This window comes from Euprymna scolopes, chromosome 35 (assembly GCF_053919585.1).
Source record: "Euprymna scolopes isolate OS-2025 chromosome 35, ASM5391958v1, whole genome shotgun sequence".
Lineage (NCBI taxonomy): Eukaryota > Metazoa > Mollusca > Cephalopoda > Sepiida > Sepiolidae > Euprymna > Euprymna scolopes.
The window spans coordinates 43471824-43614323 of NC_136516.1; the positions used below are offsets into that span (position 1 = coordinate 43471824).

Sequence of the window (142500 nt, forward strand, 5' to 3'; positions counted from 1 at the left end):
TGCATTGTGCCTCGACCCCCCCCCCCCCGCCCCCCACGAGATGTCGCTGTCTGAAGAAGAAGAAGAAGAAGAAGAAGAAGAAGAAGAAGAAGAAGAAGAAGAAGAAGAAGAAGAAGGGGAGTCTTAATTAACGATGACATTCGAGTAGTCAGGTGTTCCTTTAATCGCCTTTGTTTGCTTTTCGTCAAAGATGTCATCTCGGATCAATAAAAGTTGAATCGAGTACGCCAAAAAAAGTATCAACAATCAAACCAAAAGGAGAATAAGCGAAAAGAATAAACGGTACTTGCACAGTTTAGTCAAGACATTTAAAAAAAATGAAAATATCGAAAAAAAAAAAAAAAAAAGGTTATAGTGCACGTATCCGTTATGGAACGAAGTTCTCCGAAAAAAAAAAATCACTTAATTTCATCAAGTAGTTTGTTATTTTTTCAGCGAAAAAAACAAAAAACAAAAAAAACAATTTGTCATGATACCGAGCAGAAGGTTCGATTTTTAGGAAGAAAAGCTAGAATTAAAGATGGGATGGGAGTATCGGCGCTTTACATGGAGTTATCTCCCCGTGGCGTGTTCAGCAAATTTCATAATGGCTGACTTCAACGCGCTCTCATAAGAACGTGTTTTTCCACCGTAAAAAAAAAAAAAAATAAATAAATAAATAAAATAAAAATACTCGATCAAATTAAATGAAATTTTTTTTCGGAGATCTTCAGTCCAAAACAGATATGTACAATATAATCCTTTTTCGACATTTTCATTTTTGAATGTCTTGATTAAACTGTACAAGTGCCGAATGAACTTACTGAATTTTTCTGATGAACTTATGAATGTTGGTATTATTTAGATTAATCGGGCAATTGCTCTTATCTTCAGTGTTATCTACACTAATTTTCGGTCGATGTAACCTCCGACCTTACTCAGGTGTAAAAGACGCCATGTTTTGGCATGAAAACAAGGGGGGAGTAGCTCTCTGCACTCTAAAGTTTCGAACTTTTGGATCTAGTTGGAAGTAAATTCACACGAATTATATATATATATATATATATATATATATATATATATATATATATATTAATACAATAGAGTGTGTGTTATTTTGTGTGTCACGCTTACATCTTTTTTCTTTCGAGTGACCGTCGTTTAATTGTTATAACCTTCCACTACCTCTAACAAATAAGTTTATCAAAAATTGCTCATAAGTTTTGGTTTCAGTTTCGATTATAACTCCGATTCAAGCTGATGCGCCCAATTCATATGGATATATTTTTTTATTTTTGAAATCACAACTTTATAATATATAAGAATCGATAGAAAATTGACTCTATAATAATATATCCGAAATCTGCGTAAATAAAAATATCGTATTTAAGCGTATTTAAAGACCGGGCTATGCTGAGCATCACTGTTGGCTTAGATAAATACTTTTGCAGTTTTAACAAAAGAGCTACAATAATATCAGAGCTTCCCCATTTACGCTAAACATCCACAGAAATCTGCAAAGATCAAAATATCATATTTAAGCGTACTTTACAACTGGGCTTTGCCGAGCGTTCGAGATAACTTAGATAAATATTTTTGCAGTTTTATCTAAAAAGCTACAATAATATCAGAACATCTCCATTGACACTGAACATCTACAAAATGCCAACATCAATGTATTATATATGAAAGAGTCCCCTGTGGAATTTCCACAGATCCTGCTAGTCCATATATCAATAGGATAGCGTGTGTGTTATTCATTTATTTTGTGTGTCACGCTGACATCCGAGTGACTGTCGTTTAATTGTTATGGACTTCCATTTCTTGTAATAAATAATTTAATCAAGAATTCTTCATAAGTTTTGGTTTCGGTTGCGATTATAGCTGATGGCACTTAAGTCATCTATTTTTTTTTTTAGAAATAATTTTATCAAGAATTTTTCATAAGTTTTGGTTTCGATTTCGATTCAAGCTGATAAACCCAAGTTACATGGATATATATATATATATATATATATATATATATATATATATATATATATAGTTATATGTATATATATATATATATAGTTATATGTATATATATATATATATATATATATATATAGTTATATGTATATATATATATAAATATATATATATATATATATATATATATATATATATTGAAATCGCAACTTCATAATATATAAAAATCGATAGAATATTAACTCTATAATAACATAACATATACGAAATCTGCAAGAATTAAAATATTATATTTAAGCGTACTTTACGCCCAGGCTACGCTAGGCGTCCCTAATAGCTTAGATAAATACTTTTGCAGTTTTACCAAAAGAGCTACAATAATATCAGAGGGTCTCCATTTACGCTGAACAGCTACAGAATGCCAACATCAATATATTAGGTATGAATGAGTCTCCTATGGAATTTCCACATGTCCCGCTAGTAAAGATAATCTAATTACCAGGGAACCCTAGGTGTATCATTTTGGACTTATAAGGATTAAATGTTGTATTAAATCCATCAATCAATCGTAATTGGTTGATGGATTTAAACATCTATCCTATCAGTCAAAATGATAACATATAAAAGTTTTGTTTTAAAAAACCAAAAAACAAAACTACATCTAGTTAAAAAAAAAAATTATTATGTTAAGAATAAGTATATTTGAAAACACTTTTTATAGATAGTACCGAGCTGACCTATGCTAGGCTATTGTACTTGATTCACTGACTTTTTGATCTCAGCTCGAGTATTTTTTTCAGTTCGAGTATTTTTTTTTTTTATTTTACTTACAAGAAGTGAACTGTTTAGAAAAAAAAAACATAATACTCGCATGCACATGTCTCAGTTTCTGTATGAATTAAAATATAGTGTTATGTGTATTTTACGGCTGGACAGCGCCGGGCAACCTGCTAGTATTTGTACAAGCATAAACACGCACTTGTGGGAGGTGGGAGTGATCTTTAAATTTTCGTTTCACTGGTAGTTTTAAATCAGTTAATATTCATCATTTTTTCACACACATTGTATACCTCATATCATGTACTACCAGCAATGAAAAATTATGTCTTAAAAAAATGAAATAAAAAAAACAAAAACAAACAAACAAATAAACAAACTAACAAACAAACAAAACAATTAAAAGAATCGTTTTTAGCATCGGAAAATAGGCACAGATTTTTCCGATTCTGATTCTAATACCACAAAATGTTTCAATTTTTCTGTTTCCTGATTCCAATTAATCATTCCAACACTAACATTTTTTTGAAAAAGACAATCATTAGGTGCCTGTTTGATGTATTGATGATGCCCCTACAAAAAAAAAAAAAAAAAAAGAGAGAAAAGAAAAATTATATAAATATATTAGCTCTCACGTCTGGCGTTGACCGGTAGTATTTAAATTTAAAAAATTTGTATTTTTTGCTTGTTTAAACTATGCCATTTTTTTAAAAAAATTTTAAAGATTCAGACATGGACACAAAATATTTATTCTTCCCATATCAATATTTAATCTCCCCTGATATGTTGATATTGAGCCAAAATAACATATTTGATGAAAATCAAAACAATATATCAAAATGATTTAATACATAAAGTAAAGTCAGTCGGTTTCTCGATTTTTGTCTCTTTCTACAAAATAACTGTATTCATTAATACAGAACTGCAAGGACCTAATGTTCTTATATCTTTATTCATAATATTCGTCTCTGTATTATTCATATTTAATCTTTCTCTAAGGTCATCAGATCTAAGCCTGTCTTAAGATGCACATTACACCGTCACTGCATTATTCTTATATTATGTCTCTACATGCAACGCATGTCCTCAACCCCCACTAACCAGGTTTCACTTCCATAAATCATCGCACTGAACACACAGACCTGATAAACTCTTTTCTTGGTCGACAGTGGTAATACTCTGATGGTTAATGATACCAGAACCTATATTGTTTCAGATAAATTAGCTTTGTTGTCTTCTTTGTGAATAAACCGAAATAGCAACGCAAGTCGATGTTTGATTCTACCTAGCCAGTGAAATAGTAAACTGTCCAAAAAGAAAGTATTCAGATAACAGTATTCTTTTCTTGTAAAGTGTTAAGTAGTAGGTCGAACACAAAAAAGTATTTGTAAGTTATTTATCTGTCTATCGATCTATCTATTTATCTATGTGTATTATCGATATATCTATCGATCTAGTTATCTATCTATTTCTGTATCTATGCATCTCTATCTATCTATCTATCTATCTATCTATCTATCTATCTATCTATCTATCTATCTATCTAACTGGAGAGATAAACAAGAGATGAATATGAAGAATGTTGATAAAAGCTGTCATAATATAAAACCATATCATAGACAAGTGTCACCGGAAGTACGTGTGGGTCACATGGTTCTAGTTAGCTGAGAAAAATAATTGGAGTTGGAATTTGGACGTTGAGCAGGGCGGACCGTTTAACAAGTCGTACCCCCTTCACCAGGGAGGAAGCTGACGTGTCTCAGAATGGAGACTAGAATTAATCAGGCAAACAAAGAGCTTCACTTTCCATTCTTCTGCGATCGACACCTGAAAAGTGAATAAAAACTATATAAAACCAACGATTCGTTCAAACAGGTTCCAGCCTCCTCTCGAAGAACAAGATGAATTCCAGATGGACTAAGATCAACGACATATGAAAATAAGGTATGTCGAAAATACATGTATGACACACACACACACACGCACACGCACACGCACACACACACACGCACACGCACACACGATCATAGAATTGAAACATAAGTAGACAGCAACAACATAACATAGGGTTCAGATAGTGAAGAACCACCACAGACATTTCGTGACACGTACACACATTCAGATGAACCCTTTGTCACAAGTATCTATCACTGTATGCCATGTTAGTACACCATTACACGACAAAAGTAGATCAACATCAACACCTCTCTCCACTCAGAAAATAATTCACAAACGAAATCCATTCCTTACACAATAAAAAACAGACAAATTGCAAAATCATCATTTATTCGTATTTATTCAAATAAAAAAAAAGACAAAAACGTATGTATTATTTGGATTACTGTTCTCATCTTGAGTGTCATTTTCACAACGTTTTGGTTGATGTAACCTCCGACCTTCTTCAGATGTATCTTGTCAAACTCAGGAATCTGCACAGAATTTCAAACATAACCTTCTATTTTTTTTTATTCAAGTTGTTACAGCTGATACCACATGATTCGCACTAAAGTCAAGCATCGAATTCGAATGAAGACAATAAGTGGAGGATTCCGGTCTGAGCAGTGAATACACACAGAATCAAGTTCACGGAAAGACTAAACGTGGCAATCAAAAAGATCATAAATCTCCCGCATGTGCGATTAAGGTCACTTCTTACAGAGACTAAAGAAACAAAGCAGCTCAACACCATTTCTAAAAGCGATCTTAGCTAGAATGACACGATTGAAATTTGATGCCAGTTACATACATGTTTCTAAATTTTTAGATGAGGATGTTATTTATATTATTTAGATTCATCGGACTACTGTTCTCATCTTGAGTGTGATTTTCACAACGTTTCGGTCAATGTAACCTCCGACCTTCTTCAGATGTATCTGGAATGTTTTTGTCAAACTCAGGAATCTGCACAGAATTTTTATTTATTTTTATTTTATTTAAGAACGCATGCCAAGTGGATAAAGTAGTTGGTAAAACTGTTCTAGGAATTGATGGTTCAATCCTCAGTAGGGTGAGCACACTTAAAATACAATTGTGAATTACTTAGAGCTTCTATCTACCTTCTATGCTACTTGAATGGATTAAATAAAGAGTACCGTTTGAAATTCTGTGGAGATTTCCAAGTTCAACAGAAAGGTCCCCGAGTTCGGCAGGAAGATTTCCAAGATCAACCGAAAGATTCCTGAGTTCAACAAGATGCACCTGCAACAAGGTTGGAGTTTACATCGGCCAAAACGTTGTGAGAATAACACTCAAGATGAGGATAGTAGTTTGAATAAACAAAACAATATGAATTAGGAATCCTCATCTCCAAAATTCAGAAACATAATCTTCAATTAGATAAGTTCTTGTGAAAGCACGTATTTACAACCTTTGCATTCTGATTATTTAACATTCCCTGTTGTATGTCAGTGAATCAGTTGGAAGATGTGACACTAGGTCGGAAAGTGGAATTTGAAACCTGTGCCTTAGGGGATGAGCACTCTGACTGAATAAAAATTGCCTGGGCAGCCCCATCAGGATTCTCAGGTGGAGATTCCTCAAGTAATTAGCAATAAACTATAGTGGGGCAGATTGCTGGAACAATCTTTCACTTGGGGATACAAGCACCCAAATGAAGTTTGTCAGGTTTGCTTCTGCAGTCATTTTGAAAACTGGCAGCCATCTTGAATTTTCTGATGGCTAATGTTCTTTTCTTAAAATGTACTTTGTGCCATTATTATTTTTCTTAAAATGTCATTTGTGCCAATTTTGGTGCTTGTATCACTAAGTGAAAGATCCTTATGGAATATTGAGATAACCTGCCCCACTAAACCCCTTCTAAAAAGTGAGAAGGTACAGCCTGGTAAGGTGGACTTCCTAAAAGAGCAGCATATCATATCTCAATACGACAGAGAGCTAGCCACCCTAAAAAAAAAATGTTAGCGACTCTACCGATCTGATTTTGATATGAATCTTATTATTTGCTTTGAAAAGCGGACAACGTCTTTATGGTTCTTCATTTTTGAGATGAGGATTGATAATTCATATTATTTGAATTATTCTGACTACTGTTCTAATTTTGAGTGTTATTTTCACAACGTTTCAGTTGATATAACCTCCGACCTTCTGCAAAGACCCATGGGGTAGGGAGTAAATTACTTGGTAAAATTCAGTTGTAAAATATGCTCTTCTAGAGGTTGAAGGTTCAATCCTAAATGCAGGCGACACTCAAAATACAATTGCAAATTACTTAGGACTTCTATCCAATTATGGCTGATGGAACAAGAGTATGCTACCGCCATAGATTAAATTAAGGGTTCTGTTCGAACTTCTGTGCAGATTCCTGACTTCGACAGAAAGATTCACGAGTACTATCGAAAAACTGCTGAGTTTGGCAAAATATACCTGAAGAAGGTCGTTGTTGTGAAAATAACACTCAAGATGAAAACAGAGCACGCTATGCCCGTGGATTAAATAAAGGCTTCCGTTCGAAATTCCGTGCAGATTCCCGAGTTCAACAGAACTTGGGGTCTTCAATTTAATAGGTCCAACTTTGTCAACTAAGCTCCAACCCCTGTCCCATCGCTGCAATATTGCACCCCTGTGCTTGTTTTACAAGTATTTTAATGGAATGTGCTCTGATGAACTCATTGCACTTGTGACCCCTCGACGAACATATCCCCGACAAACCAGCTTAGCAACAAAATCACACCCCTTCACTGTTGAGGTTCCTAAATGCCAGAAAGTTTTCTACGTTTATTCCTTAGAACTGCTAGACTTTGGCATTCTCTTCCTGCTACCTGCTTCCCAAACTGTACTGATATGCAGAAGTTCAATTGCAACATAAACCAACATCTTAATCTTTCTTAGGCATGGTCCCAATTAGTTGCCCCTTACGTGCAAGTGGAATATGCCTTGTTTGGAGTGAAGGTTAGTTAAAAAAAAAAAAAAAAGAAAGATTCCTGAGTTCAACAATATACACCTGAAGAAAGTCAGAGGTTACATCGACTTACACAAGATGAGAGTAGTAGACAGAATAATCCAAACAATCTAAATCCACACCACTCCCCAGCATTAATGGTGGCTATATAACATAATGAATGGACGCATACAATTTCAATGGTGTGTTGCTCTCGTAGATAGCTTTCTCAAGATCCAGCTACGCCCAATTCATAACAAGCTTGAATTAAATATAAAAACAGCCTTCGTCAACATTCTTAATGAGTTTCAGCTACAACAGCTTCAACGACTGACCCCCCACCCCACCGGACCACTTCATCAAATCACTATACAACAAAACAAACACCTAAGCTAAATATTACATTTGTTGTCTTTTCAGGCTAAAAATATCCTTACATGATTAGCAGGCTGGAAGAGAATCTGGTTTCATTTGAACTTGTTGTATCTGTTAAAATATGTTCAGGCCAGACTCTATCTCTCTCTCTCTCTCTCTCTCTCTCTCTCTATATATATATATATATATATATATATATATATATATATATATATATATCGTTCTTTCTTTCTCTCTCTCTTTCTTTCTTGCTCTTCCTCTCATTTCTGGACTCCTCTCTCTCTCTCTCTCTCTCTCTTTCTCTCTCTTTTTCTCTCCATCTTTTGATTTCGCCTTGTCTTATCTGATGTGTGTTCAGATCAGACGGCCTTATATAGATGTTCTCTTTCGACATCTTGAATATACTTTTGTTTTCTTTTTGAAAAGGGGAGGTATTTTCTCCCGAAATTAATCAAAGTTCCATAGCACCAACAGACTTTATATACACCGGACATACCAACAACCTGGTTACAAATTAATTATGTAACGAGGTGAGGAATGATAGATGAATAAACAGTTAGACATTTCTCTACTTGAACATACCCGTCTATTTGTTTGTTTTTCTTTTCTTTACTCTCATGATTCTGGTCCTTTCCGCATTGCTTTTGACTTTTAAAACTTCCATATATTCTTTTACCAGCAATGCTTCAAGCAAACTACCATGTACTTATATATACTCCTTTGTCGGATAATAAAAATTTTGTAAACCTTCCTCACAGGTTTATAATGTTTTTTGAAAATTTCAATAAATTTTTCATAGCAAGACTTTATATATATATATATATATATATATATATATATATATATATATATATATATATATATATATATAAACAAATGACAAGAGTCATTATTCAAAATTTTATGATGTTGACCATCTTACAATTTATTCCTTGAATTAAGTCGGCATTTACAATTCTTGAATGTGACTGTTTCATAGCGCAAAATAATCCATTTAATTATTATATCAATCAATGAATCTATTTTGCCCTTTATTCATCAGAAGAAACCAAAAGAAAATAAAATGAATTCGGGCATGATTACAAAATCCGAAAATTCGAAAGATAAGTTGCAATTACCTTTTATTCTATCTTTTATTACGCCATTTTTAATTTTCAAGTAAACGTCACTAACATTTAAATATTTGTATTAATAAAAAATATTCTATTTAGTATTTCATTATTTATAATTAATATCTCTCACTCACTCTCTCTCTCTCTCTCTCCCTTTCTCTCTCTCTCTCTCTCTCTCTCTCTATATATATATATATATATATATATATATATATATATATATATATATACCCGTTCACACACACTTTTTCATGAAAAAGCTAGAACCCAGAATTAGATGAAATTAAGCAATTGCATCAACAACGGACAACGCCAGACCCAGAGTGGGTTTCGATGTACTGCATCTATCAGTGTCTGTCTGTGTGTATACATTTCCCTATGCAATAACTCGGTCAATTCAAAGTCTACAGACTGATATACAGGGTATTGAGATTTGGGAAAATCTATGTGAGCGATTTTCGGCCAGACATTTGGCTGTTAAGGGGTCAAAGTTCAACGATTTGACCTTTGAGAACTCTACCTAACTACTCCGACAATTTTCGGTCTAAACACTTGAAATTTTAGATATAGGTTTCTTGGACATAGATCTAACTTAATAACTTGATTTGAGCCCAAAACAATAAATGTTAAGGGGTCAAAGTTAAAAAAATTGACCGCTTTTTTTTTTTTTTTTTTGCTCAGCATACACCTCCAAACACTCAGAAATGCTAGTATATATATATATATATATATATATATATATATATATATATATATATATATATATATATATATAAGTGAAAGTGTCTGTCTGTCTGTGTATCTGTGTATCTGTGTGTGTACATTTCCCTACGCAATAACTCTATCAATTTTAAGTCTACAGACTCAAAATTTGATATACAGGGTACTGAGATTTGGGAAAATCGATGTAATCGGTTTTCGTCCAGAAATTAGGCGATTAAGAGGTCAAAGTTTAACGATTTAGCCTTTGAGAACTCTACCAAACTCCTCCGACAATTTTGGGTCTAAACACTTGAAATTTTAGATATAGGTGCCATGGACATGGATCTAACTTAATAACTTAATTTGAGCCCAAAACAATAAATGTTAAGGGGTCATAATAGGGGTCAAAGTTAAAAAATTGACCACTTTTTTTTTCTGCTCAACATACATCTCCAAATACCCAGGCAACGCCGGGCAACCATGCTAGTATATATATAAGAACATTATGAACTTTAGAATATAGACTTTTGTCATTTGTTTGTTATATGCTCTGTAATTACATTGAGCTTACATGGGTAAGATTCAAAAACTGTTTCTCTTTTTCGTATGATCTATGACTTTTTCTTTTCTTGCATTTTTACTTCAATATCCTGAAGATGCCCTCTGAAATAAGGACGAAACGTTGATTATTTTAATAATTTCATTCGGTTTTTCTATTTTTCTCAAAACATAACGTAAACCTCCGCGGGTATTTTTATATATATATATATATATATATATATATATATATTCGTTCGGCTGATTACAATTTATGACTATAATAAATTGCGGTTTCACATTACTACAAATATAATTTGCTGATTTCTTTCTGTCCTCTGATGAGAAGAATAGCAAGAATAGCATTTTTTTGAAACTCCATGGAATAAGGACTTTGTAAATTGTTTTTTGGAGTATTCAGTTGAACAATAAGTTTGAATTGTAAATTTCAACTTTCAGTTTTAATTTTCTTTCTTTCTCTTATAATAAGCTCTACTCTCTATTGTGTATTGAGCTTTTTTTATTCGGTTGGGATTAAATTCTCTCTCTCTCTCTCTCTCTCTCTCTCTCTCTCTCTCTCTCTCTCTATATATATATATATATATATATATATATATATATATATATATATATAGGTAGTTATATTAGATTGAAGTTTACCATTGCGTCTATCAGGTAAACGCTACATCTTTTTTGATTTCATTATATATATATATATATATATATATATATATATATATATATATATATATATATATATATATATATTTGTATGCATGTATGTATGTATGTATATATATATATATTTGTATGTATGTATGTATGTATGTATGTATATATTTATTAATATAAACAAATTTACATGGTTGTGACACTGGATATGCTAATGTTTCAGACAAATTGTTGGTTAAAACTAGAAGTTCTTGTCCAGCAACTTAATAAATAGTTGCTTTCCACCCATTATTTATTAAGCTGTCTGACGAGAACTTCTGCTTTTAACCGACAATTTGTTCAAAACGTTAGCATGTCCGGTGTTGTGACCATTCAAATTTGTTTATATTAATAAATATATCTTGCTCTTCTTTTATTTAGCACTCTTAATAACCTTGTTAAATTCATCAGTTATCACTCTTTAATACCTTTAACCTGATGTATCTCTCTCTCTCTCGCTCTCTCTTTCTCTCTCTCTCTCTCTCTCTCTCTCTCTCTCTCTCTCTCTCTCTCTATATATATATATATATATATATATATATATATATATATATATATATACTAGCAAAAGTACCCGTCGTTGGGTTGGTTCAAAAACGGCCTATAGAAAATGGACTCTGATTTATCAAAGTATGATAGGTTATGAAAAGGAAGGGTTGTAAAGAGATAGCTTCGAATTTGGGGGTATCAAAACCAAAGCAAAATATGATGAAAGTAAAAATAAAATAGATAAACCCCATAATTTATTATACCATACCTGTTCACACTAAAACACTTATCACAATATTCTGTGGATCTATATTAAAAAACCTTGTTAAACTTTGTGACATATTTCCATTCTATGGGGGTTAGGCACAAACGAACACTCCATAATTTTATTATACCATATTTCTTCAAACTGAAACATAATTATCAAAGTATACTTATGCAGATTGATATGAAAAGTCTTTATTAAAGTTTGTGCCTATTTCCATTCTATCGAGTCCAGGCGTGAACGCAGACCCCACAATTTTATTACATCACCCCTATTTAAGTTAAAACATACTTATCAAAGTATTATTATGTATATCTATATCAAAAACACTTGTAAACGTTTTTTTTTTTAATTTTTAAATTTTTTATTTCCATACTCTGTGGACCAGGTGCATACGCAGACCCCACAATTTTAATGAATCATCATTATACCAGATCAAACATACCCATTTTTGTGTCTCGATACATCTTCTATCATTATATGTGATCAGTTTTCTATAATAGTCAACCATATAGGAGCCTATTCGTGACCAGACACACACACGCATACATTCAGCTTTATATTATAGATATACATACACCATATATATATATATATATATATATATATATATATATATATATATATATATATGTGGCTTAGTTCGAATCTCCCAGTCGGTTGTAATCGTAATTCCATGCACTGATGATTTCCGAAAGTATGACACACTAGTGTCTGTTGGTATTGAATTAATTATAGTAATAATTAAATATATATAATTAAATATATATATATATATATATATATATATATATATATATATATATATGTGTGTGTGTGTGTGATGATTGCTGCATCTTCCAGATGATCGCTGTTACATTGAGTTCTCCCAATCTCATCGTCCATGCCATCTCAGATGACTCTGCACTCCCGCCACAGATTTTCACATCTTGAAACAGATGTTACATGCAAATTGAGCAATTTCCACTGAGTTGACTTCATCTGGAGGTTGAAGGGTATTCCTATGAACAATCACATGTTTTCTCAAACCAGCAGTAGACTTGAAAACTTTGCTGCATATTAAACAGATCGTTTGGTTTGGAATAGTAGGTGCAAAGTTGACCTGAACAGGAGTTTTGTGCGACTTAAGGTGGTTGACGTAGCCAGCTTTTGACAAAAGCATTCATTCACAAGTATCACATTTCCAGCTCCGTGTGTTATGGTTAAGACTATTAATTAAACTTTTGCAAAGCTCTCGCTTCAGATTGCTGTAGGCCTGCTTTCTTTTCTCTAGAGCATCACAACTTTCACGTACAAGCTTTCGCCACTTCGGCCTTTGCAGAGTAAGTTCTTCCCATGTGTCGATGTCGATTTATAAAACTTTCAAATTATTCTTTGTAGAGTCCCTGAATCCCTTCCTAGGCTTGTGCTGAGAGTGCCTGCCATTTTCCAGCTCTCTGTAAAAAATTTGTTTCCACAGCCTACAATCTTTCATTCGAACCAGGTGGCCCACTCAATGCATGTGAGGTCTGATTACAAGTGTCTCAACACGAGAGCAACATGCTCTCACAAGGACTTCAGTATCGGGTACTTATGCTTGCCACTTGATGTTTATGATACATCTCAAGCATTTTTGGTGAAATCGTTCAAGCCATTTAATGTGCATTTGATGCAATGTCCATGTCTCCGATGAATACAACAGTGTGGTTAGCACACAGGTCTTGTAAACGCAGATCTTAGTCCTGTCTGTGATGCCACGATCAGACCACACTCTATTCCCCAACCTTCCAAAGGCTACAGATGCCTTCTGAATTCGTCTGCGGATTTCAGTGTCAAGAGAGCCATCCCTCGACAGAGAACTACCAAGGTAGAAAAATGAATCAACTACTCCTAGTCTAGCACCACAGACCATGATGTTCGGCTTCACATATGACTGGCCTGGTGCAGGAGTGAACATCACCTTTGTTTTAGACAAACTGATCCTCAGACCAAAGGTAGTGCAGGAGTCAGCAAAGCTATTCATTATATGCTGCATATCAGTCTCAGTGTGTGACAAAAAAACAGCATCGTCTGCATACAATAACTCCTTGACCAAGACATGATGCAGCTTGGTTCTGGCATTAAATCTCCTAAGATTAAAAATGCGACCTGTGGTTCAAAACTTTGACATGACACCCTTATCGCAATCCCGAAACGCATGAGCAAGTAGAGCAGCAAAATATATAGATAAAAGAGTAGGGGCAGGAATATCAGCTTGTTTGACACCATTGTCAACTGGGATTTCATCAGACAATTTTCTGTTAAACAAGACTCGAGCTTTCATGTCCCTGTGCAGTTCCTTCAATATTCTAACAAAGGTTGGAGGACACCTTACTTTCTCTAAGATCAACCAGAGAGCATCCCTGTTAACATTGTCGAATCCTTTTGTTAGATCCACAAACACTTAATACAGTGGTATCTGTTGTTCAATGCATTTCTCCTGGACTTGCCGGGCTGAAAAAATCATATCCATAGTTCCTCTGCCAGACCTAAAGCCACTTTGTGACTCTGGAATAGCATTAGGACAAACATCCTCCAGTAACCTGTTTAATAGAAGTCGTGCTACAACTTTCCCAACAGCTTCCAAAAGCATAATCCCACGGTAGTGATCACAAACATTCTTCTGTCCCTTTCCTTTAAACAGGATCACCAAGACACCATAAATCCAATTCTTTGGAACAGGAGCGCCTTCCCAGATTTCCTCAACAAAACCAAGGATAGCATTAGCAATATTCACACCTCCAATCTTAAGAAGTTCCACCGGAACACTATCCAAACCAGGTGCCTTGTCACCGCTGACGTATGCAATAGCCAACTGCACCTTAACCAGACTAGGCAAACGATCCAATGTAAATATGATATCACATTGCGGTAGGCTATCAATTGCATCAGCATCCACTGCTGGGGGATTGTGAAACACATCAGTAAAGTGCTCTTGCTATTTTTTCAAGATATTTTCTGGATCCTTAATCACAACAGAACCATATTTCAACATCAGGGGAGATATTGAAGAGGAAGGAGGACTAAATACTTGGCGCAGGAGTTCATAAAATTCCTTTGAATTTTTTGTGTCAAATGCCTTTTAGATCTGCTCCGTTATATTCATCCACCATTGGTTTTTCATTTTTCTTAGCTCACGTTGCAATTTGGCTCTGATCTCTTTGTATTGTCGCAAATTAGTTGTATGATCAGAATGATCTTCACAAAGTAAAGATTCATAAATTGTTTGTTTATTCATCAGCAACTGATTTCAAGATTGTTGTTGTCAAACCAGTCCTTGTTCTTATCCCTCTTGAGCCAAGAACACAGCATCAGCAGAATAAACCTGAATCTTGAAATTCACCAATGTACCATCAAATGCAAGATTATGAAGCTTTTCCGCCATATTCTTTTGAACTTCAGGCAACTTTAACTTGGCGACATCAACACGGCTAGGCACCTTAATGCCACTATGACGAAATTTCTTACATATTCATAGATTAAACTTTCCTCCCACCAACTTGTGATCGGTGTCACATTCAGCACTGCACATGACACCAACAGTATATGCATTTTGAAGGTCGCGTTTTCGAGTTATGATGAAGTCAATTCGGTGACCATGCTTTGAATGTGGAGGTATCCAAATAGCTTTGTGCTTCAGTTCAGAAAGAAAGTGTTACAGATAGCAAGATTAAATTCTGAACACAGCTCTAGTAGCTTAAGGCCATTAGCATTCATGGTATCGATACCATAGTGGCTAAGTGGACTCCAGGTCTCATAGTCTTTCCCAACACAGGCATTGAAATCACCAAGAATAACAAGTTTTTCATTAATTGGTGTAGATGCAACAATGGAGTGCAGAGACTTGTAGACACACAAGATGTCATCTTCATTCGCTTGGAGGGTTGGTGCATAGACCGAAAGAATAGTGACGAATCTGTTATTTGAGAGAGGAACACAAAGTTTCATGATGCGGTCACAGATACTGGGAGGAAATTCCATAGTATCAACCAAGGATGTTTTAATTGCAAAATCGACTCCACCCTTTCTACAGATACCCTCTGGTTTACCAATCCAGAAGAGAGTGTAGCCTGATATATATATATATATATATATATATATATATATATATATATATATATATATATATATGTACATGCTGTAATACATATAGTAATATATAGTAATAATAATCTATACTATTAAATTCTAAATGTTTATTTATTTATTTATTTATGTGTGTGTATATACCAAGAAAACTTTCAAATGGACGCACCGAATTGAAAAAATTCTTTTTTTCTCCTGAAAGGTATGAGTCCCTAGATTGTCCTTATCTATATATGGTTCGTAATGAACAATGTTGAGCCACACAAAAAGCCCGAAATAAGGGTTTTTGGGCTGTTTTGTGCAATTGTCGAAAAAGTTACCTGCTCATGTAAACGGAATTTAGCACTGTCTGTATACAGTCACGGTAACATCTTTCGGCATACAGACAGGACTTTTTATATATGAAACTGATCCTTACTGTAAATTGTGAAATATCTTTTTAACTTTGTTCTTTTTGCCAAAGTTTTCACACGTAATGCCCGTAAAAAAAAAAAAAAAAAAAAAAAAAATGTAGAATCTTATTTTAGGGGTTGCTGATCCAGCAGTGTTATTCTACAAATTTAGAAAAAAAATACAATTTTACATAAGATTATCATAGCAAGTCAATGCCAACGATAGAATCTTTAGATTCATACGATATGATAGTAATTAAAAAAAAAAGAAAAAAAAATTAACATGAGGAGGGGAAACCGGAAGCGAGGTGAAAACTTGAATTGTAAAGATAACTCATCTTTTCTTCGAAACTGAATTATTCCCCCTTCGTAAGACTTCTATTATCTCCCTTGTATAAACCAGCAGTTATCTCCCTTTGCTAGTGGCTCCCTCTACCGAGATAACATAATGGCTGCTCGTTAACAAGTGTATTTGAATGCACCGGATAGCAGCTATAAGATCGCTATTATGGCTACAGCAACAACGCCGAGGGACAAATTTGATGCTGCTGTTAGGGTCATAAGGAGTTTACCTAAAAATGGTAACTGGTCATTTTTTTTTTTTTTTTTTTTTTTAAATCTTTTCTTTTCTAATATTATTTAACGATCAAATAGTATGTTATTTATTTTCTATGAAGACCCTCTTTTCGCCGTACGGTATTTGGTCGACTACTTAAACAAAATATTCTTCTTTTAACATTTTAATCTCTTAAAAAATGTTTCGTTTATTTATGTAACACAAATGTTACAGTTTTCAACACCATTTTAATAATATGTTGCTGGTTTTTAAAATGGTTTTCCTGCTTTAATATGAAAATGAAATCTTGAAAAAAAAAAAAAAGAAAAAAAAAATGCCTGTGTCAACAAACACACCTCTTTTTTATTTACTTTTTAAAAAAAATATTTTGTTTACCTGATATTTTGGACAACATATATTTTGTCAAACGATTTTGAAACTATTGAAGTTTTCAGCTTTAAGATGACTGTCATTAAAACAAAACAACAATTTATAACAATCTGGCTGAATTAATAATTTTATGATCAAACAACAGTAATCATTCGCCGTTGTATTATTACACGGATATAAATTGTTAATTGACCCAAATTGAAATTTAAAAAAAAATGGTGGTTGGTACAAACCCACCCGATAAATGTCACGGTAATATTTATTGGGCCATTTATCTTTTAATCATCATTTTGTTTTAGTTCTTATTTTGAAGTGATTATCGAGTCTTCAAAAACATCGCGGCCATCTTTTCTCGTTCTCCGGCAGCGTTCAACAATACTTGTTTTTACGAACCGAATAAACATTTTACATAAAATAAAAACACTAAAACCTTATCCAGCTAGGTAGAAAAGTAACTTCTGATCAAGATCACAGTGTAGTATCTGTTCTGATGCTACTCTTCACCTTTTCGTTCCTCGGTCAATGGAGAAATCCTTCATGACCGAGACAATTTTAATTTTTGTTCCTATCCAGGGTGCCCTTTTTTTTTGGGGGGGGGGGGAGCTGGATTTTCCCCACATTAAAAACTGACCTTGAACTCTGCCCTCGAGGGGAGGCAAGTAAATAGGAACATTTATTTGTTATGTATTTGTTTTTTGACAATTTTTTCGTACAAACTTGTTTGGTGCGAATGCACTTGCTGATCCGCGCTATTTTATTTAAATCGTATTTCCAAGTTTAATTAAAGTTTTATGATATGTTTTTTTTTTTATTCAATTGTAAGGTTAAAGTACAGAATAGGTACAAAACACCCTCCTCTCCCCATGTTAAGAATGGCTTTTTAAATAATGTTATTATTTCAGCACGGATCAATAAGTGCACTACTAGTGCACTGCAGTCACTGAGTACCACTTGTTTTACGATCATTCCATGACAGCTGTCGACATTTGTGCAGCTTAACATTCTCAGACAAATGTAGAAAGCCATTCTTAACACGAGAAGAGGCATGGGTGACGAAACTCTCTTAAAATAAAAATTTGCTTGGGGATGCTAAACTACACTAGTGGCAGTGCTTCTTCTCGGCCATCTTAAAACCGAAAAGATAAGATTACTTTTTTGGTAAATTTCTAGATTAATACCTTTGTCCCCCCCCCCTCAAAAATGAAAAAGAAACTGAGATCTTACTCTTGTAGACGATTACGATTACATATCACCCCCCCCCCCAAAAAAAAAAAAGAAACTTGACAGAAAGAAGATTAGGGGCAATTTTTTTTCCCATCTTTATAAACCGGTTGAGAAAGAAGTTAGCTAAGGAAGAACGATGACTCAAGACTAATGACTGGCATGACAAACTGATAACGTCACCCAGTATGCACGGACACAAGATAACAAACCAGTAAGCAAGCAAAAATTAGAGTTTGAGTAATCTAGGAGTCTAGTAAGCGACCTGTGAGATAAAATGTGAAGGGTCTCACTGTGCATGGTCATCCTCATCCGTGTTATGACGTTATCTTTTAATGACGTCATTTGTGACGTTATCAATTGTGCACGTAGACAAACAGTTTTAGCATTATACTAGAGTCTCCTGGTATAGACGCTGCACTTATATATAGTAAACAGGAATATTAACCGATTCGGTTTAGAAGTAAGTCAGCAGCAAACGATGTTAGCTTAACCTTCCTCCGTAATATAACTTACAGTAAAAGTTTCATTATCCCAAATGTATTATATAATTAATTTATTTGTTAGCTGAAAGTACAAATAGTTAACAAGGTCACCCTCCCCATGTTATGAATGGCTTTCTAAATAAGGTCGATTTTTTTTTTTTTTAATGTGGAGAAATACATATCCCCAATAAAGTGCAAACATAAACATACATAAAAACATAGCCTTGAGCCTCTGGAGGTGCATAGGCCATCTACAACTTTGTAGATGCTTTTGTAGCGAGGAGTTCTTTTTTGGGGGTGAGGATGCATACTAGCCTTCCCAAATGGTCACCCATCTGGTACTGGCCAGGCTCAACGTTGCTTAACTTCGGTGATCTGGTGAGAACGAGTGTGTCAACATGATTTTACCGTACATTCAATAAAGTGCACTCTAGAATTAATTTAGAACAAAAACAAAAATTGCCTTTGTTTAGAAGGATTTCTACTTCACTGACTGAGGACAGAATAAACTAAGTTTAGCATCGGGACAGATACTACACTCTGTTCCTAGCCAAAAGATTAGCCAGTTAGGACACTTGAAAACCCACCCGATTGAAGACTGGAATAATTGTGTAAAATTACAAAAAGTCTTGAGTATTATTGACTATTATTTTGGTACTTGTGCAGAGATGTTACGGTGCTGAAATAATATTTAGAAACCCATTCTTAACATGGGGAGGGAAGGAGCGTTTGTAACTATTCTGTATTTTCACCTAACATTTGAAACAAAAATTTTAGCAACAATTGAATTTAACTTGTGAAAATATATTAAAAAAAATAGCACAGTACCCTCTTTGCATAAACATTATTATTTTTATTTTATTTATTTATTTATTTTTTTTACACGGTAGTCACCACTTATCAAGGCCCGGAAGCCACTCTGGGATAAGGGTTATTGCGTGTACAGTAATCAATGGGATAGTATCGTAGTAATCGTTAGTATTGGAGATTTGATAACTTAAGGGGGCGGTTCATCAGGAATTTGTTTATGTTGGACTTGAAGACATCCAAGTTGTAGTCAGGTGGGAAACAGGCAAACGGAAGAGAGTTCCACAGGCGTGCACTTCTAAGAAGGAAGCTTTGTTCATGGAATCTACGTTTTGATTTTGGCACAGATAAAGAGTGGGGGAAATTATTTATTTTTTTGCGAATAATTCATGGAGATGGCTTGTTAAATGTGTAAATTGATATTATGTATTGGTTTCTTCCGAAACAAGCAACTAGGAATTAAAGATGTTTTGCTGCCCAATTAAGGATAATTACCCTCCCTACTGAGTGACGATGTGACACAAGGCAGAGCACTCTGGCTTACATAAACTGTTTGAACACCTTGTCAGCATTCTCCAGATTAGCAATAAAGTAATCCCTTCTCAAAGAAAGAAAGCAAAGCTTAGGAAGGTACCTGGACCTCCTAGAACTACATGCAGAACCATACATCAACAACTAGAATGTGACGCTGGCCAAGTGGTTAACAACAATGACTGACGACCTGGGTGTACCAAGTTTGAATTCAGTTCGGTCTACGGAAACATTTTCACTTGGAGATGTTAGCAACCTTTACGTAGTCCCTCCTATAAGTACTTGGGGTCTTTGTAGAAAGAATTCTAATTAGAAAGATATCAAGGGATTGGGAGGAATACCAACAAAAACCATCTGATTTATATGAAATGAACGAATGAATTATGCTCAGCAACCTGTTTTTGAATATACAGGGTGTCCACAAAATCTGACTACATTATGTAGCCAGACTTTGTGGGCACCGTGTAGATTATGTAGTCAGACTTTATGGGCACCCTGTGTGTGTGTGTGTGTGTGTGTGTATATATATATATATATATATATATATATATATATAAATTATTATTATTATAAATTTTTTAATATCTATGAACATTAATGTTTCATCCTTTCAGGAATCTATCAATGCAGGGAGTTATGATTACAGCTGGTTGGGAGATTCGAACCTGGCCACAAAACCATCTGACTTTATTAGCAAGAAACAAGTTTGGCTACATAATCTACACGGTGCCCACAAAGTCTGGCTACATAATGTAGTCAGACTTTGTGGACACCCTGTATATATATATATATATAACTCATTTCTTATCATTGAGCACTTTCAGTTGAAATAAAAAAAAAAAGTCGGTCAATTTAGCTCTTATGCACAAATCATCATATAATGATTAGATCACTCTTACAGACGTTAAAACATTTAAAAAATAAATGTTTAAATTTCAACAGTATTTCTCGCGGTTAACGGTAGCCGAATGGATTAGGTCCTTGCTAATGAAGCCAGAAATGTTGCCAGGTTTGAATCTATTGTCCGTTGTTAATCATGACACCGTGCGCTGATGATTCCTGAAAGGATGAAACACTGGTATCTGTAGGTATGTAATATCATAGTAAATAATTATATATAATTGAAATGAATGGCTCTTGTCTTGGGGAAGCACTATGTCTTGACAAGCTTCTGGGTCTGACCTTCACTCCTGATCTGAAATGGAACACATACATCAAATCTGTTGCCAAGATTGCTGGAAAAATGGTTGGATCATTGCCTCAGTAGATATCTCAATGCTGATGCAATCCTCTATCTGTATAAGAGTCAAGTACGTCCTAAATTGAAGTACTGTTGCCACATTCGGGCAGGAGCTACTTGCTGTGCCCTATCTTGCCTTGACTTGAGTTCCAAGTTCAAACCGGCTTTGAAACCTACGTGATGCCCTATTCTCTTCCCTGCAACCTCTTTCCCACAGAAGAGTCGTTGCAAGCCTCTCTCTGCCCTATCGTCATTTTCATGGCAAGTGCTCATCTCATCTAATCTATGGTCTTGCTGGACTTGCACAAAAAACACTTAACTAGCTACAACTTCTATCAACAATTTCCCTCACTCTGTATCTGTGCATAAATTTAAATGCAAATTCCATGAAAAAATTTTTTATTTCCTAGAACGTGTCCAATTGTGGAACACTGTTCCGCTTGCCAGATACTCGTCCGACTACAATATTGTAACCTTCAAATCTAATGTAAACCAGTTCTTGTTGAACCGTAGCCTTAAATAATCAAATTCTACCCAACTTACACCATTAACAATTATTACATTACTGCCTTACATTCATTAGCCTTTATCCTCGAGTTGCTGCTGAGCCTTGATAAGTGGTGACTCACTTGTAATATATATATATATATATATATATAGTTATAGTATTTTGGAAAAAAGATTCCAACAGTGCTCTATTATAAGAAAAAATTCCAAAAATAAGAGCATACTATTTATATTTTTTATTTACAGAAAGTTTAGATAAGTCATCGGTACCGTCGGTTTCAAACCTGATAATAGGGGATTGTTTTAGATACCCCTATCAAGCTCTCTTTAGCCGATACTCATCTGTTTAATAACCGTAATAGGAATCATATAGAAATATTACACGTTCAAATCTCGTATACCTGAAACAACCTAAAATTCAAAACATACACAGCCCGATGAATCCTCACGAGGATGAAAAAGCAGAAAATTTTGTGTAGCTTAATTGCCATATATATTTTCATGACTTATATAATGTCCATAACATTTATGATGACATAAAGAATCTCTTACTGATGTTTTCATAATCATACATACCTAGAAAATGGAGCTGTTAAGCCCAGGGAGAAAGCAGCAACCTTAGTTGAAGTAAGTGTCCATAATGATGCTGGCCTTAACAGAGCTGAAAGAGAGAAGATAACAATATACCAACGCCTTATGTACGATATGAAAAGAAACTGGAATCTGAGGTAGATCTCTATCATTCGAGTAAAGAGCAAACACACTTCTGAAAAAGAAATTACCTGGCAAGTATATCCGGTGAATCAAGTGCAAGAGCAATACAAACAATTACACTCTAAGAAACCGTTAGAATCTTAAAAAGATCTCTCGGTTAGAGTGACTGAAATAGTGGATGAATGTCTGCCATCCGGTAGAATGCCCCATCCCAGCTAAAACATAATGATTAGAAAGTTAAAACCAAAGAAGTAAAATGTTTTCAACATGTTTCAATGAATGACGTCATCCCTTTCTAATGTTACAAAGGGTTTGCTTTAGAAATTGACTAGCCTGGGTGCCCGGTGTTGCCCGGGTGTTTGGAGGTGTGTGTTGAACAAAAAAAAAGTGGTAGTAGGAGGAAAAGAATGTGAAAAAAAAACATGACGTCTTTGCCGTTGCGTCCATCGCCAAACTGGAAGTGGCGAAGGTTTAAATTAAGGCTAGTCAATCGAAAAGAAGGGAAGACTTTCGAAAATATCGGCAAAAAAAGTGACCCCTCTCCTTGTAGAAAATTGCCCAGTTGAGAGTGAAGGAATTAATGTTTTTAGCCAATTTTTTTATATCTGTTGTCTGTGAAAATCCGTTGCCTGTATCGAAAATTTTAGGTAGACAGACAAACATACATACATACATACAAACATTTAAACAGACAGGTGAGATTTATATTATAGACTAGCCTGGGTACCCGGCGTTGCCCGGGTGTTTGGAGGTGTGTCTTGTGCAAAAAAAGAAAAAGTTGTAGTAGTAGGCAGGCAGGCTCGAACTCGTGACGCGAAAGCAGAAAAGAAAGTGGAGGTGTGTGTAACAGTGTTGGTTGGAAAATTGCGAACGCAAAAAAAAAAAAAAAAATTAGTAGTAAGCAGGCTCGAACCCGTAACGCGCCAGAGGAAAAAGAGGTGAAAAAAAATAAAAACTGTCTTACCGATGTGCCCACTGTGGTTATGATCACGGGCGGTCGAAATAACGCTTTTTAAGCGACGTCATGAACGCGAGGGTTGAATGACATGCAAGAAATGTTGGCAAAAAAATCGACCCTCCCTGTAAAAAGCTGCCGGGTTGAGGGTGAAGGAGTTAATGTTTTTGGCCAATTTTTAATATTTGTTATCCGAAGGGTCGAGCTTCAAAATTATACCGATCTTGTGAAAATCCGTCGTCTCTGTCAAAAGTTTTAGGCACACATACAAACATACATTGAAACAGATTTTTGTCCTTTATATTATAGACTAGCGAGGGTGCCCGGCGTTGCCCAGGTGTTTGGAGGTGTAAAAACAGCAAAAGAAAAAGTTTTGGTAGATAGGTAAGGCTTGAACCCGAAGCCTTGAGGCGAAGGCGAAAAAAAAAAGCCTGACTTCGTACCACAACGCTAAGAAAGCAGAGATATGAATATTGTTGAAATTAAACGATTAAAAAGTTAAGTGAACAAGTTCACACAGGTGCGTAAATTTAATGAGATCAAACATCACGCCATAGGGGAATGAAATCCCGCATTTAACTTTGGCTGTGAGCCAGTTTTTTGGGTTTTGTTTTGTTTCCCCAAGATGTTGGGGGAAAAACCAGCTCCCCATAAAAAAGGGGAGTGTCCAAATGAATAGCAATTATCTGATATGACGGTTTTCACCGCATTGATCAAAGCTGATTGCTTTCTGGACGTCCCCGGCGGGGAAGCCGAGGAATTGCCTTCGCTCCATCAGTTTCACTTTATTTATACTAAAAAGCCAAACAAACACGTGACAGAACGGAATAGCGCAAATTTTATAAAAGTTGATCAAAATAAATCTAGACACAATGTCCCTTCGCAAATAGTAGATATTATGATCTAGGGGGGTATATAAACAGTTCTAAGGCATAGTACCCCCCCCCCCCCCCGGCGAAAAAAGCCTTTGGTGGACATACAAAAATGCGCATGCCACTTTTGCCTTATATATATATTTAGATGATGTCAGTCAGTGTGCACGGTGATAAACAAACCAGATTATCCACGTTTTTGTAATGTACTAAATGATCCATTTGACAAATGGGAGGTTTCATATTATGCCTCCCTTTAAAACTGAAATGTGAGGCATATTTATTAACGTTTGCAAATGAATATTGTTACAATTTCATAGAAATCAGGATCTGAATTTTCATAATGGGCTTCCACCCCTGTTTTACCACCTTTTTGTATAAAACTAAATTGAACTAAATATAACCCACAGTATCCACTGTTACACTTATAAGCAAAACTCATAATGATCAGTTAATTAGTTTAGTAGTGAATACTTGGTTCTTTGTTATTGTAGCAAAATAAAAAAAAAAATTGAAATGTGAGAACAATGGTATCTACTGAATAGTCATGTCGCAGTAATGAATATTAGCAAAAATTGAGTTTTGCAAAAAAAAAAAAAGAAAAAAAAAAAGAGAGTTCTAATTATAATAAAAGGGAGGTAAATATTTTCTGAAAACTGGAAATTTTTGACCAATTTAAAAAAACTTAATTTTTGCTAATTGTCTTTGAAAACCATTTTTCATTAATAATTAATTTTCTACCTAATCGTTTTTTGTAATTTTTGGATATGTTCCTTACTGCGACATGACAATTTAGTAGATACCATTGGTTTCACTTGAAATGAAATTCAGTATTTCAATTTTGGAATTTCGCTACAATAGTGAAAAACGGAATCCTGTAGCTAGAAACATCTGATCATATACGCATCAGTTAACTTGATAAAGATAGAGATAATTAGAATTCATTGTCTCTAACCCCCCCCCCCCGAAAAAGTCTCTTATATCCGGGTTATCTATATATTAATACAATAGCGTGTGTGTTCTTTTGTTCACGCTTTCCGGCAAATTTGATTGGTTGAGATTTTATTCTGGAATAGACATTTAATTTCGGAATACACATTTACGAACGCTCTGGGTTCTATTCGATTAGCTTGTTCTCGCAGATATATTTGTTTTAATTCTATAAAATTTAGGGTTTTATCTCACAAAAGTTATTTATTTATTTATTTTTTTTACATGGAGGTCACCGCTTATCAAGGCCCGAAGGCCACTCAGGGATAAGGGTTATTGCGTGTACAGTAATCAATGAGATAGTATTGTAGTAATCATTAGTATTGGGGGTTTTGATAGAGTGTCTTAAGAGGGCGGTTTGTCAGTAGTTTGTTTATGTTGGACTTGAAGACGTCCAAGTTGTAGTCAGGTGGGAAACAGGTAAGCGGCAGAGAGTTCCACTGGCGTGCAGTTCTAAGAAAGAAGCTTTGCTCATGGAATCTACGTTTGGATTTAGGCACAGTCATTACGTAATAAAATCAATACCAAATCTTTCTGCCGGCGGAGACAAAAAAAAATTGAGCAATTATTATTATTTTTTTTCATTGTTTATTTATTTTTTTTACATTTGTTTATTGAGCGAGAGAGAGAGAGAGGCTGATGTCTTCGTTAATTAAAAATATTATTGCTACTACTACTAATTGCTGTAACATGTAAACAAAGCCTAGATGCATATGTTATGGCAGGTCTGTAGTTTAGGTGGTAAAATAATCTCGAACCCTTTATCACATAAAAGGAACTAATTTCCCTAATCACCGGTACCGTTACCATGGCAATATTATATAAACTTTTCATTTCTCATTTATTTTAAAACGTTTCACGATCTTTTTTTAACGATATCTTTTTTCTCTCACTTTTTACTTATTTATTTTAAACAACATTTTTTAATTTTAAACTATTTAATTTTAAACAGAACATTTCACGATATCTTAAACATTAAGCACCTTTTTTTTTTTTAAATAAATTATTAGATGGAAGCACATAATTGTTACAAAACGCTCTCCTATTCCCATGTTAAGAATGGCATTCAAAATATTTCAGCACGGTAACAAAAATACATAAGTACCGAACGTTTTATAATTTTAAACGATAATTTGATAATGATAATTTTTTTTACTTGGTTTCCACCTGAACATTTTCCTTTGGAATGTCGACTTCTATGAGTTTTTGACTATGCTGAAAACGAATATCGCATCTAAATTTTCTGCAAATACATAGTTTTTCGAATATTAAGCAATATAATTTTTTATGTTAAAAATGGTGGCCATAGTTTTGTGCCAAAAATATGCGTGCACTTAAACGTATAATAAAATGCATTCGAGAATAATATTTATTTTACAATAAAATATTAAAAAGTTCAAAATTATAAAGTTCTATTTACATTGTTTAAAATTAAAAAAGTTTGAACAATATTTCTTTCAAAATTATAAAAAAAATCTATTTCTGTTTAAAATTAAACTGTTCTATTTATATTGTTTATAATATAAAAATTCTGTATATATTGTTTAAAATAAATAATTGTTTATCATTTAAAGAAAATGTTCTATTTAAGTGCACACATATTTTGGGCACAAAACTATATAAATTTTATAGGTTGTGCGCTACCAGCCAAGCTCCAACCTATGTTCCATCGCTGCAACGTTACACTCCTGTGTCTGTTTTATAAGTAACTAGCGGGGGATACCCGGCGTTGTTCGGGTATTTGTAGGCATGTGTATGGGGGGGGGGGGTAATTAATAATCCTGCTTAAATATTATAAAAAAGACGATGTAAAAAAAAACAAAACCAAAACGAAAAAAAAAAATGGCATAAATAAACCTGCGTATGGGGGGGGGGTAAACTAAAGAATAAGCGAAGTAATAAAAAAAAACGTTTGGTCGGGAGGAGGGATTGAACCCGGAAGTGGAAAACAATACCAACTACTTAACGGTCTCGACCACGAGTGCGAGTAATAGATTAGCTTGTTAAGTTAAAGCTTATAAAGCTAAAAGAAGTTTGATTGACAGGAAGACGCTAAATGAGGTTATCGCACGATCGTTATTTTTAGTTTTCACTTCCCCCAGATGACGGTGGGAAGTGGGGGGAAAGCAGCGAAAGCCGAGAACACAATGTTTTTCAATGTATTTATACTAAAATGCATGACAAACAGAGGACAGAGCGAAATAGCACGAATCTCATAAAAGTCTACATAAATAAATCTAGAGACGACCCGCGTTCACAAATCCTAAGTATTATGATATAGGGGGTATACAAACAGTTTTAAGCGATAGTAACGACCCCGGGAGCGTGTGCGAAAGAAGCCTTTGCGAGACATACACGAAATGGTCACACACATTTTGCCTTTTATATATATAGATTTAATGTAATATGCTTTGATGGACTCGTAGCACTTGTGCTCCGTTAATGTACATACAACTAAACCGACAGGCAGTAAAATCACACCCCTTCATTGCTGAGGTCTCTCGATGCCAGAAAGCCTTCTACTTTAATAGTTTCTTCCCTCCAACTGTCAGACTTTATAATTTCCTCCCTGTTTCCCTGATTGCACTGACATGCAGAAGTTTAAATGTAATGTGAACGAAGATCTGACTACTTAACTCCTCACAGTACCCTGTTTGATATGATTCCAAATAGTAAACCATTTATGTCAAATTCTCAATATGCCTTGTTTGGGGGATAAAAAAAAAAAAAAAACTAGAGAGAGGGAAGAGGAGAGGGGAAAGGAGGTAAGAGGAAGTAGGAAGATGTGGGTTTGTAATGAGATCACATTGAAAGAAAGAATGTATTCTGACTTTGTGAAATTCTTTCACTTTAAAATCTTTATAATGTGTGTTCAGAAAAAAAAAGTGATAGTAGGCAGGCAGCCTCGAACCCGTATCGCAAAGAAGGAAAAGAATGTAAAAGAAAAAAAACGTGACGCTTTTGCCATTGCATCCATTGCCAAACAGGAAGTGGCGAAGGTTTAAATTAAGGCTAATCAATCAAAAAGAGGGGATGACTTTCAAAAATATCGGAAAAAAAAAAAGCGACCCCTCCCTGTAGAAAAGTGCCCAGTTGAGGGTGAAGGAATTAATGTTTTTAGCCAATTTTTCGATATTTGTTGTCTGAAAGGTTGAGCTTCAAAACTATACTGATCTCGTGAAAATCCGTTGCCTCTGTCAAAAGTTTTAGGCATACATGATGATTGCAACGTCTTGCCAGACGAGTGCCACTCCCTCGAACACTTAAATTCCATGAGCCCAAATGCCTGAGGGAGTATCTATACAAAGATGTTACAGAGTCTTAGCTTTGTACGACAGCTAACTCTCTCTCTCGGTTCAAAATGTTGAGATCCAGCAACAAGCAAGAGCAAGGTAGCCAGCAACAAATTAAACTGCAGACCAGCTTAATGCGGGTACTGGTCTCCCGCTTTATGGGTTTTTAAATCAGAGATTTGCTTCTAGAAAGGTTGCCTTCACCACGGCTTACGGGAACCCTCTCCACCCCAACACATATATACATACACACAAATATACACGGTGCTAGTTGGCCGTTGACCCCGAAAAAAAGTTCATTCGCCCTTTGAAAGGTCTTGTTTTTAATCCTTCAGGGAGACTAGCCACCCTCCTCACCAAACAAGTCTGGTGGGGGAACCAGTTTAGTCGCCGGTAACCCGACCATGAGGCAGGTAGTACTGGGTTACATGGTACCAGTAGCATATGACATGACCTGACACAAAGCATACATACATACATACATACATACATACATTTAAACAGACAGGTGAGATTTATATTATAGATAATTGCTGAAAATAAAATTGGATAATTCTTTGATTTTTAACATATTGGTTAGATTATAACAAGTAATTGGAAGATTTGATATTCTAAATAAAATTTGGGACTAAGGAGGGATGAACCCTTGCGCCAGCACTGTATGTAAATACATGTTTTGTTTCTGTACTCTTCAAAGAAGGGGCATACCTAGGCCTCACCACCTATCAAGGCCAAGAGGCTACTCGAGGATAAGGACTAAAGAGTGTACAGTAGAAATTGGACAATATAGTAATCGTTAGTAATGGAAATTTGGTAAATTTGTTAACAAGTGGAACGGCTCATCAAGAACTTGTTTACGTTAGCCTTGAAGACAACCATATTGTAGTCAGCTGGAAAGCAGGAAAACGGAAGACAATTCCACAGGCATGCAGTTCTAAGAAAGAAGCTTTGTTCATGGAATCTATGTTTAGGTTTAGGCACAGATAAAGAATGGGGGGAATTATTGATAGTGTTTTCAGCTAGACGAGTGTTTCTTGTGAAAGTTTGGCGAGAGGGGACCATAGACTGAAGCTCAGTCAAACACTTTCCATGAAAATAACGATACATCAGAGACAAACTCGCAACATCTCTTCTGTGAGATAGAGGTTGCAGGGAAGAGAAAAGGACATCTCCTACGAGGCTACGAAGTCTATTTTGAACTCTATCAAGGCAGGACAAGTCCTTTCTATCAGCTCCTGCCCAGATGTGACAACAGTATTCCATCCTTGGATGTACCTGGCTCTTATATAGATACAGAATTGCATCAGCAGTGAGATATCTACTGGATCAATAGGATCCCACCAGTTTTCCAGCAGCCTTGGCAACAGATTTGATGTACAAGTTCCATTTAAAATCAGGAGTAAAGGTCAAGCCCAGAAGCCTGTCAAAACTTGAGGCCTCCTCAAGACGCGAGCCATTCATTTCAATTGATGCCAGATGTGGATCAGAATGTTTATGATGTAAAGAGAGAAGCTTGGTTTTAGATGCATTAAAAGTAACCAGCCACTCCTTTCCCCATTGTACCATGTGCTCAAGATCAGAGGAGATAGAATCAGAGAGAACTTGGTCGTTTACTGTCTTAGATGTGCTACCATAAATGGTAGTGTCATCAGCATAAATGTCTACAAATGATGTAAGGATGTGATTTGAAAGATCATTAATGTAGATCAGGAAAAGAGTTGGGCCCAGGATGGACCCCTGAAGGACTCCAGCATTAATACTGTGAGCTTCTTATTTTTGCCCATCAACTACTACTCTTATGAACCTATCAGAAAGAAATGATTTAATAATTGAGAAGACATTTCCAGCTATACCATAGCTAGAGATCTTGTGAAGTAAACGTTTATGCCATACCCTATCAAAGGCTTTAGATATGTCAAGAGCAATTGCCCTAGAAAGGAAGCCTTTGTCGAGAGATTCGCTAATCCTATGAGATATAATTGTAAGCATATCTGCTGTAGATCTAGCAGAACGCAAACCATATTGTGTGTCACTAAGAAGGTTGATTACTTCTGTATTTAGATCGTTGATTACTTCTGTATTTAACACAGATTCCAGCAACTTACTCATGACGCACAGGAGACTTATTGGCCTGTACTGAGAGGGGGATGAGCGATAACCTGAATTCTTAAATACAGGGCATACTGATGAGATTTTCCATGGTGATGAGAAACAATTCTCCTTAAGACAACGTTTAAACAGTTTTGTAAGTATGGGCGCTAGTTCTGGTTGAAGTTTTTTGAGTACTATAATTGGAATACCGTCAGGGCCAGTTGCTTTACTGGAATAAAGGTTTTTGATTAGCTTGGCAACATCACGTACAGATATGTGTATATCACATACCTAATTTGGTTTGTTGTACCGACTGAGATTAGCAGTTGTTCCAAAAAGTATGGATGGTTCTACACAGAATCTTTACCACTATAAAAAAATGATCTGCATGGATTTCAGACAACTTGTTGTTTGAACCTAATGGAAGAATCCAGTTATTCATATTTGCAAACAATTTTTCAACAACTTGTTGTGTGAACCTAATGGAAGAATCCAGTTATTCATATTTGCAAACAAGTTTTCAACAACTTGTTGTATGAACCTAATCGAAGAATCCAGTTATTTATATTTGCAAACAATTTTTCAACAACTTGTTGTGTGAACCTAACGGAAGAATCCATTTATTCATATTTGCAAACAAGTTTTCAACAACTTGTTGTGTGAACCTAACGGAAGAATCCATTTATTCATATTTGCAAACAAGTTTTCAACAACTTGTTGTGTGAACCTAACGGAAGAATCCATTTATTCATATTTGCAAACAAGTTTTCAACAACTTGTTGTGTGAACCTAACGGAAGAATCCATTTATTCATATTTGCAAACAAGTTTTCAACAACTTGTTGTGTGAACCTAACGGAAGAATCCATTTATTCATATTTGCAAACAAGTTTTCAACAACTTGTTGTGTGAACCTAACGGAAGAATCCATTTATTCATATTTGCAAACAAGTTTTCAACAACTTGTTGTGTGAACCTAACGGAAGAATCCATTTATTCATATTTGCAAACAAGTTTTCAACAACTTGTTGTGTGAACCTAACGGAAGAATCCATTTATTCATATTTGCAAACAAGTTTTCAACAACTTGTTGTGTGAACCTAACGGAAGAATCCATTTATTCATATTTGCAAACAAGTTTTCAACAACTTGTTGTGTGAACCTAACGGAAGAATCCATTTATTCATATTTGCAAACAAGTTTTCAACAACTTGTTGTGTGAACCTAACGGAAGAATCCATTTATTCATATTTGCAAACAAGTTTTCAACAACTTGTTGTGTGAACCTAACGGAAGAATCCATTTATTCATATTTGCAAACAAGTTTTCAACAACTTGTTGTGTGAACCTAACGGAAGAATCCATTTATTCATATTTGCAAACAAGTTTTCAACAACTTGTTGTGTGAACCTAACGGAAGAATCCATTTATTCATATTTGCAAACAAGTTTTCAACAACTTGTTGTGTGAACCTAACGGAAGAATCCATTTATTCATATTTGCAAACAAGTTTTCAACAACTTGTTGTGTGAACCTAACGGAAGAATCCATTTATTCATATTTGCAAACAAGTTTTCAACAACTTGTTGTGTGAACCTAACGGAAGAATCCATTTATTCATATTTGCAAACAAGTTTTCAACAACTTGTTGTGTGAACCTAACGGAAGAATCCATTTATTCATATTTGCAAACAAGTTTTCAACAACTTGTTGTGTGAACCTAACGGAAGAATCCATTTATTCATATTTGCAAACAAGTTTTCAACAACTTGTTGTGTGAACCTAACGGAAGAATCCATTTATTCATATTTGCAAACAAGTTTTCAACAACTTGTTGTGTGAACCTAACGGAAGAATCCATTTATTCATATTTGCAAACAAGTTTTCAACAACTTGTTTAAACTAACAAATGATAAAATCTGGATAGGTGCAATTTAATGGTGAAAACTTATAGGATCCATGGTTTTGAAAGCTGGCTTATAATTTTTCTTATAAATTTCCGATTACTTTTGGATTGTGTTTGAAAGATTAAAGACTAAAGGTAATCTCTAATATAAAAAAAAATATATTTTTACAGGTGAAAAAAGTTATAATGAAAAATGTTTTCATGGCAGCTGTGGAAACACGAAAATTCAGCGTAAATTTTAAAGTTAAATAAATTGTAAAGATAAATATTAGTTTTCTGGAACTATTTCGAACATATTATTTTAATTGGAATTATTGAGATGAGTATTTTTTATTCATTTTATTGCGGACTATTATCCTCATCTTTGTTGTTTCACGTGAACCGTGAAGAAGAGATGTTGCGAGTTTGTCTCTGCTGTATCGTTATTTTCATGGAAAGTGTTTGACTGAGCTTCAGTCTATGGCCCCCTCTCGCCAAACTTTCACAAGAAACACTCGTCTAGCTGAAAATACTATCAATAATTCCCCCCACTCTTTATCTGTGCCTAAACCTAAACATAGATTCCATGAACAAAGCTTCTTTCTTAGAACTGCACGCCTGTGGAATTGTCTTTCGTTTTCCTGCTTTCCAGCTGACTACAATATAGTTGTCTTCAAGCCGAACGTAAACAAGTTCTTGATGAGCCGTTCCACTTGTTAACAAATTTACTGAATTTCCATTACTAACGATTACTATATTGTCCAATTTCTACTATACACTCTTTAGCCTTTATCCTCGAGTAGCCTCTTGGCCTTGATAGGTGGTGAGGCCTATGTAAAAAAAAAAAAAAAAAAAAAAAATGCCAGAACCGATTCCTTAAATTATCTTTTTTTTTATTTGATTTCGGTTTAAGAAACATCTTCCACTGCATGTATTAATAATAAAATAATATTTATTGATTTAAGCTTCCAAGAAGGTTAAAATCTGTAAACTTAAAAACACTTGTGATGAGTTTAATAAAATATAGGCACATTTAAATTGTCTGAAGATAGTGGTTTCAATCCTACCCAAAGCAGGCCAGAGGCTTACTTGGCCAAAAATTGGTGAGACAACAACAACTATGGATGGCAGTAATTGCTGAGAATGCAGTTAGGAGATTCGGAGTCCCAATCCTGTTGAAGTTACCACCTGACGAAGGCCAGAGGAATAGTTGGCCGAAAAACGTCATGGAACAACAAAGAAAGATGAGGATAATAGTCCGCAATAAAATATTTCAAACATAATTAGTAAAGTCTTAAGATACTGAATTAAAAAAACAAAAAAACTCTTGGTTTTTATAAAAAAAATTGCTGAATTATCCCCAAAAAGCGAGTATAGTAAAACAAATGAAAAGACGACAAATAGAATTTTTATGGAAGCTCAAAAAGTCAATTTTATTTAATAGAGAAATTGAAGCATTATTATACTTTAATTTCTGTATTTTTTTGAAGATTATAAAAATATTCATTATTTTAGGTAATTGTATTTTGAAATAAAAATGTTTATTTAAGTATGTGCAAAATAAATGGTCCATCTCCAAAATGCATAAAGAGTTTGATCCCTCCTTTCACTTCAAAAATTCACCTAAATGCAAGAAATCAACCAATTTCAATGAAATTTTCAATATTTATTAACGATCACAAAATATAATGAAGTTAGCATTTTAAAAAATTTGTAGTGAAAATGTATTATTTTGTGTAAACAAAAACACCTTTGCTAAAGTTATAGTTTTAAGTAGTAAAAAAAAGTGCATGCATTTAATTTTTTTTTTATTTTTTTTATTTTTCTAGAATGGAAATAAAGCATTGTAGATGTTAACAATAAAAAAATTGGGAATATTACCAAAAAGGTCTCTAAATTCTGTGTTAATGAAATCAGTATAAATGGATGAAAAATTAATTTCTCGAACTAACAATATTATCATTATTAGATATCTTCACCAAAATAAAATAGCAAAAAAGATTTCATGTCATAGCAATGATAACAATTCTTGCGAATGTAAAATTATATTTTCCTTGTATGCATGAACATGTACACATCAGCATAAGAAATTATTTTTATGATCTTGAAAATAATGAAATTGAAGTCTAGGATTACTACGAAAAAAATGTAAAAAATGGGATTATTACATGCAATTTAAGAACTTATCCAAACACATTAAAATTTCTAACAACCTGTATACTATATACAGGTTAGGAGAAAATTAAATTTTAATGTGTTTGGATAAAGTCATGTTTTAATTTATTATATATATGTGTGTGTGTGTGCCTAGAATTATATAAATACAACTTTGTGTGAGTTCGTTCCCTATAGACTCTGAAATAGCTGAACAGATTTTATTTCAGGTAGTGATCTTAAGTTTTGTCTCGGAATACCTCTGATGATTACTGATAATCAAAACCCTTATTTTAATTTATCTATCATCGGTAAAGCCATTTTACCATGTCATCGCTTAGCATATATAGAACAAGCCGTGAAAATTCTACTGTGGGTAAGTTGATAGCATGTTTGTGTTGTTTTTTTTTTTTTTTTTTATTTTCATGATGTGATCTGTAGGTTCAAACTCCACATGTAAATTTCTTAATATTTATTTAAAAAATTTTTTTTTTTTTTTTCGTTAACTGGAAAAAAGTTTATATAAAATAATTTTATAAAATAAAACAGTAGGTTCTCTTAGAGTGCGTTTGGACTGTTACTGCATGGAAGCATGTGAAGCTTCCGCCTTGGTGGTTCACGGATTTCGATGACAATAAAAATATAGGAGTGTGAAATATTCATTGATGATCATTCAATCCCAGGCAACGTCGGGTCTCCCTGCTAGTATATATATATATATATATATATATATATATATATATCGCATAATCATGTTGACACACCGGTTCTCGTCAGATAACCGAAGTTAAGCAACGTTGAGCATGGTTAGAACTAGATAGGTGACCTTTCATGTAAGGTGTTATTTGTCAAGGCAATCAATGATTGATGTCAAAAGTCCGTAGACTATTCCTGAATTAAAGATTATCATCACAATCCAAATCAGCTGGATCCATGCGTGCTTGCCATGCAGATGTGCACATCTGAATGATACTTTTGAGCAGCAATAAGACAAAGATTGACTTGTCCACCAAGTTTCATAACTGAAACTTTGATAAGTCAGAGTTAAACAAAAACTTTAACCCTAACCATCGCATCTTTTTTTTTTTTTTTTTTTTTTACTCGTGTTCACCCCGAACGATGCATATCACCTAGTGATGGAACGAGTCCAATATTTTTCTCAATTCCAAAACAATTACCAATTTCGTACTAAATTCCCGATTCTGATACAATTACTGATTCTGATTCTTTATAAATCTCTAAATATTTAACTACAAAAGTATTATTTTGTCTTACCGTAAAAACACATCTTAAATGTGCCTATATTTTCTTAAACGTAAAAACACATTTGTGATGAGGTGATCTAGAGATTTTAGCCTTCTTGGAAGTTTAAATCAATAAATATTTACTATTTTAGTATTACTTCAAGCAGTGGAAGATGTTTCTTAAACCAAAATCAAATAAAAAAAGATAATTTAAGGAATCGGTTCTGGCATCGGAAAATAGGTTCAATTATTTCCGATACCCCAAAAAGCTCTGATTTTTCCGATTCCCGATACCCCAAAAAGCTCTGATTTTTCCGATTCCCGATACCCCAAAAAGCTCCGATTTTTCCGATTCCCGATTCTGATTAATCGTCCCAACACTAATATCACCACTTGAACGTAAGGGGCTACTATTTGAGACCATGCCTAGGAAAGATTAACAAGATGTTGGTTTATGTTACATTTAAACTTCTGCATATCGGTACAGTCAAGGAAGCAGGTAGCAGGAAGGGAATTCCAAAGTTTAGCTGTTTGAGGGAAGAAACTATTACAGTAGAAAGCTTTTTGGCATTTAAGGACCTCAACAGTGAAGGGGTAAGATTTTGTTGCGGAATGGGTTTGTCGGGGTTATGTACATTGAGGGGGCACAAGTGCAACAAGTACATCAGAACACATTCCATTAAAATATGTGTAAGACAGGCACAGTGATGCAACATTGAAGCGATGAGACAGGGGTTGGAGCTTAGTTGACAAAGTGGGACCTATTAGATTTGGTGATTGAAATTGTAAAAAAGGATTGTGAATTTTAACGATTCCATTTGTGGCATTATTATATTACAGCATAATCATGTTGACACCCGGTTCTCCTTAGATTACTGCAGTTAAGCAATATTGAACCTGGTCAGTATTGGATGGGTGATCATTTGGGAATACCAAGCGTTCACACCTCCCTGCAAAAACTGCAAACAGGATGTTGCGTCCCATCTTAAGTTTACTGTCTGATGTTCACCTACCTGAGAATACTGACAGGGCTGGCCAGATAATTTTTAATCGGCCAAGGTGCTCCTCCTAGAGGTGTTGAATTAACTGTCCCTCACCTTCTTAACCTTGTGTCACATCTTCTTGCAGTGAGAAGCTAATAAATAATACCTAATGTTGTTACCTCCCCTGACTGGAATATACCTGTGACTAGGGACCGCTTGTGAATTTAATATCCCCTTGATACTTCCTCCTTTGGAGGAAGCTGCTTCAACTTGTTTAAGGTGAATGTTGTTAGCATAATACATTATTATATGAGGGTCACTCTCTATTATATGTTGCTAAACTAAAAGGTCTACTGCTATCAGATCAGGCTGTCTGAAGATATTGGCTTCCTGATCTAAAATGCACCAAACATTGATGTTACTGTTTTTATCTTTTCTCTTTGCAAAATTCAATCGGGTTCTGCGAAGTCAAAAACAAAAATAATAATTTTCCCTTACAAAACAACCAACCAAACTGCATAAATAAATATTTACAAAAAAATTGAAAGCATAAACTTTTTACGAAAATTACTGGATTTTACACTAAATAACCCAAAGAGTTGATATGCTGTAAAACAACCAAACCAAATTCATGAATAAATATTTCAAAATTAAAAAAAAAAAAAAGAACTTGAAGCATAAAAACATTTTCCAAAATTACTATATTCGGCATTAAATAATTTGAATTGATATGCAGTACAATATTAAATAGAGAAGTAGTCAACCACCTCAGCAGAAATAACCCTCTTAGTGACATGCAATATGGTTTCCGTTCTACTAGATCTACAGCAGATGTGTTAATGCTTATATCTCATAGGATTAGTGAATCTCTCGACAAAGGCTTCCTTTCTAGGGCAATTGCTCTTGACATATCAAAGGCCTTCGATCAGGTATGGCATAAGGCCTACTTCACAAGATTTCCAGCTACGGTATAACTGGAAATGTTTTCTCAATTATTAAATTATTTCTCTCTGATAGGCTCATAAGAGTAGTGGTTGATGGGCAGAAATCAGAGGCCCACAGTATTAATGCTGGAGTCCCTCAGGGGTCCATCCTGGGCCCAACTCTTTTCCTGATCTACATCAATGATCTCCCAAAACACATACTTAAATCGTTCATTGACATCTATGCTGATGACACGACCATCTATGGCAACACATCAAAGGCCGTAAATAACAAAGTTCTCTCTGATTCTCTCTCCTCTGATCTTGAGCGCGTGGTACAGTGGGGAAGAGGTGGCTGGTTACTTCTAATGCATCTAAAACCAAGCTCCTATCTTTACATCATCAACACTCTGATCTCCATCTGGCATCAATTGAAATGAATGGCTCTCGTCTGGGAGAGGCTCCATGTTTTGACAAGCTTCTGGGTTTGACCTTTACACCTGATCTGAAATGGAACACGTACATCAAGTTTGTTGCACAGGTCGCTGGGAAAATGATGGGACCCTTCTACCACTCCAGAAGATCTCACTACTGATGCAATTCCCTATCTGTATAAAAGCCAAGTATGTCCAAAGATGGAGTATTGCTGCTATATCTGGGCAGGAGCTGCTAAAAACAGCCTGTCCTGCCTTCACAGAGTACAAAATAGACTTCATAGCTTAATGCGGAATGCCGTTTTCTCTTTTCTGCAACCTTTCTCGCACAGAAGAGACGTTGTGAGCCTGTCTTTGTTTTATAGTTTTTTTACATGGCGAGTGCTCGTCCGAGCTCCAATCTCTGCCCCCCCCCTTTCGTGAAAAACACCCGTCTGGCTGAAACCACTGTCAGTAATTTTCCCCACTCTTTATCTATGCCTAAATCAAAACCTAGATTCCATGAACAAAGCTTCTTTCTTAGAAGTGAACGCCTGTGGAACTCTCTTCCGTTTGCCTGTTTCCTACCTGACTACAACTTGGATGCCTTCAAGTCGAACATAAACAAATTCCTGATGAATCGTCCCCTTAAGTAATGACACTTTATCAAATCTCCAATACTAACGATTACTACGATATTATCCCATTGATTACTGTGCGCAATAACCCTCATCCCCAAGTGGCTTCCGGGCCTTGATAAGTGGTGACCTCCATGTAAAAAAAAAAACATTAAAAGAAACCAATCAATGAGAAATGTAATCTTGATGATACTGATAGGTTGTAGCGTCTGTTCCAGTTTTTGAATCAACCTGTTCTCATTAACACCTGTTTCTTTTGATAAAATATAAATACAATATGTTATCTTTTTTTTTATTAATTAGGTTGAGATTAGAGAATCACCTTTCGTTTGCCATGTTGACATTGTTTAGTTGTAACAACATTGTTAGATGAGAAAATGTTCAAAGGTTGGAGTTGCCTAATCTATAATATAAAGACCAGTTGTATGTATGTTTGTATATCCGGTTAAAACTAAAAACATACAAAACAAACACCCACAAAGTTGGTATATTCTTGATTGGCATTGCCCCAGATAAATAATATATTAAAGTTAGAAAAAAAAAAATTCTTTCTTTGACTCTAAGCTATCACAAATTTCGTTGTGGAGGGTGGGGGCTATTTTCCAGATAGATAATCTAACTAATTGGAAGTAACTCTGATTTTTTAATCAAGGAGTTATTTCCCTTATGTAGACTCCTTCCTCAAGGAATCTATAAAAGTATGTGTGTATATATCAGTGAAAGGAACGGACTGGGTGGAGATGGAAGAGGAGGAGGGGGGAAATGAAGATTGAGATTAGGGAATTTTAAATGAAAATAGGTTACACTTTTTTCTCTGGCAATGTCGGGAAGTTGTCTGTATATATGTATGCCAAGCTAAGAAAAAAACCCTACAAAACAAAGACCCCCCCAAACTTTTTTTTTTTTTTTTTTTTTTTTTACACTGTGGTCACCACTTATCAAGGCCCGGAAGCCACTCAGGGATAAGGGTTATTGCAAGTATAGTAAGTTAGTGTTGAGATTTGATGAAGTGTTTACTTAAGGGGGTGATTCATTAGGAATTTGTTAACGTTGAACTTAAAGACATCCAAGTTGTAGTCAGGTGGGAAGCAGGCAGACAGAACAGAGTTCCACAGGCGTGCAGTTCTAAGAAAGAAGCTTTGTTCATGGAATCCACGTTTTGATTTAGGCACAGATAAAGTTGCTAGTATATTCTTGATAGTCATTGCCTTGGATGAATAATATTTAAAATTTAGAAAAAAATAAATTTTCTGAGGATCAATTGAGCCGGGTTTCATCAGAGGTGGTGGTTTTTCAGTGTTATGTATTAATTTGGAAAGAAATTGCTCAAGAAATCTATTATATAAAAGCGAGTTGTCTGTGTGTATGGCCAGCTAGTGAAGAATGGGAGGAGGAGGGACTTGAGAAGGGGGGCAAAGAAGATAGATAGAGGGTCAGAATTAAAAAATTGGTGGGGGGGGGTAATCAGATTTTCATTTGTTTGTCAACTGTTTTATGACTGCACATGCACGATTCGCTTACATTATGTTAAGAATAGTTTGAGAACATTTCGTGATGGTTATGTCAAGCTGGCCTAATGGTTATCGTACTTGATTCGCTGTCTATGTTTTGGTTTCGATCTCAGCTCAAGTATTTTTTTTTTTTTTTTACTTACAAGAAGTGAACTGTTTAAAAAAAAAAAACACATACTTGCATGAATATGTCTCGGTTCCTTTTTTTAATTTTTTTTAAGGGATTTAACATTCTGTTTAATACCAAGCAACACCAGGTAAATCTTCTAGTATATTTTAAAATTAATATTGATTCATTCATTAGTTTAGGAGATTATCCTGTACATATCTATATATAAAACTACTGTTTGTGTGGCCTTTGTAGAAAGAAATATTAGAGACTTTAAATGAAATCTTAAAATGTATTTTTATGTAAAATCTATTGGGAAGACAATGGAAGTGGTCACAAATTGCTTTAAAAGTTCAAATATATCCTATTTATATGTATACAATACTCTGTGGAAGACAAGATGTTCTGAATACCTATCTGCCACTACTTCTTTCTGTCTATCTATCTGTCGGTCTGTCTCTAAAAATTAAAACCTACTAGAAGCACAATTTCCATGTGAATGTAATGGAAGTTGTTCTGCGTCTCTAGGTGACCTTTACGGTATAATCACGGTGACACACCTGTTCTCATTAGATTACCGAAGTTAAGCAATATTGAACCTGGTCAGTATCAAATGGGTGACCATTTGGGAATACCAAGCGTTCACACCTCCCTGCAAAAACTGCAAACAAGCTGTTGCCTTCCGTCTTTTGGGTGGAGTAAGTTTACTGTCTGATGTTCACCTACCTGAGAATGCTGACAGGGCTGGCAAGGCAATTTTTTATAGGCCAAAGTGCTCCTCCTAGGAGTGCTGGTTTGACTGTCCCTCACCTTCTTAACCTTGTGTCACATCTTCTTGCAGTGAGAAGCAAATAGATAACGCCTAATGTTATCTCCCCTGACTGGAATATACATGTGACTAAGGACTGCTTGTGAATTTAATATTCCCTTGATACTTCCTCCTTTGGAGGAAGCCGGTTCAACGTTTTTAAACTGAATGTTGTTGGCATAATACATTATTATATGAGAGTCACTCTCTATTATATGTTGCTAAACTAAAAGGTCTGCTGCTATCAGATCAGGCTGTCTAAAGATATTGGCTTCCTGATCTAAAAATGCACCAAACGTTGATGTTACTGTTTTTATCTTTTCCCTTTGCAAAATTCAACCATGTTCTGCCAAGTGAAAAATAAAAATAACAAATTTACTTTACAAAACAACCAAACCAAACTGCATGAATAAATATTTATAAAATTAAGACATACTAGAAGCACAATTTTCATGTGAATATAATGGAAGTAGTTTTGCGTCTCAAGGTGACCTTTAAAGGAACTAATGCTAGAAAAATTGGACAGTTTGGAAGTGAGAGCAAACGATCTATGAAAGCTTGAGGTGATTCATCACTACTGTTTACGCTGCATTCTTCATGTTCCTTGGCAACATGGCTTAGGACAGTGAAACAATGGCAAGCTGATCTGGAGTCCTTGCCTTTATGCAGTTAACCACTGGAACAGAGATTGGCTAACGCTTGTATCTATTTCTGCAGTGTACAGTGATGCCTGATTTTTTTTTTTTTTTTTTCTTAAACTTTTTCTTCTAGGGGATGGGACATCCAACCAGATGTCTGACATTTACCCCTATTTTAGTGAGTCCAACCAAGAGATCTTTTCAGGATTCTAGCCGTCCCTTTCAGTGCAATCGTTTGTATTTCACTTGCACTTGGTTCACCGGGTATGCTTGCTATGTACTTTTTAAAGTTCTTTTTCATAAGCCCAGTTGCTCCTATGATGACTGGTATAATTGAAACGTCTTTTAATTTCCAATTTCGTTTCATATCATACATAAGTCCTTGATACTTTGTTATCTTTTCCCTTTCAACTCTGTTAAGCCCTGTATCATTGGGTACACTGACCTAGTCAAGCATCTGTTTGTGACACACTAAATTCTCTAGATGGAGCCAGCTGAAACAAGAAAAGACAAAGAAAGGAACTAATGTTTTTCTACCATGTTACACAGTGAATTAGGTTAAGATGCTTCTCACTGCAAGAAGATGTGACACAAGGTTAAGAAAGTGACGGACAGTCAAACCAGCACTCTTAAGAATAAATAAGATATCTAGCTGACAACATTAAGGTTGCTTGTGAAATAAACTTTTATATGATGCTATTCCACACTCTAACTCCAAGCAATGCCATGTAGCCCTGCTTGTTAAATATGACAATCGTTCCAAAAGTAAAGCCTCCTATTTTTTTTTTTATTTAACTTAATTGTTGTTTTAAAAAGGTTGCATGTAAAATAAAATATGCATCAGGTGCGCTTGAAAGCCAAATTACAACGCAATATTACGAAAATAAGCAAATATTTTACTTGTTTGAAATTTAAAATTTAAATATATTTCGGAGTCAAACTTCATCCTCAATATTTTTTTTTTTTTTTCTTCTTCTCTCTTGTCATGTTGTAAAGTTGGAGAAAAAAGGGCCAGTAGTAAAGATCCATGCATCGTTTCTCAGCGGTTGTATTTTGAAATACCAGGAATGAAGTGTTGATTTAATTCGATAAATATATTATAAATTTCAAACAAGTAAAATATTTGTTTATTTTCATAATATTGTGTTGTAATTTGGCTTTCAAGCACACCTGATGCATATTTTATTTTATTAAAATTAAATCAATGCTTCGATAATGGAACTCGCACTCCTGACGTTAATCTCTCATAGCCAATGCACTGTTCCCGGCATTTCAAAATACAACCAAAAACGGTCCTCTTGTGACGACGACCAGTTCTACGCATGCGTCAGATAACGTCATGACCTGATTTACTTTAAATAGTTGAAAAACTGACTACATTTCATGTACGTCATGTTAGCTTAGTTGGTTAGCGCGTTGGTTCGTTATCTAAACGTTTTGGGTTCGAATTGTGGTGTGAGATATCTTCTTTTTTTTTTTTTTTTTTTTTTTTTTTTTTTAAATTTAAATATTAAACCAGTGTTATTTAAGCCATTTTTCACGTAATGTTCATTTTTCTGTTTTTTTTTTTTTTTTTTACTTCGCTTATCCACCCCCGACCACACACCCAAAAACATCCGGGTACCCACCGATTTTTTAAAAATTTTAATATGGAAACAGGCTTATTTAAGCCATTTTTTACGTGTTCGTTTATCTGTTTTTTTTTTTTTTTGTCTTTTCGATTTTTACATTTAACATCGTTTGTTTGCCTTATGTTAGCTTTTTTTTTTCTCGATGTTTTGATTACCCCCCCCCCCCCGCCGCTTAAGTTTTAACGTTTTCTTTTTTTACTTCGCTTATAACAAACAAACCTGGTCATTGACCTCATTTGCTGAATAGCTATTGCTCTACGACTTCCGTGCGCGCACCTGTCAATTTGGTTCTTACTTAAATAAATTCAAACATCTTTCAGTAACTCATTCTGGTTGGCCGATTTTATTTTCAAACTTTGCCTCAGGGCTTCTGGTTCGATCCTACCACACTTGCTAGATTTATGGTGTAATGTCTACAAATTTCCATTAATCGTGTAAAAATTATTCTCTTTATAAAAATAAAACTACCTAATCAATTTATGTGATTTCTGGAATATGATATTTTTGTTTTGTCATGGGTGTGTGCATCATACAGAATTTTTTTTTTTTTTTTTCAAATATTAAAAGAATTCTGGACAAGAACCAGAATCTCATCTAACTGCGACCAGAATTAAAGGAGCCTAAAACAACTACAATCTTGAAATACATCTGATAGGAGCAAGTTATGATAACTGTTAATATATGAGAGCCAGATTAACCATGTCTGACTAACTTGAAAGCTGAGCTAGAAAAGATACTCAGGTTTTGAACTCATGCATGGGTGGAATTTAATATATTTTTGATTTCCAGAAGTATAAGTGTATTCTCTTGTTGGCTACTAATGTTCAAGGGAGATAACTTAAATCATGTCTTAGAGAGATAACTCCTTGATTATTCTAAGCTGACACTCCCAATGTATCAAGCTTGAAGTTTCTGATTGTTCTAGTCTATTGCTACAAGAGCTATAAATACTTGTTTTTTGTCCAGAATTCCATCACATTAAAAACAAAAAAGCAGAAAAATTTGTATATATGATGAAATGAAAATATCATATTCCAGAAATTACCTAAACTGATCAAATAGTTTTATTTTTATAAAAAAAATATTTTTAAATGATTAATGGAAATTCGTAGACATTACAACACAAATCTCCCATGTTTAAATTATTATTGAATTATCTCCCTTGTTTTATGAGATTTTTTTTTTTTTTTTTTCAAAATACCAGGCAAAGCAGTCACTCCTCCAATACTCCTAAAATTTGATTTTCTTATTTAAAAATAAAACTACTTGATCAATTTTGGAATATAATATTTTTGTTTTGTCATGGGTACATACATTATACAGGTTTTCCTTTTTTGTTTTTTTAATATAGGAGGAATTTTGCACAAAAACCAGAGAGAAGACATTTTCTTTATGATATTCAATATTAAATATTTATTTTAAACTACTTTCAGGTTCCTTCCAACCATCGAATGAGATGATGCTGAAATTTTATGCTTTCTACAAGCAAGCCACAGAAGGACAATGTACGGCTCCAAAACCTAATTTCTGGGATGTTGTCAAAAAAGCCAAATGGTTAGCATCACATACACCGCACTTTTTTTTTTTTTTTTTGTTAAAACAAAATATTGTACTTTTTTGATCCCCCGACAAAAGGAGGGTGGACCTGTAAATTCACCTTTGTCTGTTCGTTCGTTCCGTAGTTTTCTCAATAACTACGACTTGGAATTTCTTGAAATTTTGCACAAACATTAAACATGATATGAGTAAAAAAGTAACAGAACGGATTTTCCGGAAAAACTCTAGTTGCCCACCCTAGGGGTGCCTTTCGGGTTAAAATGGCTAAAATTGACACTTTGTGCTTATTAAAAAAAATTGATGTCTTGGATTTTTATAAAACTTTCTGAAAAGTTGTAACTAACTGATTTCTATGTAATATTGTTTGTCTATATTTCGCGATAACTCTTGAGTGTGCCCCAGGGGCGTTTTTAGGGCTATTAAAAACACTCCATTTTTGGGACTATTTTACTATATTTGTCCCAAATTTTGTGTGTATGTCTATTTAGCAGTTTTGCATGGTGCTGAACTCAAATTTAAATATGTTAAGGTCTTGGAGACTTTTGGGGCTAAATGGTGGGGAGTGGCAGGCAAATGATGGACTTGGTCATTTTTCTGCATAATGTAGAACTCAAATTTACATACGTTAAGACCTAAAACTGCACTGTTTGTTCATTTTCACCAAGATTTGATGCCTCTAGGGACTTTTAGGGCTAAATGGTGGTGGGGCAAATGCTGAACTTAGTCATTCACTGTGCTCTCATGGGGGACCATGCCTGCTTCACTTGATTAAATAAAGAGTTCAGTTTGAAATTCTGTGTAAGTTTCTGAGTTTATCATAAGGATTCCCGGTTTTAGAAATTTAACCTTTTTTTTATTTATTTATTTATTTATTTTTTTTTCCCTTGCAAGGAGATCACCATTTATCAAGACTTAGTCATTCGAGGATAAGGGTTAAAGATTGTAAGGTGGTCTGTAGGACAACAGCCTAGCGATCGGTAGTGGTGGAAGTTGGGTGGAATTTTATTTATTGAGACAGCGCAATAGGAACTTATTTATTTTGGATTTGAAGATGACTGTTATAATCAGCTGGAAAGCAGGCCTGGAGTACAGAGTTCCACAAGTGGGCAATTCTAGGAAAGAAGCATTTGCATTTAGATTCAGGCACAGATAGTGGGAGAAATTGTGGACAATGGTTATAGCTAGACGAGTGCTTGTTGCGAAAGTCTTGCATGGGGGGTGGGGGGAGAACATAGATTGGAGAGGGTTGTAGGTTAAATTGTCTGAAACATGAAAATAACAATGAAGATGAGAATAGTAGTCAAGATGTACAATTGATAAAAAAAAAAAAATGAAAAACAATTTTTTTTTTTTTTTTTTTTTTATTTTAGGAAGGTTCGAACATAACATCATCCAAACACTTGAAATGTTATCAACATCTTTGTCGAGTGCGGGAACATATACAGAACTTTAAACCGTTTTAAATTCTGTGTAAGTTTCTAAGATTGCCATAAGGATATCCCAAGTTCGGAAAGATGCATCTGATGAAGGTCAGCAGTTACATTGGTCGAAACATTGTGGAACGAATAAGTCAGATTAAAATAGTATTTTTGTTTATGCATATTTTTTAAAACTTCAGGACTTAAAAAAATTTAGTGCAGTAGAACTGCAAGATACAGCATTAAAAATTTGTAACAAAATACAGTACAGTATGTAATACACATGTATATAATCAAATAACATAAATAATACCGTTAGGCGGGACAAATACTGTAACCAGGGGCCAGAAAAACATTGTATTCCACATTGTAACCTGAAAAATATGTATCCCAGCGCCACCGTATCCCAGGGTTCTTCTGTAGTCTGGAAAATACAAAAATGGGCACTAGGAAATTAAGTGTTGAGGAAAGAGATCTATGGTCAGCCATGTCCCTGTACCTTATATATGTCTATCATTTTTCTAGCTTGAATCTTCAATCACCATAATACTACATTCACTCCAGATTGTCTTAAGATTTCCAAATCGATATTTTTTTTTTTTTTTTTGAATAAATATGAAATCGTTATAAATACAAATTACTAATCCTAATTACAAATTACTAAAAAAGTCTTGAGAAATTATCTTTTTTTTTTTTTTTTTTTTTTTTTTTAAATTAATTTTTAATATTTTATTTTTACAGTTGTGGAAGTTGACATGACCCAAACACTTAGTTTTATGAGAAATTAAAATGTCTATTGTATGGAAACGACAAACAAAAACCTTTTGTTGGCAATGCTTTTTAAATTCAATCGACCGTAATAAGTTATGAGAATTGTATTTCTGTTTTATAGAAGGTTTTACACATATCGTTTCTCTAGCTCAATGACCCACTTTGGTGGCAAATGTCAACGAATGATGCATGATGAGCTGTTATATGAGTTTTAAAGAGTTCCTTTCTAGCTTATAAAATGACTTTAGTTTAGCTTGTTTTGTATTTATCAGCAGGGATTTCCAATTTTTTTTTTTTTTTTTTACATCATCATCATATTGTATGAATCTGGAGATTCAATTGTTGGCATTGGTTTTCCCCGATATTTTTCTAGTCAGAATTATTTCTAGAAAAACATCAGGTACTTACCAAAGGGACCACATAAAGGTTGCCAACATCCTAAGTTATTTTGCTGTTTCTAGATTATTGAAACAAGATTTTGTAGTCGATAAATGGAGTTTTCAAATAAAAAAACAATAGTTTCTACTGATTTTTTTTGTCAATTCTAATAAATTACAATGTTAGTTTCTAAACTATGCAGTTGAAATTACTTGAATATTACTGAATTATTAAACAAAGCAATTTTAATCGTGTTAGCAGGTGAAAAATTGCCGCCATCTTTGTTTAATTCGAATGGAAATTACCTCCTTATTGAACTCTCCTGTGTTTTACGATCGTTTTCATCAAATTCTATTTTTTATTTTCTTTAATAAATAATTTCTACTTTATCAATTTTCGTAATTTTTGAATATAAATCATCTTAAAAATATGAGGAATACGTAGATACCATTGTTTTCATGTGTGAAATTCAGTTTTATGATTTCCAAAAGTTTTGTCCCAATTCTGTAGGAGCGCCGTTATTTTGTGGAATTAACTGGATTCGAGCTTGGGACACTCAGTTGGTCAGTCTGTGTTGTTAACCATTGAATCTACGTCACCTCTTTTTTTATACTACAATTAATATAAAAGCATTTGTCCCTGTGTGAACACCGTTAATCTTATAGTAGCAATGTAACTGAAAAAAAATGAAATATCTCAATGGCATAGAAAGAGCTTGATGATCTAAGCAAGAATCTTTTTAAATTTTTAAAATGTGACTAAAATTAAGAAAGTTATGACTGCTTTTGTGCTTCACACATTTGGGTATTTTTCTCTCATTAAAACCATATGCATTTTGTCACATTTTTTTTTTTTAATACTTTTTCAGGAAAAATGTTATATCTGTTAAAACAAGATTAAGCAATGAAATTTGCTACATGAGTCTATTTTTGTGCAAGGATTTTGAATATGCCACTGAAAATCTCCAAAAATTAATGATTTCCAAGTAATCTGCAGTAAATGCACATATGTTGCAATACCTTAGACATACCATCTATCCATATAAAGTTGGTTGGTTGGTTGTTTTTGTTTTTTGAGGTTATTTAATGCCGAATCCAAAGATTTTGAAAGATTTTTTTAATAGACTATATTTGTTGTTTTCAAGTCGGTTTCTATTTAACTCATAGTTGGGACCCTAATAGGTACTACCACTCCGGGTCAGAGCAGACCTGGGAGTAATCAAAGGGTGGCTCCACACTCCCCAAAGTCCGCAAGCTGGGGCCTCACCGCTGGATATAGTTTAAAGTCATATCCAGGACCAATATAAAGTTGGAGAACTAAAATTAAATTATAATGTATTTTACGTACAAGAAATTGAAATCTAAAACTGGGCCTGTCTTAAAATGAATAGATTGCAAGATTTCTTTGGTGTTATTGTAGGTTTAATTGAAAATATGAGATTCTAACTTTTTTTTTTTTTGCGTTTCATTGATTTGAAGAATATTTAGCTGATCATTTTTAGGGTAAGAAATGAAATTGTTTTAAAAAAAAATATTTGAGCAATACGCATAGAAAAGGAAAATGGCTTAAAATGTTTTAATAACCACAATACAAGAAATAACTTTCTTTTTGTAAAATTTAAAAAATCTGATTAAAATAAGGAAGTTATGACTTTTTGCATTTTTAGATATTTTTTCATATGCGTTTTATCACATTTTTTTTTACACATTTTCTATAAAACATTTAGCAATGAAACTTGCCAGATAAATGGATTTTTGTGCAAATAATCAGAATATATCACTGAAAATATTTGTTCTTGTGCAAGCACTTTTTTATTTTATTTATTTTCATATATATATATATATAAAATAGATGAAAAACAGCTATATTCCAAGATATTATTCATCTTACCATTTATTTCTTTCAACATGTCAAAATGTGCAACTCTTAACGGTATCTATTTTATAGTGCAAGAACAATCACATGATTAAATTAATGTTAATTATGTTTATTTCCAGCACAGGCTCCTTAGAAAAGTAAAAACTTCTTAGCTTTAAAAATAAATGAAAAATTTAAGTAATATTTGCATTAAATCAAACATGGATCTTATATCATATAACACCCAATAACTTAGAGAATCTGAATACAGACTGCTTTGACAACCCATTTCCTGGATTATATAATATGAACTATGGAAGTGCATATTATTTCATATTTTACAGAGGTATTTGTCATTGGATTTGCACTTGTAGTTTTTGTTTTTCGCAGACATTGTTTTCTTTTTTTGATACAAATGAAAATGTTCAAGAAACCTTGTTCTAAAGAAAGATGTTGTCTAAACAAATTTTTCGTTATCTATATAAAAGGCAAAACGGCTGCGTGCGTTTTTGTATGTCCAGCAAAGGCTTTTTTTGATGGAGTTCTCGAGGGGGGGGGGATGGGGCTTACTATGTTTTAGAACTTTTTATATACTCCCTAGATTGTAATATCTACGATTTGCGAAGGGACGTCGTCTCTAGATTTATTTTGATTGACTTTTATAAAATTCATGCTACTCCATCCTCTCGCGTGTTTGTTCGTGTTTTTCGTATAAAAGCGAAACTAATCAAAAGCGAAAGCAGGTTCCCGGCCTTTTGTGCCGGGACGTCCAGAAAGCAATTAGCTTTGATCAATGTGGGGAAAACCCCTCATATCAGACAATTGCTATTCATTTGGACACTCCCTTTTTGTTGGTAGCTGGTTTTCCCCAACATCGTGGGGAAACAAATGAATGGAAAAATGAATGTTGGCTGAAGGCCAATTAAGCTTTCCGCCATTTCATTAGCAAGTCAACTTTTTGATTGACATTGTAGAAATTTGAATGCTTTTCACTTCTTATGGCCTCATAGTGTAGCAGTAAAATCTCAACAATTTCTTTCACTTTTTTTTTACCGCCTCCGGGTTCCTCGTGGGTTCGAGCCTCCCTCCCTAGTAACACTTTTTTTTTTTTTTTTTTACACCTCCAAACACCAGGGCAACACCGGGTACCCCTGCTAGTATTGTATAACTGAAAATAAACATTGTTTGGAAACAGCTGTAAACATCTTGGATATCATTTTGTGTACTCCTTATTTAGAATATGATTTGAAAATATTTAAAATTTTTCAAAATACATAATTGTTGTGGCTTTGTATTATGTTGCTTTTGAAAATATATATATATATTTTTTTCTTTTTTAGGGAAGCCTGGAGCAAACTTGGCAGCATGTCGCGAGAAGAAGCTATGTGTTCTTATGTAGATCAACTAAAAACGGTTAGCTTTTAATTTTTCTTATTCTCACTTGAAACTGCTTGAAGTAGGTATCTCAAATAAAAATAGTAGGTGCAAGTCTAAAGTTCAACCTATTAAAAAAACAAAAATACAGAGTAATCTTTATGGTGTACCTATCACTAAACAAATGTCATATTTTAAAAAATCACGTAAATTGATGTTTATTTTTTTTTACTAAAATCAACGACAACTGCAAACGTTATTGAGGAGTTTTTTTTTTTTTTTTTTTTTTTTTACATGGAATTCACCACTTATCAAGGCCCAATGGCCACTCAGGGATAAGGGTTATTGTGTGTACAGTAATCAAAGGGATAGTGTAGCAATAGTATTGGAGAATTGGTAAGGTGTCATTACTTGGGGGGGCGGTTCATCAGGAATTTGTTTGTGTTGGACTTGAAGACATCCAGGTTGAAGTCGGGAGGAAAACAGGCAAGCAGAACAGAGTTCCACAGGCGTGCAGTTCTTAGAAAGAAGCTTTGTTCATGGTATCTGTTTTGATTTAGGCACAGATAGGGAGTGGGGAAAATTATTGACGGTGGTTTCAGCTAGTCGGGTGTTTTTTGAGAAAGATTGGCGAAGGGGGACCAGAGAATGGAGCTCAGACGAGCACCTGCCATGGAAATAACGATATAACAATGACAGGCTCGCTACGTCTCTTTTGTGAGAAAGAGGTTGCAGGGTAGAGAAAAGGGCATCCCCCACCAAGCCACGGAGTCTATTTTGTACTCTGTCAAGGCAGGATAGGCTGTTTTCTGCAGCCCTCACCCAGATGTGGCAGCAGTACTCCATCTTTGGACGTACTTGGCTCTTATATAGATAGAGAATTGCATCATTAGTGAGATATCTTCTGGAGCGGTAGAAGGATCCCACCATTTTCCCAGCGACCTTGGCCACAGACTTGATGTATGTGTTCCATTTAAGATCAGGTGTAAAGGTCAAACCCAGGAGCTTATCAAATCCTTGGGCCTCCCTTAGTTGCCTTATTTTGTTTAAGATGGAACTAAAATATAGCCTAACTTGAAATAGATTGGAAAAAAACACTGTGCAAGCAGTTCAGCCCAGCTTTGCTCATACCCTATGTACTGTTCATAACTTTATATATATCAAAAGTTTAACTCATGTCCAAGTGACCTATATCTAAAATTTCAATTGTTTAGACCCAAAATTGGTGGAGGAGTTTGGTAGAGTTTTCAAAGGTCAAATTGTTGAACTTTGACCCCTTGACAGCCAAATTTCTGGCCAAATACCGATTAAAAAGATTTTCCCAAATCTCAATACCCCTTATAACAAATCTTGAGTCTGTAGACTGAAAATTGACAGAGTACATTGGTAGGGAAATATATAGACACACACACACACACACAGAAACAATTTCACTTTTATAGATAGAGAGTATTGGGCACAACTGAAAATCACAGTTCCAAATAAATTAACATAAAAACTGTTTTATATACTTGCATACCCATCAAAAATAGGTATTTACAGCAAAAATTAGGAAAAATTATCAAGTGGAATTTTAATAATAAAAAAAAACCCCCAAAAAACCTGTTTTATTATATTTTGCCAATCCACCATTGATAAAAGGGAAAAGCCTGTAAAGCAAGGGGAGATAAGCCGGCCTGTCATTTAACCAAGTAATAATGAATGGCATATCGGCAAACTGATTTTTATGTTTAACTAGCTGGGGTACCCAGCGTTGCCCGGGTGTGTCAAAGTGGTGTAGTAAGGAACCCCGAAAAAAAGTGCTAGTAGCAGGGGAGGGGGACTCAAAACAATAGTAGACAGTTTGAAAGAAAGACGTGTTAAAAAAAAAAAAAGTGGTAGTAGGCAGGCTGGTTCGAACCCATAATGCGAAGGAGTAAAGGAAGATTATAAAAAAAAAAATGTAACGTCTTAGCCAATATCTCCGTGGCAAAACCGGATGTTGCAAACATTGAAGTTAAGGCTAGTCAGTCGAAAGGAGACAATGACTTGCGAAAATAGCGACCCCCCCCCCTTGTAGAAAACTGACGAGTTGAGGGTGAAGGAATGTATTTTTTGGCCAATTTTTCAATATTTGTTGTCTGAAAGATTGAGGTTTCGTCATGTTTCGACGCGTCTGTCACAAGTTTTGCGAGACATACAAACACACACACACATTTTGCCCTTTATATATATGTAGAAGATTAAACTTCTACTGAACTTTTCCTAAGTTTTGGTGGGGTTAATTATTTTTCTTTGATACGTATCATAGTTTTTACTTGGAATGCAATTTTAACTTGTGCCCAATACTATAAAAGCACCAAAAAAAAAACAAACTATTAATGACACCGAATAAAATGTGGCACTTCTGTACTATAGAAACAAAAAAAATATTGAATTTCAAGTGAAACAAATGGTGCTTACGTAACTGTCAGGTCGCAAATAGTAACATATCACAAAATTACCTTGCCCTTTTCATACAAAGGGGGGTTAATTTTTATTTCAACTTTTTTTTTTTCCAAAAAGCTGATTTTTTTCCACTTTCTTTTTAATTTAGATTGTCGAAGCAATGCCGCAGACCCAATTAGTGGCCGAATTTGTGGAAAAACTGGGCAGTTTCTACGAACTGGTTGATGACAAAACCTTCTCAGAAAAATTTTCCTGTCAAAATGGAGACATTCCTAACGGAGATGTATTTGACCATTCCGATAACAGAAAGGGTAAGTAACCAAGGTTAAGAAACCCAAATTTATTCTAAGTATGACTTTAAAAGGCATTTAGTGGTGAGGTTCCATTTGGCAGCTGTGGGGAATGTAAAGTTGTCCTTTAGTCTACTTTGGCCCAGAGTGGTAATACTTGTTAGGGCACCTGGTGTTACCAGATCAGGCTCCCTGGAGATACTGGCATACTTATCAAAAATGCACCAAACATTGATGTTATTGTTTTTTTGTTTTTTTTTTCCATTTGCAAAAAAACTCAATCATATTCTGAAAAGTCAAAAACAAAAACAATTTTCTTTCTATAAAACAATCAAACCAAACATCATGGCTAAATATTTGGAGATGTAAAATGCTTGAAGCATTTTACATCTTCAAATTACTGGAGTTGTCATTAAATCATCCAAAAACTGTTGATATGCCATTACCCCCCCCCCCCCCCAAATTTCCAAACACCAATAGCACTCTTTCCGAGAGCTTAGAAGTTAAACTTTTGTGTGTAACATTCACAGGCAAGATAAATTTTAGTATATGCATAGAAAATACTGCCAAGTCTGCAAAGAAGGTGGGCTCCCTCTATTATGCTAGAAAACTACTCACACCTGACAGTATCCTGTACCTCTACATGGCCACCATTCACTCATGCATGGAGTATTGCCGCCACATCCGAGTTGCTACACTAACCACTAGCATCTCTTTCTTGGACCGAGTACAAAGAAGAGTCTCTAACCTAATAAGTCCAACACTGTCTACCAAGCTCCTGCCCCTGTCCTATCACTGCAGAATTGCTTCCCTGTGCTTATTTTACAAGTGCTTCTACGGAACATGCTCTGATCAACTTACTGTACTTGTATGTGATCAATCCGACTAGCAACAAATTTCCAGGCTTTCATTATAAAGATTTCTGGATGTCGGAAAAATTTCTAATCTAATAACTTCTTTCCTGGGACTGCTTGCCTTTTCCCGACTTTATCGATATGTAGAAATTTAAGTGTAATGTGAACAAATAACTTCACAATTCTTCACCTATAAGTCTGGCCCCAATCACAGTAGCCACTTATGTCTCGTTTGAGGTGAATGAAAAGAGTTTAATATGAAGTATTAAAATCTATATTAAAATATATAAATGTATCTCTATTTATCTCTCTCTCATATATATATATATATATATAGATATATATATATAATGGAAATAGTATTCCTACTAGATATAGAGATAAAAAAGGAACAAACCAAGTAATGTATTCATCAATGTTTTGTTTTTATTAAGAGGTCTTACAATAAAGACGAAACATTGAACACATAACTTGGTTTGCTCCTCTCTCTCTCTCTCTCTCTCTCTCTCTATATATATATATATATATATATATATATATATATATATATATATATATATATATATATGTGTGTGTGTGTTTACATAATTCTTTCAATCCATACACGAAAAAGTTCTTGATAAAAATTGAAGAAATAAAAAAGGTCTGACCAAACGGAAGCTCTCTGTTGTCTTTAATGTTTGTTTAAATATATATATATATATATATATATATATATATATATATATATCCTTTTATAATAAAATGACTAAAGAAATACTCCTCTGGACCAAAGTATCGTAGGTTTTCAACAACAGATGCCACATACAAATCCAATAAATACATCTAGCCTTATATAGCTTTTGCACACCATTATAGACAAATTCATACGTGATAATAAAATGCTAAATTGCATCCGATGAGCAATACCATCACAATCGCAACATCTTTAGAGGAAGAAGTCCCTATTTTTCTCTCTAAATATTTAGTCCTACCATCACTACCAGTTGTCACCGGGACCAATTCTACATATTCCACAGATACTGTGATTACACCTATCGTAACTGGCTCATTGATACGTAGGCATAACATAATCTTTCCAATATCTGATTCATAAATAATAAATTCTCCCTCTCCAAATTCTGCTTAGCTGTGCTCTGATAATTCCTATATTCCAGAAGCTAGTTATTTGCTTTATAAACGAACACTATTCTTTGGACTTTGGAATTCCCTTCCTGCTGTCTGCTTTCCTGGGTGTACTGATATGCAAAAGTTTAAATGTTACATAAATAAATATCTTGTTAATCTTTCCTACACATAGCCCCAAATAGTGGCCCCTTGCATCCAAGTGGCGATATGCTTTGTTATGGGTGAACATGAGTAAAAAAAAAAAAAAAAACCCCAAAAAAAACGGCCTTGCTCACAGCTATGCAAGTATACCAATATCCCATTCAGAGTTTAAATGACACAAAGAGCATTATGTTGTTATTAAAACTCTATGAAAAATAATTGTTAGTCATTACTAGACTGGATAAAGGATCAGAGGTTAGGTACTAAGTCATGATGATTATGTCAAAAAATGTCTGTCATACTGAATGACACGGAGAAATTTGTAAAATTGGGTCTGGTCTCAACTCCTGATTCCACAAGCTCTTAAGAAACCGAATTCTAAAAAAAAATGAGTCAAGTGGATTAAAAGTGGTGTACTTCCTTCTAGCATAGCTAATGAGATTAGACCCTCAGGATCGATCCATCCTAGGTTATATGATTCACACAAAGGTATCCCTTTAAGGCGCATTTTATCTATAGTAGCGTCAACACAGCATAAGGTTGCAAAATGGATCTTAAATATTTTACAACCTGTATTAGAACATTACAGTAAATATTTCCTTTAAGATTCATTTTATCAAATCTGTTGCCAGGGACGCTGGGGAAATGGTGGGATCCTTCTACTGCTCCAGAAGATATCTCACTACTAATGCAATTCTCTATCTGTATAAAAGTCAAGTACGTCCAAGGATGGAGTACTGCTGCCACATCTGGGCAGGAGCTGCTAAAGACAGTCTATCCTGCCTTGACAGAGTACAAAATAGACTTCGTGGTTTAGTGGGGGATGCCCTTTTCTCTTCCCTGCAACCTTTCTCCCACAGAAAAGACGTTGCGAGCCTGTCTTTGTTTTATCGTTATTTCCATGGCAGGTGCTCGTCTGAGTTCCAATCTCTCGTCCCCCCTCGCCAATCTTTCACGAGAAACACCCGTCTGGCTGAAACTACTGTCAATGATTTTCCCCACTCTTTATCTGTGCCTAAATCCAAACGTAGATTCCATGAGCAAAGCTTCTTTCTTAGAACTGCACGCCAGTGGAACTCTCTGCCGCTTGCCTGTTTCCCACCTGACTACAACTTGGATGTCTTCAAGTCCAACATAAACACGCTCCTGACAAACCGCCCCCTTAAGTAAAACACTCTATCAAAACCCCCAATACTAATGATTACTACAATACTATCTCATTGATTACTGTACACGCAATAACCCTTATCCCTGAGTGGCCTTCGGGCCTTGATAAGTGGTGACCTCCATGTAAAAAAAAAAAGGTCTAAAGTTGTTAATAAATTTGTGTTCTTATGGCACTAGCAACCTGTTTACTTGTGTCCAGAGTTAAAAGACTATAGATATCTGTACAGATTTTTTTTTTATATCGGAGCCAGATATTGCCTCCTCCCATTTCTGAAAGTATATTTGTTGAAATGATGAAATTTGCCACTACATCTGTTAAATTCAGTTTCAATGATGTAATGTATTGGCAGATAGAAAGTGTATCCGTGGGCTCAGTCCTGGGATTGATAATGGCAAATATTTTTGTGGGTTTCCATGAATAACCATTACTTTCTGGACCCATGAAACCATTAGTCTATTTTCGATATTTGGACAATACATTTTGTCTCTTCAATAACCAAACAGAGGCAAATAATTTTTTCTCCCTACTCAATAAAATGCATCCCACGTTAAAGTACACTTATGAAGGAGAGTGTAACTCCCCTTTAATATATTGGTAACAAAAACACCATCTAGTTACCTTATACAGTAAATCCACATTTACGGAAGGCTGGGATTCATTTTGCCCCAAAAAATGTAAGATCAATTTAATTTGGACCCTAACACATTGTGCCCTGATGCTTTGTTCAAAATCAAAATTGGATGAGGAATTTAAAATAATTACTGATACCCTATCCAAGAATGGGTACCCTCTTGATATGATTGGGTCAGTTAGGCAAAGAAAAATAACTAAGTTTTTTTAAACTAAAATTCAAACGGTTGCTAAATGTTCAATATATCTTCGTTTACTGTGGTTGGGAACAGTAAATGAGAAATTTGCTAACCAAATCAGCTGAATGGTTAAAAAATGTCATTTTGCTTCAAATGTGCGTGTTGTGTTCTCTACAAAAATCTTAATGCCATCCTCTCGAAAAGATCTTCTACCTTCCACATCATCATGGCCCTGTCAGTGGGGCATTAGAATACGCCGACTGCCTCCCCTGCAGAGGGTAAAAGTCCCTCAATGGGGGTCCTGGATATGACCTTAAACTATATCCAGTGGTGAGGCCCCAGCTTGTGGGCTTTGGGGAGTGTGGAGCCACCCTTTAATTACCATTGCTCCCAGGTCCACTCTGACCCGGAGTGGTAGTACTTGTTAGGGTCCCAACTATGGGTTAAATAGAAACCGACGTGAAAACAACAAATATATTCTATTAAAAAAATTTTTCTTAAATCTTTGGATTCGGCATTAAATAACCCAAAAAAGGTTGATATGCCCTAAAACAAAAACAATCAACCAATCCACATCATCATAATAATGTAATTTAGAATAATAAGTGTAGTTGCGGTGTCAACTATGTGGTTTGAACAACATTAAAATTGGGTGGGAAAGTCCAACAGCACGTACCTAGCAAAATCAAAAATGGAACATACCGAGCAACAAACTTACTTTCCAATACATACGGTTCTTCAATAACTGACCATCTCATTAAAAACCTGTCATATGCAGCGAACTTCAACACAAATTCTTTTTTCAATTCTGAGTCGTGCTCACTCTGTATTCCATCTAAAGATCTTGCAGACTATTCACGTTTGGTTGAGGAGGCCTTCTCTCTGTAAACAGAATGTCTTCGGTTTGAGCAGATTAACATCTACGATCTTCAAAAATATAACGTTGCTTTATTTTAATCACTTCCCTGTTTTTTTTTTTTTTTTTTTTTTTTTTTTTTTTTCACCCATGAATGGAATGCAATGTAACTTTATTTTAATAATGTACATATTTTTGATTTTTTTTTTCCTTTTTAAATCCCTCAATACAGCTTTAAGAAAGCGAAAGCGAAACCGGTCAACTGACCCCCCCCCCCCCCTTATTTTTCTTTTCTCTTCTTCCCCCACTTAAAAAAAGAAAAAAAAAAGAAAAGTTTTTACGTATTTTACTTTTAATTATGAATAATAAATCTTCCCTTCATGATTGCAAGATATATAATTACTTGATTAATTTATATGATGTTTGGAATATGACATCTTTTGTTTCATGCCAAGGATTTTTCTGTATTGTTTTTTAATTAACTGGGATTCTAAGTAAGCACCCAATATTATTGCTAATGAGATATGCGTCTAAAATTGAGAAAATGTCTACATTATATGAATAAGCTGAAGCAAAACATAATGGCCATCGAATTTGACCTGACGTCATGTTGATCTAACAGCACTTATATTTTAACTCAATGTCATTTCTTATTTAATAGTATTCATTATTAAAAATATAAATTAATATTTAACAAAAACACCACCATAAAACTATTAACTCTTCAATGGATTTTTTTTTTTTTTGCATTCTTCCATGGCCGCGATCTTTATAAATTACCCAATGTCATTATTAAAGACGTAAATTTATTAAATTAAAAAAAAAAATTTTGTTTATGGAACTAAACAAATATTAAATTGAATTTTATTTTTTTAATTCTTTCAATGAGGAAACTGTTGGATGGTGGTGAGGGTGGGTGGTTAATTAAATAATCTTAATTAAATAACTTAATTAAATAACTCTGCATGAAATGAAATTCTGCGGATGAATTTTTGACTTACGATAATAATTTTGTTTTCCAGTCAATGGAAACTTAAACCCTTCTGCCCTTGCCCTTCTTCCCTGCTCGGATCCATCGATGGATGTCAATAAAAATTGTGCTAATATTAATATTGATGAAGTAATACCCATCACTAAACCAGGTGAGAGTTATCTCCCTTTTTATACTAAGACAGGTGAGTAGTCTCCCTTTTATCTTATACCTGCAGAGCAAGTGGGTAATAAACTTTTTATTAGATTTCTGTGTGAACGCTATAAATATATATATCTATAAAAGTGAAAATGTCTGTGTGTCTGTGTACATTTCCCTACCAAATAAGTCTGTCAATTTTCGGTCTAGAGACTCGAGATTTGACATAAGGAGTATTGAGATTTGGCGAAATTTTTTTCATTGATTTTCGGACAGAAATTTGGCTGTCAAGAGGTCAAAGTTCAACGATTTGACCTTTGATAACTCTACCAAACTCCTCCACCAATTTTGGGTTGAAGCACTTGAAATTTTAAATGTAGGTTACTTGGACATGGATCAAACTTTTTAATTTGATTTGAGTCCCAAAAATAAATGTTAAGGGGTCAAAACTTGGGTCAAAGTTTAAAAAAATTTGACCTCTGTGGTCTCTACCAAATTACTCAGGCAATTTCTGGTCTAAACATTGGAAATTTTACATAAAAGGTATTCGGAGATATAGGGTAAGTTTTTTAATCGGCTAAGGTTGAAAATTTGAGCTGCCAAGGGGTAAAAGTCCAAAAGATTTAACTTTTGTGGTGGTTAGCAAACTACTCAGCCAATTTTGGGTCTAAACATTTGAAATTTATACATAATGGGTCTTCAGACATGCAGCAAGCATTTTAATCAGTTTTTGGGCGAAAATTTGACTGCCAAAAGGTCAAAGTTGAAAGAGTTCACCTTTGCAGATTCTACCAAATTCCTCTGCCAAGTTTGGGTCTAAAGACTTGAAATTTTAGATCTAGGTAACTTGGACAGGGGTAAAACTTAGTATTTTGATTTGAGACCAAAATAATAAATGTTAAGGAGTCAAAATTGGGGTTAAAGTTTAAAAAAATTTTCCTCTGTGATCTCTACAAAATTACTCAGACAAATTTTGGTGTAAACATTTGAAATCTTACATAAAGTGTATTCACACGTAGGACAAGTTATGAACAGTACATAGGGCCTGAGCAAAGCCGGGCTGAACTGCTAGTATATCATAAAATAAAACAACAAAAACGAGTTGCATATTATAGTAAAAACAATTGGCTACACATTTAAATATTGTAAAAAGGAGAAATATTTTTCAACAAACCAATAAAAGAAACACTACTTATTTTAAAAATTTAAATTGCAGAAAAATATTTGATGTATGTACTCCTCACGTAACGTAGATGTCATATTCCAAAAATCATGTAAATTGATCAAGTATTTTTTTTTTGTATAGAAAATGATTTTTTAATGATTTTTATAGTAAATTGTAGCTATTACACAGCTCATTTTGATCTCAATAGTTTGAATTGAATTGCCTCCTTATTTATAAAACATGGCCATTCAAAAAATATCCTCGTTTGGTAATAAAATTTGATTTTTTTAAAATTCTTTTTTAACTAAAAAAAAAACAAAAAAAAAAACTTGATAAGTTCACATGATTTTGGGAATATGACATTTTCGTTCGGTGATGAATATATACAGCATAAAATGTTTTTATTTTTTGATTTTTCTGTACTTTTGTTTTGAAAATAAGCTTAACTCCAAATAAGCAATAAAAAGACTGTTCAAGACTTGGTGCTAATCTGCTTAAAGCCGATTCTCACAATATATTAAGAAAAGAAATTATCGCAGTATGCTCTTGTATCAAATTGTAATTGCAATAAAATTTGACGCATAACAGTTTGAACAACATACTTGCTCTCCATCTAAAATAGGCATTACCTAAAATAACTTGTGGGAGAAAATACACACATACTTTACTGTTCATACCCACATAAACAGAAAAAGTTGAATATCGAGTGTAGTAGCAAGTCCTGGGAACATATATCAGAAAGAACAGTTGGAAATAAGTCATTCACCATCCACTCAACTATTATTAATCAAGAAAGAGAACAAACTAACTTTAGTTGAAGTTAGTGTCCCCTATGATGCATGTTTAAACAAAGCTAAGATGGAAAAGATAGCAAAATACCAAGGTTTTATCTATATGAAAAGAAATTGGAATCTTAGAAAGATCTCATAATTTCAGTAATTATAGGAGAGTCAGGACTCCTGGAAAAGAATTTTAAAAACTTTTTTTTTTTTTACAAGGTAGTCACCACTTATCAAAGCCCGGAAGTCACTCGGGGATAAGGGTTAGTGCGTGTACAGTATGTTAGTATTGGAGATTTGATAAACTGTCTTACTTAAGGGGGCGGTTCATCAGGAATTTTTTTATGTTGGACTTGAAGACATCCAAGTTGTAGTCAGGTGGGAAACAGGCAAACGGAAGAGAGTTCCACAGGCGTGCAATTCTAAGAAAGAAGCTTTGTTCATGGAATCTACGTTTTGGTTTTGGCACAGATAAAGGGTGGGGAAAATTTTTGACAGTGGTTTCAGCTAGACGGGTGTTTATCGTAAAAGATTGGAGAGTGGGGGGACCAGAGATTGGAGCTCAGACGAGCACGTGCCGTGGAAGTAACGATAAAACAAAGACAGGCTTGCAACGTCTCTCCTGTGGGAAGAGAAAAGGGCATCTCCCACTAAGCCACAAAGCCTATTTTGTACTCTGTCAAGGCAGGATAGGCTGTTTTTAGCAGCTTCTGCCCAGATGTGGCAGCAGTACTCCATCCTTGGATGTACTTGGCTAATATACCTGGTGAACCAAGTGCAAGAGAGAAAAAAGCGATTGCACAAAAAGTGATCATTAGAATCTTAAAACAATCTCTGTACAGGCAGTATCCATTGTCTTTTGAGACTGAACGGAGGTTTCCAGATTATTATACTAACTCTGAGTAAATCAATTTCTGTTTCTAAGGTTTTAATGACATTAATATCAGTGAAAATATTTTACTTAAACTCATTTTTTTAATCAGTTTTTATAGAATAGATCTTTTGGTGATCGTCCAGAATTCCCCCATAAAAAAAAAAATACAGAATAATTTATGTATGGAATGACAAGCTCATGTTCCAAAAATCATGTAAATTGATCAAGTAGTTTTATTTTTATAAAGAAAATCATTTTTTTTTAAATTTTAAGCACTTAATGGAAAATTATTACAAAGTTGATCTTGCGAGTTTTAATTGTTGAGTTATCTAATTTTGTTTCTTCAAAATGTCGATGTGAGGCAGTTCTTACTTGTTTACACAGAATTTGATTTCCTTATTTAAAAATAAAACTACTTGATTTCCTTATTAAAAACAAAAAAAAACTACTTGATTACATGATTAACAATAAATAAAAAATTAACAATAAATTAAAAATAAAACTACTTGATTACATGATTTTTTAAATATAAAATTTTCGTTCTGTCACTGGTATATACATTATCAAATTTGTTTTATTTTTATTTTTTTTAAATATGAAAAATTCTGGACAAGAACCAATTTTTTTTTCCTGAAGAGAAAAAAAAAATCAACATTTTTAAAATATTTCTAAGACAAATGATTGTACGTATGGTCTCCCATAGTTAAATAATGATTGAGAATGCTTTGTTTGAATGAATCTTTCTTTACAAAGTTGTTTTTTTTTTTTTTTTTTACTTAGGTGTAAATGCCGCAGGTAGTGATGATGATGATGATCATTCAACTGATGATGATGATGATGATGATTCAGCAAAGGAAGATGGTGGAATTGAAATGGTGGAAGAAGCAAATGGAGGTTTTGAAGACGACCGAGTGAATGGGTGTCCAGAGTTAAAAACCTCAGCCGTTTCTTCTACTTGTGCCCCTCGTGTTTCTCAAGTGACCAGTGATACGGACAGTGACGTGGAATATTGTGATACCATCGATGATCTACACAAGGCACAAGGGGTTAGTATTGGCTTTATACATTTACTAGACACTAAAAAGAGAATAGAAAGTAGACCTTAGGTTTAATTTTGTCAGCGTCATAACTCCTGCTCCCCTTATTTTGTCCTTTAGTCCTTGCATTCTGTGAGCATTTATTTTTATTTTTTTTCTGATAAAGGAGAAGAATTACTTGTAACATTATTTGATTTTCTAATATTTTAAAATTAACTTTATGAAATAAGGTTTTCAAAGATGTGACCAAACTATTATTGCCTTGAAAATATAGCAAATGTCTTGAAAAGGCCTTGAAAATCGTCCTTTTTATATTCATTAAAAATTTGTGGCTGAGTATTAAAAAATAAAATCGAAATATATACTATTTAAATATTTTTTAATATTAATTAAAATACTATTAAAATATAATAAGTACATTCTTCTGAAATTGCATCATATTTTTTCCGGTATTATTGATACAGAGTTACGTCCCTTTATCATAAAACTATCTGATGTTATCCATATACTTTATGGATGTAGCCGAAGTGAAAATCAAAATACTATTAAAATATTTTTTAATATTAATAAGAATATTAATTTTTTGGTTTATTATATTCTTTATATGTCAAATTTTGTTTATAAAACTTGAATTTTGTCTTGGGAAGGCCTTGAAAATGGACTTTGAAAAAATCTGTATGAACCCGGTATTAGAGTAGAAAGCTCTTCGGCATTTGGATACCTCTACAGTTAAGAGGTGGGATTTTGCTGACTGACAGATCGGTCTGTTTGGTATACCAAAGTTTCAGCAATCCGGATCCACACTATCTATTTTTTACTTGCCAATTTTGTAGCAAGATGCTTTTATTTCTAATTTTAATTTGACTAAAAGGATTTTTGGATTTAGATCTACGTGGATCTATTCATATAACAATTATAGATTTTTGACTTATCATTTATTTGTCAGTCAGTTCATAAATACTATTAAAATATTTTTTGAATATTAATTAAAATATTATGTTTTGGTTTATTATATCATTCTTTATACATCAAATTTTGTTTTAAGAACTTGAATTTTGTCTGGAATTTTAATTTTCAATGATGCGACAGAACTCCTATTTAAAATTCACACCAAATCATTCACATACATGTCGACTTCAGACTTCCAACAACTGGCAACAACATATCCTTTATTTTATTTTTTTTTTTTGCTCCATAAAGAACTGAGCCCTCAAGGTTAATAACATTTGGTTTTCTAATATTAAAAACTAAAAACCAAACACTATCTTTATTTTTTTCCTTGATGGAATCTCCTTTAACTTTCAGATTGTTGAGGACAGTCCCAGCGTCACCAACAGCAGTGACAATGACCAAGTGTTCACATTGTCTCCCATAAAACAGAACAGCAACAACAGCAAGAAGATGTTGACTAAATTACGTAAATCAGCCGGTCAAGCATTGGCGGGAATTACAACCAAACATGTTGTGACTCCAATTAATTCTGCTGTGAGCTGTGAACCAGTTTTTGATGCATCTACCCATCCCTTTGTTTATGTCCCGAACCGCAAGTGCTCAACAGATAGCATGCTTGTCAACGTGCCATCTCGACAGTCGGTCAGTGAAGTGGACCACGAATGTTCTGTGAACGGGATCCTGCAAGATGATCCCAAGTGTTCGTCGCCAGCTGTAACAAGTCCAGATGCCGCAATGGATGTCACAGCTCATGGTGGAGAGGAAGGCGATGAAAAGCATAATCGGAAAATATCTAGAAGGCTCACGAGTAGTGGATATGGGGCAACGTCCAGAAATCTACCCAGGGGTGAGTAATGACTTCATATTTTACAGCCACACATTATTTCTATTGCCGTCAATATCCATTTTTAGTATAAACGTATCGAGGAGAGTAAAAAAAATTGATCTTGTGTTTACTTTTGCCAGCCACGTATAATTTGTTTACATTATTTTGTCCTTTAGTCCTCACGTTCCATGACTGATGTTTCTGAATTTTTGAGATCAGGATTGGTCAGTTGTAAAAGAGATATTCTCCTGATACAACTTCCAACCTTCTTCAGGTGTATCGTGTCGAACTCTGGGAATGTTTCTATCTAACTCTGGGAATGTTTCTATCTAACTCTGAGGAATGTTTCTATCTAACTCTGGGGAATGTTTCTATCTAACTCTGGGGAATGTTTCTATCTAACTCTGGGGAATGTTTCTATCTAACTCTGGGGAATGTTTCTATCTAACTCTGGGGAATGTTTCTATCTAACTCTGGGGAATGTTTCTATCTAACTCTGGGGAATGTTTCTATCTAACTCTGGGGAATGTTTCTATCTAACTCTAGGGGAATGTTTCTATCTAACTCTGGGGAATGTTTCTATCTAACTCTGGGGAATGTTTCTATCTAACTCTGGGGAATGTTTCTATCTAACTCTGGGGAATGTTTCTATCTAACTCTGGGAATGTTTCTATCTAACTCTGGGGAATGTTTCTATCTAACTCTGGGGAATGTTTCTATCTAACTCTGGGGAATGTTTCTATCTAACTCTGGGGAATGTTTCTATCTAACTCTGGGGAATGTTTCTATCTAACTCTGGGGAATGTTTCTATCTAACTCTGGGGAATGTTTCTATCTAACTCTAGGGGAATGTTTCTATCTAACTCTGGGGAATGTTTCTATCTAACTCTGGGGAATGTTTCTATCTAACTCTAGGGGAATGTTTCTATCTAACTCTGGGGAATGTTTCTATCTAACTCTGGGGAATGTTTCTATCTAACTCTGGGGAATGTTTCTATCTAACTCTGGGGAATGTTTCTATCTAACTCTGGGGAATGTTTCTATCTAACTCTGGGGAATGTTTCTATCTAACTCTGGGGAATGTTTCTATCTAACTCTGGGGAATGTTTCTATCTAACTCTGGGGAATGTTTCTATCTAACTCTGGGGAATGTTTCTATCTAACTCTGGGGAATGTTTCTATCTAACTCTAGGGGAATGTTTCTATCTAACTCTAGGGGAATGTTTCTATCTAACTCTGGGGAATGTTTCTATCTAACTCTGGGGAATGTTTCTATCTAACTCTGGGGAATGTTTCTATCTAACTCTGGGGAATGTTTCTATCTAACTCTGGGGAATGTTTCTATCTAACTCTGGGGAATGTTTCTATCTAACTCTGGGGAATGTTTCTATCTAACTCTGGGGAATGTTTCTATCTAACTCTGGGAAAGTTTCTATCTTACTCTGGGAATGTTTCTATCTAACTCTGGGGAATGTTTCTATCTAACTCTGGGGAATGTTTCTATCTAACTCTGGGGAATGTTTCTATCTAACTCTGGGGAATGTTTCTATCTAACTCTGGGGAATGTTTCTATCTAACTCTGGGGAATGTTTCTATCTAACTCTGGGGAATGTTTCTATCTAACTCTGGGGAATGTTTCTATCTAACTCTGGGGAATGTTTCTATCTAACTCTGGGGAATGTTTCTATCTAACTCTGGGGAATGTTTCTATCTAACTCTGGGGAATGTTTCTATCTAACTCTGGGGAATGTTTCTATCTAACTCTGGGGAATGTTTCTATCTAACTCTGGGGAATGTTTCTATCTAACTCTGGGGAATGTTTCTATCTAACTCTGGGGAATGTTTCTATCTAACTCTGGGGAATGTTTCTATCTAACTCTGGGGAATGTTTCTATCTAACTCTGGGGAATGTTTCTATCTAACTCTGGGAAAGTTTCTATCTTACTCTGGGAATGTTTCTATCTAACTCTGGGGAATGTTTCTATCTAACTCTGGGGAATGTTTCTATCTAACTCTGGGGAATGTTTCTATCTAACTCTGGGGAATGTTTCTATCTAACTCTGGGGAATGTTTCTATCTAACTCTGGGGAATGTTTCTATCTAACTCTGGGGAATGTTTCTATCTAACTCTGGGGAATGTTTCTATCTTACTCTGGGGAATGTTTCTATCTAACTCTGGGGAAAGTTTCTATCTTACTCTGGGAATGTTTCTATCTAACTCTGGGGAATGTTTCTATCTAACTCTGGGGAATGTTTCTATCTAACTCTGGGGAATGTTTCTATCTAACTCTGGGGAATGTTTCTATCTAACTCTGGGGAATGTTTCTATCTAACTCTGGGGAATGTTTCTATCTAACTCTGGGGAATGTTTCTATCTAACTCTGGGGAATGTTTCTATCTAAATCTGGGGAATGTTTCTATCTAACTCTGGGGAATGTTTCTATCTAACTCTGGGGAATGTTTCTATCTAACTCTGGGGAATGTTTCTATCTAACTCTGGGGAATGTTTCTATCTAACTCTGGGGAATGTTTCTATCTAACTCTGGGGAATGTTTCTATCTAACTCTGGGGAATGTTTCTATCTAACTCTGGGGAATGTTTCTATCTAACTCTGGGGAATGTTTCTATCTAACTCTGGGGAATGTTTCTATCTAACTCTGGGGAATGTTTCTATCTAACTCTGGGGAATGTTTCTATCTAACTCTGGGGAATGTTTCTATCTAACTCTGGGGAATGTTTCTATCTAACTCTGGGGAATGTTTCTATCTAACTCTGGGGAATGTTTCTATCTAACTCTGGGGAATGTTTCTATCTAACTCTGGGGAATGTTTCTATCTAACTCTGGGGAATGTTTCTATCTAACTCTGGGGAATGTTTCTATCTAACTCTGGGGAATGTTTCTATCTAAATCTGGGGAATGTTTCTATCTAACTCTGGGGAATGTTTCTATCTAACTCTGGGGAATGTTTCTATCTAACTCTGGGGAATGTTTCTATCTAACTCTGGGGAATGTTTCTATCTAACTCTGGGGAATGTTTCTATCTAACTCTGGGGAATGTTTCTATCTAACTCTGGGGAATGTTTCTATCTAACTCTGGGGAATGTTTCTATCTAACTCTGGGGAATGTTTCTATCTAACTCTGGGGAATGTTTCTATCTAACTCTGGGGAATGTTTCTATCTAACTCTGGGGAATGTTTCTATCTAACTCTGGGGAATGTTTCTATCTAACTCTGGGGAATGTTTCTATCTAACTCTGGGGAATGTTTCTATCTAACTCTGGGGAATGTTTCTATCTAACTCGGGAATTTTGATTGAATTTCGAACGTGGTATAGTGGTTAGAGTACTTAAAAAAAAAATCAGTTGTGAAAGTGATTTTCTCCTGAAGGTTAAAGGTTCAATCCTCAGTGTGGGCGCCCGAAAAATACACTTGCAAATTACTTAGGATCTTTATCCAGTCATGGCTGATGGGATAAGAGCATGCTATCCTTGCAAGGTTAATAAAGGGTTCTATTTGAAATTCCATCCAAACTCCTGAGTTCGGCAGAAACATTCCAGAGTTCGACAAGATCCACTTGAAGAAGATTGGAGGTTACATTGACGGAAATGTTATGAAAATGACACTCAAGATGAGAACAGTAGTCCGATGACTCCAAATAGTACGAATGGAAAAGAATTGGTGTTTTCTGGGTTGGAATCTAATAACATTTAGCATTTGTTAGTTTTTGACCTTGAAGTGGTATTTAAAAACTCACCTAGTTATTTTAAACTTTAAATAAGGTCAATGTTGAAACATGTATGCATGTATGTAGCCAAAATACTTGTCTAAATAAAAATTTATGCTAATATGCAGTTCTACTTGTTATTAAGCACTATTTTATAAACTCTGTAGTTTCATAAAGTTAGCGCCCATAAAATTTTTTTTTTTAAATTAAAATTTTTAATAATTTTCGGTTTCAACATTCATGGCATATAAATGGTCACTTAATATTATTTATTTTTGACAGGTCAGAATGAATTGGGTTATTGCCCTGGAGACCAGCTTGCTTCTTATCAAGGAAGTAACCCTGGTAGAGGTGGGCGTTCAGGAGGCGAGGCTCCTGAACCCTTACGGCCTGCGCCCAACATCACTGAACAGATTGCCATAGCTCTTTCACGGCTACAGTCAGATCTTGATATTGTTCTCCAAAGGCTGGACACTTTGGAAAAAAATAGCCCAAAAGAAGATAAAGTGGTAGGACACTTGTATTCACTTTTTGTTTGTGTGTGTTAATAATTGAAATGTTTATGAATTTTATTTTGAAAATATTTTGGTTCTTGTCCAAAATTCATTAAAAAAAAAAAAATTCTGTACATGTACCTATGACCAGATGAAAATATATTCCAAAAATCACATAAATTGATCAAGTAATTTTATTAAATAAGAAAATCAAATTTTATGAAGCTACCCTGTCAATCATTTTGAAACTTTAAATAAAAAACAAAGGGAGATAACTCAATGATTCAAACTTGAAAGATTTATGTTGTAATGACGATGAATTCTCATTAATCACTTAAAAATGATTTTCTTTATATAAAAACAATTAAACTACTTGATCAATTTATGTGATTTTTGGAATATGTTTTCCTTTTATCATGAGTGCATACATTATACAGATTTTTCTTTTACTTTTATTTTTAATATAAGGGAATTTTGGATAAGAACCAGTATTTGTTTTTAATGTCCTGATTATTTTTGTATTTGGGTGGGATCAGTTAGTTATCATCATGATCGAGTTTAATTTAAACTAGCAGGACCCGCGGAAATTCCACGGTAGTTAAAATCTTTTAAAACACATCAGTAAGAAATTCCTTATAAAAATGAACGTATGGAAGCAAGTAGAACAAACAAAGAACTTTAGTTTAAATTTTTATTGAAGGTCAATGCGATCGTAACTGATGCTGTTGATATTGTCAGGAAGTGCTGGTGATGATTGAGTCGGTGACAGGGACATCGATCAGCTGCTTGGAGTGAGAATAGTGGTCAGTCAGCAGGGTCTTGGGAGTCAGACTGTGAATTTAAAAAACTGTGTGACATTGCTGACATCGATTTTGTGCAAGTTCTAATGACCCCAAGTTATTTAATATTTCAGGACATTTTGGATTACATGTGTAAGTAATGAATAGGTCACAGAAAACTGCCATTGCATCTTGATAAAGCTGTTGTAGATTCCTAGGACTTCCTGTAAGTGTAGTTGGTAGAATAACTGGTACACCAGGATAACCATCTTCATTCATTGCTAAATGATCCATTAAGCCAGAATATTGAGCAGCTCTTAGTTGCCTTTGATGGCTTTTAATGAAGTTAAATAAGCAACTGTCAACTTTTACATATGCGATAGACTTTTCTATTTATTTTGAATTTTATTCAATGAAGATTTGGAAATTCACAAATATTTTTTAAGTCGAATTATTGATATAGATTTCAATTAATGCATCACAACTTTCTGATAATATAAATAGAACACTTTGAATTTTCTGTACAAAAGTTTTTTCCATAAAAACATTGTAATCTGTTATAATATTCAGATTCTTGTGTATTACATGCATAGAAAATGAAGTGTTTCTGTAAATCTTACGAACTACAGTTAACTTTTGATTTTTCGCTAATCAAAATGATGTGAGGTAGGTTATACCTATCAAATTTATTGTCAATGTTATATAGTTAAGTAAGCTGGCTAATTGGCTATAAAGTAAGTTATTCCGAACTTTGATCTAACATTTTAATTAAAAAATAAATAGCTTAACATTTTCTTGTATCTTTTTTTTTATATAAAGAAAAATGTAAGCATCATGCTGAAATAATAAAATGCCATTCTTAATAAGGGGAGAGGGTTTGACTATTCTAAACCTTCACCTAAATAACAATTTATCGAAAAAAATGTTTAAAATGTTCTTGTATCTTTTTTATAATTTTTGTTAAATAAGAAAAATCAATAAACTTTGATAGCACTATTGTAAGAATCATGCTGAAAACCATTCTTAATATGAGGAGGGGGGTTAACTATTCTGAAACTTCACCTAACAATGTAAAAAAAAAAAAGGGAAAAATATATGTATGAACAATAAATATTTCTTCAGTTAAATAAAATATACTGTAAATCTTTAAATAAGGAATAAATATTTATTTAAACCATAATTATTGAAACAAAGTATTTTACTGCATAAAAAAAACGGTTATGGAGAGAAGGGTTAACTATTTTGAACCTTCACCTAAATAGCGATGTAATGAAAAAAAATTTAATGGTCTTGTATCTTTTTTTTATAATTTGTTTCAAAATAAGAAAAAAAAAAACCCGGTAAATATCCAGATACGCTACTACAGAACACCGACCACTCTAATTTGTTTTTTTTTTTTATAGGTAATTGAGGTCGCTGACAACGAATCTGATAGTCAAACTTGGGGCAAATTTACCGTTTGCATGGTATTTACCCCTGAACCCACCACCTACTTTCCACCATTTTGCAGCTTCCGTTTACGCTACGCGCGTGCGCTACAGCATGAACGACGGCTTGCTTCACCTAGCAAACTGCCTTCTCACATGGCGTACCAATCAAAAAATTACGGACTGACATTTTTTTAATGAGTTACAGTTAAAGAAAAGTACAACAAATTGGGGGACTTTTTTTTTTTTTTTGTCTCGCGTAGTTTTTAATGTGGTTTACAAAAACATAAGCACCAAACATCTTTATGTTTTTCATTCTTTTTTTTGCGGGGGGGGGGGGGATTCAATTATAGAACTTATGTGGCTTAATAGGTGCTTTTGCAGTTTAGTTAAACGTTTTTCCGTAAGTAACGCACCGACATTTACCAATTAGAACACCATTTAACATTTTCCGAAGATTTTACTGTGTACATTGGGGGCGCGAGCGGGGGGGGGGGCGGATGTGATGTTGGGGCGCGCGTTACAGGTAAAAAAAAAAAAAACAGATAAATTACCCCCCCCCCCCACTCCAACTTGGAGTGCTTTCCTTTTCTTGTTTTATTTCTTTTTCAGCTAATTTTAATTTTTCCACCCAAAAAGTGCTATAATGTATTTTTGAAAATTAGAAAATTCTATGTCCTGGAAAAAAAAATCCCCTACCCCAACATAGTTTGCTTGGTGAAGCCGTCATTTATGCTACAACGTGCATGCGCGTAGCATAAACGGAAGCTGCAAAATGGTGGAAAGTAGGTCGTGGGTTCAGGGGTAAATACCATGCAAACGGTAAATTTGCCCCAAGTTTGACTATCAGATTCGTTGTCAGCGACCTCAATTACCTGTAAAAAAACAAATTAGAGTGGTCGGTGTTCTGTAGTAGCGTATCTGGATATTTACCACAAAAAACTTTGATACCGCTATTGTAAGAATCATGCTGAAAGCCATTCTTAATATGGGGAGGGGGGTTAACTATTCTGAAACTTCACCTAACAATGTAATAAAAATAATGGAAAAATTCTTCAGTTAAATAAAATATACTGAAAATCTTTAAATAGAAAATAAATATTTCTTTAAATAAATTAAATCGTAAGTAATGAAACACTGTTTTATTTCATATTAAGAAAAAATTGTTGTGCCGGTGGGCATTAGAAGATGAATGCCTGTAAAAGAAGCTAAATAAAATGAACAAAACATAAGTAATAACTATGTAAACAACGTGAAGCTGTATAAATGTTACAACATTACTCAATTCGGCATTATGCCGTAAAACAAAAACAAAAAAGAACAAGACGTAAAATATGTTTTGATTCTGTGTATTTGCGAAATTGGACTTTTTTTATTTAATAAAGTCATTCTTGACTTTTGCAACATGTATTTCTAAACATATTTTTTGTTGTGTAAATAAAAAGTAAATAAAAAAAACAAAGTGGCACAGTAAAAAAAAAAACGTACTCGCAGCGTTAAATGTAAAAAAATATATTTATTACTGAATAAAATAGAATAAGCCTTTCTACAATAATAAACAGAAGACATCGTTAAAAATGTAAGTAAAATACTATACTATTTAAACTGTGGAACGATACAATCTATGCATAAATTATTGCATAATTGCCTTTAAAATAATCCAGAACCATGAAAAAAATAATAATAACTGTCTATTTAGACAGTTATTATTATTTATTTTTTTTCGGGAACTTTTGGGAAATAAAAGGGGTTACTGATTTTTAACTGATAAAGATTGAACAATAAAGGGAGATAATTCACATTAATTAATGTTTGCGATGATGATGACGCGTTTCATTAATTAATGTTTGCGATGATGATGACGTGACACCGTACGTACAAGCAAATTAATATATAGATAATTATAATTATTTATTGTATGTTTTCAGAGAGGAATAGGCTGGGCAGAGGAGAAAGGGAAGGGAGATGACCCTGCATTCTGTCCTGATTTACATATTGGAATCCTCTCCTTTAACAAGTTCTTTTAAAGACAAGACTTTGTTGGTTCGGCCATGCTGCACACCACAACCCAGGAGAGTTGGTCCACAAAGTAATAGATTTAGAAGTAGTCTAAGATTCGTGAAGATGCTCGGGAGGCCAGCTAAAATGTGGTTACACACCATCAAACCCAACGTCAAACTTAGCTCTGATCTACAGTGTTCACCACTGATCACAGGACTGGCTGCCCATTCCTATCTTGGTTGCTGTGGACCGTTGTGTGTTCTCTGTGTTCACCTGACACGCTGTGTGTTCTATGGAAGGAGCTGGCTCGACCCATCTTGGGTAAATGTTGCCTCAAGTGAAGAGGAGGGAAAACTATATAGGAGGTTGTAGAGAGGGAAGAAAAACTTTGGCAGGAGGGGGGGATAAAGAAAGAGTGTTGCAATATTTTTAGTTTAGTAACGAGGGGTATGATTACAAAAAAATTGGAAGGTTCTATTTATAAACGAGAGTGATAGGAACTGACTAATCAAATGGAATGACGTTCTATCAACCAATTAGAAACTGGAATCATCCCATAAAACATACTGGATCATACTAAACCATAGCAGCAAGTTTTAGTCTCCCCTCCAAGGCCAGAGGTTCGGGGGAAATATATATATATATATATATATGACTACTTCATAAGCCTGACAAATCCTAGTGTGGATGAAACGCAGAATATTCTGTGTAGCTTAATTGCGATTATATATATTTGTCTAACTTACTATATATATATATATATATATATATATATATATATTAGCAATAGACTAACCTGTTCTCAAAGAGATAAGGCAAAGCCTGCAAGTTTGACCTCCTAGAACTGCACAGAAAAAAAATTACCCTGCATTCAATAAGGACCATGTCATTACAGGAATGGTATAATCTTGGTTTGAGGACTAAGGATAAAAGATTTGCGCATGAAGTGTACTGGAACTTTTCGAATTCTTATATATAATTTTTCATATCCACACTAGAAGGAATTTTGATCTTCTGTCAGCAAACTTTTACAATTTAAGACTTCTATGGATTGGCTATCCAACGGGAAACTATTCTTTGTCTTCAAGCTTTTACATTTCAAAGCTCATCTTGATTGATATTACCATTGTGTTTGGAACATTTCTCTTCTAAAACTAAAATGGCATACAACTCAAAAGAAAGATAGAGAGAGGGAGGTAAATGTTTTAATAAAAATGTTACTTTTGCCTGAGTAACATCGGTTAGCCCTGCTAAAATTGGATAAAATGTATTTTTTTAAAAAAAATAATTTGTTTAAAATATTTTTTTTCAAGTTGATTATTCTTGAAAATATTTTTTCTTTTTAGTCGTATTATTGAAAATATTTTTTCTTTTTAGTCGTATTATTAAAAATATTTTTTTTTTAGTTGTATTCTTAAAAATATTTTTTTTTTTTAGTTGTATTCTTAAATATTTTTTTTTTTAGTTCTTAAATATTTTTTCTTTTTAATTGAAAATATTTTTTTAAGTTGTATTCTTGAAAATATATTTTTGCTTTAGTTATTGTTGAAAACATTTTTTCGTTTCAGTCATATTCTTGGTGGCCATTTAGAGATGTTTCCATGAAGACGTTTCTTTTCTTTTCATTTTGGCCAATTCTTGTGCATTGGGTCTTTCATATGGCAGCCAAAAGAAAAAGCAAATAAAATCGGTAAGGAATCATTTTGCTTATATTTGCTTTTTGCTTAAAAAATTTTTTTATTCATAATTAAAATTATTTTTTTATTTATTGGGTTATACTGCTGAAATTTTACCAAGTGTGAGTGAAACAGGTTTGCATAAAAAAAAGTACTGTAGTACCCTGGGATACAGTATTAGTCAGTTCCGGGGTAAGGATTGTAAGGTGAAATCGCTGTATGGGGGGGGGGGCCTAAGCATAATTTTATACAGTAAATATTAACAATTAGTAATGAAATATAGTAAAGTATATATAATACACATGTATATAACAAAATATAGTACAGTATATATAATACACATGTATATAACGAAATATAGTACAGTATATATAATACACATGTATATGACGAAATATAGAACAGTATATATAATACACATGTATATGACGAAATATAGTACAGTATATATAATACACATGTATATAACGAAATATAGTACAGTATATATAATACACAGGTATATAACGAAATATAGTACAGTATATATAATACACAGGTATATAACGAAATATAGTACAGTATATATAATACACATGTATATGACGAAATAAAGTACAGTATATATAATACACAGGTATATAATGAAATATAGTACAGTATATATAATACACAGGTATATAACGAAATATAGTACAGTATATATAATACACAGGTATATAATGAAATATAGTACAGTATATATAATACACATGTATATGACGAAATATAGTACAGTATATATAATACACAGGTATATAACGAAATATAGTACAGTATATATAATACACAGGTATATAACAAAATATAGTACAGTATATATAATACACAGGTATATAACGAAATATAGTACAGTATATATAATACACAGGTATATAACGAAATATAGTACAGTATATATAATACACAGGTATATAATGAAATATAGTACAGTATATATAATACACGTGTATATAACGAAATATAGTACAGTATATATAATACACAGGTATATAACAAAATATAGTACAGTATATATAATACACATGTATATAACGAAATATAGTACAGTATATATAATACACAGGTATATAACGAAATATAGTACAGTATATATAATACACAGGTATATAATGAAATATAGTACAGTATATATAATACACGTGTATATAACGAAATATAGTACAGTATATATAATACACAGGTATATAACAAAATATAGTACAGTATATATAATACACATGTATATAACGAAATATAGTACAGTATATATAATACACATGTATATAACGAAATATAGTACAGTATATATAATACACAGGTATATAACAAAATATAGTACAGTATATATAATACACATGTATATAACAAAATATAGTACAGTATATATAATACACGTGTATATAACGAAATATAGTACAGTATATATAATACACAGGTATATAACGAAATATAGTACAGTATATATAATACACAGGTATATAATGAAATATAGTACATTATATATGATACACAGGTATATAATGAAATATAGTACAGTATATATAATACACAGGTATATAACGAAATATAGTACAGTATATATAATACACAGGTATATAATGAAATATAGTACATTATATATAATACACAGGTATATAATGAAATATAGTACAGTATATATAATACACAGGTATATAACGAAATATAGTACAGTATATATAATACACAGGTATATAACGAAATATAGTACAGTATATATAATACACAGGTATATAATGAAATATAGTACAGTATATATAATACACAGGTATATAATGAAATATAGTACAGTATATATAATACACAGGTATATAACGAAATATAGTACAGTATATATAATACACAGGTATATAACAAAATATAGTACAGTATATATAATACACAGGTATATAACAAAATATAGTACAGTATATATAATACACAGGTATATAATGAAATATAGTACAGTATATATAATACACAGGTATATAACGAAATATAGTACAGTATATATAATACACAGGTATATAATGAAATATAGTACAGTATATATAATACACAGGTATATAACGAAATATAGTACAGTATATATAATACACAGGTATATAACGAAATATAGTACAGTATATATAATACACAGGTATATAACGAAATATAGTACAGTATATATAATACACAGGTATATAATGAAATATAGTACATTATATATAATACACAGGTATATAATGAAATATAGTACAGTATATATAATACACAGGTATATAACGAAATATAGTACAGTATATATAATACACAGGTATATAACGAAATATAGTACAGTATATATAATACACAGGTATATAACGAAATATAGTACATTATATATAATACACAGGTATATAATGAAATATAGTACAGTATATATAATACACAGGTATATAATGAAATATAGTACAGTATATATAATACACAGGTATATAATGAAATATAGTACAGTATATATAATACACAGGTATATAACGAAATATAGTACAGTATATATAATACACAGGTATATAACGAAATATAGTACAGTATATATAATACACAGGTATATAACGAAATATAGTACAGTATATATAATACACAGGTATATAATGAAATATAGTACAGTATATATAATACACAGGTATATAATGAAATATAGTACAGTATATATAATACACAGGTATATAATGAAATATAGTACAGTATATATAATACACAGGTATATAACTAAATTGTAAATAACACCATAGGGCGGGGCAAATATTATAACTAGGGGTATGAAAAACATCTTATTCCACATCGTAAACTGAAAAAACTCTAACCCGACTGGTTCTACTGTATTCCTTTAATTATCTAAGATGTGTTTGTGTGTCTATATGTCTGTGGATATTTAACCAATAAACTCTTAAACTACTGGTCACATGACCCTGAAATTAACATTAAATAGTAATCATATATCATATATAAAGGATGGTTTATAAAGAGTTAAATCTTTGTCTTGATTGATAAATAACGCGTGCAGACATATATTGGCAAGCTGAAATGCGAAATCTTCATTTCAACTTGTCGACATAGTTGTATTTCTTTTTGCGCATGCCCAAATTTAATTCACTTGTTTTAAAATTTTTCTTATCTCTCGCTAGTGCAAATGATAAGGAATGTGGCTGGAGCATTAAATGTTTTGGTTTCAATTCTAGCTGATGCCACTCAAGTCATTTATTTTTTAAAACTTTTGAAATCACTTCTGCACATTAGGTACAATATAATAATCAATAGAGAATTGGCTCTGTAATAATAAATACAAAATCTGCTTGAATTAAAATATATTTCCCTTGTTTTGTCCTTTAGTCCTCACATTTAATGAGCAGCACTTATTGTTGGCTATTTTTTGGCTTTGAAGTGGTATTTAATTTAGCTCTTTACATCAAGTGGTTTCATGCCTTGTCTAGAGCGATTTCCAGTAAAAATAAAAGGTTATCTTTACGATGACAACTTCCACTTCACTTCGTGCTGCTTGCCCTTTCATTTGTAATTGAGTTTTTACTGTATTTTTTGTTTATTACATCGTTAGGTGAAAGTACAGAATAGATAAAGGAAGCCTTCCCCTCTCCCATGTATCGAAGGACTTTTTTCCAAATAATAATGTTATTTGGAAAAATCATTCTTAACGTGTGGAGGAGCAACCGGTAGTAAAGTTGAAAACGGTAATCATAAAGATAAATAAAACAAAATAACTATTTTTTATTTATTTTTTTTCATTATTGTCAAGCCATCTTTTCTTGACACATGAAAGAAACAGGATTAGCCGATATTGAATCATGTTCTTGGATTGAATTCCAATTCCATCTAACATTGTTTCTTTCTATTCCAGGTTTTGGTGGTGCCTTTGCAACTGTGATAAAATAAAAGATCTCTCTGGATTTTTGCTCGACTTGTGCACCCACCAGCCATTCTCCACTTCTTTGCCAGCAAAATAGAAACGACTGTGCAAAATTTAATTTGAATCAAACAATTCATGGTCTAAAACAACAACAAAAAAATTACATTGATTCAAAATGAAGAATGACAGTGGTTAGATTTCTTAAAGACAAGAAAGGACGCCTTTTTGTTTTCACTGTGTGTGTGGGGTGGGTAGGTGATGTATCTGAATACATTGGAAGATTGTGTGTATGTATGTCGTAGTCTTAAATGTGGCTATGAAGTCCGTCACAATTTCAATAGAAATTGCACTATATACGAAACAATTTTAAAATTTGATTTTTTTAAAACGTTTCTCATTGGCTTATTGTCATAATTACTTTGAATTTCTGTTCTTGACAGGATTTTATTTCTTCTTTTAGTACTTATGCAAAATAAGAACCATGCTATCAGAATTTTCCAGGCAGTTTATGTAAAACACTGCGAGATGCCAAACAAGAGTTTTGTGATTTAAAAAAAAAAAAAAAAAAAAAAAAAAAAAAAATTTTTTTCTTTTGCACAAACGCTGGTCAGTTTTTTTTCAATGAAAAATATATTATTTATTATGAAGATAATTGAATGAAAAATTAATTGAAAAATTTTTTTTTGTTGTTACAAAGAATATATAATGAACTGGACAATTTTTACAAAATTTTAAGAAAATTAAAACTCAGATTGATAGCAAACAAAAATTTATTTATTTTTTATGATTTTTTAAAAATCTTTAATGATTGTTTTTTTTCTTCAAATAAATTTAGTTCTTTAATAATAAACCAACAATACCAAAAACAGTTTTTTTTTTAATGCTTTTTTGTATGATTTTTTGTATGGTCTGTATGGTAGTTAACAAAAATTTTTATAATTTTATATTTTTCTTTGTGATTTTTTTTTTTCTCCAAATAAAGATACATGTTTAGGTTTTTAATAATAAACAATATCAAATAAATGTTTTAATGATTTTTTTATGTGTTTTTTTTTATACAATTTTGTTTTTTCTTTTATCTGCTGTGATTTCATTGACTCAGTGTTTCAATACCTTTCGTCACTTTACGTAAACTGCCCGGAAATTTCCGATAATAGTATGGACCATATTCTGCATAAATACCCCCCTTTCTTTTTCTGTTTGTTCAAGTCATTACATTTTATTATCAACTGTAAACGACCCCCTCCCCAAGAAAAACACCTTTCCTTGCAATTAAATGAATTCTTGCTTGACTTCTGCACCCAACAACCCCCTTCAGTATCTCCTCCATTTCAACATGAGCAAAACGGAAGCAAAATTTAATTCCAATCAAAGATTTGAAATGAAGTATGACAAGTTAGACTTCTTAAAGATTATAAAGAACGTCCTTTTATTATGAGTGTGCGTATGTACACATGTACGTTGAAAGAATTTTATGTTGCAGTCTCAAATGTATTTTTTTCTCATAACTTCAAAATTCTTAATAGAAATTCCACTATATACAAAACAATATAAAAATTTTGTTTTGAAAACATTTCTCATTGGCTTACTGTCATACTTACTTTGTATTTCCCTTGGTTTTTTGATAGAATTTCATTTTTTTTTCTATTCTTGTTCAGAATTTCCTCCATGTTAAAAAAACAAAAGTAAAGAAAAATCTGTGCAATGTACTAATGACACACTTAATATATCATATTCCAAAACTCATGTAAATTGATGAAGTTTTATACAGATATGACATCATACAGATTTTTTTGTTCTTGTCTAGAATTCTCTCTATATCAAAAAACAAAAATAAAGAAATATCTGCATGATGTATTTATCCGTGGCAAAATGAAAGAATCATAAAAAAAAAAAAAAAAAATACGTAAATTGATCAACTAGTTTCCTTTTTATAAAAAAAATCATTTTTAACCGATTAATGGGAAGTCCTAGGCATTACAGCATGAATCTAGTAAGTATGAAGCATTGTAGAGTTATCTCCATTCTTTCTTGACATTTTTTTCAGAATGGCAGGTGAAACAGTCACTCCATAGATACTCATAAAGTTTGATTTTAAAATGAAACAATGTAGATCATATTGATTTTTCGATATTTTTTTTTTTTTTTTTCATACAGGGTGACCAAAAAAAACGAAAAAACAGAGGATATTCAATTGTTTTTCTTAGCATTTTACAGTCGACGGAGAAAAAAAATGCCAAAGACCCTAGTGTTTTGATGTGATGTTTTGAATATAATAAACTAGTTATGACCAAAGTTTCATTTTATTCGGACAAAATACTAAGAAACGGGGCCTAATTAGAGTTGGGGCTCATTTTTTTTTTTTTTTGGTCACCCTGTATAAGGGATATTCTGTACAGTACCCTTTTTTATTCTTCTCCGAATCGTGAAAACATTTTTATCAATTTCAACCCAAAAGAAGTAATTAAAAAAAAATAAACGCACCTTTCCTTGCAATCAAGGTTGTGATGATTGGTGTAAGGAATAATAGAATCGGCTTATTTTTTGTGACAAAATTCTTTTAGTCGCGTTCTATGATTGTTTACTTTCATTGAGTTTCACACCTTGGATGACTGTCATGGCATAAAATATATATATATATGTACATATATACACTAGCAAAGATACTCGCGCTTTACACTGGACTTTGACCTTGGAAAATGGTGTGCATCATCCCTAGGTGGGAGACCATCATCAAACCAGATTGGGTCATAATCGGTCCAGTGGTGTGTGCTGTACGAGAGTATGTATACATATGACCTTAACTTTTGACAACCTTGAAAAACGGTATGCAACATCTCTAAGTGGGAGGGGGGAGACTACCATGCTAGGTTTGGTTATGATTGCTCCAGTGATGTGGGCTGTAGTGGAGATGTACACAGATGCACACATGAACGCTACTACTTTTATATATATATATATATATATATATATATATATTGTGTGTGTGTGTGTATATATATATGTATATATATATTGTGTGTGTATATGTATATATATATTGTGTGTGTGTATATATATATATATATAATGTGTATATGTATATATTGTGTATGTATGTATGTATATGTATATATATATATATATATATATATATATATATATATATTTTGTATATTAAGGCAGCATCTTCTTGTTCAAACAAATGTTATTGAAGAGCGCGGAATTCTTCTGTTTTATTATCTTCCTTTTCATCTTCTCCAATCTCCGAATAGTTTTCTTTGTGTTTTTTTTTCAAAATTGTATAAGTTGGATCCATAGCGAGCGCTTTCGACAGAAATACCTCTATCATCCTCAGGCATGTTGTGTTGTAGAAATTGTTTTTTCCTTTTCCTAATTATATATGCACATTTTTATCTTGGTCACATGATGGCTTATTATATATTGATATCATTGACCTGAGGTTATTTTGTTTTAATATACAATGCTTCGAGTATTTTTAGTCTATTAACATTTTTCTCGCCTTGCAAACCTTAGTGTTTTCTACCATGATTCTTTTGAATTCAGAATGATGGCAGCCATGTTTTCCCAAATGTTGTGATATCGAACTAGTCAGAGAGGTAGAGAGTTAATCTTCGCGACAATGTGTTTGTAGTATAGACTATGTAGTGAGTATTATTAGAGATACATTATATAGTGAGCATTATTAGAGATACATTATATAGTGAGCATTATTAGAGATACACTATATAGTGAGCATTATTAGAGATACACTATATAGTGAGCATTATTAGAGATACATTATATAGTGAGCATTATTAGAGATACACTATATAGTGAGCATTATTAGAGATACACTATATAGTGAGCATTATTAGAGATACACTATATAGTGAGCATTATTAGAGATACACTATATAGTGAGCATTATTAGAGATACATTCTCTTAACGGGCAGTTGATTCGGTAAACTACATTGTTTTTTTTTCTAACATTATTTGTCTGTGAATTGTTTTTGATTACGAGGTTAGTTGTCTGCAGTTTTTTATAATAAATTTTATTTTTTTTTTATCATTGGGAGTAATGTATCGACGGATTATATTTTTTTAGAATACTTTCATTAGTTTTGGAGTTCTTGTGTAGCTGATTATGGTAATATATTTGAATAGTTTGAGTTTTCTTGTTGGATATTAGATTGGAGAAGATGATAATAAAACAGAAGAATTACGTGCTCTTCAATATATATATGTGTGTGTGTGTGTGTTTGAAGGCTTGTCAATGCAGAAATTATTCAGTCATTGGAATAGATAAATAAAGATAAATAATTCAAAGGGTTTGATAGTTCCCAATAAGTATATATTTACCTGACTGTAGATGGTATCTTCCTATATAGTCAGGTAAATAAATATTTATTGGGAACTATTGAATCCTTTGAATTATCTATCTGTTCCAACAACTGAATAATTCCTGCATTGACAAACCCACCTTTTATCCGATAAATAATGCTTCAAGCGAACTATGACATACTTCTTATATGTGCACATTGTAGACAGCCTAAAATGTCAAAATGAACCACTAGTAGATTCTGTGAGTACTTGTACTTCTGATAGCATTCATCCGGGGTCGGTTGGGCCGACTCCAAGTGAATTTGCTGCATCACAAATCCAGGCTGTCCATCCAGGTCTGTACGCTTTTTGATTCCTCAGCTTACTTGATCTATTTGTGATCCAATTGTCGCACACTGAAGATGCAAATGTCAGTCATAGGTTTTAAGTCGGCTTTGATCATTGCAAACCACATCCTTAGCTGACCACTCTTCTCGCGCCATCTTGATAGTTGATAGGTCAGTTAGTGTACATTGCTATGAGTTGCTATTTACTTGCCTCCCCACAAAGACAGAGTTAGACACAAGGTGGTTTTTAATGTGGGGAAAATTCAGCCTCCCCCCCCCCAAAAAAAAGGGGCACTCTGAATAGGAACAAAAATAAAAATTGTCTGTCGTAAAAGATTTCTCCTCCACTAACCGAGGACAGAAAAGGTGAAGATCAGCATCAGAACAGATACTACACTATGATCTTGGCCTGAAATCCGGATTGCTATAAAGAAAAATTGCGTTATTTCAAACATTAATAATTCAATGATAAAGCAAACTTCAAAAATTATAAACAAAAGTAAAATTTTCAGAATTAAGCATTTAATTTATATTCAACTAACGGGTTTGACTGGCATTTATTGAATATTATATACACTTTTTATCAACTTGGTATTGCCTGGGAGTATATAAGATCTCCAGAATCATACAGTACTAAGTGCCATGAGTTTGTTTTACAATCCACAAAGATACAAAAAAGTTGCCAAAAAATAAATATATAACAAATAAATGTTATCAAAGGCAAGGTAAGTTACTTTTCTACCAAACTGGATAAGTTTTTATTGTTTTTATTTAATGTCAAATGTTTATTCGGTTAAAAAAAAACAAGTAATATTGAGCGCTATCAGAGAACAAGAAAAAAATGGCCACAATATCTCTTTACATCTTTGAACTTCTGATATTCACTTCAAAATAAGAAATAAAACAAAATGGTGATAGAAACCCACTTAATGCTGCCATAACATTTATTGGGTGGGTTTCTACCACCAGTTTTTTCTTGTTCTCCATTAATGATCAATGTTACTTGTTTTTCGAACCAAATAATCATTTTACATTAAATAAAAACACTAAAAACTTATCCAATTAGGCAAAATAAGTTACTTTTCCGTTTTCCTGCTTTCCAGCTGCTGACTACAATATGGTTGTCTTCAAGTCTAACGTAAACAAGTTCTTGATGAGCCGTTCCACTTGTTAACAAATTTACCGAGTTTCCATTACTAACGATTACTATATTGTCCAATTATCTACTGTACACTCTTTAACCCTTATCCTCGAGTGGCCTCTTAGGCAACACACCACTTATCAAGCCCATGTAAAAAAAAAAAAAAAAAAAAAAAAGTGTTTTTATTTTCTGTAAATATAACAGTATAAAAGGGGCTCCTTCATTCTTTGACAGACTATGGATACCCACAAAGGGGTGCCTGCACGTGAAAGTTTTGTGCGCAATCTCCAACCACACCTCTCCTGAGGCGACATTGTAAAAAATCTGGTTGTTGTTGGGTGGCCACCCCTTAACATCCCTATGTTAAGAACAGGTTTTCAGAATAGCCTCCCCCCCCAACCACCCCATGGTAAGAATGGCTGTCAGAACAGACACCCCAAACTTCTGCAAGTTAATTACAGTGCAGAATGCAGGTATTTATATCTTGAAAAGTACCTGTCTACGCCAAATATAAATGACCTAGTCCTGATGAGTATACTGGATAACTTTTAAATTCTTCATTCTCAACAAAATTGAGAAGTTGTATCTAATGTAAAAATTCCCCTGCCCTGGCAAAAAAATTAAAAAGAAACGTTGTAGAAGCCGAAAAGTGTAAAAAGTTGTAGAAACCGAAATGTGAAAAAAAAAAAAACGAAAACAAAATGAACACAGCCCCCCCCTCCCCCAAAAAAACTTATATATGCATTATTCCCCCCCCCTCCCTAAAGAAACCCTGGGCGGACGGTATGGAAATCACCCCTCCCCTCTAAAGTGAATAACGTGAAAATGGTGTTCTTTTACATTCTTCCTTGGTCAACGTTTGTTACTTTCGAAGTATATAAGGAAACACACACTTAATGATTGTTGAGAAGGAGAGAAAACATCTTGTTTGTTTTTTTTTTTTTGTTCACTTGCCTTCTCACGAGGGCAGAGTTAGACATGAGGTTGGTTTTTAATCGTGGGGGAGGGGTAAGTCAGCTCTCCAAATAAGGGCATTCTGGATAGTAACAAAAATAAAAAATGTATTAATCATGAAGGATTTCTCGCCCATAAACAAAGACCCCAAAAAAAAAAAAAAAAATGAGCGCAATGTAACCGCTCCACAGTCTCAAATACATAATAAAAAAAAACTTGAAAAACGATTTGTGTAACTATTTAGTTCATAATAACCGTAAGTTTAAGAAAAAGTACTCATATAGTTAAATCAATGCACAGGACGAATGAACACATTTCTAAAGAAATGGCAGAAACACTAGAGGAAGACCTCCAATCTGTGGTGGAATGGGGACAAAAGTGGTTGGTCGCGTTCAATGCCGCCAAGACTAAACTAGTTTCATTCAATAATTACAAGAAACCCTCTCTATCACCAATAGCAATGGCCAACGACTCTTTATCTGAGAGTACATCTTTCAAACTCCTTGGCCTAACGTTCACAGGAAACATGAGTTGGAACAATTACATTGAAGGCATTGCCAGGGCCGCTGCAAGAAAGGTGGGCTCTCTCTACCGTATTAGACAACTACTAACACCCGAAAGTATCCTGTACCTCTATAAGGCCACCATTCGCCCATGTATGGAGTATTGCTGTCACATCTGGGCTGGTGCATCTGCTACTAGTCTCTCGCTCCTTGACAAGGTTCAAAAGAGAGTCGCAAACCTGATAGGTCCTGAACAGGCATCTAAGCTTCAGCCTCTGTCCCATTGACGAAATGTTGCATCCCTCCGCCTTTTCTACAAGTATTTTAGTGGTGAATGCTCTGACGAACTGCAATCACTTGTGCCCCCACGACGTGAGCACCCTCGACAAACCCGAAAGGCTGCTAAATCCCACCCCCACACTGTAGAGATACCTAGATGTAAAAGATCTTTTTACTCCAATAGTTTCTTCCCCAGAACCGCTAGACTCTGGAATTCCATTCCAGGTCCCTGCTTCCCCAACAGTACTGACGTGCAGAAGTTCAAGTGTAACTTGAACCGACATCTTGCTGCCCAAATCCCTACATAGTACCCCAGTAGTTGTTGCCACTGATAGTAGCCCCCTACACCAAAGTAGCAATTGGCCTTGTTTGGGGTGAAAATGTAATTTAAAAAAAAAAAAAATTGTATGTACCTGTTCGGAATGAAGTTCTAAAAAAAAAATTCACTTAATTTGATTGCGGTTTCATAAATTGTTTTTTCGCTGGAAAAAAAAAAAAAAAAAGAAATAAACTGCTAGATCCAATTAAGTGTAATTTTTTTTTTTTTTTTTTTGAGAACTTTATTCCATAACGGCGAAGTATCCGTTTTTTTGTGTAAGGTTTATATGCTTTTATCATATATAGGGAAAAGAATACCTGTCCCAGGATGGGTAAAATTAATTTGCTGAACAGAATAGCTTTGCAGTACTTTTATATCCCTTTCCGTTACTCTTCATGAAGTAATATCTATAACTGAGCATATCAAGAAGTTTGTTTTAGTAATTTTTAAACAGAAGTAGCTTGTAATATCAATGTCGATGCAATAAAAAAAACTATCCATAAATTTAAGTGCTCCAGCTTTATTCATTAATGGTAATGAATAAAGTTGAAGTGTTAAATATTTCGGTTTCCATTCCAGCCATCAACCGAGGGATAAGAAAACATTATAAATGAAGCAACTTTCACATATAAATTTATATTTGCGCATGTGTAGAAAAGTAACAGGTTTAGTCGATTATGCTTGCCAAGGTCATTTTTTTTTTTCAATTTTGACACCTTAGCAGCTATTTTTACCGGATAAAAAAACAGTTTAAATTTGTTACACAGATTCATATCCTCTATAAATCAAGTTTTAAGTCTGTAGACTAAAAATTGAGAGAGGAGTTTGGTAGAGATTGTTCCGCATACACACAGACAAGGTCCCTTATATATATATATATATATATGCGTGAGCTAAACCTTTTTCATCCTAAATGCTGTTATTATACACAATGTAGGAAATATGCATAAATAGAACTGAGCGTAATAGTTAAATGAAATCAATGATCCAATAAGAAAAATAATGAGTAATTAACAAATGAAAGTTCGTTTTTCAAAGGAATATGCAAATTAGTTACCCTTCATGAAGTTGCTCGCATATCCATGACTGAGTATATCAAGAAGTTTGTTTTAGTAATTTTTAAATAAAAACTTGTAATATCAATGCCAATGCGACAACAAAAAACTATATATAAATTGATGATGATGATGCTGACACATAATTAGAAGTTAGTAAATTGATTATTTGTACAAAATGTGTCTAGGGTTCAAGATTTTGTTTTTGCATCCTTTCTCCATGAAAGATTTTTAATATCAACAAAAGTTAGTTTGACATGTCACACTGGGAACCATCGTAAATGTATTTGTCTTCACAAACGACTTTCTGTCACCACTATTTGAAGAAGTGCCTCGAGCCTTCTCTCAGCCTACTAAGCCAATAGGACAGTTGATGAAACTGTTTCGTTTGATAATGGTCAATGTATGATGACTAGGGTTGGATCAAATACTGACTTTTAACAATTGAAATACAAATACAAATACTTTCGTTTAGGTTACCAGAAATACAAATAAAAATACTTTTATTCCTAAGTCTAAAAATACAAATACAAATACTTTTATTCCTCAATCTCAAAATACAAATAAAAATACAATAACTGATTTAAATAAAAAACAAATATAAGTATTTTTTTTTTCAAAGTAATAAAGAAATCTGAAAATATGCAAAAAAAAGAAGAAAAAGAAAAGTTTGGTTTGGTTGTTTTATGGCATATAAACGCTTTTCGGGTTATTTAATGCCAAATGCAGTTATTTCGGAAATAGTATTCAAGCTTTTTTTAATCTTTAATCACTTGTTTGTAGTGTTTGGTTTGGTTGTTTTATAGTAGATTTTATCGTTTTTTTGTTTCCTGCCCTGCAGAACATGAATGAGTTTTGCAATGGGAGAGGGAAAAGGATTACTTAATTTAGTTTAGGTTAATACAAATACAAATACTTTTATTCCTAAGTCTAAAAATACAAATACTTTTATTGCTAAGTCTAAAAATACAAATACTTTTATTCCTAAGTCTAAAAATACAAATACTTTTATTCCTAAGTCTAAAAATACAAATACTTTTATTGCTAAGTCTAAAAATACAAATACTTTTATTCCTAAGTCTAAAAATACAAATACTTTTATTCCTAAGTCTAAAAATACAAATACTTTTATTCCTAAGTCTAAAAATACAAATACTTTTATTCCTAAGTCTAAAAATACAAATACTTTTATTCCTAAGTCTAAAAATACAAATACTTTTATTGCTAAGTCTAAAAATACAAATACTTTTATTGCTAAGTCTAAAAATACAAATACTTTTATTGCTAAGTCTAAAAATACAAATACTTTTATTGCTAAGTCTAAAAATACAAATACTTTTATTCCTAAGTCTAAAAATACAAATACTTTTTTTCCTAAGTCTAAAAATACAAATACTTTTATTCCTAAGTCTAAAAATACAAATACTTTTATTCCTAAGTCTAAAAATACAAATACTTTTATTCCTAAGTCTAAAAATACAAATACTTTTATTCCTAAGTCTAAAAATACAAATACCTTTATTCCTAAGTCTAAAAATACAAATACCTTTATTCCTAAGTCTAAAAATACAAATACTTTTATTGCTAAGTCTAAAAATACAAATACTTTTATTCCTAAGTCTAAAAATACAAATACTTTTATTGCTAAGTCTAAAAATACAAATACTTTTATTGCCAAGTCTAAAAATACAAATACTTTTATTCCTAAGTCTAAAAATACAAATACTTTTATTCCTAAGTCTAAAAATACAAATACTTTTATTGCTAAGTCTAAAAATACAAATACTTTTATTCCTAAGTCTAAAAATACAAATACTTTTATTCCTAAGTCTAAAAATACAAATACTTTTATTGCTAAGTCTAAAAATACAAATACTTTTATTCCTAAGTCTAAAAATACAAATACTTTTATTCCTAAGTCTAAAAATACAAATACTTTTATTGCTAAGTCTAAAAATATAAATACTTTTATTCCTAAGTCTAAAAATACAAATAAAAATACAATAACTGATTTAAACAAAAGCAAATATAAGTACTTTTTTTTCAAAGTAATAAAGAAATCTGAAAATATGCAAAAAAAAGAAGAAAAAGAAAAGAAATATTTCCTTCCAAATTTGACATCTACATTACATTCTATATCATGTCCTCATTGCATTTTATTATCATTAGAGCTCTGAAAGTTTCCTTCTCTCGCCCCCCCTCTCTCTCTCTCTCTCTCTCTCTCTCTCTCAAATACAAATACAAATACAAATTACTTTTTCTTGTGATGTTAAAATACAAATACAAATACAATTACATTAAAATTGTATTTAAATACAATTGAAATACAAATACAATTGTATTTGATCCAACCCTAATGATGACAAAGAGATGGTGAAACTTGTTCATCTGGATTTCTCGCTTATGTAAAAAGTTTTTCCATTTGTGATAAAATATTGCGTTTGATATATTTATAGATGTGAATTTTCTATTCCTTACTTGAATCAACTCTGCCATGATGGATTGATGTACGAAAAAACTTTTTTTTTTCTCCCAAATATATGTACGGCATAATCACGTTGACACACCGACTCACATCACCGAAGTTAAGCAACGTTGAGCCTGGTCATTACTAAAATGGGTGACTAATTTGGGAAGACCAGGTGCTGTATGTAGGAGGACGTCGACAGCTCCCTGCAAAAAGTTTCAAAAACCTAGCATCGTCATCTCCCCTAACGGGGATATACATGCGACTGGGGACCGCTTGTGAATTTCATACTCCCATGAAACTTCCTCCTTCGGAGGAAGCCAGTTAAACCCTGAATAGGGTTGGTGCTGACTGCACACACACATAAATATATGTAAAAAAAAATAAAAAATCTTATTAATGGACTGGACGATGTCCGTGAAATGAATAAAGTAATAAGTTATTGCACTTTACTTTTGGTTGTCTTAGAGTTTCATGGCCGAACAAGTCAAAGGAACCGTCTCTATGTCAGAGGTCGAAATTGTTAAAAATGTTGAAATCTTTTTTGTCAAGCTACAAACGAGTAATCTTTGTCTTAATCCTGAAAATATCATTTGAAAATAAATTATTTACAGATGGTGTTTATTTGCTCCCCCACTGAGCAAATTAGGCACAAGGCCGTTTTTAATGTGAGGTAAAAACCAGCTCCCCTAAAAGGGGTCACTCTGGTTACCAAAAATAATAATTGTCCCAGTATAGAGGGTTTCCCCTCCATTGACTGGTACAAATTATCTTAAGTGCAGCATCTGCCGGAACAGATACTACACTTTGATCTTGACCAAAAGTTCCATTGTATGGACGCCCATAATAAATTATTTACAGATAATATTATAAATTCTGTGGTTTTCTTTTTTTTCTTTTCTTTTCTTTTCTTTTTTTTTTTAAAGCAGGGAAAGGCAAAATGATAGCTGGTAATTCCATGTCAAATTATTCAAAAATTTAGAACCCATATCCTCAGATTTTTTTTGTAACTTGCACCACAGAAGGACATCATAAAAAAGGAAATCCTGAAAATTTGAGTACAATAGAACCCTGGGATATGGTGGCCCTTCAATACGTTTTTTTCAGGTTACAATGTGGAATATGCTGTTTTTCCATCATCTGGTTATGGTATTTGCCCTGCTTTATGGCGTTATTTATAATGTTATTTGATTATATCTACATATATTATATATACTGTACTGTATTTTGTTACCAATTTTTAATGCTGTATTTTGGGGTTCTTCTGTATATAATTCCAAGTGGTTTCCTATTTAGAGCATTTTCTATTTTGCATAAAATGCACCAAATGTCACCTGGGCAACGTTTTCTTGAATATTTTTCGGTGCCATTACTAAAATGGGTGACCAATTTGGGAAGTCCATATGCTGTATGTAGGAGGACGTCGACAGCTCCCTGCAAAAAGTTGCAAAAACATAACGTTGTCATCTCTCCTAACGGGGATATACATGCGACTGGGGACCGCTTGTGAATTTCATACTCCCATGAAACTTCCTCCTTCGTAGGAAGCCGGTTAACCTTGTGACCCTGAAAATTTAGTCATGTTAGTTTTTTGACCTGAGGAATCCAAAAATGGCATCAGATTTGCTAAGAAATGAAATATTCTTTGTAATTTTATGAGATTTTTGGAATTTTTAACATGTGCTTCCATATAGGTAAAAAACATTGATGTGGTTGATAAATTACCGTTTTTTTTTTTTTTTTTTTTTTTTAACATTCATGCAGACACTATGATGTATGTCTCAACCAAAAATGGTAAAAAGTTTTTTGTGTCAAATTTAGATCTTTTTTACCAAAGGTTCAGAAGTGGGAAGCAACTGATTTCGTTATGCAACATAAAGTTTTGATTATCATCTACATTTTTTTTTTCTCAAAATCTGATGAAATCATATTAGGTTTTTTTTTTGGAGGGGGAGGGGCTGAGGATTCAGAAATACCCTATTGAGGTAAACAACTAGTTTAAGTAAGTGGGATGAAATTTGGGAGACTATGTAAATTGATCTAGAATTCATATTGAAATAATTTTTTTTTTTTTTTTTTTTTTTACACAGTGATCACCACTTATCAACGCCCGGAAGCCACTCAGGGATAAGGGTTATTGCAAGTACATTACGTTTTAAAAAGTAAAATTTCAATAGAAAATGAACCCGGATGTTTTGCTGGTGCTACTAGGCTGGCTGAAGATATTGGCTTCCTGAGACGAAATGCACCTAACATAGTTGCTTTTGTTTTTCTACTTCCTTTTAAAAAACCTAATTATGTTCTGCAAAACCAAAAATAAAAACAACCCACCTTCCCCCACCTTTTCCTTCTTCCCCTTTCCTCTTTCTCTTTCTATCTCCCCCACTTCCTGACTGGTTTCCTAACATAAAATGTACCAAACATTAATACGGTAATCCTTTTCCCTCTCCCATTGCAAAACTCATTCATGTTCTGCAGGGCAGGGAACAAAAATACGATAAAATCTACTATAAAACAACCAAACCAAACACTACAAACTAGCGATTGAAGATACAAAAAGCTTGAAGAATAAAAACTAAAAAATAAAAAAATAACTGGATGCAACGTGAATACTATTTCCGAAATAATTGCATTCGGCATTAAATAACCCGAAAAGCGTTTATATGCCATAAAACAACCAAACCAAACCAAACTGGATATTTTGATTTTAGATGAAATTCTTTGCAGAAAAAAATATTTTCTTGTTTTCTTCACATTTAGAATTAAAATGTTTTGCAACCTCATGTTCTATCGCTTGACAACAGTCATCGACGCCAATGCTGTTTCCCTACTGGTTTCTCACATCGTTGACTGTAAGTATAAAATAAGCAATGCAAGAGAAACAAAATACTCTAACCCAGAAAATACAAACTTTGACATATTCCGTAGTTATCAGTTGGGCTCTGGGTGCGTGTGTGACACTATCGACTCTCTAAACCAGGGGTATCCAAAGTTTTTGAATGGAAGAGTGGGTCATATTGCTGACTTTTTAGAGCTACGCGTAACAAAATCAAAAAGAAATAACCCGGGCATGTTTCATAGTGTTTTGCTAATTTGCTTTGCTTTTTTAGAAACCTCATTCTTTTAATTATTTTCTGAACAAAACGAAAAATCATCACAATATTTTTGCAGTTCCATTTTGTGAATTTTTTCTCAATACTAGTGGGGAGGAGATGGGGGCGCCCGATTTTGCCCGGATGTAAAATACGTTTAAATATGATATTTTAATTTGTCCAGATTTCGTATATATTATTGTAGAGTCGTGATTTCAAAAGTAACCCCCCCAAGTATTTTGGTGCCATCAGTTATAATCGAAACCGAAAGCAAAACTGTAGCATTCAAAGCTGTATATTCAAAATCTGAGTTACATTTTTATGGGTCAAAGATGACCTCCAGAATGGAAAGTGGCAATACGACAGACAAAGAAGATTTGTCCAGGACATTATTCTCAATAAAAAGCTGATACACACAATGCGGCTAGGTGTAGTGAGATTAGCTATCTTGTCTCTATCTGTTTTTTTTTTCACATGTGTATGCAAGTAATCCGTTGTTTTGATTTTTTTTCTGTAACTGTTTTTATCTTATTACTAAACATTTTTCTATAAATTAACATTGTTAGGGAGAGGAAAGGTGCGACTGAACTCGAAATCAGGGCCATCAAAAATGGAACCTAGAATTGGATGACCTGGTCCTATGACGCAAGTCGTTTTATGGGTCAGGCCGTTGAATGGAGCAAAGTTCGAACGAACTTAAACCCTGACCGACAAAAATGAAACCCGGGAATGAGATGACGTAATTCGTCCGCAGGTAAGACCAAAAGCAAACACCGAGAGGGTCAGAATATGGGTCGATGACGTAAATTGATTAATGGGTTACGAGGTCGAAAATCCATAAAAGAGAAATGATAAACAAAAAACAGACAGAAAGACGTGGAGAGAGGAACGAGGACAGATGACGATAAACTGCCTGTCACGTTCACAACCACACCTTTCCCACCTACACTCTCTCCTACCAACCACCTCTTCCACTCCACCGTCATAATGCTCTTCATCTTGTAATGTTGTCGAGGAACCAACACACGTTGTGTCCAGTTTCAGTCATAAAGGAGACCAAGACAAAGAATACGAAATAACTCGACCTGGCTTGTTCTTTATGGCAGGGTTTTTCCAATGTGGGCTCCACAGAGCCCTGGGGCTCTAAGTGAGGCTGAGGGGCTTTCTTAAAGAGAACCAAACGCTTTATATGGAAAAATGAAATGGCTGCAGACATTTAATTATTGATCTTTTTTTTACTGGAAAGAGATTTGATGCATAACTATAGGTGTAAAGAGTTTCAGGATGGTTCATGGAAAAGAACATGAAAAGAAATGCAACAATTTTTGATTAATCAAAAACAAAAAAAAAATGATTGTAAAGATTATCGTTAGTCAACATTAAAATTTGCTCCATTGATTAATTTTAGTACTCCCATAATGCTCTTCATCTTGTAACATTGTCTGCCGACCAAAACATGTGTGCAGTTTCAGTAGCAAAAGGAGACCAAGATAAAAATAGGAAATAACTCCAACTCGCTTGTTCTTTGTAGCAACATGTATTTCCTCATTCTCTCTTTACTGCTGTGACGTCCCTCGTGATCGTCTTTACGTCTCACATATGATCTCGAACATTATCTACGTCTCTCACAAGATCTCAAATGTTATCTCGTCACTCATGTTCTCTTCCTCTATTTTTTTTTATAGTCCTTTCTAGTGACGTCATTTTGCATGGATTTACATCCACGCTATGTGACAATCTTTTAACTGAAAATCATGTAATCTCATAACCTCTTATCCTCGAATAGCTGTAGTCCTTAATAAAAGGATCCAATTGTGTTTTCAAATTTTGGAATGTATTTATTTCACAATTTTTTTTTTTTTTAATCAAGTATTCTAGTTAATTTCTGTTTGTTTTCAAATCTTTAATAATTAAGTTGATAAAAATGAACACACTTGGGTGATCATATCTGTGACGCTAGAGTGCCTCCATCTGTCTCCAACATGGTAAGCCTTATTTTATTATCAAAATTTCAATAAATGAAGCTTTTTTTTAAAAGTTCGCCAACCTGTGGTGCACATTATCGTGAGACTCTTTACGGATTACACCTGATTTTCACTGATCTTGACTCTTTCTTGACTGATTACAATTGATATTCAACGATCTTCATTCTTTCTCGACTGATTACAACTGATCTTCACAGACCTTGAATCTTTCTTGATTGATTACAACTGATCTTCACAGATCTTGAATCTTTCTTGACTGATTACAATTGATATTCAACGATCTTCATTCTTTCTCAACTGATTACAACTGATCTTCACAGATCTTGAATCTTTCTTGACTGATTACAACTGATCTTCACAGATCTTGACTCTTTCTTGACTGATTACAATTGATATTCAACGATCTTCATTCTTTCTCGACTGATTACAACTGATCTTCACAGACCTTGAATCTTTCTTGATTGATTACAACTGATCTTCACAGATCTTGAATCTTTCTTGACTGATTACAACTGATCTTCACAGATCTTGAATCTTTCTTGACTGATTACAATTGATATTCAACGATCTTCATTCTTTCTCAACTGATTACAACTGATCTTCACAGATCTTGAATCTTTCTTGACTGATTACAACTGATCTTCACAGATCTTGAATCTTTCTTGACTGATTACAATTGATATTCAACGATCTTCATTCTTTCTCGACTGATTACAACTGATCTTCACAGATCTTGAATCTTTCTTGATTGATTACAACTGATCTTCACAGATCTTGACTCTTTCTTGACTGATTACAATTGATATTCAACGATCTTCATTCTTTCTCGACTGATTACAACTGATCTTCACAGACCTTGAATCTTTCTGGATTGATTACAACTGATCTTCACAGATCTTGAATCTTTCTTGACTGATTACAATTGATATTCAACGATCTTCATTCTTTCTCAACTGATTACAACTGATCTTCACAGATCTTGAATCTTTCTTGACTGATTACAACTGATCTTCACAGATCTTGACTCTTTCTTGACTGATTACAATTGATATTCAACGATCTTCATTCTTTCTCGACTGATTACAACTGATCTTCACAGACCTTGAATCTTTCTTGATTGATTACAACTGATCTTCACAGATCTTGAATCTTTCTTGACTGATTACAACTGATCTTCACAGATCTTGAATCTTTCTTGACTGATTACAATTGATATTCAACGATCTTCATTCTTTCTCAACTGATTACAACTGATCTTCACAGATCTTGAATCTTTCTTGACTGATTACAACTGATCTTCACAGATCTTGACTCTTTCTTGACTGATTACAATTGATATTCAACGATCTTCATTCTTTCTCGACTGATTACAACTGATCTTCACAGACCTTGAATCTTTCTTGATTGATTACAACTGATCTTCACAGATCTTGACTCTTTCTTGACTGATTACAATTGATATTCAACGATCTTCATTCTTTCTCAACTGATTACAACTGATCTTCACAGACCTTGAATCTTTCTTGATTGATTACAACTGATCTTCACAGATCTTGACTCTTTCTTGACTGATTACAATTGATATTCAACGATCTTCATTCTTTCTCGACTGATTACAACTGATCTTCACAGACCTTGAATCTTTCTGGATTGATTACAACTGATCTTCACAGATCTTGAATCTTTCTTGACTGATTACAATTGATATTCAACGATCTTCATTCTTTCTCAACTGATTACAACTGATCTTCACAGATCTTGAATCTTTCTTGACTGATTACAACTGATCTTCACAGATCTTGAATCTTTCTTGACTGATTACAATTGATATTCAACGATCTTCATTCTTTCTCGACTGATTACAACTGATCTTCACAGATCTTGAATCTTTCTTGACTGATTACAACTGATCTTCACAGATCTTGAATCTTTCTTGACTGATTACAATTGATCTTCAACGATCTTCACTCTTTCTCGACTGATTACAACTGATCTTCACAGACCTTGAATCTTTCTGGATTGATTACAACTGATCTTCACAGATCTTGAATCTTTCTTGACTGATTACAATTGATCTTCAACGATCTTCACTCTTTCTCGACTGATTACAACTGATCTTCACAGACCTTGAATCTTTCTCGACTGATTACAACTGATCTTCACAGATCTTGAATCTTTCTTGACTGATTACAATTGATCTTCAACGATCTTCATACTTTCTCGACTGATTACAACTGATCTTCACAGACCTTGAATCTTTCTGGATTGATTACAACTGATCTTCACAGATCTTGAATCTTTCTTGACTGATTACAATTGATATTCAACGATCTTCATTCTTTCTCAACTGATTACAACTGATCTTCACAGATCTTGAATCTTTCTTGACTGATTACAACTGATCTTCACAGATCTTGACTCTTTCTTGACTGATTACAATTGATATTCAACGATCTTCATTCTTTCTCGACTGATTACAACTGATCTTCACAGACCTTGAATCTTTCTTGATTGATTACAACTGATCTTCACAGATCTTGAATCTTTCTTGACTGATTACAATTGATATTCAACGATCTTCATTCTTTCTCGACTGATTACAACTGATCTTCACAGATCTTGAATCTTTCTTGACTGATTACAACTGATCTTCACAGATCTTGAATCTTTCTTGACTGATTACAATTGATCTTCAACGATTTTCACTCTTTCTCGACTGATTACAACTGATCTTCACAGACCTTGAATCTTTCTTGATTGATTACAACTGATCTTCACAGATCTTGAATCTTTCTTGACTGATAACAATTGATCTTCAACGATTTTCACTCTTTCTCGACTGATTACAACTGATCTTCACAGACCTTGAATCTTTCTTGATTGATTACAACTGATCTTCACAGATCTTGAATCTTTCTTGACTGATTACAACTGATCTTCACAGACCTTGAATCTTTCTTGATTGATTACAACTGATCTTCACAGATCTTGAATCTTTCTCGACTGATTACAACTGATCTTCACAGACCTTGAATCTTTCTTGATTGATTACAACTGATCTTCACAGATCTTGAATCTTTCTTGACTGATTACAACTGATCTTCACAGACCTTGAATCTTTCTTGATTGATTACAACTGAACTTCACAGATCTTGAATCTTTCTCGACTGATTACAACTGATCTTCACAGACCTTGAATCTTTCTCGACTGATTACAACTGATCTTCACAGACCTTGAATCTTTCTTGATTGATTACAACTGATCTTCACTGACCTTGAATCTTTCTTGATTGATTACAACTGATCTTCACAGACGTTGACCTGAAATGAAAGACTTTAATCAAATCCGTTGCTAATGTTGTTTGAATGATGGTTGCATCATTTGAATGCTCATGACGCAATCGTCTTACTTGCATAAGAGAAGAACTAAATACGTTCTAAAATTGAATACTCTTGTCACACCTGGGAGGAACTGTTCAGAACACACTATCCTGCCTTGACAGAGTTCAAAACTGACTTTAAAACTGATTTCCTTTCGTTTCCTTGCGACCTTTTTCTCACAAAAAAGATGCTGCGAGTCTTTTGTTAATCTGTTGTTTTCATAGTAAGCATCCTGCAAAACATTCACAGCAAACACTCGTCTAGCAGGAACCACTATCAACAATTTACCCCCACTCTCTGTCTGTGCTTAAATCTAAATGCAAATTCCATGAACAAAGCTTCTTTCCTAAAACTAACCGCTTGTAGAACTCCATGGAGGTGCTTTCCAGCAGACTGCAACATGGTCATCGTAAAGTCCAATGTAATCAAATTCTACTTGATTTCCATCACTACTAATCATTACGCTATTGTCTCACTGACCACCTTACACTCATTAATCTTTATCATCGAGTGGCGTTCAGGCGTTGCTAAGTGCTGATACCCTCGTCACAAAAAAAAAACAAAACAAAACAAAACAAAACAAAAAGGGTTTGGTCGTCTTTAAATGGCAACAAACTCTTGTCTAAAATTGGCCCATAAGTAATCAAATGTAATTTGTTCCATTAATCAATTTTAATACTCCCATAGTGTTCTTCATCTATCGGATGACAATCATTCAACCACACCAGCCCTTATCCTTGAGTGGCTCCTGGCCTTTATAAACAGTGACATACTAATAAAGTATTTTTTTTTTATTTGGCGTACAATCCAAAACTTGAATTGTGGATTGTTGCGTAAATGTTTGTAAATGAAAACATGACAGAAGTCACTTGAGATGACGACGAATCAGATAAATTTTGAATTCTTATGAGGACGATTTATGGGAAGGTTTTTATTAAATTTGGATTTAAAGGTGACCTTTGGTGGTATCAGATCAGGCCGTCCGAAGCTATTGGCTTTCGCACCAAACAGTGATGTTATTGTTTTTTTATCCTTTTCCTTTGTAAAAATTATGTTCTGCAAAGGCAAAAATAAAAAAAAAATCCTCTACAAAATAACCAAACCAAACACCATGAATAAATATTCAAAGATATAAAAAACTTTAAGCGTAAAAACTTTTACAAAAATGACCAAATACTAAATACTAAATAATCCTAAAATGTTTGATATGCCATAAAAAATAAAACAAAAAACAAAAACAAACCAAAGTAAAGATGATCAATTATTAAAATTTGATTTAAAGATGGTCGTTGGTGCTGTCAGAAGATATTGGGTTTCTCACCTAAAATGTACCATGCATTGATTTTACTGCTTTTTTGTTTTAAAAACTCATTCATGTTCTGCAAAGTCAAAACAAAAACGTTTCCTCTACAAAACAAACAAACCAAACACAATGAATAAATATTTGAATGTATAAAGAACTGGAAGCATAAAATTTTTTACCAAAATGACGGGATACAATGTTAAATAATCCATAAAGGTTTAATATGCCATAAGACAAAAAGAACCAAAACAAATTAAAGATGACAAATTCATAGTCTGTAGGGAAGCAATCCCATGGCAATGTGTTCCCCAGATGAAAATTCATGAAAACAAACTCAGTTCATTGTTCTATAATAATTTTATGCGTATGCAAAACAAAGACATGGAAAAAAATTAGGAAAAGGCAAGTTTGATATCTCGAAAGAATAAACGCGAAGAAGTTTGGTCATGTCATGCCACCACGCAAACATACATCTGGCTTCAGACTTGCAACGTTACACACGTTTACACACGCGTTAACATCTAGACACCCGGGACCCAACATGTTGTAGGCTCAGTTACAAAAGAGACAAAGAATAGGAAAGAACTTCAACTCCTGTTTCCGGTTTGAAGAAAAGACCTTTATTCCTCATTCTTCTGCCACACATGACTTCTCATTATGGTTATGACGTCATCCACATCTCTGATGTGATTGTCTTCTCTGACGTGATCGTCTTCTCTAACGTGGCCTTCGGTCTGTGCACACATTCTTTTTATAGTCTTTTTCTTTTTCCTTACTGTGACGTCACTTCGCACACAGATCAGCATTTGCATACAGCTGCCATACATACGTCGGCACTCTGTTACCGACTGAAAAACAACCACCAATAACACTAGATGTATATTTTTCTTTCTCTATGAGCGGTTAACCCTTCGGGATTAATACCACCAGGAAAATGAAGAAAATGAACAAAGAACTAAAAAAAAATAAAACAACAGTATTCTTTGAAAAACGTTTCTTACACAGAGAGGATTAGACAAAAAAAAAAAAATTAGAACATTATTTAATTTTCTGAAATTTTTAAATTAACGCATAAAGAATTTGACTTAGTCTGAAATCGAAAGAAAAAAAAATGGTGAAAACGGTACAAATGATCTGCTTCGATCAAATAACAGTTATTTGACCTCCTTCCAAATCGATACTTTTGGACGCACGACAAATAATTGGACTTGCTTCATTTGAATCCAAAATTATAGCTTTTATACAAAGGTGAGCTCAAGGTGTGCCAATATTTTGACACACTTCAGCTGCTCCTGTTGCTTTGGTCGAAGTTGTAAAGGTGACAGGAAACACTAGATGTACTGCTTACTAGACTATATATATATATATATATATATATATATATATATATATATGTACATATATATATATATATATATACATATATATATATATATATTTATAATTTTCTTTCTTTGAAGATTATAACGTTGGGTATGGAGCAGCAAAACCAACTGCCTACATTCCCATTTTTATTGAAACCAACCAAGAGCTCTTTTTAGTATCCTTGTTATTCCCTTAAGTGCAATTGTCTGGATCTCTTTTGCACTTGTTTCACCAGAAATATTAGTTAAGTAGGACTTCAGGTTCTTCTTCATAAACTCTGTGGCACCTATAATAACTGGTATGATTGATATCTGTCTAAGATTCCAGTTTCTTTTCATATCATACATGAGACCTTGATATTTGGTCTGTTTCTCTCTTTCAGCTCTGTTCAGACCTCTATCATTAAGGACACTCACTTTAATCAAGGTTGCCACTCTCTCTGACTTATTCCATATAACTATGTCAAGTTTGACAGCAGCATTTTCAATGTAGGTGGCTGAAGGGATTACATGGTCGTAATGTATGGTATATAAGTCATTTCCAACTGTTCTTTCAGGTTGATGTGTCCAGGACTTGCTGCTACACTGGATGTTTAATTTTTTACAGATGATCCAGTGGAGGTACATGTCCATCATGTCTCGCTGTGTAGTAGCCATCCCCCAAAAGAACCTTGCAACTTGATATCAGATGACTCACACTTTCCAATTCTGTGTGACAGAATCTGCATTTATTGTCATTACTGATCCCTGCCATCTTCTTGAATGCATTGGTCATCAATCCCTGGTATTGAGCAGCCATTATGACCCTTTCCTGATCGTGGTGGAGGGCTCCCATCTTGAGCCAGTCCAAGGAACCTTCTTTGTCTATGTATTCATGGGAGAGTTCCCCCAGAAAATACTTTGCATGCTGAGGTTGGTCCCACTCTTCAAGGTTCCTCCTTTGGAAGGTCTTGGTATATTTCTGCCGGCTCTTTCTTGCTATTTCTATGGCAGGCTTGTTAGGTGTTTCAGCTTCATCTGTGAGACAGCCTTGACCAAAATGTTCCTGACCCAAATGTATGTTTATCTATATCCATAAAAGTGAGAATGTGTGTGTATGTGTGAGGACAACCCTCAACCTATATACTCGTCTGAATATCCTATATACCAAATTTCAAGTCTGTAGATCGGCAGCTTGAGAATAAATTTGTTTATGGCTAATCATCTGAGGGCGACCTACTGGGAAATGCCGAAATAAAAGGGTGACGCTCTCCCAAATATCACAGATGAACTCGCTTAGAAAATTTATATTTCTATCTGCATTGTAACTATATTTGATATAAATAAACTTCAATTTATGCTTGACCTGTCCACCAGGTTTCAGGCAGGAAAGTCCAACAGCCTTTGTTTAATATCTGTTCAATGATAAGAACACCTGGACGCAACACAGGAAATTGCCAAAAACTGTCATAGGGATGGATTTGATAGAAAAAAAAAAAGGATAAATGAAGAACTGGGCAACGGAAAATTAATTTGGAAGTTAATTTCTACAAAGCAATCAACACATGTCAGCGTATGAAACGGGCATTAAACTGAATATGATGATGATGATGATGATGATGATGATGAGGAGGAGGAGGAGGTATGTGTATTTGTATATCTATTTCTATGTATAGGATTCACTCATGAATTTTGGGAACACATCTTATCAGCGTAAGAGTGGGTAATGTGGACTATATTTAGTTTAATTTAGTTTTATACAAAGCAGGTAAAAATAAAAGGTAGAAATCCTCGTCAAAAATTCAGATACATTCGAATTTGGTGAAATTTTAACAATAGGAATTAGATATTAATTAATAAATATTCCCCAAATTTCAGTATCTTTAAAGGGCTTTAGGGGACATAACCCACTTGAAAATTAAGATGTTTCAGATTTGCCCTGAATTCGATGCATAGTAATTAGACATCATAAAGCAATATTCCCTGAATTTCAATTTCTTCTTAAGATCCCTTAAGCTTCTAACAGTATTGAATCAATCATAAAAATTGTAGTATGGGGTTCAGGGCTGGGATCATGAGTTCACAAAACTTCTTATTCTACTCGTTAATACATATTGACATTGTATAAATATAATATTAAAATATTATCTCACAGGTTATCAAATATTTCTCTGACAACAATTTGTAGTGTTTCCCGGAGTCTAAGTGACAATAAGTCTCCCCAGAGTTCCAGTACTTTCCACCTTCTTTAATAATATTTGCAAATTAATTTTTTTTGAGTTATCACAGCGATTGTTTACCATTGGTTTCTCGTTTATAGCGAGCTTTGATCTTCGCTGAAATTTGAGTGGCAATAAGCTTCCCCTAGTCCTTTTTGTACTCACCCAGTAGAGGTCTGGTTGGTGCTTTCTTTCCTTGGTTTTTCCATCCTCCTTGGCCCTCCTCGATTATTTGGTATCGTACCAGTTGATGCCATCCCTTTGTTTGGAGGGGAAGGCGAGGACTCTTACAATTGTGCTGTTTTAGTTTTTTGGATTCAATGTAATGTTTCTTTGTGTTTTGCATCTGGAGCAGTTTTCGTATGTCCGGCTTGCATCTGTGGCTCATATGTATTAACCTCTACATTTACAGCTGTTTGTCATTATTGTTATCCGCTCTATCTTCTCAGCCATTCCTTTCGATTCCAATTTCTCCCATTCTTTGTTCAAAGTTTTTCAGCAGTATTCTTAATGTTTCTACTATTATTGATGCTATTTGGACCTTCCTCATCTTCCACATCCCTTTCAGTTCTCTGTGTATTTGTTCCACTTCTCAGTCTCATTGATATTCACCCTATGGTGTGCTGGAACGACGAAATCTACGATCTGGCAGGATTTTTCCTTCTTGTTAACTATTATCACATCCGGTCTTCTTGCTTGGATGAGTTTATTTGTTTGTATGTCCATGTGCCATAGGATTTCATGATTTTCATTTTCAAGTAATGCTACCGGATTGTACCATTTGTCTTGGTGTTTAATATGCAGTTGCTTTCATCATCATCATCACCACCACCACCCCCACCAATATACTGCTGTCGTTGTTGTTGTTGTTGTTGTTGTTGTTGTTGTTGTTGTTGTCGTTGTTGTTGTCGTTGTTGTTGTTGTTGCTGCACATCATTACAAATGATTTCGTTGGTATTCATTTCGTTATTCAAATTCTTTCTTGAAGGACATCGGATACTTACGGGAGGGACACGTGAAGGTTGCCAACATCCTAAGTGAAAGTGTTTCTGTGGAGCGAACTGGATTCAACCTTGGCACAAACAGGTTGTCAGTCCATATCGTTTTCCACTAGAGCACCATCACCTCCCTGCTGCTGCTGCTGATGGTGATGCTGCTGCTGCTGCTGCTGATGATGATGATGATGGCGATATGGAATCGATAATGTCGATAACACTTCAATCGACTTTTATTCATTGCCAATTATGACAAGATGCCAACAGTGAACGTTAATTAAATGTAATGAATTCGCATGAATCAGCAGGGTATGACTTCTTTGACCGACTCGATTTGGTTGTTTGGCATTGGTTTTACTGATTAGTTCTAGAATCAGATACTTGGACACACACGCGCGCACACATGGACACACACATACGCACGGACACGCACACACACACACGCACATACACACATACATGTGCACGCACACACCCACACACATACGCACAATGCACACACACGCGGACACACACATGCATACACATATACACACACATAAACACACGCGCACATACACACACGCACACACACACACGCACACACACGCACACACACACGCACACACACACGCACACACACGCACACACACGCACACACACGCACACATACTGGACTTGAATGCCTACTAGACACTATCCTCAAGTGTGATGACATATGGAAGCCATAATCTAACCCAAACTAAAATCAAAACCATGTTTATACATGATTAAACAAAAGTAGGTCAAGGACGTGTGAGAGTACTGCGCATAGCTGGCTTGGTTTCATTTATTTCAACATTGCCATATAAACTATAGCCATAATCTAACCCAAACTAAAACCAGAACCATGTCTACACAGGACTAAAAAAAAAAAAAAAGAAAAAAGAAAGTAGGTTAAGGGCGTGTGTGCGCACTGCGCATGGTTGACTGAGCTTTTTCTTTGCAAAAATCTAATGGCCAGTGAACGTTGAGGACATGCGTTGCACGTAGAGAAATCAGATAAGAATGACATGATGGATATGTAATGTAAGTTTTAAAGACAGATTGTGATCTGATAACCTCAGAGAAGGATTAATTCTGGCCATATAGAGTGATGTGCACAGAGCAGGAGACTTCCATAGTATGGCCACATTGAAAGAAATGTGGAGTTCTTGGTTTAGTAAATGTAGAACAGTTGATGTAGCAAGTTTAGTTCACAGAGGAAAATTAAATAAAACCCGGGACGAAGTTTTATGAATAAAGTTGAGAGAAAGAGGGATAAATAAAGACCTAGATAGAGATCGATTAGTTTGGAAGTTCATTTTTATAAACCGTTCAGCACATATCAGTATGAAGAACGGGCGTTAAATCGATGATGATGATGATGTCTTGCAATATGAAATCGATAATGTCGATAGCGCTTAGATCTACATTTATTAAACATACATATGTTCGTATGTCTGTTAAATTAAAACGAAGTTAATCATCCGGGGCAACTCTGTGCCGGAACCGCTAGTAAACAATAACGTTTAGCTTGGAAACAGGAAGCAATTTTGTCTTTCACTCAGTTATTAATTTTTTTTCTTCTTTTACGTTTAATTATGGCGGTAATACGCACACATTCGTTAATAACCATCCGACACGTTGAAACTTGTCTCACATCAGAATATACCAATGAATCCATCCATGCACAACCGCGTAACCGCATATAAGGTTGGTTGGATGTTTTGTTTTACGGCATATCAACCCTTCTCGGGTTATTTAATGCCGAATCCAGTGATTTTGAAGAAATATTTTTTTTAATAAAGTATATTTACTTTTTTCATATCGGTTTCTATTTAGCTCATAGTTGAGACCCAAATAGGTACTACTAATCTGGGTCAGAGTGGACCTGGGAGCAATGGCAATTAAAGGGTGGCTCCACACTCCCCAAAGCCCGCAAGTTGGGGGCCCACTATCTGATATAGTTTAAGGTCATACCCAGGACCGCATATAAGGTAGGAGAATGGTATTAAACCGATATGTGTACCTCTTTTGATCTTTAGTAGAAGAACCCCGCCCCATCCACAATATGAACTCGCCACGCAAAAAAAAAAAAAAAAAAAGAAAAGAGGTTGTAGCAGATAAAGTTTTATTATTTAAGAACATTAAAACTAATTGAAGTCATTTACGTAGAGAAGAGATCGTTTCTTCTCATATTTCTGTCTTTGCATAAACGCGATGCACTCAACAGTGGTGTTCATTCTGCATTTTTGTACACGTTCTTGGCCTTCGGGCCAAGATTAAAATGTAGTATCTGTTCTGCAGATGCTACACTTAAATTTATTGTTCTCTGTCAGTGGAGGAGAAATCCTTCACGACTGAGACAATTTAAAAAGTTTTGTTCCTTTTCTCCACATTAAAAAACGACCCTGGTGTCTAACTCTGTCCCGTGGGCAGGCATTGTAAATAGGAACTCTAGCCATACATGTTGCAATAAAAACGTTTCACTGCTTACTGAAGGAAATGGAATCTATTCAATCATTGAGTATTCGCATAAAAAAATCGTTTCAATCATATTCTGCAACCCCCACACACATAAAATGGTGCATTCCACAGTAGCGTTTATTCTGCACTTTGTACAAAAAACAAAAAACAACAAAAAAAACCCAAAAAAAACAAGACAAAACAAAACAAAAAACGGGAATGTCATTAGACCCAAACCTTAGTCATAACCTAACCTTAATCCTTACAGAATCATGGCTGCACAAAACTAAAAAAAAAAAAAGAAGAAAAGTTCGTCAAGGTCGTGTAAGCATACTGCGCATGTCTGGCTGTAGTTCATTAATCTAAACATGAAGAAAAGCCATAATCAAACCCTTGTAACGCCTCCTCGAGGAGGTGGTTAAGGACTCTTATTTCTCTAGATTCTTGGCACGTGTCGTCTAGACTCCTTGGAGGTTGTTACATAAATCTGGTATGCTGAAAGCGAATATCAAAGCGGCAGGCAGGAAGAAAGACAAACAATTGTAGTCTATCTACAAAAGCGTAATTTTCACAAAATTATGTACAAAATGTTTTTACAATTCTCATTCAAATTTTGTAAGTTCTTTTCAGAGTCTCAACTCTCTTCACAGACAGCGACAGATGGATGGATGAGGTAGGTGGAGGGGGGCCCTCTCCAGGGAACGGCGGGTTTATACGACCTGTTCTCCCCGAATTCAACAAACAATCTGTTTAATTTTAGAGCGCATCGACCCGATGTGGGTGGGGTGGAAGTCTCCCCAGCCAATCAAATCACGCTAAGCCCCAACGATCTGACCCCATTCAAGACTAAAAATCACATAACCTCGAGGTCATCAACCATCACTCAGCCAGTACAATATGTTCGTCTAACATCCTCGCATTTCCTGTTGTTGAGTTTTTCCCAAATAACAAAATATCTCAGGTCTTCCACCCCCCCCCCAAAAAAAAACAAATATATCCATTTTGACAGTGAATTAAAATATATCTATATTTATCTTCTCTATCTTAAATCCTTGGGTTATCTGGCGTCACCCGGGAATACAAAGCTACCTCAGCGTAGTTCTAACGCTCCTCAATGAGGGATTACGTTACACCCTAATTAAAATCAGAACAACATTTATACATGACTAAAAAGGTAGATCAAGCACGTGTTGTTAGATAATAATATGGTTCAAAATTAAATTAGTTATTATCGATCTAACTATCTATCTATCTATCTATCTATCTATCCAGTGATATTGTTAGGATAGTTGGCACTTTTGCATGACAGCGACATTAGCAAAAGAGACGAGTTATCGACCTCTGGTTTTTGAAAGAGAACTGACGTCTAGCGGCCATTATGAGGTACAAGGTGAAAGTTTGAACACATAATAGGACGGTTTATAAGTATTTGCGGCACTTCTGTATGACAATTACATATTAGCATCAGACGAGTTATCGACCCCTGTTCTTAGAAAGAGAATTGCCATCTAGCGGCCATTATATGAACCTCACATATAAACAAGTGTTTACGATAACGCAAAAATATATAATAACAAAATAAATAACCCAAAAATATGAAAATCGAAACATTTATTGAATAAAAAAATGTATCAAAATATAATTTTCATTTATTAATATAATTTGTTTTTTTCAATGAGTGATTCATAAATGAAAACAAATAAATAAATACGATAAAAACATGAAACATTTATAGATTGTTTTTAGAATTTTTTTTTTCGGTAAGGTTGTATAAAAATGTAGCAAAATATAATTTAAAAAACATGAAACGTTTATAGAGATTTAAGAATTATTATTTTTTTGTACAAAAAGATTACATGAAAATGTAACAAAATACAATTTTAGTTCACACGCACTTTTAGAAAAGGAAAAGTTATCGACTCCTATTTTTTGCCTGACAAGTGACATCTGTCGGCGGTTCTTGAAACTAAAATACGCACATTCGCCTCACGTCACTGACATACAGAAGTGCAAAATAGCTTATATTGGGAGTTATTTATTGTTTAGCTAAAGATGTTTACATAAATTAGCTAAGTTAAATAAACAAAATGACCTTCAACAGTTGCGTACGTGACATAGGTCACACGTTAGGAGACGTGTGCTTTTGATGATGACGTAACGGAACTGACAGGTCAAGAGGTCAGAGGATTAGATTGAAGAGTTTGAGTTTGGTCACGAAAGTGAACAGACGTATTCAAGCCCTAGAAGCGGGTCTAGAAAAAACAAGCTTGCACGGAGAGAAATCATATGAGAATGACACATATTGATATTGTATAAATATAATATTAAAATATTATTATCTCACAGATTATCAAAGATTTCTCTGACAACAAGCAGTAGTGTTTTCTGGAGTCTAAGTGACAACAAGTCTCTCCAGATTTCCAGCACTTTCCATCTGTAAGCAGACTTCTTGTGAAGACCACTGAGACAGCTGAAATAAATTCATATTTTAAAAATATAAAGTGTTGTTCTGTGGTTTTGTTTTTTTACACAGGAATCACCACTTATCAAGGCCCGGAAGCCACTCGAAGATAAGGGTTAATGGGTATACATTAGTCAATGTGGTTATAGCGTAGTAAACATAAGTAGTGGGAATTTTACAAAAGAAGTAAGAACAGGTTTCCCAATCGGTTATGGTGTTGGTCGTTGCGTATTTTATCACAGAGCCCAGCAGCGAAGATAGAACTCCTTGGAGAAATATAGGGTATGAAGCATCTATTTTTATAAAATATGTTATCTTTATGTAAATACGAACAACAATATATCCCATGTCTATACTATACAGCACGACTCAGTTATACACGTCAATATCACCCTCCTCTCCTATGCGACAGTGTGAGAGCACTGTGCGGGGCTGCCTGGCCTTCATTTATTTCAACATGGACTTATAAACTATAGCCATAATCTAACTCGAACAAAAACCAACACTATTTCTACACAGGATTAAAAAAACGTAGGTCAAGAGTTAATATGCGCACTGCGCATGGCTGACTGAGATTTAAAAATTTTTTTTGCAAAAATCTAATTTTTCTATTCATTAAATCTCATCATCTTTTGTACCTTATTTAACGTAAAATCGGTCACAAGAAATGAATTCCAAGAATCGAGTTTCAGAGAAGTTCAATGGATTCATTTTTGTTTAGATGTAGTCAAATAACACGGTAACTGGGTGCCTTGCGGTCCCAGGCTAAACTTATACATTTATACAATATCAATATGAGATAATAATATTTTAATATTATATTTATACAATATCAATATGTGTCATTCTCATATGATTTCTCTCCGTGCAAGCTTGTTTTTTCTAGACCCGCTTCTAGGGCTTGAATACGTCTGTTCACTTTCGTGACCAAACTCAAACTCTTCAATCTAATCCTCTGACCACTTGACCTGTCAGTTCCGTTACGTCATCATCAAAAGCACACGTCTCCTAACGTGTGACCTCTGTCACGTACGCAACTGTTGAAGGTCATTTTGTTTATTTAATTTAGCTAATTTATGTAAACATCTTTAGCTAAACAATAAATAACTCCTAATATAAACTATTTTGCACTTCTGTATGTCAGTGACGTGAGGCGAATGTGCGTATTTTAGTTTCAAGAACCGCCGACAGATGTCACTTGTCAGGCAAAGAACAGGAGTCGATAACTCTTCCTTTTCTAAAAGTGCGTGTAAACTAAAATTGTATTTTGTTACATTTTCATGCAATCTTTTTGTACCAAAAAAACATTCTTAAATCTCTATAAACGTTTCATGTTTTTCAAATTATGTTTTGTTACATTTTTATACATTTTTTTACCGAAAAAAATTCTAAAACAATCTATAAATGTGTTATGTTTTTATCATATTTATTTTATCTCCGAGTAGTGGGAGAGCCCAGAGGTAGTGCGTTATGGCTCACCGATGTGTAGATATGCCCTGGAACACTACCAACCCCTACCCGACTGTTTTGTGGGTGCCCTAGGTTGGGCGAAGACGAGGGGAACCAATCCCAAAATCAAACACCACTGCCTTGTTGGCCTTATCACAGCAAAAGATGAGAACTCTGACTTCAAATCCTAATGCTGCCTTGCAGTTTTCCTTAAAAGGTTATGGAACCTCATCCAGAAAGAAAAGGCGTAGTAGCACACATGATAGGGCGACTGTTTACCTCACTGAGATTACTGCGGCCTACTCTGCTGCCAGTCGTCGTGGGTTCGCTCCACTGGACATGAGCATTGGAGGTTCAGAGGGTGTCTATCTGATGCGCAACAGATACTGCACCTAAACTGGAGCCAAGGTGGAAAGTCTTTGGTGATGGAGTGAGACTACACCAACACGGAGGGATAAAGCACTGAGGCCTCAATTTGTCATCGTCAAGATTGACGGACTGCATGATGATGATGATGATGATGATGATGATGATGACGATGAGTCAAGTATCGAAACTAAGAGATCTAAAATTTGAAAGAAATTTTAAAATAAAATCAAATAAAAAAGAATCGCCAATCTAATAGGTTCAGCTCTGTCAACCAACCTCCAACCCCTGTCCCATCGACACAATGTACAGTAGCGTCCAAAACTAAGGGACAACAGTTTAAAACTTAATATCTGTTAGAAATAACAACTGTGAAAAGCTGAAATTTTGACAACTGGTAGTCGTTATCATCCTTAATAACATACTAAAATTTGAATCATTTGAAAAGGATAGAAAAAGAATTATAACAATTATTTATTTATTTTCAAAATAGGTACGTCCAAAAGTAAGGGACAAAATTGAGAAAAACAATTTAAACAGTATTTTTTGATTTTCTCTAAAGGATAAGTCTTACTTAGTCATTTGTAAACGTTGCATCAGCCGACACCATGGTAAAACACCAAAAACTTGATTACTCTGTGAGACAAGCTATTGTGAAACTACACAAGGAGAAAAGCACACCATTAGAGAGATTTCAGAGAAAGTGAAACGTTCCAAGAGTGTTGTAGGCAGGGTTGGTAAATCCTACAATGATAATGGCAAAATAGTGCTTTTAAAACCGGCAGACCCACAAAACTTTGGCAAGAGAAGATCGAATAATGCAGTGTATGTCATTAAAGGACCATTTTAAGTCTTGCACAGATATTAAAAGGGTTATGAATAGTACCTTATGTGTTAATGTGTCGAGACAGACTGTTTCTAGACGACTGCAAGAAACAGGGCTGTTTAATCGAACCCCAGTTAGTTAGTTCGAAGAATAAGAAGATAAGATCAGAGTTTGCAAACAGGTATGTAATTTGGACATATGAAAATTGGGCAAAAGTATTTTTCAGTGATGAAAGCAAATTTAATTTATTTGGAAATGATGAAAAAAAAAACAATGTAAAGAGACGTATTGGTGAAAGATTACGTGCAAAGTGTACTAAGAAAACTGTCAAGTTTGGGACCGGAAGCGTCATGGTATTTAGAATGTTTTCTGACCAAGGTACAGCGTCTCTTGTCCGTTACAAACTCGTGTAAACGCGTAGATCTATAAAAACGTTGTTCAAGATCATGTTGTGCCAATCATACAGAATTCAGGTTTCGATAGGGCTACCTCTATGCAAGATAATGCCCCATATCACAAGGCAAAGCTGGTAATGAGTTACCTGAGCAAGATTTCGAAATTATGGATTGGCAAACGCAAAGTCCTGACTTAAATCCAATCGAAATCTTTGGAAGATCTTAGGTGTGAAAGTTATGGAAAGAAATCCCACTAACACGGAGGATTTGTGGGTGAAGCTTCAAGAAGAATGGTCTAAAATTAGTATCGAGTATTGTCAAAAACTGATTCGTTCTTGTCGTCGAAGATGTGCAGCTGTCATTGAGAGCAAATGTTCATTTACTAAATATTGATTGTAAATGAATTTTTATTGTTTTTTAGCTGTTTACATTGTTTTTCTCAATTTTGTCCCTTACTTTTGGACGTTCCTATTTCGAAAATAAATAAATAATGGTTATAATTCTTTTTCTATCCTTTGCAAATGATTCAAATTTTAGTACGTTATGACAGATGATAACGCCTACCAGTTGTCAAAATTTCAGTTTTTAACAGTTGTTATTTCTAACAAATATTAGGTTTAAAAATTTTGTCCCTTAGTTTTGGACGCTATTGTAGCATCCATGTACTTGTTTTACAAATACTTTAGCTGCAATGAACACGTAGCAGTGGTAACTCTTCGACGTAAATACTCCCGACAAACCCGACAAGAAGCAAAATCCTACCTCTTCACTGCAGAGATCCCCAGATGGTGGAGTAAGTGTAACAGACTGACGAACCCCCCCCAAAAAAAACAAACAAACGAAAATCTAGTTTACAAGGAGATAAATTCTCCTTTAACTCTGAAAGGATAAAAGAGAAAGAAAAGAAGCACATATGGTTTGTATTGATAAAAAAAACAAAGCTCGTTACTTGAATTTAATTACATGATATAATTTTCCCAGATGACATCGTGTTTATTACAACAACCTAACTGCCACCATGTATATTAGGCTGATATGTTCAGAATAAGATGTCATGGATATGAAGTCTCGAATGACACGTAATTAAGTAGATAGTGTTACAAGAAAGTATGAATTACGTAGTATACTTTTCTCTAATAACACCTTTTTTCAAAGCTGACATGTATCGTTCAATGATCTTCACTAAAATCGGTGATTTCAATGACAATGGATTCTGAAAACTTCTATTAAGCTCGTCTTTCATGAATGACAATGTACGCAGGCCACACAAAGTCGATATGCACAAATGGTCTTGTTCCTGCGTGCAATTGTTATTTTTCACATTTAAGTTCTGAGCGCCAGGTAGAAACGGGTTCTTTTATTTGTGACAATAAAGTGAATTACGGCTATTTTTGCGACTCGCTTCAAGCTATGTCTTATCATGTCTGCCGTAGCCATATTTGACGACGACGTGGGAATGTTAAAATGACATATAAATTGGTTGGTTGGTTGTTTTTGTTTTACGGCATATCAACCTTTTTCAGGTTATTTAATGCCGAATCTAGTTATTTTGAGGAATGATTTATAATGGAGTATATATATATATATATATATATATATATATATATATATATATATATATATATATATATATATATATATATATATATATATTTTTTTTAAGTCAGATTCTATTCAACCCATAGTTGGGACCCTAACAGGTACTACCACTCCGCGTCAGAGTGGACCAGGGAGCAATGGCAATTAAAGGGTGGCTGCACACTCCCCAAGGCCCGCAAGGTGGGGCCTCACCATCGGATATAGTTTTAGGTCATATCCAGGACCGACATATAAATTGAATTATTCGTGTAAAATTAAATTAAGCAGAAAAATTCCACTAGGTGTCCAGCGAACCAGAATATGCTAGTCCTAACAAAAACTGTAAACATTTTCTAAGTTCTAATTTATAATTAAGAGATGTTTTATATTTTAGAAATTGATAACAGTTCGGATAGGTGTAAACAGGCAGCGGATAAAACAAACAAAAAGAAAACATAAAACAAATAAAAACGACACTGCAATGTACAGGGTGGCCGAAAAGTCCCAGGACACTGGCTGAAAAGTCCCAGGACACTCTATTTTTAATATTTTAATGCTGTTAAATATGATTGATTTTAATATTCTAATGTTGTTGAAACAATTTATTTCATTTATTTTTTCAGGTTATGACTGACATCAGTCAGTGTATTTACTGTTGAGGAGCGCTTAATTATATATGTTTTCTGTGTGTTTCATTAAAAAATACTGTGTTTTATTAAAAATACATGTACAGTGTCCTGGGACTTTTCGGCCACCCTGTATAGTGTACAAAGGTAATTTATAGAAAGCCATACAAACTGAAACAAATGAAGATATATAACGATGAAACGACCTTTGTAAATTAATTTTTATTAATACAATAATGGCCATCTATATATTATTAGGATAGCGATTGTGTTATTTATTTTGTGTGCCACGCTTACACCCTAATGACTGTCGTTTAAATGTTATGGGCTTCCATTTCTTGTAATAAAATATTTTACCAAGAATTCTTCATAAGTTTTGGTTCCGATTATAGCTGATGGCACTTAAGTTATATATATATATATATATATATATATATATATATATATATATATATATATATATATATATATATATATATATATATATTATACATATATGTGTGTGTGAGTATATATATATATATATATATGTGTGTATATATATGAGTATATCTATATATGTATATATATGTATATATGTATGTATATCTGAATATATATTTTTTCATAAGTTTTGGTTTCGGTTTCGATTATAGCTAAAGTAACTCAAGTTACATATATATATATATATATATATATATATATAATATATATATATATATATATATATATATATATATATATATATATATATATATATATATATATATATATATATATATATATATATACAGTCCTGGTCAAAATCATGACCACTTAAGAAAGTAAGCGTTTTCGCATATTATCGAATTTTTACTCAAACAAATGGTTGAAACCATTGCCAAAAGGGAAAATATGATGGAAAAAAAATGAAATCTGCTTCATTCGAAACCTTAACCCTGATCTAATAATTATTTTTTAAAAAACAAACATTTTCACCTGGTCAAAATGATAAGACCACTGATAATTTATCTAACAAAAGGCAATTATAAATTACTAAAAAGGGTCTCAGTATTTAGTATAGCCTCCATTATTACGAATTACTTCAGTAAGTTTACAAAAGCATACTTTTGTTTTTCGTTCTTTTTTCATTATAGAACTTGTATAGTTGTTAACAGGTGCCTCTGCAGTTTAAAATTTCACAAAAATTCTATTTACATTAGGATGCGGTTAGGAGCACCTGGTAAAAACTATACAAATTCTATAATTGAATACCCACCTAAAAAAAAATAGATATTTTTGTAAACCGCTCGTATAAGCTTACTGACAGCATTATTTACGTCCTAAATTATGAAAACATAAACGAATCTCTTAAGAAAACAGCGCCGGTTTTCAATGGTGCTGAAAACGAATATCACAGTTAAATTTGTTTTATGATATGAAGAAATTATTAGGTGGTTAGAAAGTGGGTGCCCATTTTATGTTAAATTTATATAGGAAAGTGATTCACACTTTTTGAAAAAGTAATTTTTCATATCATGAAAACTACTTATCTGCCCCATTACATGTGATATTCGTTTTCAGCAGCATGGAAAACCATTACAAGTTGTCATTTTCAAGTTTTTTGAGGAGTTGGAAAGAAACTTGACATTGACCATTTTTTTTTTCTAGGGGTTAAATGACGCTAGGTCACGTCGTAAAAATTGAGCATTTTTAATTTAAGATATTAAATAAATTATAAAGAAAATCTGTTTTGCAGGAAATTAAACACACTTGCTATAGTATAATTATTATAATAAATCCCGAGCAACACCAATTAAATTTTATAAACAAAAAGAGCAGAGGATGATGGATTTTGTTCACATGTGTCTCTGACTAACTCTGCCCTCGTGAGGATGCAAGTAAATGAGGACATTAGTTTTAATTATTTTTCTCTAACAAATAAAAAAGGTTACTTAAAAATTAAGAATAAGCAAAAAAAAAAAAAAAATTTCCTCGGAATTAAAAGTAAAAATAATAATTCAGCTTAGAATAATTTTTCGAAATGAAAACAAATATTTAATAACACGCTCTGTTTCAATTAAACTATCACAGTTATTTCCCCTTTTTGGTTTTCTGGTTTTTGGTTTGAAAATAAAACGGTTTCAGATTTCAGATAAAATCAGTTAAATCAAATATAACTTTAAATTTAAATAAACTAAATAATTAATTCTTTTTAATTAGCACAGTTGAAACAAAGCTATTATATCGAATGAGTAATGTCATCGAGGTAATTATTTAAATAGATTTAATTTAATGTGATATGTTAATGATCGTAACTCAATAATGTAAATGTGGTTTGAAGAATGCTATATATTGGAAGTCCGTATACAATATAATGTCTCTTTTGACAGAAGTATCCTAACATGGGCATTAATATTTCTTGACCAGGAGAGGTGTGCAGACATTTGGCCTTTATATTTCTTTGGTCATTGGGAGTTGTACACACAGACACACACACACACACGAACGCTACTACTTTATATATATAGATGAATGAGTTCCCTGTAGAATTTGCACAGGTCCCGCTATTTATATTATAAATATAGTTGTTATTATTGTATTCACATTTAGGTTCTGAACGCCAAGAGGAAGCCTCAATGTAAATATAATTCGGACCTTTTATTTAATGCGACTCGATCCAGGCTATGTCTTATCACGTCTGGCGCAATACAATCTAGCCACATTTGTACGTGGTGATGGTAAAATGACATAGAAATTGAATTATTCGCGTAAAATTAGATTAATTAATAAGAAAAAATTCCACTAGATGTCGAATAGTAATTAACCTGATATGTTTTGCATATGGCGCGATCGACATGAAGTCCCAAGTAACACGTAACGAAGAAGATAGTGAGATAATTCTCTTTGGCTGACGGTCTGAACAGAAGAGACATATTTTTCGGAACTCTGTCTTCACTGAAATTCTGTGGAAATGGGGTATGTGAATTTGGAAGTGGAAACCTCCGTTTAGTCTTAAGTTGAAATTTACAATCAAAATTTATTGTTCAACTGAATGCCCCCCCAAAAAAAATTTACCTTATTCCGCGGAGTTTCAAAGAATGCTTTTCTTGTTATTCTTCTCATCAGATGACAGAAAGAAATCAGCAAATTATATTTGTAGAAATGCTAGAATTTGCTAATTACGGCATTAAATGAAACTGCAATTTATTATATCATAATAAATTGCAAAAATGTATATGTCCTTTAAAAAAAAAACAACGATTGAAAAAAAATGAAGATGTAAAAAAATATTAAAAACGAAACAGGCGTAAAATACGCTTAAATAGGATATTTTAATTTGTATATATTATTATAGAGTCATGATTTCAAAAGTAAAAAGAAAAACACCAGCTAGAATCGAAACCGAAAGCAAACTGTAGCATTCAAAGCTGGAACCAACGTGACACGCAGATGAATTGATTAAAAATTAAAAATAAACTAAGATGAATGTACAAAATGTATAACGATTTTTTTTTTCGATTTTGACCCATTTTTGACCCCTTAAAAATTATTTTAACCCATAAAAGCACGATCCGTAAAACATCCAATTATTTGAGGCCCCTCTGCAAATTTTAGTTTCAGAGGAGATAGAGTTTGTGTTAAGGAATAGAGAGAGGGAGAGAGAGAGAATGTTAAGGAATAGAGAGAGAGGGAAAGAGAGAGAGAGAGAGAGGGAGAGTGGAATTATAATGAAGACACGTTGACCGGAAGTAAAAGATCAGATGATTTGATTGCGTGTGAGTCATGTGATCAGGTTAGCTGAATCGTTGAGATCTGATTTGGACTCAGAAGACAACGGACGGCTTCCCGTTGTCTCCTCCTCTTCACTGGGGGGGGGACGAACGCTGACGTGTGTAGAAAAAGAACCCACACAGGCCGATTACACTTTCCACCTTCTGCAGAACATCTGGGAAAAGTGAAATAAACTATAGAACTAATTCTTGTCTTGGAGTGATTGAATCTTCATCCAAAAACAGGTATCAAGTCTCCCTCCAGGATGAGAAATTCCAGATGGTCCAACACCGAAGAAGCAGAGGTAGGTTCTGAAAATACATGTCACTTACACACGATTCCCTTTATGATACAACATAAATATATAATATAACACGTCATCTCTTCTAATCCATTAATAGAGATGACGCAAGAAACACTCAACCCTTTATTATAGAGACAATATGACAAACACTCATATCCTATTATTAGAGACAACGTAACATTTGAACATATGGGGACTGACAAACAGACAGATATATAGCCTTTTATATATTAGATTTTTTTAGTAGCCCAACACGTGAGAGATAAAAGAGAATTATAATGGAATAATCGAATATCTATGCATGTCATATAGGGATCAAATGTTAGTCTAAGGACTTAAACAATATCCAGTGGTGAGGCCCCAGCTTGCAGGCTTTGGGGAGTGTGGAACCACCCTTTAATTGCCATTGCTCCCAGGTCTACTCTGACTCGGAATGGTAGTACCTGTTAGGGTCCCAACTATGGGTTAAATAGAAACCGACTTTTAAAAAATTTTCTTCAAAATCTTTGGATTCGGCATTAAATAATCCGAAAAGGGTTGATATACCGTAAAACAAAACAACCAAACAACCAAACCTTAGGAGGAGCTCATTGATTTTTTTTAGAATTTCGACTGCAGTAAAATGATACAAAAAACAAACAAACAAACAAACAAACAAAAAAAGATATGCTGAAAACGAATATCGTTAAACTGTCAAGTTTTTACCTTAGTGTAAAGATGGTGGTAAAATTTACTTTCCAGAAACGTGTGTACACATGGTTAATGTTCTTATTTACTTGCCTCCCCACGAGGGCAGAGTTAGATACAAGGCCGGTTTTTAATGTAGGGAAAATCCAGCTCCCCAAAATGGGGCACTCTGGATAGGAACAAAAAATAAAAATTGCCTCAGTCATGAAGGATTTCTTCTCCACTGACCGAAGACAGAAAAGGTAAAGTGTAGCATCAGGACAGATACTACACTGATACTATGTGGTTAATATTGCTGAGCGTTGAACTTTTAGTATTCCTCTAAATTATACCAACCTATAAATATCTCCAGAAATTCGTCTTAGATCTAAAAAATTCCGTTATAAGTATGACATTTGGCCTTCTCCGGACGCAAAAACCTTTTAGCCGTGAAGTTTTCAACCTAGTTTGCTTGCTAACATCCACCGACAAATGGATAAATTCCCATTTGGTCCCGGGAAAGCATCGCTTGTCTTTCAAAACTCCCAATTTCAACCAATAATCAATAATCAATAATCAATAAACGATACATGTGTGAGAAAGCTCAGAATACAGTACAGAATCAAGATCCGCGCGAACCAGAATACGCTCCGTTCAGTCTTGAAAGACAAAGGATACTCCCTGTAGGGGCAGCTGCATGTGTAATTATGCCGAGATAAGCGGAGAGCATGTACGGCACCTGGAAGTCCCAAATTGTCACCCATCTGGTATTGGCCACACTCATCATTGGTTAATTTCAGTAATTGACGGGAACCGATGACTGATTATGCCGTACAACTCATGTGCCAGTCTTAACAGAACAGAAAATGTTAATCTATCTATATATCTATAAAAGTGAAATTATGTGTGTGTGTGTGTGTGTGTGTACATTTCCCTACCAAATTACTCTGTCAATTTTCAGTTTACAGACTCGAGATTTGACATAAGGAGTATTGAGATTTGGGAAAATCTTTTTCATCAGTTTTCGGCCAGAAATTTGGCTGCCAAGGGGTCAAAGTGCAACAATTTAACATTTGAAAATTCTACCAAACTCCTCTGTCAATTTTGGGTCTAAATACTTGAAATTTTAAATGTAGGTTACTTAGACGTGGATCCAACCATTGTAATTTAATTTGAGGCGAAAACAATAAATGTTAAGATATCCGAATCGGGCAAGTGCTTGTATGAATTCATACAAGCACTTGCCCGATTTGGATATCTACACAGCTATGCGGATTACCTTGGACCTTATTACCAAACGGATGTAAAGAACGCATAACATGGATTTTACCAAGCAAGCTGGATCTAAAAAAACATTCATATCCTTTTTCTGCAAATCCTCCTGCTACAGGACTTCTGATATATTTATTATTTTGACTTTGACTTTCCATGTCTCACTGACTTTAGCAAATAGGGTGCATACCTCATAAATATTTGCTAATATTTTATCTCCTCTGATGAGATGGTAGACATCAAAACCCTATAGGTTAAGGAGATTAACTTTCTAAAGCATTCTTTGTCTTGCTTAGAATAATAAAAATTCTTTGATATGAAATTCATTTCAATGAGAGTTTTTTGAAATTCATTGAATCACAATTTAATTTATTTGCTCTATCTTGCATATCGAGCAATTCTTGTTTAGATGGGATAACTTACAAAATATTACTGCCAGTAATATTTTGTAAACCTTACAATCTCACGTTTCCATAATAACTGATTGTTAAATAAAAACTATTCTGAAGTGTATATATATATATATATATATATATATATATATATATATATATATATATATATATATATATATATATATATATATATATATATATATATATATAAGTTATGAACAGTACATAGGACCCAAGCAAAGCCGGGCTGAACTGCAAGTATTTTCAAAATTCTAATGTATAATTCAGAGATGTTTTTTTATTTCAGAAGGTGATGACAGTTCCGATGGATGTGAAGAGGCCCCGAATGAATATATAAAACAAATAAAAATGACAACAATACAATATATTTCTTACAATATATTCTTTTATCTTGGCCTTTTGTTTTACACGTCAATAAAAAATGTTTTAAAAATTGGGAGTTAAGTAAGACGTCCCCCAGTATGAAAGGGTGAATGCGGTATTATGGTGAAAGAAGATACTAGCTGGGAGAAACTTGATTTTGTTTAGTTCTGGAGTGACAAGGATGATCAACGACACCCACAATCCCCCCTTTTGAGTTGGCCATGTGCCTAAGTTTTTTGTTCATTGTTGATTTTCAATGTATTTTTAACATGAATAAAGGATTTAATATCTCAAAGTGTAGTAGCTGTTCTTCAGATCTACACTTCAATTTCTTGTTCTCTGTCAGTGGAGGAGAAATGCTTCACGACTGAGACAATTTTTGTTATTGTTCCTTTTCTCCACATTAAAAAACGACCCTGGTGTCTAGCTCTGTCCTGTGGGGAGGCATTGTAAATAGGAACAATACAATATATTTCTACTATTATATAAAAGGAACTTTGTGTGTGTGTGTGTGTGTGTTCGTTCCCTATGGTCTCGAAAACGGCTGGGCCGATTTTTATGAAATTTCACACGTTGGTACTTTATGTACATGGCAGTGTTCTTAGATAGGTTTTGTATAGGAATGCCTTTTATAAGTATCGATAATCGATAATAAAAAAAAGAAAAAATGACTTAATGAAAGAAGGAACAGGCGATTTTGACTAAATTTAACGCCTTATATGGCCTAACATCATAAATGCATTTGAGAAGTTTTGTTACCACACAAGCCGAAAAGTTCAGCATATTAAATCAACAGTAAGTTCCTTGATATGATAGGGGCGCGTTCGAAATAGATGTTTCTGTTTAAAACACAATTGCACCATGATATTTAACTTTTTTATTTTAAACAATTCAATTCAAGCCATTATAAATTTTTTTTTATAAAATCGACAGTAGATTCTCTACAGTGCAATGTAGACTACAATGTATTGTGGATTGTCACTGAGGTGAGGTATGTGAAGCTTCCTTCGGGTGCACCGCGATGGATCCCTAGCTAGAGCAGGCAGTCAATCTACTTGATTGAAAAATTGTCGATTTCACCGATTTTGATGACAATAAAAATATGGCAGTGTAAAAAATTCGTTCATCAGCATTCTATCATTATTCGATTCCCGGGCAAAGTCGGGTCTCCCTGCTAGTAGTGTATGAAGGTAATTTATAGAAACCAATAGAAGCTGAAGCAAATGGAGATATATAACGGTGAAATGACCTTTGTAGATTCATTTTCTGTCAATACGATAATTAACATTTATAGGAGGTAATAATCATAATTTCATTTTCTTTTCACATCGTTCACAAGACTTTGGCATTTCGTTATCTTTTCCTTCTCAGCTCATAATCACTCAGCATCATTAGGTTTAACCCAGCATCGCTGTTTAGCATTTATAGGTGTTTACTTTCCTTTAATTATCGCGCTAACCAATGAAATCAAATGTTGACTTTATAACCAAGTTCGAATCTCAAGACCAGCAGTAATGATCGCTTCCTATGCTGACGGTTGCGAAAGCATGGAACATTAGTGTCTGTAGATATAAAAATAATTATATATATATATATATATATATATATATATATATATATATATATATATATACAGGCGAGATAAAACACTGTTTGTTGGAAATTTTCTCCATATAATTATCCACAAGCACCCAAAAAACTATTTTCAATAATTGTGCTGAAAAGCAAAATTAGCGTCCATTCGCAGCTGAACATTTTGCTAACCGCATTTCATTTCCTCTGATGATATGAGCCATTGTTGAAAATTCATGGATTAAGGAAATTAAAATAACCCCTTTTATATATTCCTTTTGTCAAACAATAAATTCTTAAATCGAATATATGTCTCTATATGTTGTTTTTTCAGAATTTAAAATTTAACCACGAAACTTTTTCTTTTTTATAACTTTTTATTTTCTCCTGGATTTTTTTTCATTACAGTTGTTTGAAAACGTAAGTCTTTGAATTTCAACAAAGTTTTGCACTATATATGCTCTGCATCTATTAAATAGATACATTGAGCTAAACTCGAAATTAACGGTGATTATGTTTTTAACATAACAATCTAGACCCGTTAAACGAAAACGGTATGCATTGAAATTAACAATATTTCAAAAATAAACACACACACACACACACACACACACACACACACACACACACACACACACACACACACACACACGCACACACACACACACATATACAGTGGGAGTCAAAAGTGTTTGCAAATTGCATAAATTGATAAATTTATGCTTCAATATTTTCCAATATAATAACCATGTTACTCACTGTTGTATATGCAAATATATGAAGTAAATTCATAGAAACGGAAACCAAATAATCATATTCTGGGAGAGGTATGGATCTTTAAATGATTTCAGGAAGGAATATGGGTCAAAAGAGTTTGCAAGCACTTATTTATCCGCAATGAATACCATTTTTAAACATGATATAATTAAAAAAAATTGTGTCATCATGATTATAATACCATATATTGATAACATATTACAAGAAAACAGTTATTACTCAAATAACAATTAACAGAACAATACGAATTTATGAAACTATTTGACCCTTTATTCGCTTTCCTCCATTTTTAATCAAATCAATCAGCCTCCTTTCAACAGAGGATGTTAATGTATGCACTTGCTGAGGTGTGATTTCAGAAGATACCTTCTTGATTCTCTCTCAAATGTCTTTTTTACTATGGAATTGATGCCCGTTTTCGTAAACCTTCCTCTTCAGAATCGACCAGAGGTTCTCTATCGGATTCAAATCCGGGCTCTGAGGTGGCCAGTCCATCAGACGTCCACCAGAGATCCCCTTGTCTGAATTGAGAAGCATGGCTTGGGGCATTGTCTTGTTGGATAATTAGATTCTGGTTGAGAGCATCATTTTGTGAATTCAACCAGGGCAATAAATTTGCTTCCAAAAACTTGCAGTAGTTCACAGAATTTATTTTGATACAGTCATGGACAAGAAAAGGACAAAAAATCTCACTTCCAATAATACCAGCCTAAATCATCACTCCTCCTCCTCCCTGTTGACGTCTGAATCGCAAGTGTGGGCTATTGCCTTTAAGGCCATCCCTTGGCCCAACCATCGGGGCCGTCGAGGGTTGCTCTGGCCTCGTCAGTCCAGAGAACATTTTGAAATTGGTTTTCAAATATTTAGTGGCCCATGCTAGTCGCTTCTGACAGTTTATATTACTCAAAGGAGGACATTCTGCCTGTGTTCTCTGGTCGGCTATCTGTTTCAAAATCCGATTTCGGGTCCTTTTAGACACTCCTGCATGGTCGAAAATAGCTTTGCTTGTGCTGTGTGGGTTTGCTAGCAAACTCCTCCTGATTTGTCTAATATCTCGTGGTGAAGTCACCTTTGGTCTGCCACTTTTATGCTTTTTTCTTCCATCTTTGCCGTCAATGACAAAACGTTTCATAGTTCGATGATCTCGTTTCAAAAATTTCGAAATTTCCAATGTAGACTTCTTTTCAGCAAGAAATGTAATAATTTCACCCTTCTCCCTGTCTGTCAACATCTTTCCTTTAGCCATTATCAATAAATTAAGATTACCTGCATAAACTTTTGGCTCACTTGAAAAGTGGAAAATGTCGAACTATTATTAAATTCTGGCTTTTATCGTAAAATATAGCAATGGAACGAACTAGAATGGCAACCAGCAAATGATGGAAGAGTCCAAAATGAAAAATAAAGCAAAATTAATAAAAACAATTCAGAAAAAATAGGTCTGCAAACTCTTTTGACCCCCACTGTCTGTGTATATATATATATATATATATATATATATATATATATATATATATATATATATATATATATATATATATAGCGGTGAATTGGTAGCAACAGTAGTCGCTGAAGCTACGTGGTTGCTATGAAACCAGTCATAAACAAATATCGTTCACTTCCTTACGTTTTTTTTACGATTTTGAACACCAGTAAATTCATCATAACCTTTGTTTTACTGAACGAAAATTGAAAATATTTTTTTCACAATATAGCTGAGAAGGTGATCTATAAACTGTAATAATTGCTTGAAATTTGGTCAAAAAATTGGTGAGCAGTGAAGCTTTAAAGCAGTTCTAAATGACTAAAACTGTCACTTAACCATATATTCAAACACGGTATTGTTTGAATGATGGACATGTAAACGAGAGTAATTCCACAGAAATGGTTATGGGGTTAAAGTCCAAATTATTATTTCTTGTTTTAAATTCATTTTTATTCTTTAGATTTTAATATTGCACGTTCAGAATATTTTTACTTTTTTGATTTTTTTTAATGAATATTTATAATTTTATTTTATTTTAAACTCAGTTTTATTTGTTATCTTTACGCCGGCTAAATCAGTTGATTTAATTTATCTAGTTATAGGGAGACAACATTGTCATACGAGCCTCATAATAAGAGCACGGGAACCTTTGCACATATATTAATAAAAAGGCGAATCTATATTGTGTCAATCGCTTTATTGCAGATTAGTAAAATATCAATATTTCTCTAAATATACGTCACAACAAAATAAAAATTATATCATCAAACGACTGCTTTAAGGTTAGTTATTTCCAAAAAATGTATACAAATTCATGCGATATTCATGAAGTTATGACATTTTATTCTTTATCGAAGAATTTTTACTGTCCATCGTTTTATTTGCAGGTCTCTTAAAATGTTGTTTTTGGGCAAAGATATAATGTCTTATCTTGCCAACTTTAATTTTTATTACATTTTTTTGCAAAAAAAAAAAAAAAAAAAAAAAATAAATAAATAAACAAAAACATATCCTAGGTATGGGCCTCATATAAATTTATTACTTATCGACATATCCACCATTTTTTTTAAATAACTTAAAACAACCTTGTGTCCCCCAAGAAAGTCAATTCTTGGATCGTAAAAGGAGTTATGGCTCTAGCAACATCAACTATGTTCCTCCATAAGGCATCCTTTGAATTAAATTGCTCTCCTCCCTTATAAATTTCTCTTTTTAGTATTGACCAGAAATATTCAATGGAGTAAAGGTCTGGAGAACACATGGGTCAGGTTACGAGAGTTTCCCCAACGAATTCCATAGATTTAAGGAAGGATGCAGTCGCTCTAGCAGAATGGGGTGGTACATTCTCATGTATAAAAATCATCTGAAAGTGACGTGACAATGGTAGGTCATCTAGCCATGTCGACAAATGATCATCCAAAAAGGCCGTGTACGCATTGCTGGTAAGCTTTACACCCTCTGGCGGTCGGAATGGTCCAACCAACTTATCCCCAATGATTTCCGGCCAAAACATGATGCCCCCACCTCCTTGTTGGCGATGAACTCTGTAACGGGTCGGAGTTCCGTTCGGGCTTCAATTTTTGGTCCATCTATCCGGACCGTCAAGAGTAGCATGGCCCTCATCCTTAAATAGGATCTGTTGGAAATCCATTTTCATGTCATTCTGTGTCCAAGCCATTCGTTTTCTCCTATGTTGTCTGCATCGGAAGAGGTTTGATGTTCCTTGCAATCTCATTCAACACATTGTATCGGACATGCCTGGATCTTGGAGCGATTGCAGCTTTTGCAAAAACGAAAGCAGTGGTGCTGTTTGTGTTTCGCTTGATTTCCCTTCGAATTTTCCGAATATCACGATCTAAAAGGTTTCTCCTGATGCCCTTATTTTTCTGGATTTGGTGTTCGGGTTATTCCAGAAGGCAGCCAAGGTTTTTGGATCCCATTCCTGCTCCGTGGTTAAATTTTTGATGGCCAATCCTTCTACGAGTCCAGCAACTAACCTTTGCTTTTCGATAACCTTTATTCGCCTGATTTTTTGGTATTTTAAGAGATCTTCAATAAAGCGATGGACAGTAAAATTTCTTTGATAAAAAATAAAATGCCATAATTTCGTGAATATCGCATGAATTTGAATAAAATTTTGGAAAATAACTAAACTTAAAGCAATCCTTAAAATGTAAAATTTTCATTGTTTTGTGACGTATATTTAGGGAAATATTGATATTTTAATAATCTGCAATAAAGCGATTGGCACAGTTTATACAATTCTTTCCATGCCTTAATTTGCTTTAGTTCGTGTCTATCGGTTACTTCTCCGCATTGCATTGCTTTCTATTAATTACCTTTATATACACTAAACACTGCTTCAGGCAAACTACATTAACCTCTTACAGTGCCTTGAATCTAATACTTTTATTTTATCACTGTTATGAATAAGGTTGTTGACATATCATAGCTATTAATGGATTGCGGAAGATTATACCCGAAGACGAACATGTGTGTATGTGTGTAGCATATGAATGAGAGAAAGTTGTGGAAGAAATGAGAATATTCACAACTGAGTTGACGTAGACATTTTATTTGCAAGGAGGCAATACATGGAATGTTACAAATTACATCTATCAGTCTTAGTTCGGTATTTCTTGAGATTGTGTGTCACAACTAACAAGGATAGAAGTAATGTATCTCCACTGTCTTTTAAAGTTATTCTTTTGTTGGTGCAGAACGTAGTAGCTCGTCCAATTGTGCACGAAAAGTTAAAATCAAGAAAGTTATTCCAGCTGAATCGGAAAAGGATTTAGCTTCCTTAATCGTAGTTCCAATCAATTTATAGAGGAAAGATCGGCCAATTCTAATATTTGGAGGCATCGCAACGTTAACAAAAATACCCGGGTGTATTTTATTGTATTTAGATGAATAAATGAAGTAAAATGTAAAAAAATATGAACTAAATAAAAAAAAATTAAATTGAATGAAAATTAATTAAAATTTAGTAAAAATTAATTAAAAGTATTATTATTAAAAAAACTTAAATAAAATCAATCCAATTCAAAATAAAATAAAAAGATATAAAATAAATTAAAATTAAACGAGGCAAAAATATAAATCAAATAAAGATTTTAGAAACATTATTTACAAATTAAATGCAAAATTTAAAATGAGATGAAAAGCTGAATAAAAATTGAATACCTGAAAATAATATTTTATTTTGCTGTTATTTTGCTGTTTTTTGCTGTTATTTTGCTGTTTTTTTGCTGTTTTTTTTCTTTCCTTCTGTACAGTTTAAGTAGTAGGGTCAGTTTACAGGCGAAGGCCAAGATTGAATTTGAGAGATATATAAAGACCTAATTAGAAACAGGTTAGTTTTGAAGTGAATGTCTAGAAACCAACACATGTCAACATGTAAAACAGTAAACTAAATATGTTGAAAATATCGGATGAACAATGTCAACAAAGAGAACACAATCAAAGTATTGATAAAGAACACAAATGATTTCTTTCAAGAAATTTTATATTTTAGTTTGTGACAACATATGAAAGAAATATGGGCATGGTAAAGACTGAGCAAAAGAAAAACATGACAATTATACAGTATAACACGGTGTATATTACATAGTGCAATAAAATTATATAATATATACATAGTATTATATACTATATGTTGTTTTGCCAATTTCTATTATCATTTATTTGATTTTTAGAGCATAAACCAGTGTGCTCTTCATATTTCGTGCCATTACCTCTTAATCAAAAGTGTTTTTATTTTTGTAGAACACAAATGATTTCTTTCAAGAAATTTTATATTTTAGAAACTTGTGACAATGAGAGAAGGAAGTGTGGACACCAACAGGTCTGAACAAAATAAAAATACATTAATATAAAATATGGTGTTTGGCAATTATGGCCAATATTTTCTATTTTTCACTTTCTTGATTTATAAACCTAATATTCAGAAACATATAAGAAACGCAAAAACCGACAATGGTACAATATATCGTGTTTTCACAATTGTGGAATGTATATTTATTTCAATCACTTACTGTTACCCCCTTGATTTTTAGTGTATTGACCGCCAGATTCTAATATTTCGAGGCATCATCTCTTTATCAAAACAAAAAAATAACACAATATATGCTGTTTTGGTAATTATGGGTAATAAATGACTTTCCATCAATTACTGTTATATATTGGATTTTATAATATAGACGGTTCAATCCTAATATTTCGAGAGTTCATCTCTTTATAAAAAAAAAACTAAAACAACACAAAACGACTATAATAAAATATATGGTGTTTAACAATCGCACGTAATAAATTTCTTTTACCACTGGTTATTAATTCTTTGATTTATAGAGAATATGCTGGTCAAGGCTAATATTTCGAAGCATCATTTTTTTATGAAAATAAACAGACAAAAACACGAATAATAATAAATCAGCTGTATTAGAAAAATATGGTAAATGATTATCGTTTGTTCACTTACTATATTTAAACTAACTAATCCTATTATTTCAAGATATATTTATCGTGAGTAAGATGCTCGAAGTTCCTACAATTTGTACCTATTTCATCTCTTTGATTCAATAGTTTATCTTCAAAGGGGAAGGTAATAATTGACAAATTTTCATTAAGACAAAAGAAGCAATTGAGATTCTGTAGTGTCGGGATTGAAACTTATGCTTATTTTATTATTTTTAACAATTATTTTTTCGGCTCAAATCAAATTAAAAAGTTTGATCCATGTCACAGCAATCTACATCTAAAATTGCAAGTATTTAGACCCAATATTGGCGGAGAAGTTTGGTAAAGTTTTCAAAGGTCAAATCGTTGGACTTTGACTCCTCGACAGCCAAATTTCTGGCCGAAAATGGATTTAAAAGATTTTCCCAAATCTCAATACCCCTTATGCCAAGAGACTGACAATTGACAGAGTTATTTGGTAGGGAAATGTGCACACAAAGACACACACACATGCATTTTCACATTTATAGATAGATAGATAAATGAATAGATAGATAGATAGATAGCTTAATTCACGATTAATCTGAGACCCGAAATTATTTGCAATTAATTTACTATTTTTCTCAACTCCAAACGTATTTACTATTAATTCGATTATTTTAGGTACGATAAAATTTTCTTTAAGAGATAATGCATGTTTTTATAATGAGATTTTCATCATCTTTTCTGGGTTAGTAAAGAGATATCTATGGTTTCTATAACTAGCATTAATATCGTATCCCAATGTAATATTTCTCTAGATTAGGAATGATTTACTTGGGGCACAGTTCTCCAAATGCACAATATTTTTAGTTATATTTTTAGTTGCATTTTTCTTGCAAGGACATTCATTTCTATCCTTACAACTGCAATCATTTCTGTTGTTACTATTATCATGCTTTAATTATTTGCTCTAAATTATTTGTACTACAATAACTAATCTTAGCGATGTTGATTTTAAGGCTAAATATTAAAAAAAGCATATAGATCCTTATTAGTCCAGGAAAGAACGTATAAGTAAATGTTTATGAGAATGTATATATAAATATATATATGTATGCGTGTATGGATATGTGTGTTAATATATATATATGTTATATATATGTATATATATGTATATATATATGTTAATATATATATATAACACATATACATACGCACATACACATATATTTATATATATATTCTCATAAACACATACTATTAAGTACTATTATAATCAACACATTTTTGCTAACGCAAAACAAGTGTATTTTATGCCAGTAACGTAAAAATCTTGCATTCTGTTATCGATGAAGTCACCGAAGGCGGTTTGTATATCGCTTAGGATTTTGAAGCGTTTATCACGCAGAAAGTTGTCGAAATGCTTGAAAAAGTAATAGTTGGTAGGTGAGAGGTCTGCAGAGTATGGCGGATGAGGCAGGCTTTCGTTTAACTTCTACAGGATCGGTTTAGCAACGTGCGGTCGGGCATTGTCATCGAGGAGAATTGTGCCTTTTCTGTTGACTAATGCTGGGTGTTGTTGTCAAAGTTTCTGATGAATTTTATCAATTTGTTGACTACTTCTCCGCCGTAATGGTTTTGTTTGCATTCCAAAAATTGTAATGGATGAGACCGGTCGCAGACCACCAAATAGTCAGAATGATTTTCTTTTGGTGCAGCTCTGGCTTCGGGAAGTGTCATGGAGCTTCGTCGGCGTCTAACCACTGAGCTGAGCGTCATCGGTTGTTGTAAAGAAATCATTTTTCATCGCAAGTCACAACCCGGCCGAGAAACGGGTCGTTCTTGTTGCGTAAAAGAAGCGTAGTTAGTTTAACTTCATAACAGCGTCTCTATTGGTTGTCGTTCAGTTCGTGAGGCAGCAATTTATCAAGTTTTGTTTTTCCAATCTCTCTGAAGTAGTTGGAAATCGTCGTATACTTTAGGTATAATTCAGAAGCAAGTTCTCGAACAGTTGTGCGTAGATTGGTTTCGACTAAGGCTCTTAATTGAACGTTGTCAACATTCGATGGTCAACCACTGTGCTCATCATTTTCAAGACTCTCATCGCCACCATAAAATTTCTTAAACCACTATTATACTGTACGTTCCTGTGCCAAACGCTTCATTGATATCGTGAGCTGTTTCAGCAGCTTTTCGACCTAGCTTGAATTAAAATAAGAAAATTTTGCGAATTTGCTTTTTTTCATCTTGTATTCAACGGTCTGAAAAGAAGACAATTATTTTAAAACGATTGTAATTTAAACGATTAGATAGAAAGAAAAACGTCCTTTAAAATGATATATAAAGTAAAGGTATTATAACGAAAACTTGTGTGAAAATACATAATTTGGATTCAAAATTAACAATTCCTCAAGAACATTATCCTCAACCTAATAGTTATGATATGTCAACACTCTTATTCAGACCAATGGGCCAGTTCTTTCTCCAGAGCTGTCAGAAAAGGAAAATTTGGCAAAGCATTTAGGTGCAACTTTGTGGCACTATATTCCAGTGCCACGGTTGCTAACACACTCTACAGCATGGCCGGGTGGTGATTTGGCCATAAGCGTAGAGAGACAGAAATGCAATTTCAGAATTCCCTTTCTTGTTCAACCTTTTTCCGTCCGGACAACATGGGGTGAACACGCGTGGTTCTGTCTCTCCGTGAACGAGAGGGGGCGACCCCCCCCTCAGCACTAGTTAAGCATAGTTAGTTTAATAATTGTAGGTTATGTAACGTGTAAGTTGTTTTTGTAATATATAGTGTATACATAATGTAAAATAAATAGTTAATTATGTTTCATATTACGATTGTGTCGTGTTGTGTGTGTGTGTGTGTGTGTGTGTGTGTGTGTGTGTGTGTGTGTGTGTGTGTGTGTTTGTGTCTGCCATGAATACCTCCATCAAACAACGAAGCGATCCGGAGGACGAAGAAAGAAAATTTCAACCAGAATGCCGCCAGGGTGAAGCTGTCATCTTGAGAGAATAAAAGAGCCACGCCCACATCCAACATCTCAGGTATGATTTTCTTCTCGATACACCCGTTTTTCTTTATGTTTCCATGTGCTTATGTGCGGATATCGTTTATTCCCCAGGGTTGCTTGGTTGCGTTCCCAGAACGTTTCTCAACCAAGTAACCCTCCCGGGGAGGCGATAGTACTACAATTTACTATAGTGTATTTTTGAAAAAATGCATTTCAGAGAAAAACATTATTACACACATACATAACTCGATATATATATATATATATATATATATATATATATATATATATATATATATATATATAATTAATAAGGCATTAGTTAATCCACATTAATTAACCAATGATTAACCAAACTCCAAACGAAACGGAGGCACGCTCAAGTGCTTTTGAGTATTTTAATGATTTTAAGCGATTTTAATCGTCTTTTAATCATCTTTTAATCGTATTTCTATTTCATCTCGCTATTTTCATTTTTCAATTTCATTTTTTATTCTTTATCTTTTACTACTCGCCTGAGGATGACCAATGGAGGTCGAAAACGTTCGCGATTGTGGGAAATTTCTTTTTTCACTCGGAAAAAAAAAAAAAGGTTCGGAAAATGGTCCGACAAAAACAAAAGGAGGATTAAAAGAAAAACAAGCAAGCGTTATCTGTGCTATTTAATGAAAAGTGCATATATATATATATATATATATATATATATATATATATATATATATATATATATATGTATATATATGTGTGTGTGTGTGTGTATGTATGTATCTGTGTGTGTGTAGAATAGATATTTTGAGTAAATACTGATTAAATCTTAAATTAAATAAAAAACGAACATTAAGCGACAAGTATATACTCGTATATATAGATAGGTGTGTATATGTGCATACGTTTGCGTATGTGTATATGCATGTATATGTGCATTCATATATTTGTGAGTGTGTATGCATGTATATTTCTGTAGAATTAATATCTTTAGTGAATACTGATTAAATCTAAAAAAAAAAATTGTGTAAAATTAGATATTGACGGCTAATACGTTTTCAATAACCTTTTGTGTTTATGTACTTTTCGAAAATATATTATTTCTTAAGATTCTATATATGTATGCGTATATATATATATATATATATATATATATATTTATATATATATATTTATGTGTTTGTATTTGCATGTACATCTTTATATATATTTAGTGATTGTTAGTACGTTGTAACTAACTTTTTGTGCGTATTTACTTTTCGAAAATATATTATTTTTGAAGATTCTATATCTAGATATTTAGATGCGTATATATATATATATATATATATATATATATATATATATATATATATATATATAAACTAATTTATAAAATATATATGGCGATTAAGCTACACTGAATATTCTGCGTTTCATCCACTATAGGATTCGTCAGGCTTATGCGCATAAGCCTGACGAATCCTATAGTGGATGAAACGCAGAATATTCAGTGTAGCTTAATCGCCATATATATTTTATAAATTACTAACTAGCTCTACCTACGTATTGAGCACTTTTAAAGTAAATACTTAAAGTTTACGCATAAATCTATAATTTCGTATATTAAATTTATGTGAGTAAATGAAGTAGTTATATATATATATATATATATATATATATATATATATATATATATATATATATATATATAATAAATGGCTAAAAAATCTGACGAATATGAATTTTAACTGAAAAGGGAGAAACAAAGTGCTCGACGATCTGTCTCTTCACAGGTTTTTTTTTTAGATGGGGGTGACGACTTCTCAAGGCCCGAAAGCCACTCAGGGATAAGGGCTATAATGAGATAGTATTGTAGTAATCATTAGTATTAGGGGTTTTGATAGAGTGTCTTACTTAAGGGGGCGGTTTTATTTAAACGGCTGTTTTCAAATGTGAAGTATATCCCTTCAGCTTCCAGTTAGTGTTGGGTATTCAGGATAGAAACAGTGCGTATTCTCTCCTGATGGCCTGCCATTATCTGGCAACCCAAGTATAATACTTCACCACAATTTAAAACAGCCTATAATTAATTTACGAATTGAATAACTACAAAAAAGTGAAAAAAAACAAAACGGTCCATATTTCTATCCTGAATACCCAGCACTAACCGGAAGCTTAAAGGATATATTCCTCATTTGAAAACAGTTTCGTTTTAAAATAAAACCCACTGAACAGACGAATCATCGAGTATTTTGTTTCTTCCTTTTTATTTTGAATCTCATACATTACGACCGAAAGATCATTTTGAAAATTCTAACCACCCCTCTTAGTGCAATTGTTTGAATGTTTCTTGCAACTTGGCTTCCTAAATATATTCGGCAGGTAGTTTTCTAAATTTTAATTTCTTTTTCATGTCCAGTTGCTTTTATAATTTCTGGAACGATGGAGGTCTTCCTTCGATTCTAGTTTGTTTTTACGTCGTATATAAAACATTCGTATTTTGTAATCGCTCCCCTATCAGCTCTGTTTAAGCTAGCATAATTGAGGACAAAATTGTTCTTTTTTCATTTTTTGTTTCCTATCACAATGTCAGATTTATGTGTGTGTGTGTGTGTGTGTGTGTGTGTGTGTGTATGCGTGCATATGTGTCGGTTTGAAATTAGTAGCAAAATAGAGAGCAGATTTATTGGATCAAAAACACTCGGAAACTGTAAAAATATCGACCTTGTTTTGTGCGCATGTGCAGAAATAACTTTTGACGTTGGACTACAGTAACATTTTGTCTTTTCGACTAAACGACGCCATTTTTTCTTCTTTCTTTTTTCTTTTCCAACTCTAAATCAAGAAAGGACACAAAGCGAGTATTTTTCACCATTTTCTTTCCCCCTCAAAATGTTTCTAATGTTAATTTTTTAGAAAAATGTTATTTGATCTTCTTGGAACTGGAAAAGAAAAATGCAACACAATCAAAGAATTTCTTTTCTCCTGTTTACTCTCATACTTTTGTCTTCTTTTCCTGTTTGTGTTTATCTTCTTTCTATTCGTTGTTTTTCCTGTTATTTTTCCTCCTTTTTTTGTCTTTTCTGCCTTTTTTTTGTTTTTTCTTTATCCCTTTTCATTTATACATCTTCATTTCTTTTAGACATTTTTCTTTCATTATTTCCCTTTTAGTATTTCTTCTTTTCGCCTTCTTTTTCTTTCCCTTTTTCATTCTTTTAATTTGCACTTTGCAACAGTAACACTTTGTCTATTTGACTTAACGACGCCATGTTTTTTTTTTAATCTTTCTGTTTTTCTTTGCACTTTCTTTTTATGTTCTTTCTTTCTTTTTTTCAAAACCTAAATCAAGGAAGAACAAAAGGCGAATATCTTTCGCCATTTTCTTTCCCGCCAAAAGCGTGTCTATTACCGTACCAAGACATAAATTAATCCAACAAAAAACATTAAAAAAAAAAATCCCCCAAAACAAACAAACAAACAAACAAACAAAGTAAAAAAAAAAGCAACAACAAACATAACAAATGGCAAATCGGGATTGGGAGAAACAGACGACAGACTTTAATCAATTCTTTTATTTTATTTTGAAAGAACTTTTTGCTAAATTGATTTCACTTAGTACCGAAGCTCCAGATTAAGAACAAACGCACACTAACCTCCAACCTTCCCATAACTTTGCTAATAGATTTGACGTCGTTAAGAAAACTAATTTCAATAATGACCGCTCCCTCAGTTTGCGTGCCGGGGAAAATGGATACATTTTTTTTTTTTTTTTACAAAAAGTGCAAGTAAGACGAAACGTTAATCGTGAACCAAGTGGTTGCGTAATCTCTTACCGCAACTATCTTTACTCAACGTTGCCAACGTCCAGTTATCTTGATAAACCCAAGATGATCAGAGTTTTTCTTCTATGATTTTTCTCCACTCTTATTCGACCCAAACAAACTTGGACGTAAGGGGTTATTATTAGGAACACTGACTTCAACTGCACATTTGTAGCCATCAATGTTTGTATAAATAAATTTAATACACCTGCTCTGTTAACTCATTGAGCACTTTTTGGTAGCCGCATGTTGTTTCAGTGGATGTACTTCTAGGAAACTGAGCTACACTACCATTATATATATATATATATATATAATATATATATATATATATATATATATATATATATATATATATATATACACAGGAAAACAATAAGAATGGAAACTGAAGTCACAAAAACTATATATTGGTAAATATAGAATGGTTCATTTATTCAATATGTGCATACAAATATTTAGTTGGGGGATAGAGGGGACTTTTTATATCAAGGCATTTCGAAGCCTAATGCTTCTCATCAGAAGAGTAGAGAAGATGCAAGGTAACATAATGGGGTTGCGCTCCTCCTTTACCTAAGAATTCAATATAACTCCTCCTAACAATTTATTTATTTATTTATTTCGTTCCTGACGAATCCCACGCTAGACGTCGCATCCCCATTATGTTACCTAGCATCTTCTCTACTCTTCTGATGAGAAGCATTAGGCTTCGAAATGCCTAGGTATAAAAAGTCCCCTCTATCCCCCAACTACATGTTTGTATACACTTATTGAATAAATGAACCATTCTATATTTACCAATATATAGTTTTTGCGACTTCATTTTCCATTCTTATTGTTCTCCTATATAAGCTCCAATGAAACTTGTTGAGCTTTATACCATCCCGATAAGTCTCATTTTATAGAATTGAACTTACTCTCTTTTTCTAACTCACTAAGCTATATATATATATATATATATATATATATATATATATATATATATATATATATATATATATATTGTTTTTTAACGATAAATACGGTTAAATAGTGGCTTCTTAGAAAGTCGCCCATAATTTATTTGGACTTATATAACATTTATTTTTTTTAAATATATATATATATATATATATATATATATATATATATATATATATATATAATGGTGCATGCGAGCGAGTGAGTTGTATAAATTTCAGCATCGATGCTGAAAACGTTATTTTTGTTCACTAATGTGATTATTGTGAGAAGATTTCAATGAAGTCGTAGGTTACTTCAGACTGTTTTGCCAAGCGAATAGAATTATGAGTGAGATCCGCCCGAAAAGGGTTGGCCTTACTTTTGTCAGCGGAAGTAAAGAAAAGTTTTCCTTTCAGAAGAAGACAAAAAAAAACAAATATTACACACTGCAACGGGCACGATGGATGACAACCTCCGTGGATAAAAGCAAAGTGTAGAATCTGCTTTGATAGTACACTGCATTTTTTTTCTATCCTCTGCCAATAAAGAAGAAATGTTTCTGAACGCTAAAAAGCAAATGGCCGAGTGAAGCGGAAAGGAGTCAATGATTCACATTTAAGCTTTCTCCACATTGCGCACAAATTCCTACACACTAACAAGAATAAGGTAAACCAACACACATACACAATGCCACGCTGCCAAATACTCACATACGTATTACTTTTTTGCGTCTAAATATTCATTTGTTCCTTCTTTTTCCATTTATCATTTCTATTTTCTGTCTTTTTGAGTCATCTCGCTTAGATTCTTTCTTTTCTCATTTTCCACCTCTCCTATCTTTTTCTTTCTCTCCTCCCTGCCTTTCTTTCTCTAAGCTGACCTTTCTTTACCCTTTCTTATTTATTTTCTTTCTTTTTTTTTCCATCTATTTCTTCATTGCGGACTATTTCTTTTTTTTTCTTTTTTTTTTTTGCGTGTTAATATATACTCCTTCCCTTTTCTTCTTTAACTGTAATTCTTATATTTTTTAAAAAAGCTTACACATTCCATGTTTCTTCATCTTACTTCATTCTCTCTGTTTTTCATTCTTTCCTTTCTTCTATATAGTTAGCATGGATTTTTTTAATATGAAGTATTACTACTGATACACACAGCCACAAATATGAATGACTAAAAGTAATTTTTATCTCCTGTATAAAAATATTTTGTTAAAATTTTTTTTTTCTCAAAATTTTTACTTACACAACTGTTTGTGTTTTACTGAGCACTTGCTTCCTAGTGATCCTTCTATTGTCTCAATGTTTCTTTTATTTCCATTTTATTATGAATGTGTGTATAAATTCTCCATTTTCTTCTCAATTTATATTAAATTAGGCTGGGTGCTCGGCGTTGCCCGGATGTTTGGAGGTGTACCTCGAGCAAAAAAAAAAAAAAAAAAAAAAAAACGTGGTAATAAGCAGGCAAGCTCAAACCCCTACCGTGAAGGAGGAAAAGAACGTAAAAAAAACAAAAAACAAAAACAAAACATGACGTCTTTGCGATTGCGCACATTGCCAAACCGGAAGTGCGTACGTTTAAATTAAAGCTAGTCAATCAAAAAAGAGGATGTCTTTCGAAAATATCGGCGAAAAAAAAAACAAAAAAAAACGACCACTACCAGCAAAAAAAAAAAAGCATGAAATAATGTTTTTAGTCAATTTTTCTATATTTGTCGTCCGAAGAGTCGAGCTTCAAAACGATACCGATCCGTCGCCTCTGCCGCAAGTTTTAGGCATACATACATACATGATGATTGCAATGTCTTGTCAGACGAGTGCCACTCTCTCAGACACTTAAAGTCCATGAGCCCAAAAAATGACTTCCATCGCCACAGGACCATTTTAATAGACAAATGCCCGAGAGAGTATTTGTACACAGATGATGTTACAGAGTCTTAGCTTTGTACGACAGCTAAGTCTCTCTCTCTCTCGGTTCAAAATGTTGAGATCCAGCAACAAGCAAGAGCAAGATAGCCAGCAACAAGTTAAACTGCAGACCAGCTTAATGCGGGTACTGGTCACCCGTTTTATGTTTTTTTTTAAATCAGAGATTTGCTTCTCCTAGAAATGGTTGCCTTCACCACGGCTTACGGGAGCCCTCTTCACCCCCAACACACACAAACACACACGGTACTAGTTGGCCATTGACCCCGAAAAATGGGTTCATTCGCCCTTTGGAAGGTCTTGTTTTTAATCCTTCAGGGAGACTAGCCGCCCTCCTCACCAAACAAGTCTGGTGGGGGACCAGTTTAGTCGCCGGTGACCCGACCATGACGCAGGTAGTACTGGGTTATATGGTACCAGTAGCATATGACATGAACTGACACATACATACATTTAAACAGACAGGTGAGATTTATATTATAGATGTCGGTGTGGTTCTTGGCTTTATCCAAAAAAACGCTGTCGTCATCAAAATCGGCCTCTAGCAAAGCCAGAGACCATGCCATAGATTGGTAACCATTAAACATACCACAACGTGATATACATCTCTAAAGCAAGCAAAAGGCCCCTTCTACAATATCTTTTAGTTACTACGATAAAAATTCAGCATTGAGTAGGTGTACTTACTCATCCAAATTATACGATGGCTTTTTGCCGCAATAACACGAAGCGTCACAATAGCGCATTCCAACATGGCCGCCAAAAATATTATTCTCGTTGACAACGGTGTTAATTGTAACAAAGTTCAAAAAGAAAACAAAAAGAAGATACTTTTGTTGTTGCGCTTGTCAATTGCACGCACGTATATTTTGTCGACGGCACCGACGGAATGGAAATATATATATTCGCCTACAGCCTTTCAGACATTTCTTTTTTAAAACAAATAAGATTATTGAGAAGGATTGTCCGCAAAGGTCTGGGGTTTTTGTAAGCAATAAATCAAAGATAAAAAAAGACGCGTTGCCGAAAAAAAAAAGAAGAAAACAAAGGAAAACAACAATGGTCGAAGCTAAAAGATTAGTCAAGGAAAATGTGTCTTCATCTCTCTCTCTCTCTCTCTCTCTCCCCCCTCTCTCTCTCTCCCTCTCTCCCTCTCTTTATCGCGATCGATCTCTACTGTTATATAAAAAGAACTTTGCATGTGCATTTGTGGGTCTATGAGTTCGATCACTATGGATTCCCAAACGGCTGGGCCGATTTTTTTTTGAAATTTCCCACGAAGAGTCTTCATGAGCCCGCCAGTGTTGTTAGATAAGTTTTGGACCTGAATGTCTTCGATAAGTATCGATAATCAATAATCGAATAATCCGATGAAAGAAAGAACAGGCGATTTGGATCGAAGTTAACACATTTATACAGCCTAACATCACAAGTGCATTTGAGAAGTTTTATTACCACACAAGCCGAAAGGCCCGACATATAAAATCAAAAGTAAGTTCTTTGATAGGGCACAGGTGCGTTTGAAATTAATGTTTTTGTTTAAAGAACTGAACCATGATACTTTGATACAATCGAACCATGATACTTTGACACAATCGAACCATGATATTTTGACACAATTGAAGCATGATACTTTGATACCATTGAAACATGACACTTTGATACAACAGAAGCATGATACTTTGATACAATTGAACTATGATATTTTGATACAATTGAAGCATGCTACTTGGATAAAGCAGAAGCATTATACTTTCATACAATTGAATCATGATACTTTGATACAATTGGACCATGATACTTTGATATAATTGAAGAATGCTACTTTGATACAATTGAAGCATGCTACTTTGATACAATTGAATCATGATACTTTGATACAATTGAATCATGATACTTTGATACAATTGAACCATGACACTTTGATACAACAGAACTATGATACTTGGATACAATGGAAGCATGATACTTTGATACAATTGAAGCATGATACTTTGATACAATTGGAGTATGATTGATACAATTGAACCAATATACTTTGATACAATTGAAGCATGACACTTTGATACAATTGTCGAATGATACTTTGATTCAACAGAACCATGATACTTGGATACAATTGAACCATTATACGTTGATACAACTGAAGCACGATACTTTTATACAATTGAAGCACGATACTTTGATACAATTGAAGCATGATACTTTGGTACAATTGAACTATGATACTTTGATACATTTTGAACCATGATACTTTGATTCAATTGAACCATG

General features: G+C 33.7%; 1 protein-coding gene across 2 annotated transcripts; it reads left to right on the forward strand.

Annotated features, from left to right (window-relative positions):
* Nucleotides 1–16679: 16679 nt before the first annotated feature.
* Nucleotides 16680–80264, forward strand: LOC145259845 (acyl-CoA-binding domain-containing protein 5-like). Of its 2 annotated transcripts, XM_080117684.1 has the most exons (10): nucleotides 16694–16889; nucleotides 45330–45450; nucleotides 51218–51290; nucleotides 53827–53989; nucleotides 59947–60066; nucleotides 63652–63917; nucleotides 65214–65706; nucleotides 69693–69919; nucleotides 75680–75801; nucleotides 79662–80264. In XM_080117684.1, exons 1-9 carry the CDS (start codon nucleotides 16817–16819, stop codon nucleotides 75794–75796), a joined length of 1653 nt encoding a protein of 550 aa, XP_079973810.1. In that variant the 5' UTR covers nucleotides 16694–16816; the 3' UTR covers nucleotides 75797–75801; nucleotides 79662–80264. The 2 variants fall into 2 exon arrangements, with proteins under 2 accessions (XP_079973811.1, XP_079973810.1); XM_080117685.1 differs by lacking the exon at nucleotides 59947–60066 and having other exon boundaries at nucleotides 16680–16889.
* Nucleotides 80265–142500: the final 62236 nt, after the last annotated feature.

Bases quoted from the DNA above. Each gene is read 5' to 3' on its own strand.
- LOC145259845 (XM_080117684.1), top strand. From the start codon at position 16,817: ATGGCTACAGCAACAACGCCGAGGGACAAATTTGATGCTGCTGTTAGG. The intron at 16,890-45,329 runs GTAACTGGTCAT...AACTACTTTCAG, and splicing joins AAGGAGTTTACCTAAAAATG to GTTCCTTCCAACCATCGAAT. The intron at 63,918-65,213 runs GTTAGTATTGGC...TTTAACTTTCAG, and splicing joins ATCTACACAAGGCACAAGGG to ATTGTTGAGGACAGTCCCAG.